At 37.2% G+C, this 144,179-nt stretch overlaps 8 protein-coding genes, 1 long non-coding RNA gene, 1 other non-coding gene and 1 pseudogene across 33 annotated transcripts in view; 7 read left to right on the top strand and 4 right to left on the bottom strand.

The window, feature by feature from the left end:
- LOC111906297 (integrin-linked protein kinase 1) overlaps window positions 1-1,318 on the top strand; it is a 3,762-nt gene extending 2,444 nt beyond the window's left edge. For both annotated transcript variants that reach the window (XM_023902053.3, XM_052766302.1), the window contains 4 exons: window positions 206-327; window positions 432-517; window positions 765-880; window positions 976-1,318. In XM_023902053.3, the coding sequence (XP_023757821.1) occupies window positions 206-327; window positions 432-517; window positions 765-880; window positions 976-1,099 (448 nt within the window). In that variant the 3' untranslated portion in view covers window positions 1,100-1,318. The remainder of the gene's footprint in view (window positions 1-205; window positions 328-431; window positions 518-764; window positions 881-975) is intronic.
- Window positions 1,319-4,425: 3,107 nt separating this feature from the next.
- On the bottom strand, window positions 4,426-5,802 carry LOC111906299 (transmembrane emp24 domain-containing protein p24delta9). Its single transcript, XM_023902055.3, has 4 exons — window positions 5,432-5,802; window positions 4,915-5,124; window positions 4,755-4,831; window positions 4,426-4,674 (listed from the first exon to the last, which is right to left on the bottom strand). Exons 1-4 carry the CDS (start codon window positions 5,639-5,641, stop codon window positions 4,530-4,532), a joined length of 642 nt encoding a protein of 213 aa, XP_023757823.1. The 5' UTR covers window positions 5,642-5,802; the 3' UTR covers window positions 4,426-4,529.
- Window positions 5,803-12,004: 6,202 nt separating this feature from the next.
- Window positions 12,005-15,525, top strand: LOC111906298 (rhamnogalacturonan I rhamnosyltransferase 1). The gene is made up of 8 exons (XM_023902054.3): window positions 12,005-12,977; window positions 13,248-13,315; window positions 13,402-13,490; window positions 13,573-13,735; window positions 13,826-14,115; window positions 14,353-14,557; window positions 14,671-14,828; window positions 14,940-15,525. Exons 1-8 carry the CDS (start codon window positions 12,728-12,730, stop codon window positions 15,193-15,195), a joined length of 1,479 nt encoding a protein of 492 aa, XP_023757822.1. The 5' UTR covers window positions 12,005-12,727; the 3' UTR covers window positions 15,196-15,525.
- A 40,311-nt stretch (window positions 15,526-55,836) lies between these two features.
- LOC111906300 (uncharacterized) lies at window positions 55,837-56,762 on the bottom strand. The gene has a single exon (XM_023902056.3). The coding sequence runs from the start codon at window positions 56,521-56,523 to the stop codon at window positions 56,047-56,049; it is 477 nt and encodes a 158-aa protein (XP_023757824.1). The 5' UTR covers window positions 56,524-56,762; the 3' UTR covers window positions 55,837-56,046.
- Window positions 56,763-59,045: 2,283 nt separating this feature from the next.
- LOC111906301 (uncharacterized) lies at window positions 59,046-60,566 on the bottom strand. Its single transcript, XM_023902057.3, has 3 exons — window positions 60,222-60,566; window positions 59,452-59,525; window positions 59,046-59,271 (listed from the first exon to the last, which is right to left on the bottom strand). The coding sequence occupies exons 1-3, from the start codon at window positions 60,477-60,479 to the stop codon at window positions 59,187-59,189; spliced, it is 417 nt and encodes a 138-aa protein (XP_023757825.1). The 5' UTR covers window positions 60,480-60,566; the 3' UTR covers window positions 59,046-59,186.
- Window positions 60,567-63,101: 2,535 nt separating this feature from the next.
- LOC111906341 (small nucleolar RNA R71) lies at window positions 63,102-63,209 on the top strand. The gene has a single exon (XR_002855167.1). It is a non-coding gene; the product is annotated as a small nucleolar RNA R71 (small nucleolar RNA).
- A 12,278-nt stretch (window positions 63,210-75,487) lies between these two features.
- On the top strand, window positions 75,488-87,031 carry LOC111906302 (uncharacterized). The gene is made up of 8 exons (XM_023902058.3): window positions 75,488-75,643; window positions 75,751-75,879; window positions 76,516-76,653; window positions 76,743-76,793; window positions 76,914-77,003; window positions 77,100-77,246; window positions 77,400-77,510; window positions 86,761-87,031. Exons 1-8 carry the CDS (start codon window positions 75,551-75,553, stop codon window positions 87,025-87,027), a joined length of 1,026 nt encoding a protein of 341 aa, XP_023757826.1. The 5' UTR covers window positions 75,488-75,550; the 3' UTR covers window positions 87,028-87,031.
- A 2,095-nt stretch (window positions 87,032-89,126) lies between these two features.
- Window positions 89,127-99,127, top strand: LOC111906303 (TMV resistance protein N). Of its 4 annotated transcripts, XM_042897022.2 has the most exons (12): window positions 89,127-89,362; window positions 90,047-90,635; window positions 91,074-92,175; window positions 92,265-92,522; window positions 94,967-95,155; window positions 95,275-95,387; window positions 95,477-95,550; window positions 95,634-95,872; window positions 95,959-96,238; window positions 97,058-97,200; window positions 98,182-98,392; window positions 98,490-99,127. In XM_042897022.2, exons 2-6 carry the CDS (start codon window positions 90,130-90,132, stop codon window positions 95,332-95,334), a joined length of 2,115 nt encoding a protein of 704 aa, XP_042752956.2. In that variant the 5' UTR covers window positions 89,127-89,362; window positions 90,047-90,129; the 3' UTR covers window positions 95,335-95,387; window positions 95,477-95,550; window positions 95,634-95,872; window positions 95,959-96,238; window positions 97,058-97,200; window positions 98,182-98,392; window positions 98,490-99,127. The 4 variants fall into 4 exon arrangements, with proteins under 4 accessions (XP_042752956.2, XP_052622025.1, XP_052622026.1 ...); XM_052766065.1 differs by lacking the exons at window positions 98,182-98,392; window positions 98,490-99,127 and adding an exon at window positions 97,308-97,575; XM_052766066.1 differs by lacking the exons at window positions 94,967-95,155; window positions 98,182-98,392; window positions 98,490-99,127 and adding an exon at window positions 97,308-97,575 and having other exon boundaries at window positions 89,129-89,362.
- Window positions 99,128-121,836: 22,709 nt separating this feature from the next.
- Window positions 121,837-128,468, top strand: LOC111906304 (disease resistance protein Roq1-like). The gene is made up of 6 exons (XM_023902061.2): window positions 121,837-122,028; window positions 122,642-123,237; window positions 123,846-124,959; window positions 125,121-125,369; window positions 126,939-127,643; window positions 127,737-128,468. Exons 2-6 carry the CDS (start codon window positions 122,738-122,740, stop codon window positions 128,289-128,291), a joined length of 3,123 nt encoding a protein of 1,040 aa, XP_023757829.1. The 5' UTR covers window positions 121,837-122,028; window positions 122,642-122,737; the 3' UTR covers window positions 128,292-128,468.
- A 4,392-nt stretch (window positions 128,469-132,860) lies between these two features.
- LOC111906336 (TMV resistance protein N-like) lies at window positions 132,861-141,060 on the top strand (annotated as a pseudogene).
- Window positions 141,061-144,153: 3,093 nt separating this feature from the next.
- The window catches only part of LOC111906305 (uncharacterized), an 8,208-nt gene continuing 8,182 nt past the window's right edge, over window positions 144,154-144,179 (bottom strand). For all 20 annotated transcript variants that reach the window (XR_008225326.1, XR_008225327.1, XR_008225329.1 and 17 more), the window contains one exon: window positions 144,154-144,179. This exon is cut by the window's right edge. This is a non-coding gene — a long non-coding RNA (uncharacterized LOC111906305).

Genomic DNA, 144,179 nt, shown 5'->3' with positions numbered 1-144,179 from the left:
ACATCACATTTTTTTAACAATGGTTGACATTAGTATTTAAATAAATAACCATAAAATATTATCTGTTTGATCTTTTGATATTTGTGTCCTTTTGCAAGTCAAAGAAAAAATCTTTATTTAATGACATAAGTTTCTTTAAAACATATTCATTTTTATTATTTTTGTACTTAAAATAATGATATGGGTTTTCTTGTTTTTGATTCAGGAATGTTCTTTTAGTGAACACCAATGCAGATCATCTAAAAGTTGGAGACTTTGGACTTAGCAAACTCATCAGGGTTCAAAATTCTCATGATATTTATAAAATGACTGGAGAAACTGGAAGCTGTATGCATCATATTTATTTATTTATATCCTACAGTTTTACTTTTCCCTTATAATATTTATTGGAATTTTCATTAATCGTTTTTTTTTCATTGTATAAAATATAGATCGTTACATGGCTCCTGAAGTCTTTAAGCACAGAAAATATGACAAAAAAGTCGATGTCTTCTCTTTTGCGATGATATTATTTGAGGTAATTTATTTTTTATTAGATAAAAAGTACAGTTTTGGTCCCTCAGTTTAGCTTTTTTTGCAGTTTTGGTCCCAAAAGTAGTCTTTTTTACTTCACGGACCAAAAATGTTACAAAAACCTCAGATAAGGGACCAAATTTGGAAAAGAAAACTTTTTGGGACCAAACTTGAAAAAAGAGCTATACTCGGGGACCAGAATTGCAAATAGTAGATTTTTTGACAACGATGTTTTGGGTTTTTTTTTATAGATGATTGAGGGTGAGCCACCATTATCAAATTTTGAAGCTTATGAAGCAGCAAAATATGTAGCAGAAGGAAACAGACCTGCATTTAGAGCAAAAGGTTACACCCCTGAATTGAAAGAGTAAGTCAGTTATAATTAATTTATAATAATATAATATTAGGGTAAATAAATTTAAACAGAATTTAATTGTAATTTGGTATGATGATATTCGGTAGGTTGATCGAGAATTGTTGGGCAGCAGATATGAACAAGAGACCTTCTTTTTTGGAAATTTTAAAGAAGCTTGAAAAAATTAAGGAAACAATACACCCAGATCATCATTGGCATCTTTTTAATTAGTAACAAATTTATCATCATCCATTTCTGAAAAAAAAAAAATATATATATATATATCTAAATAGCCAGTTTTACTTACACCAAAGGTTTTCAGGTAAGTATTGAGGAACTTGACGAATTTTCAGACTTTTTTTTTGTTTACTTTTGAATAATGAAATCTTATTGTTTATACCACACAAAGGTGTTGTTGCTTGGAATGGAAATACATTTTAGTTGTTTGCATTTACTTTGCTACTTTTTGATTCTTGCCTTGTAAATGCTTTGTTTATTGTCCTTTTTCCTTGAAGATGATGTTGCAAATTATAGTGCATTTATTATTTTTTTTTAAGTTAAAAGAACAATTTGTTTGATAAAGTTATGTCTTAGTCATATTTAATAGTCCAATAAGTTGGGTAAGATGTACTAAAGATCAAAATTTGGCATTTCTCTCTCTCTCTCTCTCTCTCTCTCTCTCTCTCTCTCTCTCTCTCTATATATATATATATATATATATATATATATATATATATATAATATGTCATTTTGACACCTTAAACGTTTAGTTTTGTTTTTTTGGTGTTTTTGTGATCAATCATACAAATATCGTTAAATTCTGACACAAAAATTAATTTATCCTAATAAATAAGAATGATTTTGCCACATGTTCTTCTCTCATGCAATTTGCCACATGTCATTTTGTCATAATTTAGAGATATATTTATTTTCCACTTGTCATTTATTTCATTTTCCGTTTCTAATATATTATTAATTAGTTTCTATAAATTAAACTTACCATAATAATGATATTAATTTCAAATTTTAAATTTTAAATTTCAATTTTAATTTCAAATAAATTTACAGTTTAAACCTTTGTGTTTAACATTTTGTTATGATTAACCTGTTTAGTATACGGGTCTGATAACTAAACAATAATTTTAATTAATTTATTTTTTGCATGTTTTTTTTCTCATAACTTTTATTTATTTCAAATTTTAATTTCAAATAAATTTTTCATTTAATCGTTTCTATTTAACATTTTGTTTTAATCAACCCGTATAATATACGGGTTTCACCACTAGTAATGAAAATATATGTTATTAAAAAATCGGTTATAGAGGTTCCGCTTTTTTAGATCATAAACTGGTTTTAAACCAATCTGATTTGTCTTTGTTAGGGGAAAAACGAAATGATCCGCTTTCTTATCCTCTTTGTGCACCATAACCCCAATGGCCCAATCCAATTCCAACTTTGTAAGCTTTATATACATACCCAACATTTTATTAAAAATTATTATTTATTATTAGTTTTTATTCTATTTAAGATTACTAAAAATATGAATAAAAAATCATCTAAAAAGATAAACAATTTGTTTTGAATCACGAATTTTAAGATTGTATATTAAAATATGCTAATTCTGATGTAGCTTGGTTTCTTAAACAAAAACAAAATATTAATTTGGGATAATGAGTTATAAGGGTAAGTATGTTTTAAAAATATTCAAACAACATCATCAAAGTTTGATATGTTTAAAAAACACCATCTAACTAAGGGTTTTGTATAAAAAACAGCAACCAAGTATACATTTTGTTCAAATTTAGCTCAGTGATAACCGATATGTACAGGTTAAATAAAAATTTTTACCTGTAAAAAAAATAATTAAGGAAAACTAAGAAATGACATGACATTTTTTTATTTCTTACATGGATTAATGGGGAAAAAGTCCATGGGGTCAACGAAAGAAGGGATGAGTACTACTTTTTCTATCAAAAGGTTTCTAGCCCAACGGTATCCGGTGTTGTCCTCCCTTCTTGAGGTTGAGGGTTAAAGTCTCGTTGTGGACATAGGTGAATTTAAGGTGTAATTTAGGAGTATGTTAGATTTGACTTTAAAAAAAAGTACTACTTTTTCTGCAGGGAGTTTCTGGTTTTCAAAGTATGCTCCCATGGGGGAACCGGCAAATGCGACAATATATCCGAGACTCCGACTCTCGCTGGCCAGTTAGTCTTGGACCTCCAGTTGTTACCACTACCACCGTCCCCATACTTGGTGTAGTGATGTGAATAATATTGAAGTTGCTTTGCCAGATGCTTTGACGGAAATAAACATCAATGAAGTTTTACTCTGATGGCTTTCTTTCTCATTCGAATTTCTCATGTCTTTTGGTTCTCCGATTTCAACGTCCTCCCAATTCATGACCTGTAAGAGTTTTGATTTAGTTTGTAACCGACTTTAATTGAATTGGAAATCACATGCATCACTAGAGCAAACACTTCGATCAACAATCATGGATAGAACAATTTACAACCTAGAATGTTACATATGCTATTATTGATCACGAAACTTTAATCTGACACTTAACTTTCAATAATAGCTTGTTTATGATTAATAAAGGAACTGAATTAACAAAGGAAATGAGAGTTGGATTGGGAAAAGTACAACATTACACATATGATCAGGTAGATGTTAGATACTTGGATTGGTGAGTCACTCATTGGTGTTTGTACCTTGAAAATGGGATAGTTCCATCTACATCAAGTGGTTAATAGCATTTGAAGGCCGAATGACATGCTATATTATACTATACTAGAATAGTTGACTTAATAGGTTAAGTTATGTAAGGTTGGTTGGTAGTAGTTGTGTATGTATAGAGAGAATTTTCTTTTGGTGTGTATGTAAGCCTTTTATTCCCAAACTTAAATACAACATTTACTTTTTTCAAATGTAAAAAGGTTGATGCTCTTGAAAGATAATTACCCTTATAAGTCATTTTTTCTGGTAATTTTAACTACATGTATCGATTATCCATTACACTCTCCAAAACATCAACATCCCTTTTCCCATTTGACTTTATTTTTAACCTTTAAAATTTATTAAACTTTGACTCGTTTCAGTAGATTTCCACATCATTTTATTGATATTCAAATATTGCATAGGCTTCAAATACTATTAACTGGAAATTAAATATAATACACAATACTCTCCATTAACAAGAACTAATTACATATTTTGAATGGTAAGATACCTAAAACATACAATAGTTTGACTAGTATGATATCCTAAAATACAATAATTGAAGTAATACGTAACAAATGATAAAAATTATATACAACAAAACAAGATTAAGTTTTATTTTTTGGTTATAAGAAATTAAAAACATGGTTAAACGTGTTTTTTGATGAATTGATTGTTTTTTCTTGAAATATTCAATTTTTTGTTGAATTAAATTTTATTTTCTTGAAATATTCATATAAAAATGTCGTTAACACATTATTGGAATTAACATTTATTAAAAAAAAAAACTTTTTAATATCAAAAAAACAATCCATATAATTAAGTGGTATATAACAAGTCTATATTGTATTCGACAACAAACTACTAGATCTCATGCTTAAAAAAAAAAAAAAAAAAAAAAAAAAAAAAATCTACAACAACTATTAACCTTGATGCTATGGAACTAAATGAGCTTCTTCTTTTCAAAAAATGACTTCAAATGCCATACTTGCAAACCTGCAACTGACAAGCAGACGAACAGTGAAAGAAAACTCAATAACGCCATTCTTGAATTTGTCTTGTTGTTAAGCTCTTGCATATCATGTTCCCTGTAACAACCACACAATAAATCACATCCCATTAACCCTAAATAAGTGCAGCAATGGAAACACAAAGATTGTTGAATCACCTTTCTCGGAGATAAAACATCTCTTCATGAATGGAAGTCACGAAGTCTGCAAGCTTCTTTAGCTCCAACTCCATTGCCTATAAAAAGAACAAATTTACCAATTGAAATTTGATTTATCGCATTGATGATTTATTGTATGCATTGTGGGAAGAATACTTACATCTACAGAACCTTTTTTGGCTACATTAGACCAATCTTTAGCAGCCAAGCCAGATCTCCAATCGAACTCGATAGGAATTTTAATGGTGGGATGATGATCGATGGCAAAAAAGCATGCCATGTAATCCCCTCCCTCAATGGCCTGAAATGCAAACTGTCCCGACTGTACATGATCGGCGTAGTGATAGGAGTTCCCGTACACCGAAGTCACCTGAGTTACGAAGTTCAATCAGATCGAGTTTAGCGTGTAACAAAATCACATCTTCATTCCAAAATTCGCGAAAATTTGAACACATAAACACGAAATCCCAAAACAGCAAAACCAAAATTGACATCTCCACTAGTAACTAAACGAAGTTCAGAACTCTGCAACATCAGAATTCTCTATAGAAGAAAAGCAAATGCATAATAAAACTCAAGTTATCGAATTGGGGACAAAAGATGTACATCGTTATTAACGATTTCTAGCTTAAGAAAGTGGAAATTTCTGATTCATTCATTGATTGTATTTGATTTACCCTGATAGTGAATTTGTGGGAGTCAGGTAATGGCTGTCCTTCGTTGGGATTAACTACGGAGTAGTGACCGACTGTCATAGAATTGCTTTTGATGTCTTCCGATATGCATTTTGTATGGCCTGATTCGATCTCGAAACGGATGGATTGTGCGACGATGGATAGAAACCCTAAGATTAGAACGCCAGAGAACATAAATTTTGGTAGCTCCATGGTTAAGCAGAGGTTTTGATTGGGGTTGTAGGTTTTAGCTAAATTCTAGGCGAGAAGGAGAAAGAGATGATGTGGTTTATGTTGGAAGCTTTGAAGAACCAAGACTCCGAATGAACCAAGAGTCCATGGCCTTTCAACATCAAACCTTTAGATTTGATTACCAAAATAATAATAAAACGGTTATATGTATCCTTATTAATCCACAAAATATTGTACAAGATAATCATAGTTCTTTTTAAACGTATTTGCCTCAATCTTTATTTAAACATTTTTTAATATATTATAATCAATTTCTATGTTTTCTAAGCATCATAATTTAAAAAAAAATAGTAGACGGACTATATTACCCCTAACTATTAAAACCCTTTTAACAAAAACAAAAACCGAGTTGACATCATTGTTACATTGTCTATCTAACGCTTTTGGAACTCATGTATATGCATGATACATTACACCTTACATACATTTACACACACATGTTGGACCACACATTCAATCCTAATTTAATCGTGTATGTATACATGCTTCAAAGATGCAAGGGTCGTACGTCGCTCTCATACTGTCATCATTGAATCAACATCAGTACATATTATTACGGAAATTTTCTACTTATAAATAAAAAATTTGGTTATCGATTTTGATTGCAAGTTCGGAATATTGATTACTCACTTAATTATTATGTTGATCAATGAATATGTACAAAGCTAGTGTTGTAATTTACACATGGACTGTTACTTTGTTGGTGACTTACACGGACCATTTTTGTAATAGTGAGGACCGTAATCATATATAAGAATTGTGTTGTAAGGTAGGCTCCATCGTATATCAAGATCACTCTAAGTAAAGAACCGTTATGTGGGTGATATGGAATTAAAGGAATACTATAATCAAGACATCTTTAAAATTTTCTTTCAATTTTGTTCATATAAAACATTTGTAATTGTTTGTAGTGTAGCTTTGAAGGATTTTAAAGACTTTAAAAAATCATGGTTGGGTGTTCTCAACCAACAAGTAAATTTTTTATTCTAATAATTAAAGGCATTATGTCATCGAGATTGTCTGTTGCTTGACCAAAGATGACTGCAAAGAGAGTCTTGAAGGCCATGTTTAGGCATAATGGTAACTTTCTAATCCTCTAACATGCAAAAGACCATGTAAAAAATAACAAATTTATTTTTTGTGTCTTACGTTTGACTCCATTTGTAGTTATGTTTATGATGGGCGCATATGATGTTTTTCAACATTAATTGAATTAATAGATTCTCGAATTTGGTTTAACTTCATCTGGAAGTTTAATGTTATTAAGGTCAGCTTCAAAGAGTACATTGTTAATATGGAATTGTTGCTAAAAGTTTGTTACTTTTATGGAACATTTTTTTGGATTCTATGGAAATCTCATCAAACAACTCTTCACAAAGTTTAGGGGCTCCTCAATTGAATCTCAAATGGTCCATGTGCAAATTACAACAATGGTAATGGATTCAGAGAAAAATATTATACATTGAAGTGAAAGTTTGCTTTTTAACATGGACCAAATTACAGTAATGGTCCCTAAAATACTTCTACAAACAACATCATTTAAACCCCGTCACATTTCGAAAAATGCAGTCAGATAACTCAATTGACCTTGATGATACTTCTACTTAGTTCAATTGCCAGCAACACTAGATAATTCAATTGAAAAACAATGGAAATATGGTGTTTCCAAAAGTAAAAAACATAAACAGTTGACCTGCCATTCAACATATTTATAATTAGATTAACATCAGCCTTGTTGTAACAACTTAAAGACATCATTTTCAAATGGAAGAAATTAGCTAAAACCAGAACAATCAATCTGTTGTCAAAATCTATGCAAATGTAACAAGGTTCTAAGAGCCAAACCATACAAATCATCACACTACAACACAAATTGTGCCCATGTCCGTTTACATGCTGAATTGAAACACGACTGGGGAAATTGAGGGAGGATCGTGTTAAAGGTTTATAAAATTGCAAAAGACCTTGTATATATGAAGTAATTGTTGCCTTGCAAATTGTTATCAAATATCAAACTATATAGAATATTACTGAAAATATGTGCTTTATTACTCCTACACTTTGAGGAAGACTTATCACTTCATAAACTTCGGTTTTCGGTTTATGTGAAACCAGGAACCCTAAATACCAAATTTGTATTCTAGAAACTAAAAAATCGAAATCAGAACCCTAAATACAAAATTTGCATTAAAGAAGAACGAATCGAAATCATGCCCTTGTACAACGATGAATCAAAGATGTAACAACGAGTTTGGTTGGTACCACCATGATCAGAATTTAAGGGTTAACTGGTTAATATTTAGGGGGTACTGGGGTAGATTTATCCCTTATATGTTTTAAAACTTGTACGCTTCTTTCCTGTAAGATGGTTTTGTTGCGGTTTTAGTCATTGTCATATCTAAAATGACCATAATACCATTGTGTATTTTTAATTAATTTTAATATTTGTATTATCATTTACAATTAAAAGAGAAAAAATAAACTACTCCCACCACCCCTTTACCTTTCACCCTCACCCTTTCCCTCGCCCTCGCCCTCGCCCGATTCACTTTTAAACCAAAAGAACCAACCACCAGTCTCCTTTTCTCCAAGGAAAAAAAATCATTTTTAAAATAACAAACCATTCCATAGACCACACAAGTCAAATATCCAAAATCTAAGTATATTTTTTTCATAAAAAATATCAGAGTAATCCCAAAATCTCGTAGTGCGGAAAATCATTGGTGCATGCATTGTAATCAGACTGGCTCATTTCCTCTGCTACTGGGTATGTTTCAACCCGAACATACAATAATGGGCCCAACCCTAAGGTCTCTTTCAACCCAAGCATACTATTATAGGCCAGCCCAGGGGTATGTTTCAACCTAAACATACAAACATGCAAGAGTCACAGAGACAACTAACATCCTACATAACACAATCCAGTGGGTCGACATTTGTGCCTTCGACCTACAAGCACAATGGGAAGACTCACCTCTCAGTTGATACACAATTGCTACTACTCTTACTGCCAGAAGTACCGATGTTACGCACCACCTATACAGTTATACCAGATAAGTGATGGATTGTGGTCATAAGACATCCTATGTGCTCATACAAACCCTAATGCTTGGATCTAGGTTTCTCTATTGTACATACTTTGAATCCAAGACTATAAACCCTAATTCTAGCATATGGAAATCAATATTAACATATAATTAGGTTTAAGAACATACCTTGATTGTTATATAGCAATAACAATCCAATTCCTCCTTGAATTGACCTTGGAATGCTTAGAGTCACAAGTGTTACTCCTCTAATGGCTTACAAACACCAAGAGCAAATGGAGAAGGTATAAAGAGAGAGGAGGGAGGTTAGAATTCGTCCTTAGGACTTCTTGGGAAGGGTTGGCCGAATTCACAAGCCTTAGGGGGTTTATATAGGTGTAAAGATTAGGGTTTTAGTCCTTATCCTTATCTAGTTGCTTGTCCACCAAGCAACCATAAGATAAGTCCTAGAAATCCTTATCCTAGTCAAATTCTAAGGGATTTACACCTCAAATTCGTTCACCATATATATAAGATAATCCTTACCTTATTTTGTAACTATCACATAATTACAATTCAGCCCCTCTAGTTTAATTAATTACACTTGATCACAAAATTAATTCTTAATTAATTATTGACCAATATTAATTAAACAAATATGATTTCTCCTTTAATATATTATTCTTATAACATATTAATAAATCATAATAACCTTTCTCTCTATTTATTTCTCCAATCAAGTTGCTTTGGTGAAGGCAACCCAAAAGGATCATGCACCATCGGGTCAAGTACATACCAAAATAGTTATGGACTTAGACACTAATCCAACAATAAGCCCTTAACTCTTCTTCTAAAACTAGGAGCTCGACCAAAGGTCAACTAAAGTCAAAGTCAACGGCCAACGTTGACTTTGGTCAACCCTTATGTCATGGCCCTCATACATCGAGACAATCGGTTTTTCCCAGTCGCCACGCTGTGGTGACCTAAGGCCACGCCGTGGGCATTGAGTTTCCAACAACTTAATGGGTCAAGCTGTGTTCTTCGATTCCAAGAGCTCCAAAGCTCATATATGGTCTGAAACATGATCTAGAAGGATAAAGTTTATCCACTAAGACCACCCAAAAGCTCAAAATCTCAAACCATAGGTTCCAAAAAGGGTAAAAAAGACATAGATTCATCCATTAAGCACTTATTCCAAAAAGCCCTTAGCCCATTATCTCTAGAAGGGTTCCAAACACCAAAACGATCATAAAAGTTTAGTGATTTATAGAGATGCATGTCTTGAAGTCATAATGAGTCAAAATAAGGGTTTTTGATAAAAATCTCATGCATGACTCAAAAACTCAACTATACTTTAGATCCAAACCGACAATCATACCAAATGTTCCGAGGATTCATAAAGTTGCAAACTTTGTGAGATCTCACCACTCCAACCAACAAGAACATGAAGATTAAGGGACAAAAACTCAAGATCTAGCAATCTAACATGATAAAAATAGAGTCTTTGACACTTACAAAGGTCCAGACGAGTGCTAGGGCGAAGAATGGAGACTTACTTGCTGAATGTTAACTCACTTCTTCTTTCTTCCATCAGCCAGCTGCCACGTCGTGGCTAAATACACAAACCATGATTTTAAGCTTTTAAATTACAAGGGTTGTGTACCATTTTGATAAAAAAAAAAACCCCACAAAAATGGCCACTTAGGTAACCCGATATGACATCAACCACTTCAAATCCAATTCTAAACAACTAAGATTATTTTCTAACTCCTAATAAGCGTTTTTTAAAAAAATTTGGACACCACAAGGCCAACCAAGAAAACTAATGCTAATTATTAAAGTTATGAAGTTAGGCTGTGTTCAAGATTCCTATAGTTGGAACTTTAAAGTTACCTTGTATAAAGAATCATGAAAGCAAACATGTTTTGTGACTTTTGAATATAATTCAATCTTCTTTATATTGGATGATGTTAATTGAAATTTCTTATAATATTTGGTTTTTTGAACATATCAATATTTGCAAATATGATGTCTATCCATTATTTTCAAAAAAAAAAAAAAATGAAAACATTAAAAAAAACAAGGTTAGTTTAGATGTTTACGACCAGATCGAGTCTGACAAAATTATGATTTAGGCTTTTATATTTAACACGGCCATTAAAGTACTAATTTTCATCTGAAGCAAGTGTTTGTTAGTCTACGTTTGAAGTTTGAATGGTGGACAAATGTTGGCACAAATTGCCTTATTTTAATTTATAATTCACTCATCTCTGCAGGCCCTTTATTGACATTTGGTGTATCCAAAGCAAAGTCATTAGATGGAAGTTTTCTAATCCCATTATTTTATAGAAAATACAGAAAAAACCAATTCGTTTGTTTATTCTTATTTATTATACATAGAATACAAAATAGGTTTTTGTAGATAGCTGGAATGAGTTAAGCTCTATTAAAAACTTCCGTCTGTATAAAAATCTATAGATAAAAGATATAATAAATATGAAAGTATTAAATAACAAACAATCTTGTAGTTTCCTTTAATTAGAGGGTTCAAAATGTCCCAAGCATAGAAAATACCCTAAAACTAGTTAGCTTTTTTTTTTTTTTTTAATTTTTTTTTTTATTTTTAAACTGCTAAAATCATTGGTTTTACGATTCGGCTACGGTGACATTTTTGGCCAAATGATAGTTTACACAAAATCAAAATTTTATATTATTTTTTAAAAGACTAAAGTTGATACTAAATCATTATTTATCAATTACCAATATCATCAAACAATAATAATTTTAATTAAAAATTACTAATTTAATTTAAAAATAAAAATAGTCTCTTTAGTTTGAAATATCAACTATTTAGAAAAATTATTGAAGTAAAGACGACATTATTTTTTTTCGTTAATTCATTTTGATAATGTGGGTTTGAGTTATAAATTTAAATTTCTTGTTTAGCAATTTTCTAAAGACTGCATTGAAAGAATATTTTTATTGTGAATTTAACTATGAAGTTTTTATCAAAATTAGGTTAACCCATTAATGCTTAGGTTCAAGAAATTAGTTAACCTTTCCATATATAATTTTAGTTCGGTTAGCCACCATTGAACACATCTTAACTTAATTGCTTCACATTTTACTCCTAATATTCATAAATACATATCAAAATAATACTTTTTTATTCTTTTGTAAATTATTTGTCACATGATGTATCTAAATATAAGATTTCAACGGCATTCTTTTGTTTGAGGAAAAAATAGTCCCACCATTTCTAGATTTGTATGACCTATCCAATTACCACTTTGTACCATTTCTCTCCTCTGTCACTTTCATCATATAATTCTCATTAGATTTCTCCCCTTTTCCCCAAGATTTCATCCCAACAAAACAACAAGCCCTTCTTCACATTTCTCTCATTTACTACACTACAGAAAATAAAAAAATTTGTGAAAAGATCTTGAAAGTATTTGACGACGATTGCTTAGGTGGTTGGAAGTCTCGTTTTCATTATTATAATCAATTGATTGTTCCCCATTCTCGTGATTTCCTCACCTCCTCTTTCTCGCAATTCTTTTTTGTTTTTGCCTTTCACACCATCATCAATAATAACCATTGTTTATCACTCCCTCTCTAGGGTTCTTAGAATTTATCCATTATACGCTAAAAGCTCAAATCTTCTTGTCAATTCGTCACAGCACCCATTTCGCAAATTTAGGTTTATTCAATTCTGTTTGGGTGTTTTTGATGTTACCTCATTGTCAATTTGTCATATCTAAATCTTGATAATTTTTTACGCAATTTCTTCAGCACCTAATTCGTAGCAACGAAATTAGGTCATTCCGATTGGATTAGTTTCGAATCTTTTTCGTAATTTTCAGAGTATCCAACTCGAGGTTAGATTAAGGTCGTTTCTTTAGGATTCCAATTGATTCAATTTCGTTTCCAAAAGCGAGAGTCTTTACTTAGTAGAAAGTTCGCGAATCTCTTAGCAATGTTTTGAGAATGAAGAAGCGATGTGGTGTAAAGAAATGAAATGGATGTTAGATCTGAGAACAGTAGTGTACAGGTGGTGAGATGGGCGAAGTTACCAGGGCAAGTGATCCAAAGAACAAGATTACAAGTGTGGTTCATTAGGATTTGTTCCAGCATTTTGATCTGGACTTGTCTTGTTCAACTTGTCGCTGTTGGTGAGCTTTGGCATCCCAAATTGTTCACCAGATTTTTAAATGGCTTCGAAACCTTCCCAACACCACCACCAGCGCCACCACCTCTGCCACCTCCAAGTGAGTGAACTACACGCCTACACCCCTCTTTTGATTCAAATCTTTTTTCGGATGTAAAAAATGTCAGATTGCAACTCATTTTCAATCAGACTTATTGTATGCAACATTGTTTAATTGTTTCCATTTTGGTAACTTGTTAATGATGTTGATTTTGATTCACAGATTACTTACTTTATGCTATTAGAGTCTGCTTTAATTACCAATGATTATAAGGGTTTTATCTAATGATAATCATTTGCATTTGGATTCCACTCTTTTTCTGTTATCCAGGGAATTACATAAGCAACGGGTTTCTTAAAGTTTCATGTAACGGTGGCTTAAATCAAATGAGAGCTGCGGTTTGTGCTTCTTCTTTTCCTCTTTCATGTCTATTTTATTCTTAAACACAACTTATTCATTTTTAAAACTAGCTTATCAATTTCAGATATGTGACATGGTGACAGTTGCACGTCTTTTAAATCTCACTCTGGTTGTTCCAGAGCTGGATAAGACATCTTTCTGGGCTGATCCTAGGTAATTAATTCAAGGGGCATTTTAGTAAATTTGATGTTTTTGGAAACTATGACTTACAAGTTATGATGTTTGATTGATTCAGTGATTTTGAGGACATTTTTGACGTGGGCCATTTCATTGAATCACTAAGAGATGAAGTCCGGATTGTTAAAAGGTTGCCAAAGAGGTTTAGCAGGAAATACGGATTCCAACCATTAGAAATGCCACCTGTCAGTTGGTCAAGTGAAAAGTATTACCTTGAACAGGTTGGTTTTTTTTTTTTAAAAAAAAAAGGTCAAATGCAAGATATATGATATTGGTGAATAATATTTTATATATCCTTGAAAAAATTACAGATTCTACCACTTTTTAGCAAGCATAAAGTCATACACTTCAATCGAACAGATACACGATTAGCAAACAATGGACTTCCTCAAGATCTTCAAAAACTCAGATGTCGTGTCAATTTCCAAGCCCTAAAGTTCACACCTTCAATCGAGGCTCTTGGGAATAAATTAGTGCAAATTCTTCAAGAACAAGGACCGTTTATGGCATTACACTTAAGATATGAAATGGACATGTTGGCCTTTTCAGGTTGCACACATGGTTGCACCATTGAAGAAGCTGAAGAACTCAAACGGCTTAGGTAATGGAATCATGGAAACAATGGAATGGAATGGTTCATTCCATTTTCCCAATGGAATGGAATGAACCATTCCATTATGTATTGTATGTGAACATAATATAAAGAATTCATATGAAAATATATATGTCAAGTGTCAACCAAACATTATCAAAGAATTTAATGACTCATTCCATTACATTTCTTATTCCATTCCATTCAATCAAATGGTTTGATTTGGATTTTGATTTATGTTTTTAGGTATGCGTTTCCATGGTGGAGAGAGAAGGAGATAGTGTCTGAAGAGAGGAGATCACAAGGTCTTTGTCCTCTTACACCTGAAGAGGCAACTTTGATTCTACAAGCACTTGGTTTTGAGCAAAACACACAAATATACATTGCATCGGGTGAAATTTATGGAAGTGAAAAAAGACTCGAAATGCTAAGGGCTACATTTCCACGGATTGTAAGTTTCTTGAGGGCAAATTTGTAAAAAGTGATCTCTGAGCCTAAATATATTGTAACAATTTGATTTTAGTTATTTGGAAATTGGAACTAAATCTTCCATTACATTTTTAGGTCAAGAAAGAAACTTTATTAGATAGAGAAGAGTTGAGACAATTCCAAAATCATTCATCTCAAATGGCAGCTCTTGATTTCATGGTGTCAGTTGCTAGTAACATTTATGTTCCATCTTATGATGGAAACATGGCAAAGCTTGTTGAAGGTCATAGAAGGTAATTAATAAGTTCACTCTTTTCAACATTTCATTCCATTTATGTATGTATACAATATACATATACAAATCCAACTATATATACATAATGTAATCATGTGATGTGATGTAGGTACTTTGGATTCAAGAAAACTGTGAGATTAAACAGAAGAAGACTTGTGGAATTGATAGATTTACATCAAAATGGGACAATATCATGGAATGAGTTTTCAAATGCTGTGAAATCATCACATGAGGAAAGAATGGGACAACCAAATCATCGTGTGATGATTGCAGAAAAACCAAAAGAAGAAGACTATTTTTATGCGAATCCTGAAGAGTGCTTCTGTGAGATGACAAATTCTAGTCTTGAATTGAAGAAGCCATGATTGATTTTAAGGTCAAAAATGGGATTTGAGTTGAGTGCATAGATGCCACTTTGAATCGATGGAAATGGGAATTGTTCTTGAGAAAGATGTTTTTGAAATGAAATTTGTGGGAAATGAGAGAAAACAAGAAATGAAAGAGTTGTTTGTTGATAGATAACAAGAGGGAAAAAAAGGAAGCACTACGTAAGTCGTCTTTCTAGGCATAAAGATTTGTTCTTTCATATTGTGCTTATTATTTCTTTTTTTCTTTTTCTTTTTTGTTCAAAATTTCTGGACTTTGGTATCTTATACGGTATTCATAGTTATAAGAATGTTCATTTGCTTCGATAATTCTACAAGATTCACAAGATTGAATTTTTTTTTCCCTTAGTAAGTTGTGTGGTTGAAATTATTTATAGTTAGAAATGGAAATAATAGATTAATAGGCGTAACATGCTTCTAACGATGTTGGTTGGGCCGTGGTTTAGGTGGGCCTCCGGTCCATCTTGAAGGTTTTGGTTCAACTTGTTGTTAGGGTTTCCATCATGATGTGTATTGTACATTTTACAAAAAAAAAAAAAGTACATCCAAAACATAAAATACACTCCCAAAACTAGTTATAAAAACTTTGCTAAAATCATTAAACCAAAACATAAAACGCAATGAAAAAAAACGCAATATAAACAACCAAGAACACATTCAACACAAAAAATCTAATTTTCGGCCTAGCTAGAACAGAAACATTTAATCCTTTTGAGAAATGACTTTAATGGTAACATTGTTTTTACATGCATATGTAAAAATAATTATGTTAATACTCTGCTAATAGTAAAAACATTAAAAATCATCAAAAACATTATAAAACACATTTAGTCTATTATTATTATTATTATTATTTGACTATTTTCAAGTACACAACAATCAAAAACCAAATAGTATAATGATCTAACGTTCTGAAAGTGGATCTGATATAATTGTTGGGGATTTATGAATAAATATTATAGACAAAAATAACAACAAAAGAAAAAAAAAATATCTTAAAATTTTAATCTCCAGGAATCCATGGATCCGGTTAGAAAAGATAGATCAAGTAATCACAGCCATATGATGTTTAGAATGCTACGTCAATGTTTGAAGACTAGTTATCTAGAGTTGATAATTACTAACGTTGATCCACATAAAACAGTAATAAACATCTGCTAGACTCCTAATGGATAAACACCAACTTCATTCTTCCTTTCCTTGCCTTGAGATCAACATAAAGAGAGGAGAGACAAAGAGTAGGTAGCCCCTAATGAACACTAAAAGCCTTATTTTTTTATTGTTTGATGGGCTTTCTTAATGTCATCCTTACGATTTATTAAAATGCCCACAAACGTGTCAGACTTTAAGGATATAGAATAACAAAACTTAAATAATCTATTGAATCGTGTTTTAGTAACAATTTTTGAAATCTATAATTTGACACTTATTCATGGGGTTACACGATGCAGATTCATTGAATAATTCAAGAGATCAAATCAGATTTCAACATCAATCTGATTTACAAACACATAATACCTTGTTTGTTATGTGTTTTTGAGAAAGAGAAATACGAAGTAATTGATTTTCAAGTATAAAGGTTGTAACCTTTGCATGAAACATCCATTTTCCTTATATACAAGGAAGATGACGCTTAGAAGGTAGTTACCATTCATTTTAGCACCAAAATGGTGGTTATCGGACAAAACCAACCTTTACCACCGCTAAGAGTTCTGCCCATTGGACCTCACAAGGGGCACTTGCCTTTGGACCTCGCAAGGGTTACCTGTAACATCCGGATTTTCAAGTATCATAATTTAAGTATTTGTTTTTGAGTTAAGAAGAGGGACTCGACGAGTTGACGCCTAAACTCGTCGAGTAGGAACACGACTGATGACTCAGATTAATGAATGGACTCGACGAGCCGACAAGTCGACTCGACGAGCCGACAAGTCGACTCGATGAATCCGCGTTGTGGACAGAAACCCTAAATCTTTGGGCCTGCGCCCTATTTAAGGGTCCTCATGGCCTTCATTTGTGGCCACACACCCTTGAGAAACCCTAAATGAACCAGAGAGCATAGAGAGTGAGGGAAGGAGTTAATTTCATCACCATTTGTGCATTCTTGCAAGAAGGAAGGAATGGATTCAAACTAGGCTAATTGGGGAGCTCATATCTACTATCACCTCATCAAAGGTTGCTGTTTGAGGTATGAATCCATGCCTATTTTCGTGTATATAGTGGATCTCATGAATCTAGGGTTTCCTTGCCCCCTTTCTAGTTGAGTTATGGAGTATGTTGTGTCCCTTTGTGTCATAAACATTAGATCTGGACCTTGAGAGGTTCACAGAGTCCCAACAACCTAGCTTTGTGCAGTCATATAAGAGTATTAAGCCTAAGACACCATTATAAGGGTTACTTTATCAAATAGAGCTAGATGTGTGGTGCATGGACATAAAGATTGAACCTTTAAGTGACTTTTGGGTGCTAGAAGACCAGATCTATAAGTTAGAGAAACAGATCTGACCTCAGAAGGTCAATTGAGTATTGCCATGGAGGAAACTCACCGAGTTCATGAGAGGACTCAACAAGTCGGATCGGGTTGCCCCGAGATTCATGATCAGTGGTAACCCGTCGAGTGAAAGGTTAACTCGAAGAGTCGAGCGAGGCCTTAAAGGATTAAGAGGATACACATGGACTCGCCGAGTCACCCGAGTGCACTTGACGAGTTTGGTCAAAGTTGGACCATTGACTGGAGTTGACTTCCGTTAACCTTAGGGTTTTGGTCAAACTGATTCAAGAGAGGTCAGGGAGGGGTAGAATGGTCTTCTACCCATTCTTGAGAGATGAGAACATAGAGTATTGATAAGAGATATTATCATTTTGATAGGAGGAGGCTAGATCGGGGTTATCAAGAATGAGAGTATACTAGACATCATACGAGGTGAGTCTTCTCACTAAACTTTACCTAGAGTGGTAATTATGTGTGACCGGAAGGTCTTATGTGCTATGACGAGTATGTGATATATGTTTCTATGTGATATGTATATGTTATGTATGTTATGAGTAGTATAGCATGGACCGGAAGGTCAGCAGAGTATGGACCGGAAGGTTAGCAGTGGATGGACCGGAAGGTTAATAAGGTATGGACCGGAAGGTCGACAGAGTAGGACCGGAAGGTCTACTTAGATTGTGGGGCCGAAAGGCCCCTGAGACACATTGATCGGAAGGATCCATCGAAAAACTCATCTTTGCCCGAGGCTCGCCGGAGAAGACGACCGGAGAGTCGTCGGAGATAAGAAATTGCCGGAAACCTTCAATAGCCGGTTTCAATGGTTTCTGTGAACACCTACAACAAGTTCAATGGTAAATGAGATACAAAAAAAAAAAAAAAAAAAAAAAAAAAAAAAAAAGAGGAAAGTGACCAGTTAAGTACAAAGACAACAATTAATTACCCTAATAAGTCATTTCCTCTTAATAGCATAATGAACAATAAAAGCCTTATTTTATTGTTGTTAGATGAGTTTCTTAATGTCTTCCTTACGAATTATTAAAAAGCCCACAAACGTGTTAGACTTTAAGGATATAGAATAACAAAACTTGAACAATCTCTTAAATCGTGTTTTTGTAATAACTTTTCCAAAATCTGTAATTTGACAATTATTCATGGGATTACACGAATGCAGATTTATGGAATAATTCAAGAGATCAAATCATATTTCAAGATCAACCTGATTTACAAACACATAATACCTTTACCAAGTAATTGATTTTCAAGTATAAAGATTGTAACCTTTGCATGGAACATCCATTTTCCTTATATACAAGGAAGATGACGGTTAGAAGGTAGTTACCATTCATATTGGCACCAAAACGGTGGTTATAAGACAAAACCAACTTTTACCACCACTAAGAGCTTCATCCTTTTGACCTCGCATGGGCGTTACCCCTAAACCCTGCTAAGGGCGCTGCCCCCGGACCTCCGTATTCCAAAGTTACATTTATCACTTAGAGTGTGCACCCCACACCTCCAGTATTGGTGAGTAACTAGAGCTCAACATGTCTCGATATTAACAATAACTATAATAATATATGTTGATAACACTAAAATCATCAACAAAATACCATTCCAACTAATTCTAAATTTCCATTTAATTCTAAATTAATATGACTTTTTATTAATCAAATTATCATTATTTAATTAACAATAAAAAAACATTTGTTTACGTATAAACCACACTTGATTAATAAATCACAAATACTATTTGTTTTTATTTGCCAAGGTTGATAAATAATAAAATTTATATTCTATAAATATCATTATTTATTTATTTCCATTTATAATCTTTAGTGTGGCCCTATGCATTAACTACAACATGAGTATAGTACATTACACTACACTAATATATGTTAATACTATCTATGTAATTAGCCTTTAGGGAAATCTTCGGAAAAGTCTCAAAGTTTTGGGTCAGTTTACACAGTCTATCCCAAATTAATTTTTATTTATGAAAAAAAGACAAAAAACCGCATAATTTATTTGAAAAAAGACAAAATACCGGATAGTTTATTCGAATCGACCCAATTTTACCAGTACAACTATTTCACTCAGTCACCTTGCTTAGGTGGCCTCATTTATATGACCTGGAACTCGATCTTCGTTATTCACCTGTTCCCCTTTATTTCTAACCCTAGACAAAGTGAAAAAGGGTTAAATAAAAACTCTTTGGATTCAAGCAGTCAATCGTTTGAAGGAAGTGAAGTTACTGGCACCAAAGTAGCAAACGACAATCTTCAAACGGTAAGAAATTGCAAACACATCTACGTAATCTCTCATTTTCTTGCATCCTGTGATTGATTAATCTAAATTAATTTTTGTTTAGTGGTGATAATGGAGAGAGTTGAAGACTTCGACACGATAGACGTGGAACTTGATGAGCTATTCATAAAGAAACAAATACCTAGATGCAAAGACGAGTTCTTGAACACTCTCTGTGAAGAAGGCCTAGAAGATTGTTCCATCCTCGACGTTCAAATCGATGAAAGCAATGGAGATGATGTTGTGTAGCACCTGGTTCTTGGTACGTATTCTTTGTAATTAACTCTTTAAATATTGCATTTTTGGCCTTGGACTCGGCGAGTTGAAGGACCAACTCGCCGAGTAGAAGCGGGATAAGACGCGGGGTCTAAGTTGTGGACTCGGTGAGTAGACCCTGTCTGGGCAAAAACCCTAACCCGGGTGTTTGCACCCTATTTAAATGCTCTAACTTGGCCTCCTTTGTCCCTAACACTTTCAGAGAGCTGTAGAGCGAAACCCTAGCCCCTATATTGTTCTTGTGAGTGATTTTGGCTTTGTGAAGGAAGTTTAGAGCTTAGAAGAAGAAGGAGGAGGTTGAAGAGTGCAAGGAGGGGAGGTAGATTTGGAATCTACACTGTGAGAAGCTTCCATTCAGGTAGAAAAGTTCCTACCTTGATCACTAGTTAATTAGATCCCCTTTTTGTACCAAATTGGTGGTTTTCAAGCCCTAAAGCCTCAAACTCCATGTGTTTATGCTCTATGTTCTAAAAAGACTTTAGATCTGGACCTTATGGACATCTTAGAAGTGTAAAGTCTCTATGGTTGAAGTGATTGAGGTCCCTATTGAGTGCATGACCTTGTAAAGAGCTTGGAATTGCCTTTTGGAGCTCATAGGGCCACGCATGCACGTAAATTTTGCAACTTTACATGATAAGCATGCCCTAGAAGCTTAGATCTATGGTTTGGAACCGTTGCATGTCTCAGATTTGGTCTGTATGGGAGGAGAGTTGAAGGGACTCGGCGAGTTCCAAAGTGGACTCAGCGAGTTCTATGAAGATGGTCTTAGACTCGACGAGTTGGGTGAACAACTCGGCGAGTCCTTTGAAGATTGCCTGGAACTCGACGAGTTGTTCTTCAAACTCAACGAGTCATATGAACTGTTACCGAGTTAAGACGAGTTTAAGTGTAGAAGGTCCAACCCTTCGTAGCTGCATGCGGAATTAGCAATTTAACGTGTAGCAATTGTCCTAGAAACCCAAATCCTCAATATGGATGCTCTGGTGAGGATTTGGAAGTGAGTAGGAGATCTGCTCGTGGGACTCAGCGAGTTGTTCTCGGACTCGACGAGTCGGATCGCGAGTCGATCTAATCGTCCCAAGTAGTAAGTTAAGGGTGACTCCGTGAGTGGAATAGGGACTTGATGAGTTAGTGCTGGGATAGTAGGAGAGGGACTCGGCGAGTCTGTGCCATGACTCGGCGAGTCCAGTCAACTAGAAGTTGACTTTGACCAAGGAGTTGACCTTGGACCAGGGGAGGTCAGTCATTTGACCTAAGGTTATTTAGGAGTGACTAATCTATGTTTATGGATTTATAGTCGGAGGATTACCCGTGCAGCAGTCAGTCGTCTAGCAAGCAGACTTTCAGCAGCTACTTTTCGAGGTGAGTTACCTTCTAGTAGCGGTGGGTCTACGGCCACAATGCCGGCCCACCAGTAGAAGTTATATGTTAGATGATTGTCTTTGTGATATTCATCTATGTTTTCTACTACTTGATATGTTTATGTGCTAGCATGTTATGATGTTATGTGATAGTGGTAGTAGTAGGGGTGAAATGGTCCCCGGTTGTCGGTCTATAGGATCTTAGGGGTAGTTTAGTACCCTGCCATGCTAGCCAGATTATGATACGTGTGATATGATATTATGTGGTAGTAGTAGGGGTGAAATAGTCCCCAGTATCCGGTCGAAAGGGCCGAAGGGGATGCCAACACCCAGATATGCTAGGCAGTATCCGGTCGAAAGGATCGAAGGGGAGGCCAGCACCCAGATATGCTAGGCAGTGTCCGGTCGAAAGGACCGAAAGGGAGGCCTACACCCAGATATGCTAGGTAGTATCCGGTCAAAAGGACCGAAGGGGTAGGTCGGGCACCCATATATGCCTGACAGTATTTGTATGTTATGTGATTATATGGTATGTGGTACAATGGGGGAACTCACTAAGCTTCGTGCTTAAAGTTTACAGTTTTGTTTTCAGGTACCTCTTCTTCGAAGGGGAAGGAGTTGGCGCGGTAGCGGCACATCATACACGCACATTGTTTTCCGCACCATGAGTTATTCTGGGATTTGTACTCTGACATTATGGTTGTTTTTATGTTTTGGTTTTCAGACACGAAATATGTTTATGAAATGATAGGATCAAACGATGTTTATTCACAAATGTTTTCCAAAGTATTGATTTAAAAATGAAATTTTTGGATGTGAAAATTGGGTCGTTACATGTTGGATTAGTGTCTAAGTCCATAATTATTTTGGTATGTACTTGACCCGATTGTGAGCATGGTCCTTTTGGGTTACCTTCACCAAAGCAACTTGATTTGTGGAAAAAGAGATTACTTATGATTTATTAATATATTATATGAATAATATACTAAAAGAGAAATCATATTGTTTAATTAATATTAGTCAAGAATTAATAAGAATTAATTTTGTGGCTAAAAGACATTAATTAAATAAAGGGGGCTAGAACTGTCAATTGTGTGATAGTTGGATATTGGGCTAATGGACTGCATAGATGTTGGAGTGGACGAAATCTATGGGGAAACCCATGAGAATTCGTCCAAGGCCTCTAAGGAGGGAGTCCATGGGCTGCTTAGGGCCTAAGCAGTCAGATTAGGGTTTCCTAGTTCAAAACCCTAATAGCCTCACTATATAAAGACCCCTAGGGCACCCAAAAACGTGGCTAAGCATTCCTTGGAGTTTCTTGGACGTTTTTGGTGCCTCCTTCTCCTCTCCTAAGTCATCCTCTTGCTCTTGGTGTTTGTGAGCCATTAGAGGTGTGACACTTGTGACACTAAGCTTTCAGAAGCCAATTACAAGAAGGAATAGATTGTTATTGCTACATAACAATCAAAGCTAAGATCTAAACCTTATATTATGATAATATTGGTTATTGTATGCTAGATCTAGGGTTTATGGCTTTGGATGATTATTGCATGTTCATTAGACAAACTAGATCCAAAGTTTTAGGGTTTGCATGTACACCATAGGAATGATGTAGTGCTCAAAACCCATCAGAAGAGTCCCTTGATTTAAACCTTAAAGATGAGACAGATGATGAAGAAGGTGCTTCACAAAAAGGGTTAAGTGAAAAAGAGGATGAAGATGGTGCAGATTTCCAATGCAGTATACACGATCCAAAGGTGAAATGGAGCAAAATGAGGCCAGTTTTAGGAGAGAGGTATAAATCACCACAACAACCATAACTCTGTTTAACCAACTACTCCATAAAACATGGTTATCAGATTTGGTTCGAAAAATGTGAGTGTTAGGCTTGTAGTTGTGTGTACAGATGACAAGTAAAAGTTCAATGTCCCTTTCTGGTTAGGGCTTCCTGGATGTGCACTGAAAGATCATTTCAAATTAAGAAATTAGTTGGTAAGCATAAGTGTATTAGGACCTTTAATAATGCAAAACTTATGGATCCAACATGGATAGCTAGACAATTCCTGAAAGAGTTGATTAGGAAACCAAATTTGAAGTGTAAGGAAATGCAAATCATTATCCAAAACAAATTTCATTGCAAAATTTCTACATGTCCTTCCAAAAAATCTTCAAATCCATCATGGTTGAATCCATTTCCATGGTGGTAAAAATCGAACAACATGTCTTTGTACCATTGTTTTGGTAATGGAGGGTCTACCCAAGCAAAGTATTTGCAATCCATTTCAGGGTCCTGCATTACACAAAATGAGTCTAATTTCAACAGAAATGAGGTAGGAATCGTGAAAGAAAGAAAAATACAAAGCCTAAATTGGGGCATCCGATAAACCTTCATCCAAAATTTTTTTTATCATTCCATGAAGTCCATTTGCCAACAGGATCTTCACAGAAGCATCTTGACCTTAAGCCTCTCCTTGATGATCGATTTCCTTGCCTGCTTCCAACAGAAGACAAAGACGCCATTTTTTTCTTTCACGGGAGGTTCTATGGCTTGAAGGAGCATAACATGTGCTTAAATACAACATATTCAGCCACATAAGCAAATCATTTAATGACATGGCATTCACCTAAACAATGTGACCGACTAAAATAGTTGTACCGGTGAAAATGGGTCGATTCGAATAAATTATCCGATATTTTGTTTTTTTCATAAATAAAAATTAATTCGGGACTAGACCGTAAACTAGTCAAAAACTTTAGGACTTTTGCAGAGATTTCTCTAACATTTAATTGTGTTTTAACAATATTCATGTAATTAATATATAATCATGTTTTCAAATGAACATGGGAACCAACATAACTTAAAATATTCAGTCATAACGATAGTTTTTAAACAAATAAAGACAGTTTAACTGCAAATCATGTATAAAAAATATTTTGGTAACTAAATGCTTATACGGAAAATAATATATTACCCTTTCAAGTCGTTAACCTATTTTTATAGAAGAAATATAAAATGAAAATGAAATATTTCTTATGTGTAATTTACTTAGTGTAAAACTGTTTTACATATTAACAATTTCGTTTTATTTAGGTGTTTATTTATGCATTACCAAACACATTCTTGAATACCTCTCATTTGATTAATCTACTTTTTGATGATTTTTATCATCATACCAAATTCAAAGTAAACAGGAAGTATATGATTAAATTAGGGGAAGTGATTAGAGATTAGAATTTTGGTTGCTTTTACATTTGCTTTATATGATCGTTAATACGATCTGTATTTAAATTTGCTTTAATAATGATACTTACTATAATCATAGAAACTATTAAGTTCGAAATCATGCACGTGTATATCTATATATTCATTGAATTAAATGTTTTATCATTTATGTAATGATGAACTCAATTTACGATCATAAAGAATGATCAAATACATCAAAATCTAAAGAATCTAAGAACAAAAATCTCTATTTTCGTCTTCTTTTTGGTATTTTGATTTTATTACCTTTCATTAGTGCCTCATCAACGAGAACAGATAACCAATTTTCCCTCCCGCTTTCCTTCATAATTACCGGGTATTTTTCTTCAAGATTTTCGACGTTTTCAGTAGTTTTTTGCTCTTCTTGATTCTCGACATTTTCAGTCAATTCTTGTTCTTCATTCGGATTTCCAGAGCATTTCTCAGCATTTTCAGTAGATGTAGATTCTTGCTCTTCATTTCTGCCATGAGTACAAGAACTAGAGCCTTCTTCTATCACCTTCTTCAACTTTTCTGAATAGGATATGTAAGCAGTTCGATACCCATCAAACAGTTCTTGAACCCTAGACCTTTCAACTTCACTTCCAGCACCAAGGAGTTGCTCCTCAAAAAGATCCATAATTGTTAAGATGGATTCATGATTGATACCAAACTGAATTAGCCTCTGCGGATTCCAATCATCCGCCATTGTTGTCTCTTCGAGATTCTCCACGTTTTCTGTTGATTTGTGTTCTTCATTCGTTCCAACAGTCTCTTCCTCATTGTCTCCGTTTGGATTAATTTCGAGATTCTTCAAGTTTTCAATTAGTTCTTCGTTTTCATTCATCCTACGAAGCTCTTCGCGTTCTTCATCCCATCCATCAACTATTCCGGGATTCTTGAAATTTGCAGAAGATTCTTGCCCTTCATTTCTGCCATGACCTGATGAACTAGAGGCTTCTCCTTGATTCTTTATCATCCTTTCCAAATGACTTTAATGATGATTTCGATACTTGGAAACAGTAACAGATTCAAGAACAATTTAAATTCGCTGATAAGAACGTACAATTCGACCCCAAACAACTCTAGGTAGATAGATATCCCGAGATTTGATTAGATATCAAAGCAAAGTATCATCAATGAATCCCAACTGATCTTCATCTTCTATGTAATTTGTTTCTAGAGATCGAATTACTAATATATGCTCTGTTTTCAGAAGAAAAAGACTAAAGGAGAGATTACGGGTGCTCTCGTCTATAACTCTAGAACCCGTCAACGTATAAATTCTTATTTGAGATTTTGAGGAATTACACAAATGGTCCTTTGACTTCTTATCAACTATCGTATCTGATCCCCTGTTAATTTTTTTTTATTCACATAGGGTGTTCGTTAGATCGTTGGCCTTGCTATATCTTCTATTGGTGTAGTTTATCCTTATTTAAGTATTTATTTATTTTTGATATTTTCATTTTCAATTTGTTCATAAGTTCTATATATCCATTCGGGATGTCAAAAGCCCCCACGGGACCCCAATACTCTACGAGACTAATTTTTAAAAAAATTCGGGAGTGGGGGCGAAATTAACCCCCGTTTATTTTCGGGACCGGGGTCGGGAGTAAGTACTTCCGTCCCGTCCTCCCGCGGGGCCCCGTTTATAAATTTATATAAAATATATATTTATTTAATGTAAAATAGAAATGAGTTATGGGAAACTAATTTTAATATTAAGGCTTCACAAATCAACATTGCCTTAAGCTTTATTCGGTCTTCCGTCTTCCTCTTCCAAAGACCCAAACAGTGAACGACGAATCGAATCAATCGACGATTGTTGAAATTGTCTTTTTGTAATATTGTTGGAATTGTCGTTTTGTAATATTGGATTCGTAATGTTGGATTTTTAATTTTTTTGCTTCTAAAATATTAAGTTTTAAGCTTTTAAAGTTATTAAAAATAATATTTTTTGCCTAAAACAAAGTAGTTTTTTAGCAAAAAAAAAATATCCAATTTTAAGCCTATAAACCAGGGGAACTGGGGTGAGACCGGGGGCGATGGAGGTAGCCGGGGTCGGGACCGGGGTCTGTGTAAACGGGGGATCCGGGAGTGGGACCGGGGGCGGGGGCAGAAACTGATTTCGGGGGCAGGGGCGGGGGCAGCTATTTCCGCTCCCGTTTGCCCCCCTTAACATCCCTAATACCCATGGACATGTGTTGAAGTGTTCAAAATTTCAATTCAAAGCGTTAAGCAAGTCACATTTGATTTAGATGTGTTGAAATATATTCCCTTATATTTATCTAGATAAAATACAGTATACAGTATACAGATTTTCTTTTATATATTCCCTTATGGACATGTGTTGAAGTGTTCAAAATTTCCGCTCCCGTTTGACCCCGTTGACATCCCTAATACTTGGGGGATATGTATACTGTATTTTATCTAGATAAATATAAGGGAATATATAAAAAAATCTTTATATTTTGGTTTATTGATAAAAAAGTCATATTTGATTTATTATTAATTATTTTTTTGCTATTTATCCATTGAAACCGGTAAACGCTTGCAAAATAACTCTCGTAACCGGTTAGTCTTGGTTTTAGTGGTTAAATTGAAAAAAAAAATCATGAATGACTTTTCCGACTTTCCGATAATAAGATTAAAGTTTAAGTACGTTTTTGGAGATTTTTATTTTTATACGTACTAAATTTATTTGAAGAAAACTTATATATATTTTATTAAAAAGCTCAAAATAAAGATGTTTTTATTAAAAAATACAATAATGATAATTTATATATCATTTTTGGATTTTTTTGTGAGTCACTTTAATAAATATCATTACTATAATCATAAAGATATCATCTATATCCTATATAATTTAATAGAACTTTTTTGATTTGTCGAAAGAAATGCATTTTTAGGCCAAATGATACTTCATTGTTGAACTTTTAGGTCTTGGGTGTAAAATGTTTATTATAAAACTACAACTTACCGAGAACATTTCACAATCGAATGACACCTCAAAAAAAAAAGTTTATCAAAGGCTGTTATTCACAAATAGAGGTCTATTATACACATTACGTATCCTAGAAACGACAAATTAACAAAAATCTGTTTTTGTGGTCATTAATGCCTTATATTTGTCAAAAAAATTAAATTTTAATCTTTTATTTGGTTTTTTACCCTATTAGTCATTCAACATTACCCTAAAAGTCATCATATTTACAGATCACCACCACCACACTTTGTCACCACAACCACCGTTTGCCACAACAACACATTCTTCACCACAAAACATCGGTAGCCCCCATCAACACCATCTCCGATCCACCTTATACATTCTTCATCTCCGACCCATCATCATCACTATCGTCCACTTACTATTATTTCTCTTTACAACCTGGAAAAAAAATAGAATGACAAAACTTACCTAAATATGAGACATTAATAAACACAAATTTGGACTTAAGACATACCCACACATTTCATATAAATATGAGGTCTTTTATGATAATAACCCTAATATAGAAGTTATAATAGTTATAAAAACAAATGTTAAATACAATTAATAGGACTTTTGTTGATTTGTCTTAAGGAGTGCATTTTTAAGCAACGTATATTATGGAGCTCTATTTATGAATTATATTTAGATGATATTTTTGTGATTGTAGTGAAGATATTTACTAAAGAAAATTACAAAAAATCCCAAAATTTGTGTTTTTTTTCTTAAAAAAATTATTTTTTAGTGAAAGGGATGTATATAGTATCTTTATTTTATGTTTTTTACTAAATAAATATAAGTTTTTTTGTTCAAAAAAAATTAGTATATATATAAAAAATCTTCAGAAAAACGCTTAAACTTTAATTTTATTAACGAAAAAGTCATCTATTATTATTATTATTATTATTATTATTATTATTATTATTATTATTATTATTTTCATTTTAGTCCTTAAAACCTAACTAGACACAAGGATTGTTTTGCAAATTTTTTCCGATTAGTAGTTAAAGTGCAAAATAAATAAATAAATAAATCATGAATGACTTTTTTTTTTTTTTTTTGCCAATAGAGTCGAAATATAAAGACCTTTTTTTTCATATTTCCCTAAATATTATAACTCATTCTTTTTATTGATTTTAATTCATACGTGATTTAATAATGAAAAGCCATGCCATTAATAAGGTATCTAAAGCCCACGATACACCCAAAAACCATATTGGTCACTGGATAAGACACCATTGGAGTATGGATCTTCCGATTTCCATAAATTCTAACTTCATTTTGAAGGTTACTCCATGAATCATTTCATCCCAATACACCCGATGCTTAAGATTAGGGATGTCATTTCATCCCAATACACCCGATGCGTATCAATTTGGTTCGGTTATTGATAAAAACCGAACCATAATCATTACAATTGGTTAATGTATTTCGATAGTCATTGGGTAATAGTTAATATTGTTTTGGTTGATGGTTTTAGCCGATTAATGATTATAGTTAATGGTCCATTGTTACAAAAAAAAATGAATGATTATGTATATAGTTGTATTGATATACGATTACTTATCCTATCTAATTTCAAATAATTACCATTTAAATTTACAATTCCTAATGCAACACATGTCATGTATTTAATATTATATTATAATAAAAACCTTTATTAATATTATTAGTTCAATTCGTTTTCGTTTTATAGTGGTTCGGTTTTAGATGAAAACAATAAATGAAGAATATATATTCAGTTAATCAAAATTAGAAACCGCACCACATTTTCTAGTAATGATTCAGTTAAAATGGTTTGATTATATCGGTTAATTCGATTTTGGTTCGGTTTTTCTGTTAATTTGTTCACCCCTACTTAAAATAACTCATGGAATTGTCCTATTGTACACATGAAAGTGTTGTTAGAAATTTGGAGTATAGAAAAGCTTGGAAATTCTGATAATCGTGTTGAATACTTTCATATTAAAGTATTTGGGTAATACTCTCAATCTTCTTTAATTGGATAAGACTCAGAGAGACAAGAACAAAGAGTGTTTTGATGATATGATTTCGTATATACCAGAAAATGAGACCAAAAACCGATGTTATGATCTTTGTCTGAAAATTGTCATAAAACTATAAAAATTGACATAAAAACGGGTATCGACCCCAGCCAAGGGCTCTGCCCCTTGGACCCCGCCAGGGGCTGCCACCCCTTGGACCCCGCTCCTAGGGGCGCTGCCCCCGGACCCCCATTTATTCATCGGCTTCGCCTCTAAATGACATTGTACTTTGAAACCTGATCAAACTTAAACAAGTGTGTACTCCACACCTTCTTTACTTGTTTAATATTTATCAAAATCACTTTTAGTCAACAAATTAATCTCATTACACTTAAATAACATTGATGATGAAACATCCCAAAAATACAAGCCAAAAATTTTGTTTTTAAACTCATTTGACAAACATAATCTCATCGTCATAAAATAAAATCATCAAACATCTATCTCACATCTCATAAAACCTGTCAACAAGTAACTGTCTCATAAAATATCAGAGTAAGCTCCCGTGCTAATCAACTATGGTGTGTGCCATGCCATCAGTTCTGTAATGCCCCGATTCTGGTATGTTATTTAATATTATTATTTCTTCAAGTTTCAAGAGGGACTCGACGAGTCAGTAGCCCGACTCGTCGAGTAGAGACGGGATTTTGAGCAGGTTTAAGTTGGCGACTCGGCGAGTCCATCAGTCTGAATGAAACCCTAAATCATCGGGTTTTGCACCCTATTTAAACCATGTTATGAGCCCCAACCTCGTCTCCTTCACCCTTAGAGCATCATTCAGCAAACTCTAACCATTCCTTAAGCATTTTGAGCATTTCTTGTGTGAATCTTGGAGTTTTGAAGAGAAGAATGAAGCTAGATCCAAGGGAGTAGAAGGAGATCCAAGATCTTGTGTCTATTGCAGAGTTTATTGAGGTAATAATCGGATTTCCTCTGTTTCTATGATTGATTCTCCTTTATTAAATCACATTTAGACCATTTTATCCATTTATTAGCTTGTTTATAGTAGAGAGATCACATTGGGGTGATTGGCCTTCGGGTCTAACCATGTTTCAGTCCCAAAGACGTAGATCTAACACCTTTATAGATCCATTTTGCTTGAAAGCCCTAGATCTACTCCTTTAAGTGTCTTTTGAGCCTTTAAATCCCTTTTCATGCATATGTACACGTAAAGTTGGAAACTTTACGTGGTAACCAAGCTTTATGAACCCAAATCTATAAGTTGTATGTATTGGATTTGAGCAGAATCATCGGAGTAGTATTGCATGTAATCGACTCGGCGAGTTGTTCTTCAGACTCGGCGAGTCGAGTCGCGAGTCCCCAATTTCTTCCCCTTTTATGTGTTATGCCGAGTGGAACCAGTGATTTATAGGTGGACTCAGTGATTCGGAGATCGGACTCATTCATGGAGGTACTCGGTGAGTCAATGCCCTGACTCGGCGAGTCCAAGGCAATCTTCATACCTCAAGAACAGACTCGACGAGTTGTTCATACAACTCGGCTAGTCACAGCCAGAGTGTTCATGTGTTGAAGGAGAACTCGACGAGTTGTTCATACAACTCGGCGAGTCGGATGCAGATTGACTGAGTGTTAGTATCGAAGAGGAACTCGTCAAGTCTATGCCAAACTCGACGAGTAGTAGCGAGCAGAAGCGAGAAAGTGAGAACTCGATGAGTTGGTAGCCCAACTCGACGAGTCAGGCCAACTGTATGTTGACTTTGACCAAGAGGTTGACCTTGACCAGGGGTAAAATAGTCATTCTACCCTCAGTATAGCTATCAGTAATTGATTGAGTGTACTTACGGAAATTGTAGCCGGGGAGATACCGGAGCAGCAGCAAACAGTTTCCCGAGCAGTACATTCAGTAGCCAGATTATGAGGTGAGTTCCCTGTCACACCCCCGACCCAGACGGCGAAAACGTTCGGGAGCTGTCGTGACTCAATTGAATACCATAACATTGAATATATATGAAACGTAACAACATTCGTCACCATGCATTAATATAGTACAACCAGTAAAGTTTACATGAAGTACATTGTTTAAACATTACATTCCCAAAAATAAATTGTTCGATTCGTTAATAAGTAAACTGCAAGCCATCACTGAGTACATTTCCCTTTGATTCACTGGTTCCCTGAGAATACAAGTATTTTGAAAAACGTCAACATGTGAAATGCTGGTGAGTTCATAAGCGGTATTTGTAAAACAATGTTTCGTGTCGTTTGAAAACCACCAGAAAATCCGATATTTTCTGAAAAGGAAGGCTTTTGAAAACGTTTGTGAAGATCCATAGGTATGCTTGTTTGTTTCTATACTTGCAAAATTTGTTCATAAAACTTGTATATATTTTGAATCCGGATGTATTGAAAAACCCTAGGAAAACCCGATGTTTTCCTAATTCTTTGAATTCCAGGAAGTTAAAATGAAACCATTGTAACGCGTGAAGTTATCAGTTCCAGGCGACGTCAGATTATTTTTGAGCATGATTAATTGCTATAAACATGCGTTACACAAACGACTAGTTTATAACTATACTAACGATCCCGTAGGCGTCGTCCGTACTAATCACGTTATCCGACCGCCCTGACTATGTGTAATCCCACATCCGAAGAGAAAGAGGGCACGAAGACCCCGATGACTCCATTAACCGGTTGGGGATAAAAAAAAAAAAAAAAGGTACGAGGGGTCCCTAACCCGCCTCGCATGAAATGTCGACTTTACTAGCAATACCAAAGGACCCTTGGGGACCAATAGTATACAAGCCATTGAAAGTCCTTTTACGCTGTGTTAGATCGGTAAAACCCAACACCTCGTAAGGTAGAAGTCTTCGGGCCTTAAGATCAGGTCATTGGGCTAGCTAGGCCCAACAAACAAGATTTTACACTTTTGGGGCCCAAAGATGGTGCGTAGACGTCTGTGCACACTCGCATGTATATTGAATTCCCAAATGTTACTTGTATGAATCGAGGTATCGTCGCGTTAGTAGTTTCGGATTTTTATTGGTTCGAGACCGAACCAATTCGTTTAACGACTTTTTGGTATTGTTGTATATTGTATTTCGTCGATAGTCGCGGTGCCATTATTTGATCAAATTGCGTGTATTGAATTAGCCTTGAAAGTTTTCTGTTTTCAGCCCCTCATTGTTTGTAAAATTTACCTTTTCAACCCTTTTAATTAAATACTTTCCGGTTTGGTCCTTAAATCAATTTTCTTGACATTTTAACACCAAAAATTATTGAAATTAATATTTTTCAGCATATTTTTCATAGAAAACAGTTTAAGTCCCTGAAAATGCAGTTTTCTCGGTTATAACCCCTCTTTTTCGCAATTTTGACAATTTTGGCCCAAATAGTAAAATTTTTGCAACTTTGGTCCTTTTTAAATTTAAAAAGCATTTTAAACCTTTGAAAAGGACTTGGAATACTAATAGTCCACTGTTTTACAGAAAAACACAGTTTTGGCCCTCCAAAACAGAAAATCTCGCATAATGGGCCTTATTGGGCCGAAAATGTCATTTTTAGCCCATTAAGCTTGAAATTTATGTTTTTAATCCTCCAAATGAGTATATTTCCAGAAAATGTTTTATTGAAACTGTTTTGACACACCTCATCCATCAGAATTCGTGATATGTCAATTTGGGCCCTTTAACTTTATATTTTTCACATTTTATGTCCAAAAATTGTGTTTTTAGCCCAAAGAAAATGTTACTAAGCCATTTAGCTATTTTTCTTGGAACACTTTGTATGTAGAAATATAATTGATGCTAGTATCATTTAACATAAGGTATATCTCGGTTTTGAGGGGTTTTATGGCTAGATCCAACATTATAACACACAAAAACACACATATAAGCATGAAAATCATACAAGGCATACAAAACACATATAGATCTACACTTTCACTTGTATCCCCCCCCCCACAAAACTCATAAAAACAGAAAATAGGGGGTATGAAGCTCACCTTGTTTGAAGCTTTCGGTTCTTGAAGAAAAGATGGAAGAAAACTTGGTGATTTTTGGCTTTAGCACCCTTTTCTTGAAGATCTCGGGTTTGGTATGCTTCTAGGACACAAGTTTATGATTTCATGAGAGTTAAGAAGAGATTTTTGGAGATAAGAAGGAGTCCAAAGCATAGATCCAAGCATTAACTTACCTAGATAATGATTTTGATGATGGATTCTCCTTGTGAAGCTTCTTGATTCACGAAATTTTTGAAGGGGGAGGGAGGATTGTTCTTCAAGACTTAGAGAGTTTGGAAGAGATTTTTGTGGTGTGTGTGTGTGTGTTTCGGCCGAGAGTGAGGGAGAGGAGAGAAGAGAAGTGATCTTTGATGAGATAGGTGCTTGGAAGTATGAGTTCCATGCATGGATATCCTTTGGTTAATAGTGAGGTGGCATCCAAAGTCAACACTTCTCCATCTCTTCTTGGATTTGGGCCTTGGGCCGAGAATCTTGAAGGAAAAAGGAAAAAAATTTGGGCTTTTTCCTTTAAGCCCAAAATTAGAGTTAGTTAGGGTATGTTTTAAACCTAAAAGGATGTGGTAGGATTTTTACATTTTTGTTGGACTAGTTTAGGTTATTCATGGATCAAAGCTTTTAATTCATTTCATTCTAGGCCCAACATGGCCCAAAATGTTGAAATAAATTAATATGGGTCCAATTAGAGCCCAATTAGGGTTCTAAGCCCATGATAGTCAAATTGGAAGCTTATTGGTCCATTTGGATCCAATAAGGGAGTTCTAGTCCAAGGTGGACCTAAACAAGAACTTCTAGGGTTTCCAATTGTTTGATGACTATTTGTAGTACTTGTATGATGTAGTTGATTGAAGTTTTTGATGTCATAATCATAGGTGTCAAACATGTTCTTAAGTTTTTGATTCACATTAACTTGAGTGTATAGATTACATGACACAAAATTTCTAGTTGTGACATCATCCCCCCGTTAGAGGGAATTTCGTCCCGAAATTCTGTTTGAAAGCTAGATTTGAGAATGCTAGAATAAGTGAGGGTACTTTTGCTTCATTTGATCTTCGCGTTCCCACGTGAATTCTGGCCCACGCTTCGCGTTCCACCGTACTTTCACGATCGGGATGCGACTCTGCTTAGTACGCTTCACCTCCCTGTCCATGATTTCGATTGGTTCTTCGACGAACAGGAGATTCTCATTGATTTCGATTTTGTCAAGAGGAATGACAAGGGTTTCATCCGATAGGTACTTCTTCAGGTTAGAGACTTGAAACACGGGGTGTACACCGTTTAGCTCCGCGGGTAGTTGCAGTCTGTAGGCTACTGGACCTATTCGGGCGACGATTTCGAAAGGTCCAATGTATCGCGGGTTCAGCTTTCCCCGTTTTCCGAAACGTATAACCCCTTTCCAGGGTGAGACTTTCAACAGTACTCAGTCACCGACCTGGAATTCTAAGGGCTTTCGTCGTTTGTCGGCGTAGCTCTTTTGTCGGTCACGCGATGCTTGTAATCGAGCTCTGATCTGGACAATCTTTTCTGTGGTTTCGCGAATGATCTCCGGTCCCGTTAGTGCCCTGTCCGACGTATGTGTTCTTGCTAGCTGGGTGTCACCTACTTCAGCCCAACATAACGGGGATCTACATTTACGCCCGTACAGTGCTTCGAAAGGAGCCACCTTGATGCTCGAATGGTAACTATTGTTATATGAGAACTCGATCAATGGTAGGTGGATATCCCAAGACTTCCCAAAGTCTATCACACATGCACGAAGCATGTCTTCAAGCGTTTGAATGGTTCGCTCACTTTGACCGTCCGTTTGTGGGTGATACGCGGTGCTCATGTCGAGATAAGTTCCCATTGCCTTGTGGAGTGATTGCCAAAAGCGCGATGTGAACCTACTGTCCCTATCTGAGATAATAGACTTTGGCACTCCATGGAGTCTCACGATTTCTCGTAGGTACAACCGCGTCAGCCTCTCCATCTTGTAGGATTCTTTGATTGGCAGGAAATGGGCAGATTACGTCAGTCGATCGATTATTACCCATATGGTGTCCAGACCGTCCGACGTCTTGGGTAGCTTGGTCACGAAATCCATAGAAATCCCCTCCCATTTCCACTCAGGGATTGCCGGTTGCTGTAACAATCCTGAAGGTTTCTGGTATTCCACCTTTACTTTGGCGCACGTAAGGCACTTACTAACATAGGTCGCGATTTCCGCCTTCATGTTAGGCCACCAATAGTGTTGTTTAATGTCCAAATACATCTTGTCCGAACCGGGGTGAATGGAGTACGTGTCTTGTGGGCTTCCTTCATAACGGCCTCCCTAAATCCTCCGATTTTTGGGACCCAAATACGGTTCATGAAGTAGTATACCCCATTCTCCCTTGCTTCTAGGTTCTTCTCCATACCGCGCAATGCCTCGCTAGCTCTATTTTCCGTTTTCATAGCCTCCGACTGGACTGATGCAATTTGGGTGGCCAGATGAGATTGAATGGTTATCGAGAGAGTTTTCGTACGGCGATTTGAGTACTCCTTCCGACTTAATGCATCAGCTACCACGTTGGCCTTGCCTGGGTGGTACTTGATCTCACATTCGTAGCCGTTTAGTAATTCCACCCATCTTCGTTGTCTCATGTTCAGCTCCTTCTGGTTCAAGATGTGCTGGAGGCTCTTGTGGTCCGTGAAGATGGTGCACTTTGTACCGTACAGGTAGTGCCTCCAAATTTTCAGAGCGAAGACCACGGCTCCCAGTTCTAGGTCATGGGTCGTGTAATTTACTTCGTGCGTCTTTAGTTGGCGGGACGCATATGCTATCACTCTTCCACGTTGCATGAGAACGCAACCTAAGCCCTGATTCGACGCGTCGCAGTAGACTACGAAATCTTCCGTTCCTTCAGGCAGAGATAGTACGGGAGCGCTACAGAGAGCTTGCTTCAAGGTTCGAAACGCAATATCTTGTCGGTCTGTCCATTTGAATAGTACGCCCTTTTGCGTAAGCGAGGTAAGCGGCTTGGCGATCTTAGAGAAGTTTTGAATGAATCTCCTATAGTAGCCTGCTAGGCCTAAGAACTGACGAATTTCTGTGGGCGTGGTCGGAGTTGCCCATCCTTCCACAGCTTTGACCTTAGAGGGATCCACATGAATTCCGTCTTGGCTAACTACGTGGCCTAGGAAATTCACACTCCGGAGCCAGAACTCACACTTGGAGAGTTTGGCGTACAACTTTTCCGATCGCAGAGTGTCTAGGACTTGTCGGAGATGTTGGCCATGCTCCTCTTTGCTTCGAGAATAGACGAGGATGTCATCGATAAACACAATGACGCAGTTGTCAAGGAACGGTCGACAGATTCGATTCATTAGGTCCATAAATGCGGCAGGTGCATTTGTTAGACCGAAGGGCATTACGACAAATTCATAATGTCCGTAGCGGGTTCGGAAAGCGGTTTTAGGAATATCCTCTTCTCGGACTTTGAGTTGGTGGTATCCGGACCGTAGATCTATTTTAGAAAAATAACTAGCTCCTTGGAGCTGGTCGAATAGATCATCGATTCGTGGGAGTGGGTAGCGGTTTTTAACAGTGAGTTTATTTAACTCTCTGTAATCGATGCACATTCTGAAAGATCTGTCCTTCTTTTTGACAAAGAGCACCAGAGCTCCCCATGGCGAGTAGCTAGGTCGGATAAATCCCTTGTCCAGAAGCTCACTGAGTTGGCTGGACAATTCCTGCATTTCAGCAGGAGCCAACCGATAGGGTGATTTAGCGAGAGGAGTTGCTCCTGGAACGAGGTCGATTCGGAACTCAACCTGTCTCTCTAGGGGTACTCCTGGAAGATCTTCAGGGAACACGTCTGGAAATTCTCTCGCTACCGGAATATCTTGGATGTTAGTTTCTTCTTTGTTCTTGTCCACTATGTGAGCCAAGAACACCAAGTTGTTCTTTCGCAGATGTTTTTGTGCCTTGATGCACGAGATGAGACGAAGATTCGTGTTGGGTTTGTCTCCGTAAATTACTAGGGCTTCGTGATTTGGGAGACGAAGGCGGACGGCCTTCTCATGGCACATAATCTCAGCATGGTGGGGGCTTAACCAATCCATGCCGATTATCACATCGAAACTCCTAATTGACACTGGCATTAGGTCTATTCGAAAGACGTGTTGGTTAAGGGTTAGGGTACATCCGATGTAGATCTCCCTAGCGAATTCGGTTTTCCCATTGGCCATTTCCACCGTATAGGTTTCATTTAGCTTCTGGGTTTGTTGTTTTAATAAATGTTTAAACTTCTCGCTTACGAAACTTCGTTCCGCTCCGGTGTCAAATAAGATGCATGCATAAGTGTGGTTTAGGAGAAACGTACCGGTCACGACTGCGGGGTCCTGAACTGCCTCACCCTGACCCATAGTCAGCATCCTTCCTGCTCCTCTGTTTCCTGAGTTGTTGTTAGGGCAATCTTGGCGGAAATGCCCCGTCCTTCCACACCCGAAGCAGGTGTGGCTAGGCCCTGCATTGTTGCCGCCGGCATTGGTGTTATTGTTATTGTGGTGGTTGTTGTTGTTGTTGTTGTTGTTGTTGTTGTTGTTTCCTTGATTTTGATTTTGGGGAGGGTAAGCCCTGCAGAACCTTGCAGTGTGTCCCCTTCGGTTGCAACTGGTGCAATGGAATTCCCTGCATTCGCCGTGATGGTGGAAACCGCACTTATTGCATTTGGGAAGATTACCAGAATAGGATCTTGAAGCATTTGGAGCAGCTGAGGCTGGAGCATGTGGTGTGGCTGGAACCGGTATGGTGGCAGCGTTAACTGCCACTGTCTGCTGCTTTTTAGAGGCCTCGGGGCCCTGACGCCCCTTTCTCTTGTTGTTCCTCCCTTTCTTGCCATCACCCTCCCTTTTCTTCTCAGCCTCCACTGGCTTCTCGCCCTTCTTGTTGTTATGATCATACAACCTCTTCACCAATCTCTTCGCACTGTCAAACGTTTCAGGGTTCGCAGCTATCACATTCCCTTGAATGGGGGATGTCAGTCCCCAGATGAATCGTTCAATCTTCTTTCCTTCTAATGTGATCATACCCGGGCACAGCAGAGATAGTTCGCTAAATCTCGATATGTAGGCATCGATGTTCGCATTCTGCACAGTGAGATTCCATAGCTCTTGCTCCATCTTCTGTATTTCGCCTCGGGGCAGTACTCAGCCATTAACATTTCTTTCATTTCAGTCCATGGCATAGAGTTGGCTACAGGGAGCGTCATAGCTTCTACGTGTCCGTTCCACCAGGTGAGCGCTTGATCGACAAGAGTGCAGGCCGCGAACTTCACCTTCATCTGCTCGGGGCAATCGCATATCTCGAATACTGACTCTACCTTCTCGATCCATCGCTTCAGAGTGATCACCCCTCCAGTGCCGTTGAAAGTTCGTGGTTTAGCGTTTGTGAAGTCCTTGTAGGTGCATGTTTTGGTGGGTCCTTGATTCATCCCGTTGTTCGAACTTCCGGACCCTTGCCCGTTGCCTCCTCCGTTGTTCCCTCGGTGAAGTTGTGCCATAGCTGTTGTGACCGCAGCAGACACGGCTGCCTGGAAAGCAGTGGTGTCAACTTCGGGCGGGGTTGGTTCGGGATTTCTGCGAGTAACTCGGCGAGGCATCTTTCTGTCATGAAACGGAAAGATGTTGAGTGTATGTGGTTTCTGTGGGGTTGTGATCCTACTAACTAGGTGTATGGTACGAACTTAGACATTGCTACCATCGGACATACAATCATAACACCTCAATGCATAACAATTTGTAATATCATGGTAAAACACACAATAGTTCATTAATATTATCCGCATTTAATACAAGAAAATTTGCTCGTAAGAGCATACATAAGTGACACTAATTCGACAGCATAACGGCTCCATGAGTAGTGTAGTCACTTAAACATAGAGCCGGAGTACATAGCATAGTTCCTAATGACCTATTATGATAAGTCTATCCCTAACCGTGATGAGCTGCGTCTGGAGGTGGTGCCGAAGATGTGGATGCTCCCTGAAGACGAGCCACCAAGCGCTCTGCGTCCTGAAGTCGAGACTCCCACCTTACCTGCCTCATGTGAAACTCCCGAAGGACGTCACGCGTCTCCTGTTCCGCACGCTCGACTCTAGTCCACAACTGGCGTACTTGATCAGCAGTGCCCTGAGCAAGGTCACCGGTGTCCCGTAATCGTCTCACCATGACCGGTAGGGCTCAGTCGGCCAGTCCTCCGTCCCTCAGGTCAAAGAACTCACGTGACATGCCAAACGGGGGTCGCTATCCCTGATGTCTGCTCCATCTCCAAAGATCCATGCCCCAAGGAGGGGTAGGACCAGTAGGGCCCACACGATACGCAGGCACCCTGATCGGGTAAGGGGGGTCAATGACCTCGGACTCCGCGTCCGAATCACCCCCTTCGCTGTCATCGAGCTCCTCTTCGAAATGCTCTTCGTCTTCTTCGGGCTCAGCAGGATCACCCTCGACTTCTGCCTCCGGTTCCCCGTCAGACTCCTCTTCGAGGTCTTCCTCAGGTTCCTCTTCAGGCTCTTCCTCAGGCTCCTCCTCCTCTAGCCACCCGTTGTTTCCCTGATTAGGGAAATAGGGGTCTCCAGGGTGATGAAAACCAGCCATGCTGTCTGCGCGGGTAGGTAAATATGCTAACATTATTCCTAGGATGCTATGACTATTGTACGGACTAAGCAAGCGTTCTCTTTTTAGTGATAAAGGATATAGTTTTAGGTTCCCTAGCTATCCCGATCTCATCAAGACGGGTGTTAGTTTTACTTTGAAGAGAATGTAGTTGATCAGGCTACATTCACTCCTTGGTATCACTAAGAACAGTCCCGAATTAACCGAGATACCAGCATTATTGTGTTTGATTCGGCGTTATGTTCTTATTCCTAATGCAAGCAAACGTGTTTTATTTACTTGTTTTGTTCAGAGTTATGTTAGTCCCTCTTTTTGGTTTATAGTTGCATATCAATGTGTGGCTCGACATGCTAGTTCACTATAAACAAAGTTCTGATACCAACCTGTCACACCCCCGAACCAGACGGCGGAAACGTTCGGGAGCTGTCGTGACTCAATTGAATACCATAACATTGAATATATATGAAACGTAACAACATTCGTCACCATGCATTAATATAGTACAACCAGTAAAGTTTACATGAAGTACATTGTTTAAACATTACATTCCCAAAAATAAATTGTTCGATTCGTTAATAAGTAAACTGCAAGCCATCACTGAGTACATTTCCCTTTGATTCACTGGTTCCCTGAGAATACAAGTATTTTGAAAAACGTCAACATGTGAAATGCTGGTGAGTTCATAAGCGGTATTTGTAAAACAATGTTTCGTGTCGTTTGAAAACCACCAGAAAATCCGATATTTTCTGAAAAGGAAGGCTTTTGAAAACGTTTGTGAAGATCCATAGGTATGCTTGTTTGTTTCTATACTTGCAAAATTTGTTCATAAAACTTGTATATATTTTGAATCCGGATGTATTGAAAAACCCTAGGAAAACCCGATGTTTTCCTAATTCTTTGAATTCCAGGAAGTTAAAATGAAACCATTGTAACGCGTGAAGTTATCAGTTCCAGGCGACGTCAGATTATTTTTGAGCATGATTAATTGCTATAAACATGCGTTACACAAACGACTAGTTTATAACTATACTAACGATCCCGTAGGCGTCGTCCGTACTAATCACGTTATCCGACCGCCCTGACTATGTGTAATCCCACATCCGAAGAGAAAAAGGGCACGAAGACCCCGATGACTCCATTAACCGGTTGGGGATAAAAAAAAAAAAAAAAGGTACGAGGGGTCCCTAACCCGCCTCGCATGAAATGTCGACTTTACTAGCAATACCAAAGGACCCTTGGGGACCAATAGTATACAAGCCATTGAAAGTCCTTTTACGCTGTGTTAGATCGGTAAAACCCAACACCTCGTAAGGTAGAAGTCTTCGGGCCTTAAGATCAGGTCATTGGGCTAGCTAGGCCCAACAAACAAGATTTTACACTTTTGGGGCCCAAAGATGGTGCGTAGACGTCTGTGCACACTCGCATGTATATTGAATTCCCAAATGTTACTTGTATGAATCGAGGTATCGTCGCGTTAGTAGTTTCGGATTTTTATTGGTTCGAGACCGAACCAATTCGTTTAACGACTTTTTGGTATTGTTGTATATTGTATTTCGTCGATAGTCGCGGTGCCATTATTTGATCAAATTGCGTGTATTGAATTAGCCTTGAAAGTTTTCTGTTTTCAGCCCCTCATTGTTTGTAAAATTTACCTTTTCAACCCTTTTAATTAAATACTTTCCGGTTTGGTCCTTAAATCAATTTTCTTGACATTTTAACACCAAAAATTATTGAAATTAATATTTTTCAGCATATTTTTCATAGAAAACAGTTTAAGTCCCTGAAAATGCAGTTTTCTCGGTTATAACCCCTCTTTTTCGCAATTTTGACAATTTTGGCCCAAATAGTAAAATTTTTGCAACTTTGGTCCTTTTTAAATTTAAAAAGCATTTTAAACCTTTGAAAAGGACTTGGAATACTAATAGTCCACTGTTTTACAGAAAAACACAGTTTTGGCCCTCCAAAACAGAAAATCTCGCATAATGGGCCTTATTGGGCCGAAAATGTCATTTTTAGCCCATTAAGCTTGAAATTTATGTTTTTAATCCTCCAAATGAGTATATTTCCAGAAAATGTTTTATTGAAACTGTTTTGACACACCTCATCCATCAGAATTCGTGATATGTCAATTTGGGCCCTTTAACTTTATATTTTTCACATTTTATGTCCAAAAATTGTGTTTTTAGCCCAAAGAAAATGTTACTAAGCCATTTAGCTATTTTTCTTGGAACACTTTGTATGTAGAAATATAATTGATGCTAGTATCATTTAACATAAGGTATATCTCGGTTTTGAGGGGTTTTATGGCTAGATCCAACATTATAACACACAAAAACACACATATAAGCATGAAAATCATACAAGGCATACAAAACACATATAGATCTACACTTTCACTTGTATCCCCCCCCCCCCCCCCACAAAACTCATAAAAACAGAAAATAGGGGGTATGAAGCTCACCTTGTTTGAAGCTTTCGGTTCTTGAAGAAAAGATGGAAGAAAACTTGGTGATTTTTGGCTTTAGCACCCTTTTCTTGAAGATCTCGGGTTTGGTATGCTTCTAGGACACAAGTTTATGATTTCATGAGAGTTAAGAAGAGATTTTTGGAGATAAGAAGGAGTCCAAAGCATAGATCCAAGCATTAACTTACCTATATAATGATTTTGATGATGGATTCTCCTTGTGAAGCTTCTTGATTCACGAAATTTTTGAAGGGGGAGGGAGGATTGTTCTTCAAGACTTAGAGAGTTTGGAAGAGATTTTTGTGGTGTGTGTGTGTGTGTTTCGGCCGAGAGTGAGGGAGAGGAGAGAAGAGAAGTGATCTTTGATGAGATAGGTGCTTGGAAGTATGAGTTCCATGCATGGATATCCTTTGGTTAATAGTGAGGTGGCATCCAAAGTCAACACTTCTCCATCTCTTCTTGGATTTGGGCCTTGGGCCGAGAATCTTGAAGGAAAAAAGGAAAAAAATTTGGGCTTTTTCCTTTAAGCCCAAAATTAGAGTTAGTTAGGGTATGTTTTAAACCTAAAAGGATGTGGTAGGATTTTTACATTTTTGTTGGACTAGTTTAGGTTATTCATGGATCAAAGCTTTTAATTCATTTCATTCTAGGCCCAAAATGGCCCAAAATGTTGAAATAAATTAATGTGGGTCCAATTAGAGCCCAATTAGGGTTCTAAGCCCATGATAGTCAAATTGGAAGCTTATTGGTCCATTTGGATCCAATAAGGGAGTTCTAGTCCAAGGTGGACCTAAACAAGAACTTCTAGGGTTTCCAATTGTTTGATGACTATTTGTAGTACTTGTATGATGTAGTTGATTGAAGTTTTTGATGTCATAATCATAGGTGTCAAACATGTTCTTAAGTTTTTGATTCACATTAACTTGAGTGTATAGATTACATGACACAAAATTTCTAGTTGTGACATTCCCTTCCAGTAAGAATGGGTCTACGGCCATAATGCCGGCCTGATTAGTTTGCAGTAGTTTCCGGACTTCGGTCCGATGCAGTAGTTAGCGTGTTTGATGCCTTTGTGGCTCAGACAAAATTTATGTGTTATGTGTTCCGGGCTACGGCCTGATGCAGTATGCAGTATATGTGTTATGCTAGTTGATATGTGTTTATGTTATGCTATGTTCAGTAAGTTCCGGACTTCGGTCCAATGCAGTTAGTTTTGGACTTCGGTCTAATGCAGGGGACAAGGTCCCAGTCAGTTCCGGACTTCAGGTCCGATGCAGTTTCCGGATTTCAGTCCAATGCAGAGGGCGAGGCCCTGGTCAGTATCCGAACTCCGGTGCGATGCAGTTTCCGGACTTCGGTCCGATGCAGTGGGCAAGTCCCAGTATGTGATTTATATGTATTGTATGGTATGTGGTAGTTTGGGGGAGCTCACTAAGCTTCGTGCTTACAGTTTCAGTTTTGGTTTCAGGTACTTCCGCAGGTAATGGGAAGAGCTCAGGATGATGGCATCGCACACGCCACAGCTTTAGTTTTTGTCCTGGGAGTTTGTTTGATACTTATTTCGATTTGATACAGTTGTACCACGACATTTGTTATGGTTTGAGATATTTGACGTTTGGTTTTTATGATATGACGTTCAGTATATGATTTTTATTATTATTATAGCAAAAAATTTTGGGTCGTATTTTGGGATGTTACAAGTTCGAGCCCTTCCCTTTGCTAGCTGAAGTACCTGAAACCAAAATTGAAACTATAAGCACGAAGCTTAATGAGCTCCTCCAAACTAACACATACCATACTAAGCACATATAACAACTACTGGGCCCCACCCACTGCATCGGGCCCCGCCTGGAATCGGACTGAAGTCCGGAATAACTTGGGCCCCGCCCACTACATCAGGCCCCGCCCGACATCGGACTTAGTCTGGAATAACTTGGGCCCCGCCTAGCATTAGACCAAAGTCCGAAATAAACTAAATCATAATATAAACTCAAACATATAATATACTCACATAAACTGCATCGGGCTTGCCCGACATTGTACCGGAGTCCGAAACACATAACACATAACATACACATGCATGAATCACAAAGACATCAAGCATACTAACTACTTCTCGGGACCACCCGGCATCGGGCCGAAGTTTGAAATAAACTAAACACATAAACTGTACATATAAACTGCATCGGGCAAACCCCGACATACTGTAACTACATAAACGGGCCGACCTTGGTGCCTTAGACCTGTTCCTACTGAAGGGAAACTCACTTTGTATGTCTGACTGTTGAAACTCTGGGTGAGAAATCTCTGCCTGTTGCTCCGGCGACTCTCTGGCTATAATTTTCATAAAGATACTTAGTCAAAAACTGATAACTAATCTTAGGGTAAAATGACCATTTTACCCCTGGCTAAAGTCAACATCCTGGTCAAAGTTAACTTCCAGATGACTCGACTCGCCGAGTTGGCATGCCAACTCGCTGAGTCCCTATTCTTTCATCTGTCCCCAACCCGACTCTACTCGTCGAGTCTAGCAAGAACTCAACGAGTTCTCCTTCAATCATATCATCAAGACAATCTTTAACTGACTCGTCGAGTTCCTCCTTGAACTCATCGAGTTCATCTTCATCATATGAGTGTGTCTAGTATGTGACTCGCCGAGTTATATGAACAACTCGTCGAGTCCATTTTCATGGGTTGGGAGATTGCGTTGGACTCGCCGAGTGCGTTCATCCACTCACCGAGTCCCAAGGTTTCCAGGTCCATAACTATGTCTAATTCTTTGAGTCCTTCTTCTGGACTCATCCAGATCCCTTCTAAACTTAATTGGATCCCTTCGAATCAGAAAAGGTTGGGGTACCAAACCCCGACTCGCCGAGTCCTAAGAACGACTCGTCGAGTCGACTAATGTCCAAGTTTATAAATCAATTTCTGATGTGTAAATCTCATCCAAAAGGTAGATCTGGGATCCTAAAGTCGATATAACACGTAAAGTTATGAACTTTACGTGCATGCATGGGACATTTGTGCTCAAAGGGCCAAAAATGGGGTTTATTACATGCATGGGGTTCTCATGGCCATAAAGATGGCACCTTTATGCCATGAGGACCCTTCAAGGTTCCAAATCTGAAGGTGTATCAACTTAGGACGTCAAAGTCTCTTGAATCAAGCTTCTTGGCCCAAAACTCCATAAAATAACCATAAGGAGATCTAAGAACCCACAAGTCAAGTGTGAAGCTTTATTACCAGAAAGTGAAGAGAATACGATGTTGTTCCTGGATCTGTAACCTTCTCTTGAAGCCTTCTTTCTTCTTCTTCTTTACACAAACTCCAAATTACACAAGATTACTCAAATTGGCACTAAATAGCTCAAAAATTCTCACAGCTGCTTAGGGTTTCGAGGACAGGGCTTGGGGGTGATGGAGGCTGGGGTGGAAGCCTCATAAGTTGTTTAAATAGGGTGAAAACCCTTCCATTTAGGGTTTCACTCAGACAGCTCCTACTCGCCGAGTCAGCCTTCCGACTCGAGTAGGCCACTTAATCCCCCGACCCGGAGTCGATCCTACTCTACGAGTTGAGCCCCCAACTCGTCAAGTCCAAGAGTAAAAATATGAAGTTTGACTTAATTTTAAATGCGTACTTGAGACCAGGTGTTACAGATGATAACAAATCACCAACAAGTGTACTACATATCGACACATTTTAATCCATTTGATTCACTTAATACTCAAGAAATGATAATTATTCCAATTATCCAAATTCTACATCCTTAAACACTTAAGGATTAAATGCTAAAAAACAATTTAATTCAAACATCATATAACCAGTGCTTTAAAAACCGGTTCAAACCGGGACGTGGGTAAATGAACGATCCAACTATCACAAGTTTTATGCCAATTTCTAGACCGGATTAAACCGGACAGTTTCCTCAAAAACCGGGTTGAATCCGTGTGATACAACCGATAAAAAACCATTTTAACCAGTTTATTGGACTTGGAATTGGATTTCATTTAGCCCCTTAAAAAGAGTCCATTTCCAAAGCAAATTGAATAGCTAGATCAACGTAAAACTTATGGTTATGTGTTTTTTAATGTACTTTGAATGATCTACCACTTGTTATGTCTATTTTTATTTCTGAACTTATGGATGTCAAATTCTTGTTTTTTTATATGCATGCAGGAAAATAAACAATATAGAAAAATTATGAAAATCAGGTTGAACCGATGGTCGAACCAAGAACCGATCAATAGACCCGTTCAACTAAAAAACTGATTTTTAAAACATTGTATATAGGATAAACTTTTATCCCTCTAAACTTACCAAAGGGTACTATTTAACACATGGTTCAATAATTTAATATCCTAAATGAACCTCTTTGATGACATCTTAATACTTCTACTCCTAAAAACATTATATATCACACTCCTAATCTTAAAAACACTGAAATCAACACCCCATGAGCATATCATATGAAAACCATGATGCTAACTCTAGGATATCAAAGACACTTACCGTACCGAAAACCAAAATATTAAATGAATTTTAACAAACAACCAACCTCGATATAGCGAACAATTTCAACTAAGTCAACCTACTTAGCATGCTTAGCATAAACCAAACTATGCTCTAGCATAGAAAACATTAAATTATGACTTTGAAATAGATTATCACAATTGTAAAGAGTTGAACCATGTTGCCAAGGATTGCAAAGCAAAAAAAGGTCAAAGATAAAGCTCATTACTTTTAGCAAGCACATAGGAAGGAAGAAGTAGAAGATACATTCATCGTTAGATTACGAGAGAAGTCCATGTGCGGTCAGGTGATGAAGATAGGATTGATAAAAAAAATGTGAAAGTTATGTTTGTTAAACCATAAACATATATATCTTGTGACATATTGTTTGATAGAACCGCATGATACATACGAGTACCTCCACATCATTATTTTACTAACATTTGTACTTGTAATCCTTGAAACCGTGTATGTCAGTACGAGGACTTGAGGGTAGGTCACATATATGTGATGCCTGCTTTTATACTACGATATATTTTGCAAGTTTATGTGGTTATTACTTATTAGTGTAATCAATGATGTTATATGTAATGGTTATTTGGGATCTTAATTTATAAAATCTTATTTTTTAAAGAAAATTACAAGTTAACACATTTCTATCTCACTCCCTTCATCCATGTAAGCGTCACGTCATTTCCCCACCCCTCTCTGATCTTGGAAATGGTTACCTCTCATTTCCCTATATATTTATACAAGAGTTTCAAGCATGTATAAATAATTACGGGTGATGATCGTGTTACGTTGGGGTTGATAGGTTGGCAGATTATATAAGCTCAACCCATATAAGTATTCATGTTGTTTTGTTCAACCTTAACCCATATTAGCCATAAACATGTCAACCCGTATAAACTGTTTAATTATATGGGTCCATAGGCTCGTTGGTCAAATTCAGGTTTGTTGACCAAAATCAAGTTCGTGGGTCACAAAAAAACTCCACCGAAACCCGTTTATCTTCGTATTGGGTTCGTGTCGTGCCCCAAGCCGTATAGAAAATTAACAACCATATAAATAAGATATCAATATTATACTTTATTTATAAGGAGTTAAAATTATAAATTTTATTATATATTTTATATTTTTTAATATATACATAATTTAAAATTATATTATAACTCCCTAAACACACCTGCATGAGTGGTGTTACCGTACCTACCGTGATGCCACCATGGCATATCTGCATGGTGCGGTGCTCGTCCTTTATTTTGTATATGTATAGATTTGTTTCTATTAAACATTATTTTTATCATTATTAAGCTATTTGATTTTATTCATATCTCTGTTAAATATACCAAATACATACCTGAATGCCTCATTTGGTTTATAGAAGCTAACTGAAATGATAATGGAATGGTAATCATACATTTTGTTATAATATTCATATCCAACTGGTAATTTTGACCACTTTTACATTTTCCCTCCAACGAAAAATACGTTATCCAGAAAAACCATAGATCACATGATGTTCAGTTAATTTGCATTAAGAATTATACTTATCATCATAACATAAAAGTATCAAGTTTAAATGATGAACTTGAACATTTGTTTAGTGAATTACCAATCGAACAGATCCAACTCTCAAATTTTACTCTTAATGTCAAAGAATTGAAATCAAATGTGATCATAAAGAATGATCAAATACATGAAAATCTAAAGAATCTAAGAACAAAAATCTCTATCTTCGTCTTTTATATGGTGTTTTGATTTTCTTGCCTTCCTTTAGTGCGTTGTCAATGATAAAGGGAACCTGATTTTCCCACGCTCTTGCATTCACATTTACTGGGTTTTGTTGGACATTTTCAGGCATTCTTTGTTCTTCGTGATTCTGTGCATTTGCGTTCAGTTCTTGTTCGTCATCAGGGTTTCCAGCGCGATTCTCAACATTTTCAGACGATTCTTGCTCTTGATTTCTGCCATGATTAGAAGAACTAGCGGCATTTTCAGTCCCACTTTCCTCCATAATTACATAAGCACCTGCTTCTTCCCTCTGTTTTTCCTTCATTTTTTCAGGGTTTTCTTCAAGAGTTTTCACATCTTCAGTTGTTCTTTGTTCTTCGTCATTCTTGGCTTTTTCGTTAGATTCTTGCTCTTCATTTTCGCCATGACTTGAAGAACCAGAGGCTTCGTCTTTCATCTTCTTCAATTTTTCCAAACGGCATGTGTAAACAGATCGATATCTAGCAACATTTTCAAGAACAGTAGACTCTTCAACTTCACTACCAACATCAAAAAGTTTCTCCCCAAATTGCTTCAGAAGATATATGGCGGATTCTAGCTTCTCCGGACTCCAATCACGTGCCAATATTGTTATATCTTGTATCTCCACGTTTTCTGTTGATACTTGTTCTTCAATCGTTCCAACAGTCTTTTGCTCATCTTCTTCGTTTGGATTGATTTCCAGATTCTTGAGGTTTTCATTTGAATCTTGTTCTACATTTACGCCACGAACCTCTTCATCTTCTTCATCTTTCACGTCAAATGCTTGCATTCCTTCGCTCTTGAGATCCTCGATACTTGCAGGAGATTCTTGCCCTTCATTTTTGACATGACCAGAAGAACTAGACGCTTCTTCTTGCTTATTTCCTTTTCGATTCGTGGAAAAGACTTCAGCAACTGTCGACAATCCAAGTTCATGGATGGGATCGTACAATTCTCGCCCAATCAACGCTTCCATTGATATCCCGAGAACTGATTCGACTCTAAAGTGAAAAGATGTCAATGAATTCCAATCAATCTCCATCTTCGTCTGTAATTTGAATCAAGAAATCGAAATAGTAATATACGCTCTGTTTTCAGAAGAAAAAAAGGAGGGTACAGGTGCTCTAGTCTGCAACTCTATGACCCACTGAAGTATATATAGAGGTTACTTGAGGTGTTGAGTGGATTAGACAAATGGCCCTTCGATTTCTGATTAACTGTCATTTCTGGTCCCTTGTTAACTTATTTTCCATCGGAGTAAGTAGAATGTACATCTAATATTTTGAAAATGATCTAGAAAATTCCTGTTAAGTATTAATCAAATGATGCTATCAACGGTCGTGTGTACGTACGTATCTGGGTTCAGTTTAGATGGCTGATAGCGCAAGGATCATCTGAAAATCTAATATAACTAAAAATACAAAAAGAAAAAATCTTTTGAAAAACCAAGATTATATTATGACGAATCAAATTAAGGAGGTACATTTGAGATTTCGGTACGACAGTTTGGACTATTGCATACATCAACATGATAATGATAATTATATAACATGTTACAGGTATTGTGGTAATTATTTTTATTTGTATATATATAGTTTCTTTTTAATGATTATAAACACTCTCTAATTTACTCTTAAATTAAACCACTGTCACATATCGAACAAGACTTGAACCCTCAACCACTTGAGTTGAGGGAATATAAATATACCGATATCAATGGTCTATAAATCATGATCAAATTTTACGTTTATTGATTTTGATGTTTATGTTGGTTTATATTTGTTTATATTCATATATGTTTCAAACATAATGCTTGTCTATCTTCTAAGGATGCGTATGGGACAGTTTGGTTTGGTTATTAGTTAAAACCGAGTCATAACAATTATGATTTGTTAATAAATTTTGATAGTCATTGGGTATGGTAGATTGCACCAATAACAATTTAGTAAACATTAAATGTATATTAAATGATATTCATATTTATAATTTTTTTTTATGGAAACTAATTAAATTTTTCATTAATGTCAACAGTAATATTCTTTCAGAATGAATTCGTATCTAGAAGAATAAAAGCGCATTCAAGTAGAACGAGAGTATATTCTACTAGAATACATTTTTATTCTTCATATTCCATACAACTTTATTGTATTATAAGTGAGTGAGTTCTGAAAGAATGTTATTGCTAATATAAAATTTGATACGAATTCATTCTGAAGAAAATGTTATTACTGACATTAATGACGAATTTAATTAGTTTCCGTAAAAAGAAAATTATAATTATGGATATCATTTAATATCTATCTTTATTTAATTAAATAATTATTTAATTTTACTAAATTCCTATTTGTGCATTCTAGCACACAATAAATGTAAGAAACAAATTAACCTAGCCCTATATATATATATATATATATATATATATATATATATATATATATATATATATATATATAAAATAGTCTTCGGCGCCAATATTTGTAACTTAGCTTATAGTAATAGAATAAAATATGTATCTTTGATACTCAGAGTGAGATAACACATAGTCACATTCAAAATAAAAAAAAAACATTAAATAAAAATATAAAACATTAAAAATTTGACATTAATAATAGAGCCAAACATTCATATTATGTGTTATCTGAATTAAAAAAACAATCACTTGTATACATTCAATGTGATTAAGTCAAAAAAAATAGTAAATAAAAAAAGCTTAAAAAAATTCAAAAAAATACAATCAATATATCACAGAGTCAAGAAAAACCAAAAACTTAACTTACCTAGAAGTCTTGATTATAAAGTCAAAAAATCATTCGAATATGACTATAAAGTCAAAACAATCCTTGATTATGACTAATTGTGTGAGAAGCCTTCGATTAAGATTATGAGTGTAAAGATTAAACTAATTGTGAATAATGTTTACAAATTATAGAATTTGCCGATTAGGAATTACAACATTAATCAATAATCTAACTCAATGCATGATTGGAAGATTGTGTGTGTCTGTATGATCAGCATTTGCCTTTGATGGTTTGATTGCTCGTTCGACTCCTGATAAATGACGATTAATGGATTATAAATGAGTCTTAAATAAGTTTGACAATATTATTTTATATATAATCTATAATTTTTATATATTAAAATATAAAGTTAGTGGTTTGGTTAATAATGGTTCGGTTAACCTATAAAATCATAATCGAACCGTTAGTTATTGGTTAACAAATATTAGAAACCGAACCAACGGTTTTTAAAAAGGTTCAGTTACTATGGATCGGTTCTATCGATTAATTTGGTTTTTGTTCGGTTTTTCGGTTATCATGCTCCTCCCTACTATCTTCATTAGAGCTTGTTTATATTTATTGTTTTTTTATCTTTATGTTTGTTTAACATCTTAATGAACCAACAAAAATAACGTAATTTGATAAACAAACAAAAACTTGTTCGTTTAGTAGTTTGTATTTATTTGTTTGTTCGGTTAAATGCAAATGCATGAACATGAAAAACATTTGTTCGTGCTTTCTGTGGATAATTAGGCTAAACAGCACGGTGGACGAAGGATTTGGTAGTAGGTGTTGCCGGTGATACTTTTTTATGTAGTGGCATAATAATAGAAAAACAAAAAAATTTACATTGCATCCGAAAAAACGGGGGATGTCGGTGCCACTATGGGCAACGTAGTGGAATCGCCCCTGCTAAACAAGCCCTAATTCGTTTTAATCTTGATTGGAAGCATAGGTGGAGACCATCTTATACCCTACTTGTGATGTTTTCCTTGAAAAGGTTGATCATTTATTAATCATGTGCCCCTTGCTTCTTTCGATTTGGTTCTTTATTGCTCGTTGGTGGTATTTGGACCTTTCGCCATTGTAGTACAGTTTTGACTAGGTAAATTGGCATAACAAACTCTCTTTATATTTGACTCAAATGAATCGTTTAGGGTTGACATAGTGGTAGTGGCTAGGGAGTCGGTAAGGCCCATACCGGTGGCTACACTAGCCCATCTCCCCCATTATCGCCAAAATCAAACCCACATCGGTTCCTCTACACCACTTTCTCTATCAAAAGATCCATGTAGATTTGTTACAACACCAATCAAATTCATGTATCACTAAAAAGCTCATGTAAAAGTCATTGATATTAAATGATGATTGATGGCCTTAAAACTCTATCAATCACATATTTCTAAGAGATTTTTTAGATCATACAAATTGATAACAATTTCTTGATCAAGCTAGATTTGTCATATCATGAAAATCTCACCAAGACAAATGCCAAAAAGAGACAACATAGTGGCATAAAACTTCATCAAATCATGTTTTCAAGGTCGGCAAGTAGCCTAGCCCCTTTATATGTTTTTATATGTATAAATATATGTTTTTGTCTCTGATATCTACTATTTTTATATGCTTAATGCTAGGGTGTAAACGAGACGAGACAACTCACGAAATACTAGAGCCCAACTAAAAAAATACTCGAAATCGAATCAACTTTAATCGAGTCGAGTTTGAGCTTGAGCTACTCGAGTACCTTATCGAGCCTAGCTCGAGTAGTAAAATACCCTACTCATAAAGTTCACGAACTTAATCGAGTATTTATAAAATTACATTTTTACCTTTTATATATTTTTAAATTACTAAAACATTCTAAAAATTTTAGCTTTGAGGCGTCAGTTAAATCATTAAGGAGTAAGGACTTAAATTGCATTTCAAAACTTTTGAGAATGTCTCTTTTTGGTAATGTGGATATACGTAAAATACAATTACATATTGTTGATGCTATATTGATATTAGATGATTTATTGTGATTTTTTTTTTGGACAATGTAAAAGCAAGTGAAATGCTTTTAACTTTTGATAATTTTAACTTTTTTTTTTAATTTTAGTCGAGCCGAAACGAGCTCGCTAGCTGAGGATAGTAGCGAGTATTTCACGGTCAAGTCTGAACTAAAGCTCAGAGCGAGTTCGAGTCAAGCTTCAAGCTCAAGTATTTTAGGCGAGTCGAGCTTCGAGCTTGGCACTACTCGGCTCGACTCGTTTACACCCTTACTTCGTGCTCCTTTACTTGCATTCCGATTATATTTGTTTATGACTTACTAATGCACTTTGTCTTACTCAACCTTGTTTGTCTCATTTCCAGGAACTCCTACATATGTCGCATGTTGTAGGTCATTTATGTGAGGCAGTTGTGCTTCTTATAATGGAAGCAAGATTGTCGACATCTACCTTCCCTAACCCTATTATTATGGGATTCGCTTGATGTATTTGTCATGTCTTAAATTATGTGTTAATGTTATTTTTTTACTAGTTTAAACCAATAATTGATTCATTTACCTACGGGTTAATCACTAAATTGACCAAACTAGATGGGTTCTACGACAAGATAACACACAACGAACTTCATTTTTTCAGGAAAGGAAATCAACCTTTGCAGAATGATTGGCATTTCACCCAAAAGAAAAAAAAAAGTATTTCTTGATTGTTCTACAGATTTTTCCAATAGAGACAATGAGACCATTGATAAAGCAATTTCAAGAAGAAAAAAAAAAGTTCACTAGAGTCTAATTTTTAAAATGGCAGGTTTATCATTTCGTGATAGGGCGTACTCATTTAGGTTGTTTTAGTGATTAACCGTTTAAGTTTTAATCATCATGTATTAAAATGATGTTTTGAAAAAGTATATACAGGCATTCTGTAAAAGAAAAAAAAAAAAAAAAAAAAAAAAAAAAAAAAAAAAAAAAGAAGAAGATAATCTTAAGCCCTTCTAAGTTTTGACAAAATGTATTTACATTTTGGATATGGCGAATCCATATAAGACAGTAAGACATTGATAATAGAGTCAACGATACATAAAATTATAGGATCAGAAAATTAAATAAAACTTGAACAAGTAGTAGATATAAATCATTAAATGAGGCTTTAGTTATATATTTTGAAACATCTATTGTACAACAATACAAAAATGCTAAAATGTATTTTTATAACTTTGATTTCGTGCAATTGTCAAAGTCTTTAGAACAAAACCAATTATAATAAGGTTTCTTAAAATATGTAAATGTAACTCCATAATCTTTTTCCCGAGTATGAAAGTGAAAGAAATCACATGAAAGTAAAATGATGTGTTTGTCTATAATCTATAAATTGAGTTATTGACCAAAATAAATTTATAAATATACAAATATACCATATACAATATGAATGGGAATATGCATGATCAACAACACAAATCATGGAGATTTAGAGTGTTCTGTCTCATCCGCAAACAATGCTGTGAACTCTTTGGTTACTTTATACATGACAAATAAATAAATGAATCCTATAAAAAGCAAGATATTTTTAAAAGATTTTTAGGCAACAATAATCACATAATATGATCCTAAAATAGGTTGGGAAGTGCTCTATCTTGATTTTGTGCATGAATTTCAAGATTCACAAAGTAATTAATCCCCCTTAAAAGATTTTCTAAGCAAGTATTGCTCAAACGGTCAAACCCAACATATCAAATACAATAATCAACATTGATTTAAAAAGGTAATTGCTAAATGCAAACCAATTTCACATTTTCATATCAAGCATTAAAATCTAAGATTCTATGTATAACATAATCAATTTGGGGTAATCAAAATTCATGGTAGAATTCACAAAAAGGTTAAACAGGATAGCCATTCAATCATTTGGCTCTACAGTATAAATTGGATTATAGTATCTTTATTTCTGAATTTAACAAAATCATGTAAACGATTCTCAGTTATTTCTCTCAATTACCTCAAAATTTCGGTTCAAAATCATTGACTTTCCTGTTTTTGTTGCTGATCCTCTGATTTTGAATCTACTGCAACCTTTTCTTCTTTTTCCTGATCTAATTGATTGTGTACTTCTTGCTCAGCGTCCTTTTCTGCTTGCAAAATCACGCCGTAGTAATCCGGATGAGCCTCCATACATTTCTTCAAAGCTGATGTAGCATCAAAACACTTGTTCACGATATCTTCATCGTTCTTTTCGCCTTCTTCAACGCATTTTTCCCAGTTGATGAATGTTTCTCTACACTCGCCCCCTTTCATGAACAAGCAAAATCCACATTCTCCTTCTTCTTCTTCTTCCCCCTCTTGATTTCCTTTTTCTATGTCTACTGGGGATGGATCTGTGGATTCTGGATTTAGGTTTTTGTTTTCGTTTTCTTTTTCGTTTCCTTGTATTTTAGGTGCTTCAGCGATGGGTTCTGGTTCTGGGTTTAGGGGTTCATCAGATGAGGAGGTAGACATGGTGGCTGTGGCGGCGGCGCGGTGGATTTAGGGTTTTGTTCGGCGGAATTGACGGAGATGAGGAAGAAGATGCTGGAAAACAACTTCCCGAGATCAAGATTCTTCAAACTTTTCAACTTAAATCTTTTCGTGGCTCTCTCCGTTGGAATTTTTGGGATCTTTATGGCCCTTTTTTTTAAAGAATTTCTTGAAACCAAACAAGTGTGGCTTGAAAGTCACGAAACATGACTTGGGATTATTTTGACCACTAACAAAATTGGCACTCTATTTTTTTTTTTTTAAATAATTTCTTATAAATAAAGTTTAATGTTTGTCCAATGATAACTAAATTTCAGTTTTGTCTATATTTATTAAGCTTTCTTTATACCATTTTAAGTTTAGTAACATGTCTGATTCAAAAACCGGTTTCGGTTAAAACCAAATCCGAAAACCATTTACATCATTAAGTTATCATGGTTGATCACTTTCTCATCACTTACTTAGGAAATAGTCATCACTACACATGATATTTATTATGTTTGTACTTTATGCTTAATATCTTGTATATTTAAGAGAGAGGGGGAGAAAGAAGAATATGAGAGAGATAGATAGACATAGAAGAGAATGGTCAAGCATTGTTCTCACCACAACCACTCCCTATTACTCTACCATGACGTTTTCTCATCACAACACTAAGAAATAGTCACCACTCAACATGACATTTATTTTGCTTGTACTTTATGCTTAATATCTTGTACATTCAAGAGAGGGGGGTAGAGGGAAGAAGACGAGAGAGATAGACAAATAAGAGAGTAGTCAAGTGTGCTTCTCACCACAACCAACCACAATCATGTCCATAACGGCCCATCATGCCACCATCACAACCCACTCCGATAAGCCTTAATGGTTGTCTTCACTCTTCACATATGGAAATATGGAATCTAGACATAGATGATGGATCATGATTCTTGTGGTTTACTTAGAGGCTAGAGCTATGCAATCCCTAGCCCAAGATCAGTTCGTAAAAGTCAGGTCCTAAGGGTAGAGGTGCACAAATGAGCATGTTTTTTTAACGTCCATGAAAAACCAAACCGGTTTGTCCATAACCGGTTTCAATTTAACCTACCCCACAATTTTGTATCGATTTTCCTCATATGCATGGACCATTTTTCTATTAACTTTTTCTCTTAGTGTTAGGGTCATATCAGAATGAAAGTCACAATCTACTGCCCAATTGATGCAAGTATGTGTTTACTTGAAGGATTACTTTGATGACATTGATAGGATACAAAATCGTGTTTCGCTTGAAGGGCCACTTTTACCATCCGTTGAAGAGTTCATTCATGAAGAAGAAGTCACACAAGGCATATTGAATCTAATGATTGAAGTAGAGGAGGGTGAACGGAAGAAGGAGAAGACGCCTAGTTGTTCGATTTCATGAAGATTACCACTTTGAAGACTATAATTTTTATTATTTTCAATTCGACATTTATGTTTTTATGTAATCTTTAGCTCAAGCTATGCTACTTTTCATATGTTTCTAAGTTCAAACTATGTTGGTTTATATATTGCAAATATTTTCTAGGTTTATGATGGTTTGTGTATTGCGACTTGTAAAGTATTTCCTTAAGGATTCCTATTATTTCAATATTAACACATATGTTTTTATGTTATTCTTAGCTCAAAATAAGCTTACCTTTGATGTATTCTAAGTTCAAACATTGTTAGTATCATGTATCAATAGTAGAATCTAGGTATAATTACTTGGGTAAAAAATAAGTTTTTTATAAGTTAAACTTAAAATAGGATTCTAAAAAATCGATTTAAATGAAACCGATGCCTTAAAAAAAAACAAAACAAAACAAACAATTAGGTTAAAACCGAAACTGATACGAATAAAAACAGGTTAAAAACTAGAAAGATTTTTTCAAAAAAAGATTTCGATTAAAATCAAAGTATGTGCACCTCTATTAGGGGTGAAAAACAGAAAATTCAGCCCGAAAAAACCCATAGGTATCCTTGGGCCGGGGTGCTGGGCATGGTTCAAAAAAAGAACCTGAAATGTTTTATTATTGAACTACACAAAAAGAGAAAAAAGACTTAGAATCCGTTGGAAGATATTATAGCAAGCGAAAAATGTGTATTTGTTCATGCCTTTAAGAAATTGCATCTCAACACATAAATATGTCACGACTGATAACACTTTGTGGTATAAAACTATGTGCATTAGCATGTATTTTATATGTAAGGGACTGAGGATTAATAATACTGTATTTGCTTATTAAGCTCCACATATCAGGAGTTGCAGGAGATGCATTTTGGATTTTGCAAGCTTATGGATCAGTTTTTTATACCTAATATCAAACATATGAAGCTTCACTCGTTTGAAGTTCCAGTTTTCAAATATTTAACATGTTACTTATGCTTCTGTTGGTGTAGTAAGTGAGAAATAAACAAATACAGTTTAAAGAACAAGAATCAAGAGAAACAAAAAGAATACAACAGTACATGAATCTGATGAATTTCAAATCTACCATAGAAGCTACCTTGAAAAAGAAACTGATCATTGACCAATGCCAGTTGTACAAAAGTGCAAATAGGAAAGAAACATGTCTCTTATGACATCTGATTCTATGTCTATTATGAGTTTTCAAACAAGATTGAAAATGATTATGAATCTGTGATCAACTGGTGGAATCATTTTGTCCGTTTGTGTCTCTAAGCCCACTGCAACAAAAGAAATGAGGCAATTTCACCCGCCCACAAACCCTGCAACACAAAAGAGCAAAATAAGAAAAGAAACCCAAAATTACATAATGCTAGATAGCAAACTAATAGTGCAATAAGTGAAAATGTTAAGAAATATTAAGAACAAGATGTCTTTGATAAGATGCAAATCCATCAAAACTTTTCTATCATAATATTCAGAGTCAAAATCAGAGGCCTTACTTGCAACGTATTATCACTGGAATAGGCTTGAGAGCCCTTGGTCCATTTCTTATTCCACGTTTATGAGGAGATGTCTGCATTATAAACAATACTTAAAGAAGCACACAGGAAAAAAAATCTAGAGCCCACTTTGTTACAAAGAACAAAGCATGTTGTACTGTGTTTGGTGTGCATTGGATTAAGGATAAGAGTGAGTCAATCGCACAAATATTGCTAACTTTTGTCGAGAAAAAAAATGTGGGATAGATAGTAGAGACTCACTCTAAATCTCTCATTTATGCAAAAGACGTGAATGCCCTTCTCATTTTATCAAAGATAGTCCTAGAAAGGTTATCAAGAGAAATTGCACCAAAAAATGCTAACAAAATGGAAAATATATCAAGTTTTGATGTTTTGGCAATTTGCTTCAAACTCTGTATCTAATTTGCATAACCAAGCTTCCCAACTTAGCAATATGGCTCATCTCCATGCTCCAATTGAGATCATACAATCATGTCCTAAAATTAGGGTTCAAGTGAAAGTGAAGTGAATCCCTAATTGATTTCATTCGAATCCAATACTTCCACTACTATATTGCAACAAATTACAAAACCCTAAACCCTAAAGCAACAATGCTCAATACCAAGAACCCAAATCTCTAAAATATTCAACTTAACGGCAATCCAATCTAAGATGCAAAATGTAAAGCAGATATGCAATAAAAGTATACGACTTTAGAGAAAATGATGGGGCTTATAAAATATTAGTTATGTTAGAATCGATAAATTTACCTTCTTCTTAGGGACGGCCATGAGCTCCATAGATCCGCTGCCAACATAGAAACCGGACCCGATTTCATTATTGAAGGTGTCTGTGCTTTTTTCGAATTCAGGCAAAACCATCGGTGGTACTACGGCTGATCGACTTATCGCACTGCCCAGAGGCGGCGGCTGCGCGATGGCGTGAGTCCACCTTGTGAAGGCCAAGATACAACGATTCTTGCTCTCACGGGCGATGCTTTTCGCCATTGACATCCTCAACAACGCCATCGTTGTTCTACAGTACTACTGTTTACGGTGTGTCTGCGGGTGTTAAGAGAGGGGGTGACGCAATGAAGAAAGAGGTTTACGAGAAGAGTATCTGTATGTGATACGACATCGTTCGTAAGCTTTGATAAAAATTCGTAATGACGAAAATCTTCTCTAATAAATTAAGGTTTTTTTTGCCACTTGTCAAATTCACATTCATTTTGCCACATGTCATTTTGTGGTTGTTTTGAACTAATTTTTATTCCACATGTAATTTTGTGGTTTTCCTATTTTATTAATTCCATATGGTATTCAAATTTAATAATAAATGCATATCAATTGTATTAATAGACTTTCCTTATAATTTTATATTTCTTATAAATTCAAAATTTTCAAATGTTTATATATATATATATATATATATATATATATATATATATATATATATATATATATATATATATATATATATCTAATTGTTTTAAATACACCCATGTAATATATGGGTCTCACACCTACTATCCCTACGAAAAACAATTGTTGAAATCGTCTTATATGGTTCGCTTGCTAAAATTGCCTGTGTTTAGTGACTTTAGTCTCTCTAACTTTTTTTTTTCATTGGACCATCTTATTGTATTACTTCATTGCGTTTTCAGTCCCTAACACATGTAGAAAGACAATATTGCCCTTGTTTGTTTCTTTTTTAAATTTATTTTTATTTATGCATTACTAATTTAATTAAAAAAAAATACTTGATAAAAGATTTGGTCCCAACTAGGGATGAACATTTGGATCGGGGAATCGGCCGGAACCGGATAGAACCGATTGGACCGAGAGTGGGACGATATTTTGTGGATTTTTGGAATCGGGAACCGGTAGAACCGATAAAAACTGGAACCGTATATTGCTATTTCTCGAGGACCGGTTCCAACATTGAGGACATGACAAGAACCGGTAGAACCGACGGTCCGGTTTGGTTCCTATTTCCAACAATTTCGGTTCCAGTTCGGGCCGGTTCCGATGCTCATCACTACTCCCATCTTCACCCTTCTCTCTCTTTTGGTCCCACCTTCACCCTTCCCTCCCTCACTCACTCACACTCTCTCTCTCTCTCTCAAATTAAATGACAGTCTTGTTAATCCCCACCTCCCAACCATTCAGGCCTGATCGTCTTCTCTGGAACCCTCCACCGGTGACTGTGTTCCATGTAATCAAATCCATAAATCAGAATCAAAGAGTGGGTGAGGAAACAAAAAGATCGAAAGTTAGGGTTGTACATCCACAATAGAATATAACATAGATTTGCAAATTTGGCTCCCTCACTACCTCAATAACTTGAAATCAAAGCCACAGGTAACCACTATTCACCACCACACCAATTGAGTTTGTTTTTTGAATTTCGAAAACAAATCAACAAAAAAAACCCCAATTTATACCTAATATGTTGGCAGTGACGAAGGATGGGGATAGGCGGAGAAGTGAGTCGGTGGTTAGGGTCACATGCGAAAGAAGAATTTGAGGGAATATTAGAGGAAGCAGAATATAGATGACGAAACACATGTCACCGCCCCAATGAGGAGGTTAGGTTAACCAACAGTATGAGATGTGAGTTATAGAGAGAGTAGGTGGGTTCTAGGTTAGAAGGAAGTCGTGGTGCAGGCATGTTGGGAACTACTACATAGATGGTGCTCGTAATAGGTGAATGGCGGCGGAGGAGGCGGTGATTGGGCATGTCATAATCCGCAACGAGGGAGGCATCGTTGGATTTTCCACCACTGAGTTGAATCAGATGGAGATAGAGCCACCTTCATCTCCAACTCCATGAACGAAGGTGATTGTGGCGAAGTGGGGAGGCGTTGGATGTCACCGAAGTTTTGTGTGTAGGGGTTTCCGGTGAGAGGGACAATCGAGAGAACTGAGGGTGAGGGTTAGAGCTGGCAAAAATCGACCCAACCTACCAACCAAACCCAACCCAACCCAAAATTAGCAGGTTGGTTAAGATTTTCAACCCATTTAAGTTAAATGGGTCAACCCATCTAACCCATTTAATTAAATAGGTTGGGTTAAGATTTTCAACCCATTTAATTAAAAAATTATAAATCGGGTCAACAAGTTTTCGAAGTCAACTTTCTTCTCGGCTGGTGGTTGCTCTTTTTGGTAGAAGCATCGGCCTATCTGCTTATATTTTTTTTTCTTTTTGATTCTTATATTCGTCATATGGCAACCACTCATTCTTTGGTTTTCTCCAATCTTCATCATATTTATCTCCACTCGAATAGAAAACTTAAGCTCTTTTATACCCATTATCATCTAAGTTGCAATTCTTAGTCAAGTGTGGACCATTACACCTTTCACATCCAACTCTTTATAACATGTATTGTCTGGTCCATTTTTTTCATTCTCCTGTCCATTGTATCAAGCATGGCCATTACAGCAACCATGTCTGCAGAATTTCCACCCCCGCTTCCTTTAACTCCCTTATTTCTTGGATTGTGGTACTCACGAGAATGCTTTGAAAATTCTTCAACTAACTCCTTAACTTCCCCCGGATTTTTCTTAGTAAGTGGTCATTGAGAATCAAGGAGTTGCCTTGTCATGACATTAACGTCATCATAAAATATTGACACTTCTTGTTGTATATTGAGTTCATTTTGGGGACAATTTCTCAACAATCCCTTATAGAGCTCCCATGCCTCATAAAGTGACTCACCCGAATTTTTGCTCAAAATTTGCTATTGCCTTTTTGAGTTTAGCTATCTTGAAGGTGGGCAAAAATGGTCTAAAAACTATTCGTTCATTTGGGCCCAGGTAGTGATTGCACCAGGTGGTAGTGCCTTTAGCCAGTCTTTTGCAGCTCCTTTAAAAGTCGTTGGTAGCATCCTTAGCAAGACTGTCTCTCTTGGAACATTTGGGATATTGAAATAATCTGCTATGCCATTTACTTAATCCAAATGCTTGTAAGCATCCTCATGATCCTTTCTAAAAAATGGTACATCCCTAAGTGCAGCAAGGATGTGTCCTTTCAGTTCGAAGGGGGTAGTTGCAGGAATTGCATGTTGTATTAGGCCAGGACCGGTATCATCTCTAATTCGCTTTTTATAAGCTCCCATGGAAATATCCGCAATATCAGCCATTTTGTTATCAGATTCGTCTTCGGATTCACTTCTATGTAATGCAAATTCAGGCTCAGATTCGTACTCGGACTCCTTTGGGTTTGGATCTTGCTCAAAGCGTTCTATCTTGCTTTTTTCCTTCGATGATGTACTCGACTCTCCTACTTTCTTTCCAAAGACTAATTTGAGGTCTTTGAAAGATGATTTTTTTGGTGTTTCGTTCACTCCTGCGTTCTTATCCGTCTTCTTGTGAAGGGCTGACTCTGGATCTTCAAGTGGTGGCACCAAAGGTGTATTAGAGCCTCTGGTCATGAATTTATGCAAAATAAACAAAAATAAAAACGTAAATCCGAACTAAAATAGAAAAACAAAGAAAACTATAAATTTACTGGATTCACGTCGTGAGCCAATAAAGCTCACGTCGTAAGTTCAGTACTGGAAGAAAATAAACAAAACTGAAAAATAACTTTTTGCAGGTTTTACCCCACAAAAAGGATTGATTAATTTAAAGCAAATAAATCAACAATTAAATAAGTCGTTCCCCGGCAACGGCGCCAAAAACTTGATACGTGCAATTAGCTACACCTAATTTTAAATTTATAACCTAACCACTTAACTAACTAAAATGCACCTAGGCAGTGTACCTAGTCAAATTATAGAATAGTTTGAGTAAGTCGGGTGTCGATTACAGGGAACGTTTTTAACTAATTAATCTAGCTATTATTAAATTAACCTAATTTATAATGAAGAAATGGGTTTTATCTAATTTTGCAAGTTTAGAAGAACTTAATTCTTTAACACAAATTCAATCAATGAACAAAACCTCATCATGCTAGGTTCAATCAATCAAACACAAGTCATAACCAACAAATAAATCAAAACTAAAGTATTAAAACCATGAGTTTCAGCTTCATCTAGTTAATAGAAGCAACTAGATTTAGCTAGACATCATAGCAAATAAACAAGTACAAGTCATATTTAAAATTATGCTAAATGTACTAAATTATAAAGCTAATAATGAACTCTTCCTCCTTCCTTGGTGTTGAAAGCCAATTCCAGACCTCTTCTCCCTATGAATTTCGTCTCCAGGAACTCTCCAAGTTAACCAAAAGTCCCCCAAGTCGTAATGATCAAGAGAATATATAGTTATCATGAAATTTGCTCTCACGTTAATTGTGAATAAGTACGCTCATGACGTAAATACAGTAGATATCCATGTTCTACAAGGATTCCTCCTCTGCGATTTTTATCTTCTGGAACATTCGTACTCACATCGTGAATCTAAAAGCCTCACGTTGTGAATGTAGTTGATTACTGGTGGTTGTCGAGGCCAACACAAATAATAACCCTAAATATTACACACTAAAATAGTGTATAGTGGTAAAGGGATCGAATCCACGGAGATTGGTTCAATTTATAACTCTATGAAAAATCTCTTTGTAAAAATACTTGTAAAATGACAATAAATAATAAAATGGGGGGTTTTGGTGTTTTGAAATACTTGAAACAAACTAGAATTAACTATGATTTAAATAGACAAATGCAACAAAAATAAGAGTTTGATGTAAAATCAATAAGGGAGAGATGGTTGACTTAAAGTTTCCTCACTTTGACTTTTGATGAACATATCATTAGAATCCAATGGTGCAATACTTTGATTTAAATCCTTAATTTGGCTATAGTAATCCAAGGAGCTTGAGATTACCTAGACTTTTCTTAATTTTTGAAATGGCTAGAGAAGCTCATAACAATTTCCTTAGTCAAAGTCACTAATTCCAAATAGCATGTAATTAGTGAAAGTCAACTAGCATTAAGAACCAAAAAGTCACCAAATCCAAGAGGGGTCAAATGCTTTCACCACCATGTTGGAGGAAATGTTTTTATGATTGTGTGAAGCAAAAACAACACAAAAATCATTTGTTGCTTGCTAATTTGAGGATCCTTTACTTAATCAAGAAATTAGCCAACTAATCACCACAAACACATTTAAACTCATGAACTAAAACATACAAGTAGTGATAAGATGTTAAAACACAAAACATTCCCATAAAGATTTAAGAACATGTTCATGGATTCTTCAACATTCAACAAAAGTTCAAAGGATTAACCAAAAGTCAACCAAGATTAGCTTAGCCAAGCATGGCTAAACACAAAGAAACAAAGTTAGAGAAATTTGTACCAAACATTAAGCAAGAATCAAGAGGTAAAAATATGATGTTCTTCAAGGGTTCTTGGCCTTCAAAAGTCTCCAAAACTCCAGAGAGAATCTTCAAAAATCGGATGTCCAAGAGTCTCCAAAAGATGGGCACCAACCTTCCTCAAATAGCCTTCCAAATGGATTTCCGAAATTGCCCCTGCAGGAGGTTGCGCGACCCGCGTGCTGTTGCGCGGGTGGGTTGCGCGGGTGGTCCCTGAATGTAGCATCTTTGAGGTTTTGGGCCTCCATAGCTTAGCCCACTTGGCCCAGTGCGAGCCCAATCAGCTCCTAGCCCATTTTTCTTCAAGTTTTCTTCAATTTAAGCCCAATTTGGCTTCTCCAAATGATTCATAGCTCGTAAACTCGCCCGATTAATAATCTATGCATGCTTGAATATACTCCCGCATCTTGCAAATTTAAATGTTTATTTCTCTCCAAGCCTTCAAATAACCATCAAGCTCGCTCCATGCATCATCTCCACAATCACCAAGCCTAACATCATTTTTGTCTACCAAATCTCATCGCTTCCCATACGTCCCGAACACTCCCGCTCCGCTAGACCCGAAAACCTGCAATTATGCTCACAAGATTCGAAAGTACCCGAAATAGTCATAAAATAACAAAAAGGGAAAATATGCATGGAAATTATCTAAATTATGAATGAAATATGCTAAAATAAACTATAAAAAGAAGTAAATAAAATGAAGCTATCAATTACGTAGTTTTCCTTCTCTTTTACTCTCCAAGCCTCCAAAGTTCCATGCTTTGTCATTTTTAGTCCCTTTTCTTTAAGAATGCTTCTATTTGGCTGCAAAGTACAATTAAAACTTATAAGTATTATTATTCAATGCAAATAACCAAAATATGTATAAAAATATAAGTAAATATTGCCTAAAAACATGTATAAATATGGCAATATCAGTATGCATTAGAGACTGCCGCCCATATGTAACGACCCAAATTTTTAAAAGAAAGTTTTCGTTTTTAATTAGTTAAGCACATTTGCAATAACCATTAAATCCGAAAACAACTTTTTCAAATCCACATTCATTACAACTTTATTTAAAGAAAACATCAGAGTGCCCCATAACATATCAGTGAGAGAGAGATAGAGTGCACGCCGCGCCATCACACACTGCCCTTCCCTTGGGCTCAGATGTACCTGAAACAAATCCACAAATGGTAAGCTGAAAGCTTAGTGAGTTTCCCAGAGCATACCCACATACAAACCACATATAACATATCATAATAGTTAAAACATCTATACGTATCACATAAGCCATGCATACAACATATAAGGAAGCCATGGAAACCTTCCAAGGTCTTACCCCAAAGCCACAGGAAACCCCTTCGTGGTCTTGACTAGTCGCCACTGGAACCCCCGCGTGGTCTTGGCCAATTTTCATGGGAACCCACACGTTGTCTACACAAGTCATGCAATAACATACGAGCTAATAAATCAACATTCTAAAAATCCATGGAAACCCTCCAAGGACTTATACTAGATGTCGTGGGAACCTCTACACCTCTACATGGTCTTAATTATGCTGCCTCGGGAACCTCCCTGGGTCTTTCATACAAATGTCCTAACGACATATCACATAACAACCATCAATCCATACAATAATAAATGGGCCGGCCTTGGTGCCTTAGACCCATTGGTATGGTGAGAAGACTCACCTTTGTCTGCTGAATGCGAAAGCTGTTCTCCTAACAGTTTGTAACCTCTTGTGTTGAATAACAATAATAATCAATGTTAGGACTTCACTTAATCAAAGGGAAACCCAAACACCAAATCCTTCCATAAGGCCCAATTATCCTTTCTTTGTTAATAGGCCCAAAGTCCATGTCCAAAATCATTAATGGGCCTCTTGGCCCAATAAAGCCCAATCAATATATCCATGGCCCATAACAGATAAAATGGCTCATAATTCACAGAATGCATCCAAGTCCAATAACCAAATGAGGCCCAACCGATCAAGGGTCTAAAACAAATCCTAGCCCATCTGTGATGCGTACGCTCAACGAGTGACATCCCCAAAATCACGGCCAAAAAAGACCGGTTTCATTTATGCTTTTTAAAATAATTTCAAAGTAAATCCTTTTGATTTAAAAGTGTTGCGAAATTTGTTCCCAAAACAAAACATGATAAAATAATATTTATCAAAGCATTTCATCAAGAGATGCATTTTCATTATATAATCAAAACTCGGGATGTCATGTTCCGATACAGACCATAAAGCATAAACGATAACATTACAAGTCATTCAACAAATATATACATATACAGACTTGTAAACAAAACAACTTGATGATCCATCCATCTTACGCCCTTGCGCCACTTCCTGTAATACAAATAAAACTGAGTGGGTCAGGCTTGGGAGCCTGGTGAGTATATAGGGTTTTCAACCCACAATAAATAAATTATATTTAATTTCACCAACCAATCACTATCCCGATTACCCATTCCCGTTATCCTCACTTTACGTCCCTAAAATAACATCTATCTCAAGGGACCTAATCTAGGATTTTCATCGGGACGGACATTACTGCTAAGGGGTTTCCTCAACAATAGATATCCTAAAGGCAACCATGAGGGGGATAGAGTACACCGGTGAACACATCGTTCACAACACCTACAGGTTATGAACCTGCTAGCGTTCCACTGGACTGTCTAGAAAGAGTCCGTGGTCGTTATCCATACTCCGCTAAATAACTAGATCAACAACAACAACATCGAGGCCTCTCATCTGTTTATTACACACCAACTATCTACCCATGTTCTACCCAACATATTAGTAGATAAAAATATATATTTTTATACATAGTTTAAAACTTGTATATCATTTTCATTCAATACATATTCCACATAACAGATGAGGCACACCCACATAACACGTATTTCATAGGAAATAAATTAGATATATGAGATAGAAAAGAATGAATATACATTCACACATATAACAACAAAATTATACATATAAACAACAATATACTTAATACACTCAAACCATACTTGTATTATTATCGTGTTTATGAAAGGTAGTATACACTCACTTGATCAGAAGATGATCGGACAGCACTACGACTTGCAGAAGTAGTATTCTTCAGCAGATCTGGAAGATCTTCACAAAAATCGAACTTCTCGCGGGCAGAGCTTCGGCTCGGGAACCGCACTTCTCGGGATCTCGGGAATGATACCGGGGCTTCGGGGTATTTTTGGCATGCAAATCGATGCAAAACGGGAGAGAGAAGAGAGAAAAATAGCAAAGGAGTCGGCTGCCCTCACATCCTATTTATAGGAGGCTGGAGCCTCGGAGTACGCGGGGCGTACTACGTTACGCGGGGTGTACTGCCTCAGAGTCGTCATTGCTTACGTATCCGAAGAACTCGAGTGCGAGGCGTGTCATGCTTCGTTGTACGCGGGGCGTACGCTAGTACGCTGGGCGTACTTCGGATGAGTCCGATGACTCCTCTTCGGATAATGCCGAATTTAATAATTAAATTTAATTATTAATTATTTAATAAACTTCGAAAATTCATATCTTCTTCATACGAACTCCGTTTTCGACGTTCTTTATACCCACGCGTAGGTGAGACTACGCTCTACAACTTTTGTTTAGACTCCGTCGGCTAATTTTGACTTTATTTTTATTATTTATTTTTAGTAGGCCGGGACAGAAAAACTTCGTTATAAATTCATAACTTCTTCGTTTGACGCCAGTTCTCGCCTAACTTTTCATCGCTTCGATATCAACAACGAGATCTTCGATTCTCGTTTAGATTGTTTCGGCTAAAAACCGCTTGATCTCAAATCGAGTATTTCATGCTGCATACCGCTAAGTCGAAACTTCAGAAAATCGTAACTTCCTCATACGAAGTCAGATTTGGGCGTTCTTTATATATTCGGAAACCTCGTTTCCACTACTACAACATTATCCAAAGATATCAAGTTTATTTTACCCTTTAATTTTGACGCTTATTTTTATTCTTAATTAATCAAACCACATAATTAAGCAATTAAGCACAAAACACATAATACTCAAATAATATACTTCTATTATTTCAAAACGGGTTACAAAGGTTAACCTAGACTATTATATCAACATTAATGACAAGCCCAGAAACACAGGCGTTACACAACGTACCGTCCTGGTACGCGCAACGTATTGGGTTTTGGGACTTACGCGTAACATACACTGGGTTATGCCCAACGTACTAACAGATTAAGCACTTTCTCCATTAAGTGCTTAATACTCGATTCCTTTACGTCCAAAAGTCATATCTAAGCTTGTTAAGACGATCTAAGGCATAAAGTTTGCAACTTTATGCCTTTGCATGTCTCATATGAACCCAACACTCCCATTAAGACCTTTTCAAGGTCCTTAACCCATGCATGAGATCAAAATACCCACCAAGACTCCATTTTTATGTTGCAAAAGGACCAAAGGACCTCAGATCTGTCATTTCCATCCTATGGAGTTGCATAACTCACAAATGAAGGTCCAAAATCAATAAAATGGACAAAACTAGAAAACTCTAGCTAGATCTAGTGATTTAAGTGGAAAGATCCAAGCTTTTTACCTCCAGTAACTCCTATAGGTTGTCTATGTGCAGATTCTAGAAGCCAAATGACACTCCAAGCTTCCTTGACCACTTCTTCTTCTTGGATGAACACTAAAAGGACCACAAATACACACTGAAGGCTCAAAATGCACTCACAAATGATATTAGGGATTACAGGAACGTTTGAAGGTGAAAGGGGCTTGTGAGGGCGAGGCTCAAGTGAGTTAAGGGCGTTTATATGGGTCACAAGTCCGTAAATTAGGGTTTAGACCCTCAACACGTACACCCAGAGTACTTCTGGTACGCCCAACGTACGTGCGGCTCCTCCACGATCAGCCATGCGTAGTATGCTAAGCGTACTCATAAGTACGCCCAACGTACTTAAGGGTCCAATTATGTCAAAATTGTAATTTCTTTAAGGTTTTCAGGTCATACTTGGTTCGGGGTGTTACAACTCTCCCCCACTTGAACTAGACTTCATCCTCGAAGTCCGTAGCTGTAAATAGATAGAGGTAATGCTCCCGCATCTCCTCCTCCGGTTCCCAAGTCCATTCGGAGCCTTTTCGGTGCTGCCATTATACCTTTACCAATTTCACCTACTTGTTCTGAAGACCCTTTGTCTTCCTATCTAAAATGGCGACTGGCCTCTTGACATAGTTCAAGCCCTCATCCACCTGAATATCGTCCAATGAAATAACCGCGGACTCGTTAGATCCAAGCGATACGTGGAAGGTGTTGTAAATCTGGCTAAGCTCCTCTGGCAGATCCAAGCGATATGCCACCTTGCCTACTCGGACTGTGATCCTAAACAGACCTATGAATCGAGGCCCCATCTTGCCCCTCTTCCGAAACCTAATAATCCCCTTCTAGGGAGACGCATTTAGCAATACAAAATCCCCCACCTGAAACTCGAGATTCGATCGCCGACGACCATAACTTTTCTGGCGGCTTTGTGCGACTCACAACCGGTCACACACCTACTGAATCAGTCTGGTAGTCTTGAGCACTACCTCTATGCTCCCCATGACCCAGTGTCCAACCTCATCCCAACACATCGGGGTCCTGCATCTCCGACCATATAACATCTCGAATGGAGCTCGATTAATACTAGCATGATAACTGTTATTGTACAAAAACTCCGCTAGTGGGAGGTACGTGTCCCAACTACCTCTAAAATCCAACACGCAGGCCTAGAGCATCTCCTCCAGTGTCTGGTTCGTCCTCTCGCTCTGGCCATCAGTCTGGGGGTGATACGCCGTACTAAAATGCAGTTGAGTACTCAGTTCCTCATGGAACTTCTTCAAGAACCTGGATGTAAACCGAACATCCGTGTCAGAGACTACCGACACTGGCACCCCATGCCTAGCCTCAACCTCTCGTACATAAATATCTGACAACTTCTCCGTAGATATACCCTCGGAAATTAGAATGAAGTGGGCACTCTTTGTCAGTCCATCTACGATCACCCAAATGGCATCCACCCCCCTAGCCGTCCTTGGTAACTTCGTGATGAAGTCCATAGTGATCTCTTCCCACTTCCACATAGGAATGGGGTGTGGCTGAACCTTACCATGAGGCTGCTGATGCTCGGCCTTGACCTTCCTACAGGTCAAGCATCACTCCATAAACCAGACGATCTCCCGCTTCATGCAGGGCCACCAATAACTCAGCCTCAAGTCCCTATACTTTTTCGTAGCCCCTGGATGCATAGAGAACTTGGACTTGTGCGTCTCCTCTAATATCCTCTGCCTCACTCCTCCAGTCACCGGTACCCACACCTCGCCACACTGCGTCAAAAGGCCACGACTATCCTTAACAAACAAAGGGTACTGTCCTTAAATTTTCTCTACCTTCCAATTCTCTTTCTTCACCCCTCGACCTGGGCCTCTTTGATCATAACCAACAAAGGAGAAATCACCTTCATCCTCATACAAATGTTCCCAATTGGGGACCCTGCCGTCTTGCGGCTCAACGCATCGGCCACCACGTTGGCCTTCCCTGGATGGTATAGGATCTCACAATCATAATCCTTCAGCACATCCAACCACCTCCTCTGTCGCATGTTGAGGTTCTGTTGATCCATCAAATACCTCAAACTATTATGATTGGTATCGATGGTGCATCGCAATCTATATAAATAGTGCCTCCAAATCTTGAGGGCAAACACCGCTGCCCTTAGCTCCAGGTCATGAGTAGGGTAAATCACCTCATGAGGCTTCAATTGTCTTGAGGCATAATCAATCACGTGCCCCTCTGCATCAGTACCACGCCTAACCCTAAAATCGACGCGTCACAGTACACCACCAAATCGTCAAACCCATTGGGTAATACTAGAATCGGAGCCTCGCATAACCTCCATCTCAGGGTCTCAAAAAGCCATTTGCTGATCTGTAGCCCACTAAAAGGTCACATTCTTCTTAGTCAAGCGGGTCAATGGCACAAACGGCTGAACGTGTCATGGTGCAAAGAACTTGTAGAATTATCAGAGTTGCCATCAAGTATAGCTGTTGTTATAGCAGGTTGGTGTTCGTTACTTAAAAGCTTTGGAGACATCTCAAACTATAAATGGTTGTGGCAAGTCTCAGTTCTGGGGTATACCAAACTTGGTGCACTTTGTGGTGACATCTTACTAAACTCCATGCTCCAGGTTTGGTTTTTCATTTTTCTTTCTTTATATATAAAAACCCCAAAAACATAAGAAGAATATAGGTGAATCATAATAAAATATGTTTTGATATAACAAGAGATGATGATATTAATGGCCGAGATATGTTCCAACCTACACATGTGGGTATATCAATTGGTAATTATAATAAGCAACACTTATGAGTCTTTAAGCTTCTAATTATTACAATTTTTGTATACTTAGAATTCTCAATATTGTTTTATTTTTAATAAAACTTTATTATTAATTTTCATTTTTAATTTCGTATACTTTTTCAAATTTTTTTTTGTTTCAAAAACTTAATTATCTTATTTGGCATATATCAATTTTAATTTACTTCAATTGTCGTGCTTGTCTTATTTTATAATTAATTTAACATTTCATTATACAATATCATTTTTTTCATTAATTTAAAAATAAAAATTGACTAATATATATTGAAAAATAATTTTACATATTTATTTGATTTAACAATTATAATTTTACATAAATAAAAAACATAAATCTCGAAATTAATAATCCATTTAAAATAATTGATTAATAGTTATAAGTTTTTACCATAAAAATTAAATTATTTTACCAAACCGTGGTTTCTACGAGTTATAACCCAATAATACAAATAAATAGACAAAGCTAAATAGTATCTAAGAAATGGCTAGGGCACTAAAACATTAAGCAACATGAAAAAATATCCAAAACAACTGAGTAATTATAGCATCATTTTATTGAACATCATTTGATATGGACATATCAACCTCAGGAGAGCAATTATAGCAATGAATTTTTGACCACCAATTGTCATGAAATTTATGAGCATTAAAATAGCAGGATAAGCACCAAAAATGCAACTATAATAATGAACTTTTGAAACTCCATTCAATTGAACACCAATTAAGTGGTTTGTGTTAGCCGTTTCATTGTGAAAACTGTTGTTGAGATTCTGCTAGCTTGTTGGATCCAGGTGAGTTTTCTTACTATACTACGTAGGACACTAGATGTTGATGTATGCTAGATTGTCTTTGTGACTTTTGCATGAAAGACTAAAGTGGTACCATAACACCTGTATGAAACACTATGGTTGTACCATCACACATGTATGAAAGACTATGGTGGTACTATATCACTTATATGAAAGACTATGGTGGTACCATAACAGTTGTATGAAACACTTTGGTGAGATCGTAGCAGGAAGGACTACAATGGTACTATAGTAATGAAAATGAGTGTAAAACTATGATGGTATCATAACATTTACATGAGGATGTGGTATTTTGGGGAACTTACTAAGCTTTGTGCTTATTGGTTTAAGTTTAAAATGTTTCAGGTTGTTAAGACGACAATGGGAAGGACACGACTTGATTGCATTGCATCTACAAATATATTTTAGCAACTTCTGCACAATTTATGTTATTATCTTTATGAATCTTATTTGATTATGGTTTGGAACAAGTAGTTATTTATTTATCTTAATAATGAATTTGGAATGATTTCCTTTAAATTAAAATGAAAAATTTGGTTTGAAAGAGGCCGATGTGGTTGATTTGAAGTCGATGATTGGTGGGAGTATGATCTTTAACCGGAAAAGGCAAATGAAGGGGTGGGGGTTATTTATTTATAAGTACAATTACATTAAAAAAAGGAAAATGAAATTGGAAAAAAGAATAGTAATAATTTTAGATAAAATTTTTAATAAAATAAAACCATAGGGATCAAACCTGTAAGTTTTAGAAACCATAACAATCATATTCGTCAAAAAAATTTTAACAAGGTTACATTTGATAAACCAATTGTGGAGATGTGATTAACCAATAAATCGCTTATATAATTTTGTTTAAAATAATCTAAGAAATAATATATACTTTTTAGTGAAATTAAATTAATTATTTCACGGTCTTTCATTTTCTTTCTCTTTCATTTTTTTAAGGTGGATTAGGAAACAAATCTCCTTTTAATTAGTCTATAAACATGGTACACCAAGCCTGGCTCGTGAGGGTAGGCAATCTGGGCAACGGCCAGGGCCCAAATATAGTTAGGGCCCAATTTCGATTTATTTTATATAGATGTATAAGAAATATTTATTTTATACTGTTATTGGTAGTGTAGTTGAGTAATATCTGGCCGCTTAACAAATTCAATCAAAATGCTCCGTGTTCGATTCTTCTTATGTTCCACCTTTTAACATACCTTGAAAGATTCTTTACATTTAATATTCTCTCTTTTTTAAATGTACAATACCTGATATTTACATGTTTTTTTAGTTTTTGATGGATCCGTGTTCGACTCCTGTAGCTTGTGAAGTACATCATCTAACTCAATCTAGTAATAAATTAACAATGATATTAATACTAAAAAAATATCAATATTCTATTTAAGTTTAATTATATACCCATTTTCTACTTTAGCCACGGCCCAAAATATCTTTGGGAATGCCGGGTACCCATACCACATTGGAACCCACTTGCACAAAATATAATCACGTCTCATCACCATATATATTGTCGGCGAAGGTTTTGGATGCTTAGGTTTCACAATCCAATTTCAACTTCTATCAATGGGATCCAGTAGAAAGCTTCAAGGGGAGATCGATCGAGTTCTAAAGAAAGTTCAGGAAGGTGTTGATGTTTTCGACAGCACTTGGAACAAGGTATGCGTAACTGTTTTTAAATTTATTTGAATTATTGACGTTTCTGGTTTTTATGTAATCTGAATGCTGAAGGTTTCATGCCCGCATGTTCAAATCTCATATTTTAGGTTTACTATACTGACAATGCCTATGAGAAGGATAAGTTTGAGGCCGATTTGAAGAAGGAGATTAAGAAACTTCAAAGGTACAGGGACCAGATTAAGATATGGTTACAGTCTAGCGAGATCAAGGATAAGGTCATTCTTGTTCCCCTTTGTATTACTTTGTTATTGCACTTGACTCACGATGGACATTATCCTGATTACCCTGCCGTCTAGTCGCCTTATGAAACAAATTCTGCTCATCCACGGTGGAGAACCATCTAACATTTTAATTCCCTGCCTTCTTTGTACTGTTGATGAAAGATTTCGTTAACAACATATGATATCTTTAAAGTACATGGGTGTGGTGCTTATGCGTTACATCATTAGACTAGCATCACTTACCAACTATCTAATATTTTTTGACAACTTGTTGTATGTTGGTTACCTTGACAAGTATATGTATATAAAAGATATGATGGGTTGACATTGTGTTCCTCACTAAGAGCATGGTTTTGAAGTAAAAATAAGTTGCTTGATGTGTTCATGCAAATGATGTTTTTTTGTTGCCATTGTCGATGATAAATAACTTTAGCTTCATCAGGGTTTATATGTGTTGTCTAATGCATTGACAGTGCATCAACATTTGTGCATGAGTAAAACATTAGATGTGTTGTAGTTTCATTCTTAATTTCTGATATTGTTGCCATTGTCTCAAATTTAATCTAGTTTTAGTTTCTATGCTAAAAATCAGATGTTTATTTCTTGTTTCCTCTACTTCCTTCTTTGTAGGTTAGTGCCTCTTATGAGCAGGTTCTGAAGGATGCTCGCAAGCTTATTGAGCGAGGAATGGAACGCTATAGGATTTGTGAAAAGGAGTCAAAGAGAAAAGCTTTCTCTAAGGAAGGTCTGGGAAAGCAGCCTAAAACGGTAGCTATTGCATCTCTTTTTGCATATTATACTGAAACTGGGAATATATAGAAATCACCTTTTGACATTGTAAACATGATCTTTTGTAGGCTCAAAATGATAAAGACAAGTCAGAGACTAGAGAGTGGTTGAACGATACGGTATGATACTATACTACTGATTTGAAGGCCTCTCTTTGTTTTATTGCTCGAGTGCTGGCTTTGATTCTTGCTTATAAATGATTAGGTGTTTGGATTTGATTTTGGCTTATAAATGGTTAGGTGTCTGAGTTGGAATTTCAAATCGATAGCTTTGAGGCTAAGATGGAGGAGCTATTCGTAAGGAAAGGAAAAGCAAGACTTCCGAGACTGGTAATATGATGAATAATAATAGATTCAGTGTTTTAAATTTCACCTCATAATAGACACCATTTCTTTAAAATTTACTGGATACGTTTTGTTTCATAGACTCATTTAGGATCATCAATTGCTAGGCACAAGGCTCATATAATGAAGCTAGAGTTGATATTGAGGTTGCTAGATAATGATGAATTGAGTCCTGAGCAAGTCGACGACGATAAAGACTTCATTGATGACTATGTGGAACGAAATCAGGTTACAATTTGTTTTTCCCTTTCACATTCTCTCAATAGTTCCTTTGAGGTTCTTGATTCTTTGTCACCTTCTCAAAAACTTAAGATCAAGGAATTTTCAATTTTGTGATTTGGAAAAAGCATCTAAAACTACCACAAATCATGTTTACTACAGGAGGATTTTGATGAGTTTGGTGATGTTGATATACTATATACCACCTTATCTCTGGACAAAATAGAGGTGCTTGAAGATCTAGTTACCATTAGGCTACCTGGCCTCGTTAAGGTACATAATATTTGTTGTTGACAACGAATTAATATTTCATTTCATCATTTGGGAATTTTTTGCCCTCATATATCAGTTAGACAGTTACAATACAATTATCTTGTCATAACATCGGAGGAGGGGTCAACCGTTATTCCTTCCTTTTGTCAATAAAAGAGGCTAAAATGTTTGTGTCTTGCATTGAAATATATAAGACAAGGTGGAAAGCCTTAGACTATTTAGGGACATATTTACATAAAGCTACCTTGAGAAATACAAAGATAATGGTGGCTACCCTATAAAATACAATAATATAATAACAGACTAATACACCCTTTTAGTCGGAACATATAAGGATTTCTGATGTTGAGACTGGACTTGCAATCTTCAAATAGAATCCACGGTAGGCCTTTGGTAAATATGTCAACAATTTGAAATCTAGAAGGTACATGAAAAATGCAAACATCACCTCGAGCCACTTTTTCCCTGACAAAATGAATATCGATCTCGATGTGCTAGTTCTTTGATGTTGCACCGGATTAGTGGAAATATATATTGTGCTAATGTTGTCACAATATACAAGAGTGGCTTTATGGGGTTGGTGGTGCAATTTACACAACATATGCCACATTTGCAACCCCATTGTATTCAGCTTCGACACTAGCAAGACACAGATACCACATTTGCAACCCCATTGTATTCAGCTTCGACACTTGATCTTGATCGTGAAATTGTGGGTTGCCTTTTGAAAGAACATGAAAGTAAATTATTACCCATGAATATACAATAGACGGATGTCGATTTGCGGGTGTCTGGGCATCCCACCTAGTTAGTTAGCATCAGTATGGGATAGAAGAGAAGTAGTAAAAGTCAGTGCAAGTAACAAATCGTGAGTCCGTGATCAATGGTCCCGTTAATGTAACATTGTATGCGTTTTAGGGTTGTAAAATGGGTGGTGCTTGGAGCATACATGTGCATGCAAACTTGTTGGACAACGTATCTTATGTCAAGTCGCGTAAAAGTTAAGTATTGTTGTGCCCCAACAAGCTGTCGATAGTAGGGATTTGATAGTTTTTTTGGGCAAGGGAGAAATAGAAACAGAGGAGTGGAGGCTAAGTGGAGGGTTGTTGTTGGATAGACGAGTCATACTGTAACATTCCAAAATTTAAGGCCAAAAATTTCATCTTTTTTTAAATAAGTTATTATAAAACCAACAGTATAATAAAACATCTATAACATCATGTCATGTCAAAGCCAAAGTAGAAATAATCAAAACACGTTATCATAAACAATATCAGAGTGTAATCCCAAAGATCTCATGTGCGGAAAACCATAGTGTGATGCGCTGCGATCGAGCCGACTCCTTTTCTTTGAAAACGAAGTACCTGAAACCAAAACTGAAAACCGTAAGCATGAAGTTTAGTGAGTTCCCAAAATACCACATACCATACATATCAACATACTGCCTAACATATCTAGGTGCTGGCTTACCCTTTCGGTCTCTTTCAACCGGATACTGTCTAACATATAAACACATACTCGCATACCATCATACATAACCATGAACCATACATATCTCGTAATTAGTAAAGATGCTATGTGCCAAACATAGTCTTGTCATTATGCCACGGGCCGCCACGTGGTCTTTTTTGCCAAGCTGGGGGCCACCCCCTTGGTCTCACAGACAAGTGCCAAGAGCCATCTCCTGATTTTCCATGCAAGTATCACAAAGACAACTGACATACATACTACTCTACTTAGTTAATCAGCATATAGTGTGTCAGGAACCACTTCCCGGTCTTTCATACATAATAGCATACAGTGTGCCAGGAGCCACCTCCTGGTCTTTTATACATATTGCCTAGTGCTAACCCCCGGGTCTTCCTACCATACATAATAACATATTGTGTGCCAGGAGCCGCCTCCTGGTCTTTCATGAATAATGCCTAGCGCTAACCTCTGGGTCTTCCTATCATACATAAACTAAATGGGCTAACATTGGTGCCTTAGACCCATACAAACAGTGAGGAGACTCATCTCACACTGCTGAAGTCCCGCGGATAAAGTTGTGGTTGCTGGCTGACAGATTCCCGAATCTGTCAACATCAAAATAACACCTAATTAATAATTGGGTTCTAACACATAATCATAAGTCCATGTTAGGGTAAAAGAATACTTTACCCCTATCTTGGCTTGATTTAAGCCCAAGGCCCAATCCAAAAGCCCAAAAGTCAACTATGAGTCAAAGCCCAACACATGGCCCGATTTTCCAAATTGGGCCCAAACCTTTATAAGGTCTTACCATAAGGCCCAACCATTTAGTCCAGTCCAACATTCTAATGGCCCAATACCACATAATCATAAAGGCCCAAACTATGGCCCATTTATGACCTAATTTCCAAATTGGTTTAACTCCTCATATGAGCCTTACCTTAAAGCCCATTAATTATACTAGTCCATTTGCTTGATCTTGGATGGCCCATTAATAACCCAATCATCAAGGCCCAATAGAAAGACCCAATAATAAACCCAAGTGAAATTAGGATTTCTCATAAAATGATGATTAAGGCTAAGTGTTTCTTACTTAACCCATTAAGGACATAATTCATTAAGTCCATCATTCTTCTAATTAAATCATATGGTGTGATTGGGCTTAATACACGATAAGTCCAAAGCCCATAAATCTACTATTAGGGTTTTCTAAACCCTAATTAGGGTTTCCAACCCCATCTTCGCCCAATAGGCCCAATAGCTAGGTCTTTTGATCAATTAGGGTTCATTAGGCTCATTAGTCACATGTTTGGGCTTTTAGGTCAATTAGGGTTTTATTGGGCCCATTAGGTATTCATTCGGCCCACTAAGGTTTATTAGGCCCATTAAGGTTTATTAGGCCCATGTCCAAACATCCAAACGAGTCACAATCTAAACAAAGCACACTGCCACCCGACACGGCGGCCAGTGGAGACGATCCAACTGTCGAATCGCTGGCTTAACCATAACTAAACCACTTGGGAAATCCGAAATCCAACCCTTGGATTTCCATATCCTCACTATTGTACCCGAGCTGGTGGGTACTACTGCTTCTCCCGCGTCCAAACAACACGCTCATGCTATCTACTAACCTGACGAATGCTACGGCTACATCCACATACTTACAACTTCCTAATAACCTGGCTGCTAGTGAATGCTACGGCTACCCCTGCAGACTTACAACACTACTACTATCTGATTGCTAGTGAATGCTACGACTATCCCCGCAGACTTACAACACTCTACTACTATCTGACTGCTAATGAGTGCTACGGCTACCCCCGTAGACTTACAAGACTCTACTACTATCTGAATGCTGAGCAGGACTCCACACTCCTTCCCAATCTCCCTGTAACACGTGCCCGCTTCCTTTTTCCGAGTTGCCTATCCAAACCAATCTCCTGCTCTCGAGTGACCCCGACTACTCCATCAACCGTATGAACAGCAGCTGGCTGTCCCTGGAACTTAGCGGTCCCTGAAACCTCATTAATTACCCAGTCATGCAAGGGTCTCTCCTGGAGACAGGGTGCCCCACTCACTCCTGACTCCTGATGGAATAAGCCAGAAATGGAATCCCCCTCTCTGATGGATCCCCGAACTCCATAAGAATCGGGCTTTAGACGAGCCCCAAACTGTCCTGATACTATCCCGGCCCTAAAGGCCTCAAGATGACCGTCCATAAGCTCCACGATGGCCTCTCTAACCGAACCAAAAATCACTGGAGTCTGATCAATGATGTTGCGCACAATCTATGCGGAAATGAAATCCCTCATCTGATCATCAAGCTGCCCGACTCTAGAACCTGAGTCAGATCCCTCCCTGGTACCTGAACTGCTAACTGGTATCGCACGCAATGTCACCATGCTGCAAACATAACACATTACTGATCAATATACACACCGCTGCTGAGGGATCTCTCACACACTCTACAAGTTGCCTGATCTTGTCTCAGCCCCTCTTGATTCAAGTACGGATCCTTTGCTTTCAGTAGTACGGGCCCATACTACCTTCCACATATATTCGTACTTTCTTCAAAAATTACCTCAACTCCACCAAGTCACTCTCCTGCTACTGATCTCTGCTACTACCTTCCTAGGCTTGCCCTAGGGAACCTCAGACTCCACCCAAACCAGTCCTTAGCTGCTGAAGGCCTCCTTGTAATGCCAATTAGCCACCACCTGAATACCATCACATGCAATGAGTCTCGGATAATCCTTCGAGTAAAAGACTCGTCCCTACAACGGTTAGACTCAGACGAGAGCTGCACAATAGGGTCAAATCCGACACTCTGAGATTATTCAACCCTGACCACATGTGACGTGACGTATTCACCTAATGACTAACTCCCATCACTCAGAGTCCCACAAAGCACAAAGCAAGCAGCATTCGGATAAAGGAAACATACTCATGCAAAACTATTCTCATAACAAGAAACTATACTAGCATACAATGCTAAGCTCATACTATCAGACATAACCTACACAGGCTATCCTACTACTGTCTACTCAATACTAGCATGCAATTCTCATCAAGCTGAAACACATAAAGCAGACACATAAGACATCCTCCTAGATCCTTAGTCCTATACTAGCATGCTGTTTTACTGAAACTGAACTGATCTGAAACTGAAACTGAAACTGGTAACATAACTTGTATGGGTAATTTGGGAATACTTACTTGAGCTCGGTTGATTGCACGCATCACACACCTTGTTCTTTTCAAAGTTCTTTTCTCTTTTCAAACTTCTTTTATAAAATGATTTTACTTTTGAAAATTTTCATACAAAGTCCTTAGTTTGAGTTCAGACACATCCGAGAGTGCCCGAATCCCTCAAACCAAGGCTCTGATACCAAATTGTAACATCCCAAAAATACAGGTCAAAAATTTCATTTTAATTATGTTATTACATAAAACCATCAGTATAAAAACATTGATAATAACGTCTCATGTCAAAACCCAAGTGTCAGTAATCAGAAACATAATATCATAAAACCATATCAGAGCGTAAATCCCAAGGATCTTGTGTGCGGAAAACATAGTGTGATGCGCTATGATCGAGTCGACTCCTTTCCTTTGAAAACGAAGTACCTGAAACCAAAACTGAAAACCGTAAGCACAAAGCTTAGTGAGTTCCCCCATCATACCACATACCATACAATCACAAAGCATACATACTGTCGGGCAGTTTTGAGGTGCCTGACCTACCCGGTACGGCCATTCTGGGGTGCCGACCTACCCGTGTCAAGCCATTCTGGGGTGCGGACCTACCCATGTCAAGCCATTCTGGGGTGCTGACCTATCCGTCGGTGCTAACAACCGACCCTCGGGGACTATTTCACCCCCTACTGCTATTATCACATATATCATAACATAAACATACTATCAGACATATCTGGGGTGTCCGAACTACCCTTCGGTCCTAGCAACCGAACTTGGGGACTATTCCCCTCCTACTACCACTATCACATATAACATATCATGCCAGCATACAAACATATCATCACATACTGTCAGACATATCTGGGGTGCCTGACCTATCCTCCGGTCCTAACAATCGAACTCTATTACTATCACATATAACATATCATGCCAGCATATAACATATCAGGTAGTAGCAAACCTAGATGATATCACAAAGACAATCATCTAACATACAACTCCTACTGGTGGACCGACATTGTGGCCGTAGACCCACCGCTACTGGAAGGTACCTCACCTGCACTGCTGAAGTTCTTGCTGATACCTTTCTGACCGCTATCTGACAACTCCCGCACTGCTACTCCAATGACTCCCCGATCTACTAATACCAAATATAACACTTAGTCCCAAACTGCCCTTCAACAGTCAACTAAGTCAACTCTGGTCAAAGTCAAAGTCCTGGCCAAAGTCAACCTTCCAGGTTGACCCTACTCGCCGAGTTCATACGCTCAGGATCTTTTCCTTCGCGACTCGACTCGCTGAGTCATCCCCTGACTCGCCGAGTCTACCGATTTCCGAGTTCTGACCTGTGCAACTCACTGAGTCTCCACTCAACTCACTGATTCGAGTCTTAACTCGAAGGGTTTGGGGTTTCCCGACTTGACTCGCCGAGTCCAAGAACAGACTCGCCGAGTCCAAGGTAATCTTCAACAGACTCGCCGAGATGTTCTTCCAACTCGCCGAGTTCATGCTCATGTTCATACAACTCATCGAGTACACCCATGTGACTCGCCGAGTCTCTTTAGTTCTTAATCCATACAATGGTTTTTCGAGCCATGCAGGGGCTCAAATCCATAGATCCATTCTTCTAGAGCCTAACCCCCACGTAAAGTGGCAAACTTTACGGATAACCAAGGAGTTATCAGCTTAGAACACTCTAGGGCTAGGGTTTGTAACAAAGGGGCTTCACCAACAACTTATTGGCCTAAACTTTATGACTCTCTGGGTTATTACCAAACTATATTTGAGGTAGCAACCTTAGATCTACTCCAAACTCGAAATAGATCTCATCCATACTCCAAAATGCCCAAAACTCAAACATAAGATAGATCTAGATGCACATAAGCCCAAACAACAGACTATTACCTCAAATGAAAGCCCCAACTAAAGTAAATCCCGGATCTACACCACTCCTTTGCAGCAAAGCCCTTGATCTTCAAGCCCTCTCCAAGACTCTCTCCTCCAAGGCTCTATTCTCTCACATAATGAAGGCTCACTCAATTCTAAGATTTTTGGAACTCAAAAGGGGAGTAAAGAGGCTGAGGGTGGGTTATAATGTGCTTTATATAGGGCACAACCTCTGAGATTAGGGTTTTTCTCGCCCAGACTCGCTGAGTCCACTCGCTGATTCCATAAATCTCTACAATATAAATCCAGAATTTACATTTTATCCTTGCTTCCAAATTCCTTTCATATTGAGTCCTAATTGTTACCAAGCAGTCGCTGTCTTCAATATTACTTACAAATCAAGTTCGGATTTTACACTTTGATCCCCCCTTCTAAAATTATGACAGTTAACTCCTCGAGACCCACACCTTGCTATATAATTATTAATTTTAGGGCTACTATTAATTCATTAATTTGTCTATTTATTTATTAAATAAACGGGGTGTTACACATACAACAAGTTTGCATGGTACGTGATAGTTGGGTAGAAGTGGTAGGTGTGTTGGAGTGTAGAGGTTATGGGGAAGGATGAGTACAACGACTATATACGAAGTGTAGTGGGGGAAGGGGTGGAGGAGTAGGGAGAGATGGCGTTGGTGAAGAAATGGGTGAGGCCGATGATGATGTACCTGCAGTGGTACTTGGTACTTGGGGAGGTGAGTTCGGTGGTGGTGCTAGCAATAGTAGTATGCCAACGGATAAGGTGAGGAGTGTTATCTGTGAAAATAGAGTAATTGGGTGGAGATGGAATGGTGTTAGTTAATAATTCTGACTTGGTCTTTTGTTTGACCAAAAGTTAGTGGAGAATAAATGGTATTTGTTTACCAAGTCTTTAGGAGAAAGTAGACCTAGTTCTGTTTTATTTTCAGTAGCTTTAGGACTATGTTTTGCACAGGTAGTTTGGATGCAAGCAGTACGGGTGCATTCGACGGTGCATATATAGGTGATTGTGTCCGAGTAGTAGTAGGGTAAGGGCAAGGAAGGGTTTGTGGAGGTGGCCACTAGAATTACCCATAAGGAGCAACCCACGGTTGTGGTGAGGGAGATAATGAGTGTTGTCTATTCCATGGTGAATGTGGTTGTTGCGAGCCACGACCACTGTCATATTGTCCACCGCCTCGTTTTTCTCGATCGCGGCCTCTATTTCCTCGACTGTGGCCATGCCTACGATTTGTTTGAAAATTAGATGAGTGGTAAGAGGGCCTAGGGGATTGAGTGTGAGCAGTGAGTGCGGAGGAGTTCGCAACAGCCGCTTTGGTTGCATTATTTTTCTGGAAGAGGCTTTGTTTGTTGTATCATCGTAACAATGCCTTCGTATGCTTTTGTGAGACCTGCAATCAATTGTAAAACAAGGTGTTGGTTTGAAACAGGTGAACCAACATTAGATAATTGATCAGATAGCATCTTCAAGGCTTTGTAGTAGGCCGAACAATTTGGAAAATTGGAAAGCTTTGTTGTAACAGTTTGTGTTCAAGGTAGAGAGCACATTCATTTTGATTGTCTTGAAAAATGCTTTCAAGAGCTTTCTATGCATGGGTAGCCAAGGAATTTGGTTTGAGAATCGTGTGAAGGAGATTGTTTGAAATAGTGCTGTGTAAATCCACTGTAGAACTATGGCATCAAGACGCTGTCACAGTTCTATCGATGGGTTTGGGTGCATCTTTTTCGCCGGCTGCAACAGGAGTAGGAGAGTTGGTCATGGGTTGAAGGAGATCGAGAACTTGGAAGGCACAATATTATATTTTAAATAATTCTACCCAAGAAGTATATTAGCCACTCTCCATCTCCAAGGTAAGGGGTATAAAGTTTCTGATTTTAGTGGTCATTAGATCTGGATGAAGTTTTTTTTGCCATTGGAGAAAAGGAGAGAATCGCCGGTCGGGGGGGGGGGGGGGGGGGGAGAGAGAGAGAGAGAGATGTCTTGCATTGAATCAGATCCAAACATATATAATCAATACTAGGGGTGGCAAATCGGGCCATCATGTCGTGTTTTGTCTGACACGACACAATAAAGTTTTATGTAACACGACACGATCTTGGGTTTTTTTTAACTAACACGAAAACAAACCGATTAAAAAACGAAAAACACACACGACACGACAAATATAACATGAAATAACAATTAATGTATTTAATTAATATGTATTCATGCATAACACGACAAACACGACAAAAAATGTTAAATTGTGTCAATTTCGTGTCAAATTTTGAACATGAACATGAACACGACACGAACATGAATTCGAATTTCAGTTTCGTCTCAATTTCGTTTCGTGTCGTGTATTTTTGTCGTGCCATGTCATCAATTGCCATCCCTAATCAATACGAGGTGGAAAGCCCTAGAATATTTAGGAACATATTTTCACAAAGCTACCTTGACAAATACAAAGTTAATGTCTGCTATCCTATAAAATACAATAATATAATAACAAACTAATAGTCATCATATTTTGTTAAATAACAATGTACTGTCATGTTTGTATCAATTTAGGCAATGTGCTGATAATTTGACATTAGTTCCAATTTGTGAACGCTATGCTTTTCAAGTAAAGGATTCTTACTTGATAATCATTCACACTATACATCCATTATGCAGGAAGACCTTGTTGATACAAGTTTAAATCCTATTGAAGACCCCATTATACTTCGAGATTTGTCGCAGTTGAAGATTCCTCTACGAAATTTAGTTATGGAAACCAACAACTTCAATGAAGAATATATCATCGCGAAGGGTGGATTTGGGATGGTGTATAAAGCCAAAAATGAACATGGCACAATTGCAGTAAAGAAGTTGGATCCGAGGTCTTATCAAGGAGGCCATGAATTCATGATGGAGATTGCATTGCTTTCGGCTTACACATAACAACCTTGTATCTCTTGTTGGATTTTGCGACGAAGGTGGCGAGAAAATCCTTGTTTATAAGTATGAAAGTAATGGGAGTCTTGACCAACATTTACATAAGAAGGATCTAACCTGGATCCAACGTCTTCGAATTTGCTTAGATGTTGCCCAAGGGTTAAAGTACCTCCATGATGATATTGGAAAGGAACATAGGATTATCCATCGTGACATGAAGAGTGCAAACATCCTATTGGATGAGAATTTCAGAGCTAAGATTTCGGATTTTGGGTTGTCCAAAATAGCTCTTGCAAATGTGCCATGTACGGTTCTTATCTCTAAAGTATGTGGCACGCCGGGATATGTTGATCCGGAGTACTATAAACATGGCATTCTCACACAAAAATCCGATGTTTACTCTTTTGGAGTAGTGATGTTTGAAGTCTTGTGTGGAAAGCTAGTGGGTGTTTCAAAGCATCTTGATGAGCCTTTTTCAGGGGAATTACCCCAAAATCATTATGAAAAAGGAACATTAGATGAGATCATTGATTCCGATCTACGAAATCAGATGAACCCGGCTTCCTTGAGTACGTTTTCAGCCATTGCACATCAATGCTTGAAGTGTCCCGGAAAAGAACGCCCAAGAATGAATGTGGTCGTTAAAGAACTAGAGAAAGCTTTGGTTTACCAACAACTATTTGTTTCCCTGGAATAAGGTAAGCTTTATTACCTTTTGTCTTTCATAACGCTTATTTATTGTCAACATCAAATCAAATTTTGTATCCATCATTTTTCACATCAGAATACAAAATTCTGTAATCTTTATTTCTGTTGACTTGTTTTTATAGGCATCAATTAAAGATCGGATGGTATGTGTTTGTAGAGGGTCGGTAAGCAATCGTATGGGGGAAACTACTTTTGCTCTCTGTTTTCACCTGTGTGCTCATGTTGAGTGGGGTATAGTCCGCTGCTACATGCCTTCATATTTTGGCTTGCTAATTGATGCTATTGCATGGGTGGAAATTGAAGACAAATGATAGGATACAACCACGTGGTTATCTCGGTCTTTTTGCAATGCTTGCCCAGACAGCCATGAACATCTTATGTTGGACATGTCATGTGGATATTTGTCCACCCCGAGGGGAAGATGGAGGCCAAGATTGGTATGATGCGGGATCTACGAAGAACTTGGACTTACATTTTTGGTCCCTGTAATTTTCAATTTTCATAAATTACACTTCTGGCCTGGTCCTCGTAGTATAAATTTTTGGTCCCTGTAATTTTCAATTTTCATAAATACACTTCTGGTCCTCGTAGTATAAATTTGCAGAACTACACTTTTGGTCTAAGAAATAAGCAAATAACACTTTTGGTTCCTATAGTTTTAATTTTTCCATAATTACATTTTGGGTCCTTGAAGTTTTAGTTTACATGAATTGCATTTCTGGTCTTTGAAGTTTTAATTTTCTGAAATTACTCTTTTGGTCCAGTGTAGTTTTTAATATTGCCCATATAGTTTGCAATGTTTTGCACCTTTAGGTCCAGGTTGTTATTTATTTATTATTATTTTTACAAATTAAATTACAGTTTGGATCCTTATGGCTTCTATAATTACTTATTATTTGTTTTCATAAATACGTGATCTCTCTTAAATTACACAAGTAATCTTGCATGTAAAAGGCTCCATAACTCAACATAAAACCCTTAAAGTGGCCTCTTTGAATAATATGGACAACCTCTTATAGTTAATCTGAAAAAAAAAATTAAAAAATTGAATGGTTGAACCAAAAAACAAACTATGTTGGGTTTTTATGAAAACTAGTTTTAAAAACTAATAAAGTTAAAAAAAACAAATATACATATACCCGTATTTTTTGATATAAAATGTTGCTTGAAGAAGAATCACTATTTGTATCATTTAACACAATTCTTTTATGAGGAAAATGATGTTAATGTTGATGATCTTAAAAATATAGTTTAGGTTATTCACTTATTTGACAAATTAGCATAAATAATGAAATAATGAAATTTAAGGTTTAGTGGCGAAAATGTAAAATATATATAAGTATGGCGACTAAATGTTGAAACTCCAAAACGCGAGTATATATTTAAAGAAACTATAACTTCCTTCTGATTATCTTTGCTCCCTCGTTGACCGATCTACAGAATTGAGAGAGAAGTGTCAAATTGTGGAGAAAGGTATCAACCTACTCAAAATCTCAAATCGATCCAATTAACTTGAAAGCATAAATTAGATTTCCTATGAAAGTTGAAGTATAAGCTTGCCAAGTTAAGTCGATTGCAACGAAAAAGCTTAGAAAGGGAGCCTGCTAGAGTTTGCTGTTGCTGCGAATTTTAGGTACGTTCCTCAAACTGGTAAATTGATAAAGTATAAGTTATCAATAAAGAAATTGAAGTGTCAATGAATTGGTATACGAGTTATTGAGTAAAATTTCTCATCGAGTTAAAGAAAATGTCGTTGTCGAATCACAGACACGTATTTTGACCCACGTCAGAATTATGAAGTTTTTGAATAAGAATAGTTATATAGTTATATGATTATAGTAACTTTTTTGTAAGTTAAGGTTTTTTTGTATGCTATAAACGAATCTAGAGAAGAGTCGAGTTGTGGAGGAAAGCTCAAATCGATTCCACTTAAGAAAAGAAATTAATAAAAAATTATATGGAAAGTTAAAGTATATGCTTGCAAATATTAGTTGATTGCAAAGTAAAAAGGTTAAAAAGGGATCGAGTCTACTAAAGTTTGGTTTTGCTAGGAAATTTCATCTGCATCTGAATGTAGTATTAAGAGCAAAAGACTAGTTTGTATGATGTGATTGAGTGAAAACTAACATATATAGATCACCTAAATCAGTTCATGCCTATCTTTTGAATTATAACTTGTATTATACTTTCAAACCAGCTTTTATGACAAAAATAAAAAAATAAATAAATGCAGCCGAGGACCAGTTATGAGATTTTCTACATTATAACCTGTTTGTGCAATTATGAGTTCTGACGAGGTTTTTCTACATGATAACAGGTTGCAACGGAGACTCGCATCTCCCTATATATTTTATTTCATTAGGTGCTAAAACCACATACATTCTATCTCAACAAATCAACATGTCGATGGCATCTTCATCATCTTCTCCTTCCGATGTGACCTTTTCTTCTGAGGTGTGGAAGTATCATGTTTTTCTTAGTTTTAGAGGAGAAGATACCCGTAAGACTTTTGTTGATCATCTCTACACAGCTCTTGAAGAACAAGGGATCTACACTTACAAGGACGATGAAACACTTCCTCGGGGTGAATCAATCGGCCCATCCCTTGAGAAGGCTATTGAAGAATCACAAATTGCTGTCATCATATTCTCTAAAAACTATGCAGATTCTTCATGGTGCTTAGATGAACTTGTACATATAATGAAATGCAAGGATGCGAGAAACCAAATTGTGATGCCCGTATTTTACAATGTTGATCCAGCAGAAGTTCGAAAACAAAAACGAAAATACAGAGAAGCATTCGCCAAACATGCGTTGGAGAACAACAAGAAGGTTGAATCTTGGAAAAAAGCACTTGTGGATGCAAGTAACATTTCTGGATGGGAACCAGAGCATATTGCGAACGGGTAATGTTTTTTTTCTTCTTTCTTTATGCACTTTTTATGCTTAATATATTGGGCTCTGTTACAAGACATATATACTTATACCTTATACGTGGCTTATAAAGGATAACGCCAAATTCTCGATGGTAGAATATAAGTGTTAGAGTACAACTAGTCATGTACAACGATGCAAATAATTATAGTTTTGGTATGCAATAATCCAATAACAGTATCTATATTTTAGAAAGGAATCAACAAGTTTGATCCGAAGAAGTTCTGTTAGCTACTTTGAAAACACAACTGGTAATACATAGTGATGATAATAAATTGGCTGTCACTAGTACTGGAGACTAACTTTTGCTAAGAACTTGCAAGGTAGACATTGTCTAGGGTAGTAGTTTATGATAAGTCTATTCGTCAATGTGAGCATGTGTTAATGATACTTTTATATTCAATTTGCAGGCATGAGTCCAAATGCATCAAAACAATTGTTGACACAATTTCACGTAGGTTGCATCCCATAACTTCAAGTGTGGATGACAACCTGGTTGGAGTAGAGGCCCGCATGCAACGATTGATATCACAAATTGGTTTTGGTGGTAAGAGAATGATTGGAATATGGGGGGTTGGGGGTGGCGGTAAGACTACACTTGCCTCTTCAATCTATGATGAAATCTCTAGCATGTTTGATGGTTGTTGCTTTCTAAAAAATATCCGGGAGGAATCAAGTAATAAAGACGGTTTGGAAAATCTGCAAGCAGAAATTCTTTCTGGGGTTTTGAAACAAGAGAAACTAGAGGTAAGGAGAGTTGAAGAAGGAAGGTGCATGTTAAAGGATAGGTTACAATATAGAAAAGTCTTGATTGTTCTTGATGATGTTGACAACCTTGACCAACTAGAAGAGTTAGCTGGATCACGTGATTGGTTCGGTGAAGGAAGCCGAATCATAATCACAACTAGAGATGAGCATGTATTAACCGGAGACAAAGTAGATGTGATACACAATATTAACTTGTTAAACAATGATGAGGCGATGAAGCTCTTTTACAAGCATGCACCCCGGGGTCACAGGCGTATAGAAGATTATGAGAGGCTTTCAAAAGATGTGGTTTCTTATTCTGGCGGGCTCCCATTAGCACTTAGAGTTCTGGGTCGTTTTCTATGTGATAAAGAGATGAATGAGTGGAGGAGTGCCTTGGCTAGATTGAAAGAAATTCCAGATGCTAATATTTTGGAAAAGCTAAAAATCAGCTTTGATGGACTTACGCCCCTGGAGAGAGAGTTGTTCCTAGACATTGCATGTTTCTTCAGGCGGCGGTTAAAAGATGAAGAGAGTCTGATGATACTTGATGTTTGTGGTTATCATCCTGTTATAGGCATAAAGGTGTTGGTCCAAAAGGCTCTCATAGTTATTTCAGAAGATGGAAGGTTTGATATGCATGATTTGGTACAAGAAATGGCACATTACATTGTTAGAAGGAAACACCCCAAGAATCCTGAAAAACATAGTAGAGTTTGGAAGAAGGAAGACATTCTAAAAATATGTGCTATGGATGTAATGACGGTAATGGTTAAGCATGATTTTCATGGTATAAATATGTATGAAGAAACACTTCTAACTCGACCTCACACCATTTTGTTCCTCTATCCCAGAACCTTGACAAGATTGAGGCTATATATGGTCGGTGGTGTAGGAGTGACGAATCACAACGTGTTCTCCAGGTCGCTACAAACATGAAGAAACTTCGGTGGATTTATTTGGCTAATAGAATGACACGTGTAATGGATGAAAGAAAAGTTAATGGGGGTACACTTCCATTAATCATAGTGCCAGAACATTTTCCACCAAGGGAGCTTTGTTGTCTAACATTCAACTGGCTCAATGCAAAACAACTTTGGGAGGGTAACAAGGTACTTCTTATTGTTTAATGGATGAAAGAATAATAATAGTTGCCTCTCTCTCTCTCTCTCTCTCTCTCAATAGAAGCACATGTGTACCACTTTAAGAAACGTTTCCAGGAGGAGCCATATAGTGCTCTGATACCACTTTGCTATACCCTTACTTTGAATTGCAACAACACCACAGGAAGAACACAAATTAGAAAGTAATAATTAAAAAAAAATCAATTGGATAACTCTGAGTTTCCATTCAAGTACTTCAAGAGGCTAGTCTCTCCTACAAGAAATCTCACACAAAATTGATAGATGATTCCTTACATTCCATCCCACTACTTATTGGCATCTTTCAGGAATGGAAAATAAAAGTAAAATACCAGGAATTCCCCTAAACAATTTTCTATCTGTCTCCCCTGCATTTCACATTTTTCCCCTTCTCTTGTACATGAATTTGAGTGGTGATTTAGCATTGTGTGTGTGTGTGCCGATTTTCCATGAACTGTTGGAAATTTTTTGACTTTTGTGCACTTGTATATAACAGTGTCTACCAAACTTGAGATTTATCAAACTTCAGAACCTGAAGAACCTAATCATGACACCAGATTTTGATGGGCTTCCAAATCTTCAATCATTCATGGTTAATGGATCTCCGCTTTTAGAAGATATTCATCCATCATTTAGACGTTTGGAAAAGCTTGTTTGCGTGGAGATAAGTTGTTGTAAAAATCTTAAGATGGTTCCACCCATTGCCCGGTCGATGAAACTCGAGACCCTTGTACTCTCAAGGTGCAGGGATCTTTCAAAGATCCAACAAAGCATGAAGAATTTTCTACTTCACAAGATGAACCACATAGGATGCTTAAGAAAGCTGGATCTCAGCGAGTCCAATTTGGCAGATGGAGACATCGGATCGGTTGCTGTTTGGGAGTTACCCAGCTTGCATGAACTCTATCTACAAGGAAATAAATTTGTACAGTTGAATTTTAGTCTCTTGCGAGTTCCTCAGCTCCAATATCTCAACATATCAGAATGCTACACTACAAGAAAATTCCCTTTTAATGACCAATTATTAGTGACCACCTAAAATCTGGTCACTAATATCATCATTTAGTGACCATTTATTAAGTCGTCACTGAATTTTGGTAATGCTACAAGTTTAGTGACTGATTGTTTGATGGTCGTCACTCTCCGGTCACTAAGCGCAGAAAAAATATCATATTTTAATATCATAATTAGTTTAGTGACCAAAAATAATGGTCACTGCATTGAAGGCCTAATGACAAAAAAATGATCACTTCATTAGAGGCTTAGTGACAAAAAATAGTGGTCACTGAGTGCTCTTCTTTGTTCAAACCCACCTATACGTTCATGTGGGATGACTGTGACGAAACAATATAAACAATATGGTGATTGAAATACAAAATGAAAATAGTTTCAGTGACCACAAAAAATGGTCACTAGTTATGTATAATTTTATTCATAGCGCCTAACTCTAAAAAGGGATCAATGTATACTTACTTTTAACCGGAAAAAGATACGGTCAAAATAACCTTAAAAAATCACCAACATATAGTTACTTTTAACGGCAATACATGTCATCAAACCACAAGGGTAAAAATGTAACTTACCTTAAAATACAAGTGGCAATACAACATACAAGACACGCTCACACGCAGACCATTTTTCACGTATAAACGGATGCAAACCAATCTCTCCCATCGTTTCACCGTTGTTCTCATCCACCATCTGCAAGCCCTAAACCTTCCCCAATCTCCAGTTCGTCATCGCCAAATCCAATTTCTACTACCTAGGGTTTTTGTATCTGCTGAGATTTTCAAGGATGTTCGGCGACCAACATTTGTCTATACCCAAGTCATCACGTTATCAACAAAGTCCGAGAAGAATTCATCAAAAATCGTCGTCCTGGCGAAAGGCTTACTTCTTACTTACGACAATGTTTGTCCCCACGCCCCCTTCCTCCGACTGGCGTCGCCAGCTCCTTCCCTACATCCTCAAGTATCTCTTTCTCTCTCTATCTCAATCGTTTTCCCCTTGTGATTTCATCGATTGGATGAGATTTTGAAAGAAGGTTACATGGATAGTTGAATGTATGTTCTTATGATCAGCATCTTAGGGACACAGTTCATCTTCTCCCCCGTTCAATAGAATGTGCACAACAGTTGTTCGATGAAATGCTTACATGAATTGGGAGTGAAGTTTGAGTATATCTATCTCCATCTGTTCATAATTGGTGAGCTCTCTCCCCCTCTCTCTCTCTCTCTCCAATTTGTTTTGATCAGTCCAGGTGTAACAAACTCATCCTAATTGTGCATTAGTGAAGTTTCTTACCATGTTATAGATATAATTCATTGGGTAAAGAAATTGCAGAATACTGACTCTTTGAAAAAAGATTAAATTTAAAAAGCTCGTGTTTGAATCTTTTTATGGGGTCTGGGAAGTCGTTCACTTTGTGCCAGCTGGAAGCTTGGTTAGCTGAGTATAAGGTTAGGAGAGGTGCCACGCGCACTGTTGAGGTGGAGGAAATTGATGATAATGATGACAGTTGTGGGCTTTGTGGTGATGGTGGTGAGTTGATTTGCTGTGATAATTGCCCCTCAACTTCTCATCTAACATGCTTATGTGTACAGGTGTGTGTATGTGTCTTGCTTTCCCTTCATTTATATTTTTACTTTCATAATCCTTTTGTCTTTATTTCTTAATTTATTTGGCTATTTGTATCCCATTTTATGTGTCTTGTTTTTTCCAGGAGCTACCTGAAGGCAATGCTCTTGTTGGATTTGTGGGAATGTGGTCAATGTCTCAATGATAACGAGCCTTCAAGTTTGGATGGCCTGAAATGTTTGCAATGCGAACATAAATGTAAATTTTAATATAAAATAATTTATTCTTTCTTGTCAATATCTAAAATTAAAACAAATTGGTTAAAAAATCGAACATTTTATTTACAGACCATGAGGAATGTCATGGAGAAACCGGAATAGAAAGAGACTTGACGTGGTTCTGTGGGGAAAGCTGAAAGGAGGTAAGAATCGAAATCGAATTGGAATTGGAATCTGTGAATTTATTTGACACTATTAATAACTTTTGATCTTGATTGTTTTATAGGTTTATTTCGGGCTTCATTCCCGGATTGGAATTATGAATTCCATTTCCGATGGTTTCTCGTGGACCATTCTGAAATGCATACATGGCGACCAAAAGATTCATTCCGGATTGGTTGCTTTGAAAGCTGAATGCAAGTTGAAACTGGCAGATGCACTTACAATTATGGAGGAGTGTTTTCTTCCCATGGTGGATCCAAGAACAGACATTGATATGATCCCACATGTTTTATACAATTGGGGGTGAACACTATTACCATTTCATGATTTTTTTTCACTAATTAACACAGCCTTTTGGAGATAATTATTTCGTTTGATTTTTTCTTCAGATCAGAATTTGCACGTCTGAACTATGAGGGGTTCTATACAGTGATCTTGGAGAAAAATGACATAATACTTTGTGTAGCATCATTAAGGTATACAAATTGGTGATATTTTCTAGCATTGAATAGTAAATGGCCATTTTGCCCTTTGACCTTTTTAACCCTATGTTTGAAATTTGTGTTCATGATTCATGGGGTAAATGTTGCGGAGATGCCTTTAATTGCAACATGCAGCAAATATCGGTGTCAGGGAATGTGTAGGCGTCTCATGAATGCTATTGAAGAGGTAATCTTTTCATATTAATTTATTCGACATAAAAGTTTTTATATTAAATCTGGCTAAGTTCTAGAGTTAATTACAAATTTCTCTTTCGTTTTGGTCCATGGGTTGTTAAATCTAACTACTCATGATGTTGGTCTTAATAACATGACCATTTTGCCCTTGGACCAAACCCCCAAAAAAACATATACCACATGGGTCAAATTCGTAATTTACTCATAATATCATTATTAAATTATTTTCTAAGTTATAACGTATTTTATTCTATAATCTAATTTTTTTTAGACAAAAGAAAATAAAATATGAGATTGACTATTAACGTTGTTTATTTATTTTTACCAAATAAAGTATTTGTACGTTAGAACAAGATACTTTATAATTTAGAAAATAAAATACGTGATAATTTATGATTGGTTGACAAAAACATTTTTTTAATTTCTTTTAAACATATATACTTCAGAATAAAATAATACAGTACGTTATAATTTAGAAAATAACACATGTTTTATTTTCTATTAACTAAATAAATATTTACACATTAGCATAAAACACGTTATAATTTAGGAAAAGAGATACGTGATAATTTAGAGAATAATTTAATCATAAAATTACAATTGGATTACAAATCTGGTCTACTGCAAAATAGTCACTTTAATAAAACTGAAGGCCAAATAGTTCGATTTAGCAATCAACTTAGGGACCAAAACAGCAACAAAACGAAACCACAGGGAGAAAATTAGTAACTTGGACTAACCTCACTCACAGGGACCAAATATGTAATTTGTTTTACATAAACTCTTGTAAAATGAAAATTATGGTTTTCAGATGCTCAAGTCATTCAAGGTTGAGAAGCTGGTGGTATCTGCGATCCCCAGTGTGGTTGACATGTGGAGGGATGGATTTGGATTCACAGCCTTGGAATCCCATGAAAAAAAAGAGCCTCACAAAAAATAGTTCTTTTCCTACAGGTTGGTTTTTTGTTAAATAAAAGATGTTCAAGCATTATGGAGGGTGTTATGCCTGAGTTTCAAAGAGGGGTAAAAAGTTTTCAAATTGATGTTGACCAAAATGCTAGTGATGAAGGAGAAAAGATTTCACTGCTACTAGAAAAAGCTGCATAACCACCATTTCATGTGCAAAAGACAAGAATGCCCTTCTTATTAAACATAAAACCTAAATGATGTCATTTGGTAGGCAAGTAGGCACTTAGAGATGCAAAAGTCAATTAAAATGGCCTTAGAGAAAGCTAGTCACAAGGCCTCCCCACAATCTATATCACATTCTTTTGTAACTATTATTTGTGTACAGTTTATAAAATGAGTAAGGCAGTTAGAATTGGAATACTTACTGTTTTTGGAAATCTGTTTTGGTGGTTGCTGTTCTTAACTATGTTCTATGATTCATATGATGTTCTAGCCATTTCAGTATTGTATATCATAGGTTTGCTTAAAGTTACTTAAATTGGTTAAATAAAAGAAACTGCAACAAAAATCAGTGACTTTTTTTACCGAATTGGATAAATTAGTGACGACTTTTTATGGTCGCTAGTTGGATAAGCTAGTGACGACTTTCTATGGTCACAAATCGGTTGAGAGTGACAACTTGTTAGGTCACTAATTAGATAAACCAGTGACGACTTTCTATGGTCACTAATTGCATAAGAGAGTGATGACTTTTTATGGTCACTAATTAGACAAAACAGTGACGACTTTCATTTATTAGTGACAACATTTAGTGACGAAGCCCTTCGTCACAGATTTAGTGGCCATTATATTTTGGTCACTATTTAGTGACCGCTTTTATATTTAGGTCACTAATCAGTTTTTGTGACGGACCTATAGTGACCACAAGTGACGACCAAAAGTTTGGTCACTAAATGATGTAGTGATGACACCTTCAATTGTTAGTGACCATTTCGTTTTCGTCACTAATCGGCATTTTTTTTGTAGTGGCTATAACCTTGTAGAATTGTCAGAGCTGCCTCAAAGTATAGCTATTGTTATAGCGGATTATTGTGACTCACTTGAAAGCTTTGGAGATATTTCAAACTGTAAATGGTTATGGAAAGTCTCACTGCTGGGGAGAAACAAATTTATTGGCGACATATTGCGGGGGGAGAACAAACTTGGTGGTGACATATTACTAGACTCCATGCTCCAGGTGTGGCTTTTGAGTTTCATTCTTTATGTATATAAATGCAAGCATAATATAAGAAGAATAAGTTTAGCCATAATCTAATATGTTTTTTATATGGCAGGGAAACGCTAAAGATCACTTTATAAGTTTCAACCTTTCACACTCTGATATCTGGAGGGGGTTTGTACCTTGGCTCAACTGGGAGAAGAAGTTTACAATGCAGCTTCCACATGATTGGTACGATTACTTTTGTGGGATTTTGATGTTCGTTAAATCCGAAGAGCACGATGTGCGTGTTAATATAACTATCAAGCAAGGCATAGACGAAGATTTTCATTCTTTATTTGGTCAGGAGTCAAATGAAACAGACATTTCTTTTTATGGGGCGGTATGTGTAGGATATGTCTCTTTTAGTTCATTGAAAAAGACCGAATGCTTGAATTCAACATACAATATGCTTTCCTTTTCTGTACACTGTAAGGATAAGGAGGATGAGTGTAGGTTTAGAGCTGTACTCATTCCTAGGAAAAATAAAGATGATCTGATGCAAACAACAGATACCTCAGAATTTTGGGACGATGGAAAGACATTTAGGGTCCAACATGATTCAGAGTCCTCTATCAAGATTTTATGGACACCTCACAACAACATGCATTTTGGTATGAACTTGTTTGATCCCGACATATATCCAAGAGTCCCTCAAATCCTTGGTGATTTTCTTTATTGATCACTGTTGTTGATTCTTTTAAAAAAAGATTATATATAAACTGATTAGATTGAAAATTGCATGGTTAAATGCTTGTGTTTCTCATACAAGAAACAAGACATCTGATTCTAGTACATTTCTACTAGCCATACTGTTGGTTGATATTCCATATCTGCATCATCTAATGCTATTCATGGAAAGTAATTACAGATTGCCTTGATGAAAGACACCATATGATATGTATTATATATTAATACAATAATTGATGTTATTCTAATTAAATTGATTCTAAGGCCATTATGAGTATAGAATGCAACTCTTGAAGGTCACTATGAGTATAATTTGTGTTGAAAAATACACTTAAAAAATCCCTCGTTGCTGATGTCCTAGATTCTTCCTCTTCTTCTTGGTTTCTACAACAACTGCTATTTTGCTTGCAAGCATTCTGTAAGTTGTCTGTTTTTAACAACTTGATTATTTGATTGCCGGTTTCATAATCATAACTAATAAAACTGTGGTTCTATATCCGACTGATCATACACATTAACAGTTGATTGTTGCTATAGTTTATTTTCCCGTTTTGTCATAACCTTACAGCCAGTTAATAATATAATTAGGGGATTGATGAATGATACGAAACTCTACAAACTCATTAATGGGTTAGAGGGTTAGAATCATAATCTACATTGTATATATATATTACTAGTATTTATGAAAGCAAATACACACCATGTGGTGCATTTTTGGGACATTGACGTTAATTCAACACCGGTATTTGCAAAAGGGTTGTTTCTATAAATGTTTTGGTATCTTTAGGCTAGAGGGTGTGGTTAAATTTCACATTTCACATTTTCTGTACCACCTTAGGGCTGTAAACGAACAGAACGTTCAACGAACTATCCGTGAACCGTTCGGCGGGAAGTTCGTTTATGTTCGTTTATTTAATAAATGAATAAACATGAACACAAATTCTAATTTGTTTAGATAAACGAACGAACAAGAATAATGGTCTCGTTCGTTCATTTATGTTCGTGAACGTTCGTATCTGTTATTTGTATAAGTTTATTTATGTTCATATATGTTTAATTGTTTTGTAACACTCAGTTTTGAATCGTTACATTGTTCGGGGCTGTGGCCTGTTCATCAGTCATCATAAGGTTTTGGGCCTTGTGGAAGAAAGGATTTGGCCCCTTTTGGATGAGGGTAGTATAGTCTAAGTGATCCGGGTGTTTGTTTGGGTTTTGGAGCCCAAAGGTATAATCGTATTTTGATATCACGGTTCTTTATGAAATTTGGATTTTTGTTCGAAAGGTCTTAAGGTTGGTATGAGTTGATAGAAGTGTAGGGCTTCTCGTTATCTTTCTATGGATATAAGGATCGTCGAAAACAGACTTATAACGAAAAAGTTATAGCATTTGAAAGTTTGGTGGTTTTAGGGCTTAACCGGGTACTCAAGGAGTACACAGTTGTACGCGTAGCGTACTAGTGAAAAGGGCAGTACGTGGGGCGTAATTCGGCGTACGCTAGGCATACTGATCAGGTTGGTCGCGAGTACTCTATGGAGTATGTTGGGTGTACCATATGTACGTTGGGTGTACTCCAATCAGACCCAAACCCTATTTTAGGGTCTTGGATCCTATTTAAGCTCCTTATCTCACATTTTCATCTTTCACATTTCATCATTCACATTTTCTGTCCCACCTCAATGCTACTTCATTTTCCCCAACTCTCATTCTCTCTTCAAACCCATGAAATGGTCATATTTCATTTCACTTAACTTTTTTTTTAATAAATAAAATACTATAATTTAAAAAACCATACTTTAATAAATAAATAAAAATAATTAAATAAAAATTTAGTAAACACAAAATTAATAAGAAGCATATTATTTCATTACTTGGAAAAAGAAAGCAAACAATTGAAAAGAAAATCAACGAATTAAAAAAACAAAATTAAAACAAGTTGGAGATAGTATTGTTGAACATTTTGGTATTGAAATTGTAGATGAGAATGAATAACAACATCAAGTTGGGAACGATAAAACGAAATCGACAAATTGAAAGAGAAAGTGTTTCTAGTTAGCTTGTTTGAACTAGAAACACAATATCTCTTCAACGTGATTTCGGGGTGGGGTTGTTGGAATCTAATTTGTAGTAAAAATTAATAAAAAAGAGAATAAAATAGAATATTTTTGTGAGTTTGAAGGTTAAAATTGGTTGGTATTTATTGAGTGGTAAATAGGTTTATATATATATATGTGTGTGTGTGTATTCTTATTGACTGTTATTTTTTTTTTAATTTTTTAATTTTTATTTTATTTTATTTTATTTTTTTATAAAAATCTAGCTGTTGGTAAGAGAAAAGGGAGGAGAGAGTGTGGTTAGGGGTCACCACTCACACCTTCACCGCACCTAGGGTGTGGTGTTCATGGTACTCTGGGTGTGATGTTCATGGTGCGCTGAAATGCCCATGTCAGCATCACCATTGTATGCGATTTGACCGTACCTTCCGACCTTACTAGCATTTTTGTAGTGTGTAGGATCTTACATAATAAAATAATAAAAGTAGTTAATCAAACATAAATAATGTAAGATTAAACATCCCAAAAATACAGTCCAAAAATTTCATTTTTAAATCATTTAAGAAACCATAAGTCAACCATCATCATATAGAAAAATCATAAATCATGTATCTCAAAACATCATATTGAATAATGTATCAAAATCATGTAAAAATATCAGAGTCTGAAACATCCCAGGCTGAACTGTGGTGTGTGCCATGCGATCATCCCGAGCCCTTCCCCTTGCTAGTGGAAGTATCTGAAACCAAAACTAAAAATCGTAAGCACAAAGCTCAGTGAGCTCCCCCAAACTACCACATACCTGTAACATCCCAAAATTTAAGACCAAAATTTCTTTTTAATAAAACATTACTTTAAACAAAGCATCATTCCAAAACATAATTTGAGTATAAGTTTTCAAAAACACATGTTTATTATCAGAGTAAACGTTCCCAGGCTGACTACTCTATGGTGTGTGCCATGCGATCACCCCGAGCTCCTCCCTCCGCTACCGGAAGTACCTGAAAGCAAAACTGAAAACCGTAAGCACAAAGCTTAGTGAGTTCCCCACCTTACCACATACCATGCATAACCACATACTGCACATACTGGGCCACGCCCGCTATCCGGGGCCTCGCCCCCTACTACGGGCCTCGCCCGCTACAACGGCCCCGCCGCTCCAGGCCCCGCCTGGCTTCGAGCCTCGCTCGGATACATATCTGTTTCTCTTAGGCCTCGCCTGTCACAGGGCCTCGCCCACTAACATATAATAGCACATAAACGTATCACGTAACATTACATAAGCTAAACATATACTAACAACCCTTGCTCTAAGGCCTCGCCTATCTCTGGGCCCCGCCCGAGTTCTGCTACTGATGAGTCATGGAACCTCGTCCATACTCCTGCTGATAGTGAGGTTCGAGCCCAGCCCACCCTCACTCCTTTCCTAACTTTGGGCCCCACCCCTGCTCTGCTGCTACTGAGATATGGAACACCATCCACACTCTGCTATTGGTGAGATACGGGACCTCGCCCTCTCTCACCTCCCTACCAGGCACATACAAGTATCACATAGACAACAAGTATAAACTATCACATAAACTGCTCCTTGGGCACCCGCCCTCTGTCATTGGACCTCGTCCAAATATCATACTAGCGTACTGTGCCTAGGGCTAACCCGGTCTTCTACTCGTAACTACATGGGCCGGCATTGTGGCCGTAGACCCATTCATACAAAGGGAAACTCACCTGATATTGCCGAACTGCCGCTGCTAACCCCTTCGACCGCTACCTGACCGCTAACTCCGAATTGCTGCTCCGCTAGCTCCCCGAGCTACCAACAACAACCCAACACTTAGTCTAACTGACTTCCAAAGGTTAACCAAGTCAACTCTGGTCAAAGTCGATGTCCTGGTCAAAGTCAACCCTCCAGGTCAACCCTACTCGCCGAGTCACCCTGCTGACTCGACGAGTCCATAAATCCAGAGTCCTTCCACTCGCGACTCTACTCGCCGAGTCAGCCCCTGACTCGCCGAGTTTACTGATTCTCGATTCCTGTCCTGACCAACTCACTGAGTCCTGGCTCGACTCGCTGACTCGAGTCTTAACTCGAAGGGTTTGGGATCACTCGACCTGACTCGCCGAGTCTAAGAACAGACTCGCCGAGCACACGACAAACTTCATCCAACTCGACGAGTTGTTCATCCAACTCGCCGAGTTCATGCCCATCTTCATCCGACTCGACGAGCTGTTCATCCCACTCGTCGAGTTCCTCATCATCTTCAAGCTACTCGCCGAGTCCACTCGAAGGACTCGTCGAGTCCACTAAGATCCACCTACATGCAGAGGACTTCCGAGTCATGCATGAGCTTCAAACTATAGATCCACCCTCCCCAAGCCTATTTCCCACGTAAAGTTGCAACCTTTACGTGTAGAGAGTGAGATCTAGGCAAAATACATCCATAGCTAGGGTTTAGGACCAAGAAACTCCAATTTCCACCCCAATGGCTGATACTTTATGGGATTACATACCAAAATAAACATGGATCTGAGGTAGCAACCTCAGATCTGGACCTCAAGCTCAAGGTTGGTCTTAAACATGGCTTAAAAGCCCCAAAACTCATAACCAAGGAAAATCTGGAGGAGAGAAACGACTTAATACCTTTCAATGCTCTGAAATGCTGCCCAAACTTCGGATCCAAGACCACTCCTTGATGCTTCAAAGATTCCCACTCCTTCTTCTTCCTTAAACCCACTCAAAAATGGCTAGAAGCTTGAGTGAACACAATGGGGGCTTAAGGTGCGGCGTTCTGGGTGCAAGAGACTGTAAAGGAGCCCTAGGAAGAAGATTAAGATGCTTAAATAGGCTCCAAGCCCCGGATTTAGGGTTTTCCTCGCACAGACCAGACTCGCCGAGTCCACTTGGCCGACTCGTCGAGTTGGTCACTTTCTTATCGACCCGGATCCCGCTCCGACTCGCCGAGTCCTTCCTTTGACTCGTCGAGTCCCTCTTAAATTTAGGGTTTCCTTTACTTTCTTGGCTTTCAAAATCCTGGATGTTACAACTCTCCCCCACTTAAACTGAACTTCGTCCTCGAAGTTTACCATGGCCCACCGCCTGCGATCTGCCTCCAATACCCAACACCAGCCGCCTACCGGCGTCGGTCTTCCACCGAATACTACACTGAACCCACAGGGGTTCTCCACTTCTTTCCTTGCGCAAATCCCTTGCCTTCCCAAGGCAAAGTCTCATTTCCGAATTTTCCTTTGACACTGTGAAGGTCCTATCCTTCACTAACTCCATCATCTCCCTGCTATTTCCAGGACGGGTCATCGCCGTCAGCACTTACTGACACTCCTTCGTGCCAACACTTGGTGTCGAGCACCCCTCGACTCAACTAACTGAAGTCCACCATACGCTGCATACTCGCACTGCCACCGACTGGCAATTCAACTATTCCCCGACTGACTTCCTGGTAAACCGGGACCGCCCTGGTCCCTACCAACCTATCAATGACTGGGTTACTGGTTCCCACCGATAGCTAGTCCCAACGCCATCCCTGGTCGCTCTCAACGACTTCCAAGGATACCTCGACCATCTATAACTGCTCAATCAGCCCTGCCATCCAGGCACTACAAACCTGGGATCCCCGATCCCTTAACCTGACACTAAAATCCCGACCAGGTCCCACCTGCGCTGCTAAAAAACTCACGGGCCTTGCCCACAGGTCTCACCCAACCATACTACTGAGCAACCCTGCTCCCAGGTCTCACCTGCACCGCTAATCTCATACGGGCCTCGCCCACGGGTCTCACCCAACTATATACTGGAGCGGTCTCTCCCAAGGTCTCACCTCCCTAGAGCTATACAGGCAACTCCCCACTACTCTCATCCACTATCCATTCCTGATCCCTACCTGATCACTAGGAGATAAGGGCCTCGCCCCGACTCCGCTAACGAAACTACTAAGGAATGCTACGGCTTACCCGTAGTCTTACAACACTCCCTACCACTGACTGCTAATACGAAGGCACCCACGTGCCATCGACTTCTCAAGATCCTTATTCCGACTCCCGCGAGTCCTTCAGGCGATCCACAATCTGAATTCTCAATCATAACCAACCATACCATCCCACGCGCTAGCTGGTATGGAGTTTCTCGAACTCCCAACCCTGGAATCCTCAATCCATCAAACGTTGAACTACTTCTCTTTCCTCTCGGAGGTCACGTACTCGTTCTGGGTCTGCGTGCTCCTCTCTGGGCACATCCGGAGGATTCTCCCCCACTTCGATCCTGCTTACCCCTTGCTGCTCAGTATTCAAAGAAATCCCGATCCTTGCTACCATTCCATAACCCATCCACTGAGGAACCCAAGCCCGCCATAGCTAGGGCTTTAGCCAATCCATCCCAATCACTGCACCACTCTGAACTAGCGAAACGTACCAAATCCCTCCCAAGCATGCTACAGTTACTGCATCTTTCGAAACCTTCTTCAATAGAGCACAACCCCTAACTACCATACAAATATCCAAGGTATGCAGATGGCATATAACTCGACCACAATCGACCAACCAAAATAAAATACTCATACCGATAATGATGCAGAACCATAACAATGAAATCATGCACAAAATAAAGGAATTGAGAATGGAAATTGCATACCTGCAACGTCCGGCAATGCTCGCGTCTCCAAGGTCGTCATCTGGAAAGCCCTGCTCCCTGCCGCAGGTGCCTCTACCCGGCCTTGACGGCCATCCGTGATCCTCAAGGTCGCAGGGGCGGGTGCCATCACCCGTCCTGCTGAAGACAAACTGGGGCACTGGGCCTTCTTGTGGCCCCGCTGGTTGCAATGAAAACATATCATGTCTGATCCCTGCGCGGCGGTAACAGTACAATCCCTGCTAAAATGACCAGTCCGACCGCACTTGAAGCAGCCAGACTCACCACCGCTACCACTCCTGCACGCGCCCCCGTGCGCCCTGCCACACTTCCCGCACCGACTGCGGTCCTGATGATCCCTCGATCTCGAATCCGATCCCATGGGCCTTTTGCCCGAACCCGCTGATACCTGAACCTCATCCGGCTTCCTTTTCCGGATCTGCTCCAAATCAATTTCCCTTTCCCTGGCCCGAGAAATCATATCTTCCAGCGTCTTACAGCTGGACCTGCTCACGAACTCCCTGATGTCGTCCCTCAACATCTCATGGTACCGAGCCTTCTTCATCTCCTCATCCGCTACATACTGTGGCACAAGAAGAGCCCTCTCCCTGAACTTGGCGGTGATCTCCGCCACAGTCTCAGTAGTCTGCGCCAAATCCTGAAACTCTCGTGCCAGCTGCTGCACCTCAATAATTGGCGAAAACTCCGCCCTGAACCTAGCTGAAAAATCGCTCCAAGTCATCGCGTCCAACGCGGCATCATCCCCCAAAGCATGACCAATCTCCTCCCACCAATCCCTCGCTCTGTCCTTCAGAAGACAGGAGGCGAGTCTAACCTTGTCCCCCTCGGGACACTTGCTCGTACGAAAAGCGTTGGCAACATCAGCCAACCATCTGCTGCTAGCAATGGGGTCCCTAGCCCCATGATAGTCTGGTGCCCCGCAGGCTCTGAACTCTCGAAATGTCAAGGTACGCGCTCCCATCAATGCCATCATCTCAGTACGGAAGGCTCCCAGCCTCTCCTCCAAGATCTCCAGTATGCCCTCCTTGACTGTGCCAAAGATCCCAGGAGTCTGAGCTAGAATACTGCGCGTAACCTCATCTGATATCAACTCTCTCATCCGCTCCTCGAGCTGCTCGGTCCCTGAACCCGAGCCTGATCCCTCTCCGGCGCCTGATCCGCCCGCTGGTCTCTCTCGCAATGTCACCATGCTGAAAATATACCACAACCACTATCAGAATACTCATCACTGATACGAGACCAAACATGCCCTACCAGGTTCCCGGTCTTGTCTCTGCCCTTCCTGAATCGAGTACGGATCCTCTGCTTTCAGTAGTACGGGCCCATACTACCTTCCACATCTATCCGTACCTTCCTCAGGAATTGCTTTGACTCCACCAGGTCCCTTATCCACTAATACTGCTCCCAACTCTACCTCATCCTAGGCTTACCCTAGGGAAACCTCTGACTCAACTCAAACCAGACCTCAGCTGCTGAAGGTCTCCTTGTGTTGCCAATTAGCCATCACCTGAATACCATCACATGTGACTAGGCTCAGATAATCCTTCAAGTATAAGACTCGTTCCTACAACGGTTGGACTCAAACAAGAGCTGCGCAATAGGACCAAATCCAACACTCTGAGATTATTCAACCCTGATCACATGTGGCGTGTCGTATCCACCTAATGGCTAACTCCCATCACTCGGAATCCCACAATGCACAAAGCAAACAGCATTCGGTCAAGGGAAAATCTAACCATAACATACTCAAGCAATCATATCCACATAGCAAGAATCTGAACTAGCATGCAACACAAACTCATAAACTCAGGCATAACCTAAACGGCTATCCTACTACTGTCTAATCAGCACCATCATGCAGCTCAAAAGCACAAATAACAGGTACATAAGGCATCATCCCTAGATCCTTAGTCCTATTCTAGCATGATGTTCCACCAACTGATAATCATAACATAAACTTGTATGGGTATTTTGGGGTACTTACTTGAGCTCGGTTGATTGCATGCACCACACCTTTTTCTCTTTTCAAAGTTCTTTTCTTTCTGGATTCTTTTTGTTTTTCTAAAACTGTTTTTTTTTTCATTCTCCAAAATTCTTTTTACAAAAACTGTCTTTTCACATTTTGAAAACTTTTTATCCGACCCCTCAGTTTGAGTTCAGGCACACCCGAGAGTATGCCCGAATCCCTCAAACCAAGGCTCTGATACCAACTTGTAACATCCCAAAATTTAAGACCAAAATTTCTTTTTAATAAAACATTACTTTAAACAAAGCATCATTCCAAAACATAATTTGAGTATAAGTTTTCAAAAACACATGTTTATTATCAGAGTAAACGTTCCCAGGCTGACTACTCTATGGTGTGTGCCATGCGATCACCCCGAGCTCCTCCCTCCGCTACCGGAAGTACCTGAAAGCAAAACTGAAAACCGTAAGCACAAAGCTTAGTGAGTTCCCCACCTTACCACATACCATGCATAACCACATACTGCACATACTGGGCCACGCCCGCTATCCGGGGCCTCGCCCCCTACTACGGGCCTCGCCCGCTACAACGGCCCCGCCGCTCCAGGCCCCGCCTGGCTTCGAGCCTCGCTCGGATACAGATCTGTTTCTCTTAGGCCTCGCCTGTCACAGGGCCTCGCCCACTAACATATAATAGCACATAAACGTATCACGTAACATTACATAAGCTAAACATATACTAACAACCCTTGCTCTAAGGCCTCGCCTATCTCTGGGCCCCGCCCGAGTTCTGCTACTGATGAGTCATGGAACCTCGTCCATACTCCTGCTGATAGTGAGGTTCGAGCCCAGCCCACCCTCACTCCTTTCCTAACTTTGGGCCCCGCCCCTGCTCTGCTGCTACTGAGATATGGAACACCATCCACACTCTGCTATTGGTGAGATACGGGACCTCGCCCTCTCTCACCTCCCTACCAGGCACATACAAGTATCACATAGACAACAAGTATAAACTATCACATAAACTGCTCCTTGGGCACCCGCCCTCTGTCATTGGACCTCGTCCAAATATCATACTAGCGTACTGTGCCTAGGGCTAACCCCCGGGTCTTCTACTCGTAACTACATGGGCCGGCATTGTGGCCGTAGACCCATTCATACAAAGGGAAACTCACCTGATATTGCCGAACTGCCGCTGCTAACCCCTTCGACCGCTACCTGACCGCTAACTCCGAATTGCTGCTCCGCTAGCTCCCCGAGCTACCAACAACAACCCAACACTTAGTCTAACTGACTTCCAAAGGTTAACCAAGTCAACTCTGGTCAAAGTCGATGTCCTGGTCAAAGTCAACCCTCCAGGTCAACCCTACTCGCCGAGTCACCCTGCTGACTCGCCGAGTCCATAAATCCAGAGTCCTTCCACTCGCGACTCTACTCGCCGAGTCAGCCCCTGACTCGCCGAGTTTACTGATTCTCGATTCCTGTCCTGACCAACTCACTGAGTCCTGGCTCGACTCGCTGACTCGAGTCTTAACTCGAAGGGTTTGGGATCACTCGACCTGACTCGCCGAGTCTAAGAACAGACTCGCCGAGCACACGACAAACTTCATCCAACTCGACGAGTTGTTCATCCAACTCGCCGAGTTCATGCCCATCTTCATCCGACTCGACGAGCTGTTCATCCCACTCGTCGAGTTCCTCATCATCTTCAAGCTACTCGCCGAGTCCACTCGAAGGACTCGTCGAGTCCACTAAGATCCACCTACATGCAGAGGACTTCCGAGTCATGCATGAGCTTCAAACTATAGATCCACCCTCCCCAAGCCTATTTCCCACGTAAAGTTGCAACCTTTACGTGTAGAGAGTGAGATCTAGGCAAAATACATCCATAGCTAGGGTTTAGGACCAAGAAACTCCAATTTCCACCCCAATGGCTGATACTTTATGGGATTACATACCAAAATAAACATGGATCTGAGGTAGCAACCTCAGATCTGGACCTCAAGCTCAAGGTTGGTCTTAAACATGGCTTAAAAGCCCCAAAACTCATAACCAAGGAAAATCTGGAGGAGAGAAACGACTTAATACCTTTCAATGCTCTGAAATGCTCCCCAAACTTCGGATCCAAGACCACTCCTTGATGCTTCAAAGATTCCCACTCCTTCTTCTTCCTTAAACACACTCAAAAATGGCTAGAAGCTTGAGTGAACACAATGGGGGCTTAAGGTGCGGCGTTCTGGGTGCAAGAGACTGTAAAGGAGCCCTAGGAAGAAGATTAAGATGCTTAAATAGGCTCCAAGCCCCGGATTTAGGGTTTTCCTCGCACAGACCAGACTCGCCGAGTCCACTTGGCCGACTCGTCGAGTTGGTCACTTTCTTATCGACCCGGATCCCGCTCCGACTCGCCGAGTCCTTCCTTTGACTCGTCGAGTCCCTCTTAAATTTAGGGTTTCCTTTACTTTCTTGGCTTTCAAAATCCTGGATGTTACAATACCATACACATAACATATAACATATCATGGGCCCGCCCCTGCTACATCGACTCTAGCTCGGCATCGGCTTGCTCGACATCGGGCCCCGCTCGGCATCGAACCCTATTCGACATCTGGCCCCGCCCAACATCTAGCATATCTCGACACACATATAAACATATCAACTAGCACATAACATAACACTTATACTATCATGTAAACATTCCTCGAGCCCCGCTCGTCATCGGACCAAGATCTGGAAACATGCTATCATATCATACCAACTAGACATTCCTCGGGCTTGCCCCGACATCGGACCGAAATCCGGAAATCCTAACACATAGCAAACATATGCAAGAATCACAAAGACATCAAGCATATAAGCATACAAGCATTCCTCGAGACCGCCCCGACATCATCAGATCCAGAAAGCAAATAACGCTACATCAGGCCTTGCCCGACATCGGACTGTAGTACGGAACTACTACTAACTAAACGGGCCGGCCTTGGTTCCTTACACCCTTTCCTACATGAGAAAACCACCTCACAAGACTAAGCGCTGAAAACTCGAGTGAGGAATCCCTGTCTGCTGCTCCGGTGACTCTCCGGTTATCAATTCCATAATAGCACTTAATTAGAATCTGATAACCCTTCTTAGGGTAAAATAACCATTTTACCCCTGGTTAAAGCCAACATCCTGGTCAAAGTCAACCTTCCAGGTTGACCTAACTCGCCGAGTCAGCTTATTGACTCGCTGAGTTCTAGAACTCAGAAACCCTAAAATCGCGATTCGGCTCGCCGAGTCACACTATGAACCGTCGAGTTCCCAGGCTACCCATCATCGTGACTGGACGAACTAACTCGTCGAGTCGTCCTTAGACTCGCCGAGTCCTAGAAAAATCAGAAAAGGGACAAGATGATCCACTTGCCGAGTTTCACGAATATCATCGAAGATCCTTGATCGGACTCGCCGGGTTCCCTTGTAGATCTACCCTAAACAACGGGTTTCACACTTCTAAGGCTCCAAAACACAGATCCAGATCGTTTCCATTGTCCATTTCTATAAAGTTGGAGACTTGATGGCTTTGCACACCTCAAATGGACTCAAACTCAAGTTATAGCAACCTATTTCCATGAACATGACCTTTTCTTGGACAAAAACGGGTTCAAGACCTCTTTTATGGTTCTAGAGGCTAAATATCACAAGCAGAACGAATTGCTTGGCTTGCAACCCAGGGAGAGTAGCTTATCCTTTTCAAAGGGGTCAAAAAGACCCATAAATCAATACTAACAGAGATCTAAGCTATGGGTTATCAAGCTAAGAGCTTTTTACCTTAAAAGGTTGCTAAAGATGGATGAAATCCTGGATCTAGATCTTCTCTGTGACAACCCGAAATTTTCCATTCAAATCAAACCACATCAATCCAATAGAAGTAGAGCTGTTTCAGTGAGAATTCAAACTTTTGGAATAAGTTTGGCAGTTTTAGGGTTTTACACCTAAGGAGTTATTAGGAGAGTGATTGCACTAGGATTTTGTGCAACACTGTAAATCCATTACTTTAGTTCATTAGAATCCACTCCGAGAATAGTAATATTTTCTGCCAAAAATCTCTGGACTATAAATAGAATTCTGAACCAAATTGGTTCATTATTTGATTTCCAATTAGAGAAAAGCCAAATACTCTCTCACGGATCTTCGGGTTTTCATCCCAGATTGTGAGTCTACTTCCCTAAATGTGTTTTAATGCTTGTTATGTGCTTTATAACATTGATTACATGTCCAAAACACAAGATCCGGGAGTTTACCGCCCAAGAACGTTCTTGGGGAGTAAACTCCAAAATCAAGCCTAAAGGCCACATAGTCCCATTTCTGTGTTAGGCAACTAACTAAGGACCTAGTGTATGATCATTGGAGGCTAGAAACAAATCAAAATCACTTAGTTTGAGGATTTTACGGCCAAGGAACCACCTCTTGGGCCGTAAACTCCAAGTAAAGGGCACAAATGAGTGCCTAGTGATCCTTTAGCCTTAGAACAAGAACCTAGAAGCCTTAAGCAAGTGTTTTAGACCAACAAAACAATTAGAAACCCACTTTGGAAGGGAGTTTACGGCCAAGATGCTCCTTAGGCCGTAAACTCCAAGATTTAGGGCCAAATCCCCTTCAAACTCTTCCTAGGGCTTAGTCTTCATTTTTAGCATGCACCTTAATGGGTTTAGGACCAAGGAAAATCATGAAAAGCATAAGTGTTTGAGAGTTTACGGCCAAGAGTATTTCTTGGGCCGTAAACTCCTTTAATGGGGTCAAAGGACACCCTAAACACTTCCATAGGCCAAGAAACTTTTAGGGCAAGTACTTAGAGGAGATATGGACTAGTTAAAATTCTTAGGACCTCATGTGTGAGGGAGTTTACGGCCCAAAGAGTTCTATGGCCGTAAACTCCATCAAATGGTCCCATTTAGTGCCTTAAACCTCCCTTAATCCAAGTATTGAAGCCTAGACTTGTTCCTAGAATTGTTAGACACTTGAAAAGACAATAAGAACCCTCCCAAGGGAGTTTACGGCCGTAAACTCCAAGGGAAAAGGGTCTTTGGGCCGTAAACTCCCCTTAGGAGTCAATATGGTGCCTTAAACTCTTGCCTAGCCTTGAAACAATTCCCCTCTAAAGTTGTAGTACTTCTAAACTCCATTTCATGGCTTGTTTGAGAGTTTACGGCCAGGAGCTTACTCCCCTGGGCCGTAAACTCTATTGATTATGGTCTTTTGACCTTAAACTTCCATTAGGGGCATTGCACTCCTTTATTGCAACCCATTTGCCTCCTAGCACTTGACCAAAAGTGTTGTCCTCGCGCTTAAATGTTATTACTTGTATAATTGGTGTTATAATCACTAATTATTTATATACATATGTCTTCATATGTAATTAGGATCATTGTGTGTGTCTAAGTCATCACTTGACACCAAGCACTTGTCCGATCCTTCCGTACGATAACAGCCCGTTCATTTCCAGTGACATACTGCAGGTGAGTTCATACCCCTTAACTAATGTTTTAAACTATTTCAAATGTTTTATGGGGGGGGGGGATACAAGTAGAATCATGCTACTTATTATGTCAATCACATGTGATTAGTAAGTTGGATTATATTACTTATTACATCAATCACATGTGATTAATATACAGCATTCAAAAGATTTGGCTACTTATTAGCCGTTTTACCAAATAGTTTTCCTTCAAAAGATTTTTATAAACATTTTATATGTTTTCAACTACTTATTACACTGTACTTCTTACTCTGTTATCATATTTCAAACTCATTTACAACTGTGTTTTCAAACAAATGTTCCTTTATACTCAAAACTGTTTTATTATACTTATGCCTTCAAATTGTTCTATAGATTGACATCAAGTCGATCTTCTCTTAAAATAATATTCCTGTTTCAAATGTTTTACAAAACTTACTCATGCTTTTATTTTATTATAAATTGCATGCCTCTATATGTATAGTTATATAAGAAATGTTTAAAAGACTTAGGAAGACTATCCACCCTATTTCCTTTTCGCGCCTTGAGATGTGGTCTGGTGGGACATTGGGTATTCGTCCGAAGGTCGTTTCAAGATTTGTTATATATCATGTATACATATATAGTCATAAAAGGTCCTTCCAATTCATCCTATGCCCTTGGGTAGCAAGGGTATACATCCACGTCCATACGTACTACTTAGATCACTAGTAAGCTACCATATGGGTAGTTTGAGAAGATACTAGAACCATTACTAGAACGCGATATCATACAATGAGTCAGTTCATTCATGAGTCAATACTTTCTAGAAACAATACATATATAGATATACTAGAAACAATACATATACAGATATACTAGAAACAATACATATACAGATATACTAGAAACAATACATATACAGATATACTAGAAACAATACATATACAGATATACTAGAAACAATACATATACAGTTATACTAGAAACGAGAACATATACAATTATACTAGAACGCTTACATATACGAGAATACGTTGATTACGTTGATTTAAATCGGAGCATGACTTAAAACCTCATGACTTGAGTTGCGGCCAGAGTCTCTTGAAGGGGGAGCGTTGAGTTTGCGTATAGATTCTATAATGGATTAACAATCCTACACCTTGCTGCTAGCTACAGCCGGACCTGCAGGTCTGCGGGTGCTAAACGTCATACACTGATTTCGACATCCTTATGTCGATATAATCAGTCCATAGTATGAGTTTGTGTATAGATCTATGCTGGATTGACAATCCTACACCTTGCTGCTAGCTACAGTCGGACCTGCAGGTCTGCGGGTGCCAAATGTCATATCTTTATTTCGACCATTCGTATGTCGTTGTTACAGTCGATAGTATGGCGCAATTTATCACGTAATGCCTTTGCCCAAGACCCGGCCTGAGGTAGTTAGTACGGTAGTAGCCCTTTTAGAACTACGTTTTAGTACTACGTTAATATTTTCCGGTACATATTTTTAGTGATAACCTCACTTAAACATAAATGTACAAACTATATTTTTGGATAATGATAGTTATACTTTGGAAAAATACTTACTCTTACAAGAGACACACACACACAGAACAGTTAAGTCTTGGTAGAAGACTCCTTTTGTTACTAATAGGAATCATAGGGATTTCTAGGGATTTCCAAACATTTACAGTTGAGCTGCAAACATTTTCATACTTATACGAGTTTTCTTTCATAACAATGTCAAGTCTTAGAAATTATAAGTTTTCACAAATTAAGACACATTAATACTTATGATCTCACCAGCTTTATAGCTGATACTCGCTTTCAAAATTACTTGTATCCTCAGGTCATCATAGACAGGTACCGATGCAAGGAGAAAGGAAGATGAAGCTTATTCAAGACTTATCTTTCATTTTGATTTATGCTTTAGTGTTTATCAAAATTTGATCGAATACAATTGTATAATAATTATTTTATTAATGCAATGGATGATGTTGTTGCTTGTTTACTACTTTACATTGTTGTTGATATTAAACATGACGTCCTCCGCCCCAGAACGTTTCCGCCGTTCTTGGTTTTGGGGTGTGACATTCTCCCCAAGCTTGATGGCTTCAAGCTCTTCCAACTCTCTTCTATATCACAAAAACACACTCAAAACCTCAACAATCTCTCAAAGAAGAAGCTCACAACGGATTAGGGTTTTTGGAGGATAGGGAGGCTGATAAGGGAGGCCCAAAAGGGGTTAAGTAGCTTAAATAGGGTGCAAAACCCCAAAAATAGGGTTTCCTTCTGACAGACCTACTCGTCGAGTCTAGGCTTGGACTTACCGAGTAGACCATTTAAATGCCCGCGTCCCTTCTGGCATATACTCGACGAGTTAGGGCTACCAACTCGTCGAGTAGCTGAAAGACAAATACTTAATTAGATTAATTGCATACAGGGCGTTATAATTATCCTCCACTTGTCTTAGACTTAGTCCTCGAAGTCTGCTGCATCCGAACAACTCCGGGTAGTGCTCCCACATCTCCTCCTCGGGTTCCCATGTCCACTCCGTGCCCTTGCGGTGCTGCCACTGCACCTTCACTAGCTCGACCCTCCTATTCCTCAGCTCCTTCGTCTTGCGATCCAGAATCACCACCGGTCTCTCATTGTAATTCAAGCTGTCATCAACCTGAATATCCTTTAAGGGTACCACTGCTGAATCATCCACCAAGAACTTATGTAGCTAGGAAACATGGAATGTGTTGTGGATTTGGCGGAGCTTTGTTGGAAGATCTAACCGATAAGCAACCCGACCCACCCGGACCGAAACCCTAAACGAACCAATGAACCTGGGGCCCATCTGTAACGACCAAAAATTTGAGCCAATTTAAAACATTTTATTTCATTCAAAAACCATTAAGTTCATACATTTTATTTTCAAAATAGTTTAAACATCAGAGTATCCCCCAGAACCATATCACATGAATCATAAAACATGAGGAGCGGTACGATCATGCCTTCGCTTTGCCACAATCTCCTGAAGTACCTGAAACAATACACTGAACTGTAAGCCCGAAAGCTTAGTGATTTACCCCCAAAATACCAACCACATACAACCATAATCATAACATATTGTATCACAATACAGAACAACCATGCCTTTCAAGTCTTCAGCGTGACTGGTCCGCCCTCAACAGGCCTTCAGTTCACCTAGTCCACTCTCCGAGTCTATAGTATGACTGGATCGCCCGCACCGGGGCTTCAGTTTATCTAGATCTATCCGAGCCTTCGGTATGACTGGACCGCCATACGGGCCTACAATCTATCCAGACCGCTCGTAGGGTATGTTGGCCTTCAGCACAAAGTAGGACCGCCTCAACCCAAACATCAAGCAAATAACCATGTGTACATATAACAGGAAATCACATAATAGTCCATATGCAAACAAATCGATCTAGCAGATCATAAAGCATATCATCATCCTTACCAGGATATCGACCTAATCGGTCACTAACATAGCATCATCCTATATACTAGGATACCGACCTAAACCAGGTCACTAACATAGCATCATCCTATATACCAGGATACCGACCTAAACCAGGTCACTGACATATTACTGTCCTAATTACCAGGAATCCGATCTAACAAATCAATAAGCACATCAACAGTACGAGTACAGATATCATATATAACTATCTCACAAATCATTGATCATAGCAATCTCTCATGACCAAGGCATCGACCTAACCAAGTCACTAACATACCAATCCTAACGGATCACATGAGCATAACAACATATTGTCTATTCTGATACCAATCTAACAAATCATAACTACATGTAGCATACTGTAACCAAGATAACAACTAAAAGGGTCGGCCTTGGTGCCTTAGACCCTATTGATATAGTGAGGATAACTCACCTGAAATTGTTGACTGAAAAGATAAGACCAAGCTGCTCCGACGTCCGACATGATCGCCGCCACTGAACACTACCAAAGTACCAATTCCATAAATACCAATATTACCAAAGTACCCTTGGAAGTTAAATTGGTCAACTCTTGGTCAAGTTCAAAGTCCTCAGTCAAAGTCAACCTTCCTGGTTGACTCTACTTGCCGAGTCACCCCGTCGACTCGTCGAGTTCCCTTACCCAGAAAACTCTCATGATACAACTTCACTCGCCGAGTCGCCCCAAGACTCACTGAGTCCAACGATCTTTGAGTCCCATCCTGTCTAACTCACTGAGTAGCCAACCGACTCACTAATCCAAGGCTTTAACCAAAAGAGGTTGGGGTTTTGCGACCTAACTCGCCGAGTCCAAGAATAGACTTGCCGAGTCCAAGGCAATCTTCAACAGACTCGCTGATTTGTTCTTCCAACTCGTCGAGTCCGTGCATGTGTTCATACAACTCGTCGAGTACACCCATGTGACTCGTCGAGTCTCTCCAGTTCTTAGTCCATTCAGAGGCTTTTCGAGCCATGTTGAGGCTCCAATCCGTAGATCCACCCTTCTACAATCTATCCCTCACATAAAGTTGCAAACTTTACATGAAACCAAAGAGATATAGGCCCAAAACACACCAAGGCTTGGGTTTTAGACAAAAGGGATTCACCAACAATTCAATAACTGATGCTTTATGACTTTCTGGACCAATACAAATCTAGATCTGAAGTAGCAACCTCAGATCTGGACTCCAAACCTGAAGTGGATCTCAATCATACCAAAATGGCCCCAAATCTCATTCAAGAATAAATCTAGAAGCAACAAAGGAAAGGTAACAACTCATTACCTCTAAGATGTGCCCAAAAATGCAGTAGATTCTGGATCTACACTACTTTCTTGATGCAAACCCTTTTGATCTTCAAGTTTCTTCCTCTAGAACACCTCTCAAAGCTTCAATCTCCTTCCAATGGCTTTATACACACGAGATAGGGTTTACTGGATCTCAAAGGGGGCTAAGGGAGCTGAGGGGAGGACATTAAGTCCTTTAAATAGGGTGCAAACCCTAAGATTAGGGTTTTTCTCATCCCAGTACCAACTCGTCGTGTCCAACTTTCGACTCGGCAAGTTGGTCACTTAATTCGCGACCCAAACCTGCTCTGACTCGGTGAGTAAGCGTACCTACTCGTCGAGTCCTTTCTTCGAAATTACACTTTAAAGTCTTAAATTGTACTTCTGAAATTCGGGATGTTACACCATCTTTCCCTGCTTCCGAAACTTGATAACTCCATTTCAGGGTGACACTTTCAGGAGGACCATGTCACCCACTTGGAACTCCAAATCCGAACCACGCTTGTCAGTGTAACTCTTCTGCCGACTCTGAGCAGTCTGGAGCCTGCTCCAGACCTGCTAGATCTACTCTGTGGTCTTGAGTACTATCTCCGTACTCCCCATGAACCTCTGACCGACCTCACCCCAACAGATTGGGGTCGTACATTTCCTCCCGTAGAGCATCTCGAAGGGAGGACGGTCTATACTGGCGTGGTAACTGTTGTTATACGAAAATTCCGCTAACGGAAGATACATATTCCAACTGCCACCAAAATCTAAAACACATGCACGAAGCATGTCCTCGAGAGTCTGAATCTTCCTCTCACTCTGCCCGTCTGTCTGGGGGTGGAAAGCGCTGCTGAAATGGAGACGAGTACCTATCTCGTCATGAAATCGCTTCCAAAATCTGGAAGTGAAACGGACATCTCGGTCTGACACCACCAAGACAGGCACCCCATGCCGTGCCACTATCTCACACACATATATTTCGGCCAACTTCTCGGCCGATATGCTCTTCTGGATCGGGATAAAATGAGCGCTCTTGGTCAACTGATCCACGATGACCCATATCGAATCTACTCCACATGCGGTCCTCGGAAGCTTGGTAATGAAACCCATGGTGATATCCTCCTATTTCCACACGGGAATGTCTAACGGTTGCATCTTGGCGTGCGATCTCTGGTGCTCGGCCTTGACCTTCCTGCAGGTCAAGCACCTCTCCACATACCATGCTACATCCCGCTTCATGTAAGGCCACCAATAATCAGGGCGAAGGTCTCAGTTCATCTTCATCGCCCCAGGATGGATGGAGAACCTCGACTGATGGGCCTCATCCATCAGAACCTGCCATACTCCGCCCCAATATGGAACCCAAACGCTCCCATGCAGGGTCAAAAACCCTCGGCTGTCATAATCAAATGAGGCCACTCGGCCCACAATCCTCTCGCACTTCTGGCACTCCTCCTTCAGGCCCTCAACCTGTGCCTCCCGGATCTGCTTCAGTAATGGAGTAATCACTATCACCTCGCAAGACTGACCGCTGAAAACTTGAGTAAGGAATCCTTGTCTGCTGGTCCGGTGACTCTCTGGCTATCAATTCCATAATAACTCTTAAATCAAAACCTGATAATCCTTCTTAGGGTAAAATGACCATTTTACCTCTGGTCAAAGTCAACATCTTGGTCAAAGTCAACCTTCCAGGTTGGCCTAACTCGCCAAGTCAGCCTATTGACTCGCCAAGTTCTAGAACTCAGAAACCCCAAAATCGCGATTCAGCTCGCCGAGTCACACTATGACCCGTCGAGTTCCCAGGCTACCCATCATCGTGACTGGACGAACTAACTTGTCGAGTCGTCCTTAGACTCGCTGAGTACTAGAAAAATCAAAAAAGGGACAAGATGATCCACTTGCCGAGTTTCACGAACATCATCGAAGATCCTTGATCGGACTCGCCGGGTTCCCTTGTAGATCTACCCTAAACAACGGGTTTCACACTTCTAAGGCTCCAAAACACAGATCCAGATCGTTTCCATCGTCCATTTCTATAAAGTTGGAGACTTTATGGCTTTGCACACCTCAAATGGACCCAAACTCAAGTTATAGCAACCTATTTCCATGAACATGACCATTTCTTGGACAAAAACGGGTTCAAGACCTCTTTTATGGTTCTAGAGGCTAAATATCACAAGAAGAAGGAATTGCTTGGCTTGCAACCCAGGAGAGTAGCTTATCCTTTTCAAAGGGGTCAAAAAGTCCCATAAATCAATACTAACAGAGATCTAAGCTATGGGTTATCAAGCTAAGAGCTTTTTACCTTAAAAGGTTGCTAAAGATGGATGAAATCCTGGATCTAGATCTTCTCCCCAAGCTTGATGGCTTCAAGCTCTTCCAACTCTCTTCTATATCACAAAAACACACTCAAAACCTCAACAATCTCTCAAAGAAGATGCTCACAACGGATTAGGGTTTTTGGAGGATAGGGAGGCTGATAAGGGAGGCCCAAAAGGGGTTAAGTAGCTTAAATAGGGTGCAAAACCCTGAAAATAGGGTTTCCTTCTGACAGACCTACCCGTCGAGTCTAGGCTTGGACTTACCGAGTAGACCATTTAAATCCCCACGTTCCTTCTGGCATCTACTCGACGAGTTAGGGCTACCAACTCGTCGAGTAGCTCAAAGATAAATACTTAATTAGATTAATTGCATACCAGAAACGGGACGTTACATAAGAGAAAACAAAGTTTTTTAAAAATGTCTACACACATGCCATCTGATTCACAACTCAATGTGATTCAAACTCCACTAAACCTCATTCATCAAAACAAAACCTTCCTCAATGTGAGGAGTCAACAATCACAAGAGAGCTTCAAATATAACCAAATGATAGTGGGTACACAAAGTCTATTTCCATGCAAATCTAAGACCACACCACGTCTACACATCCACTTTAGTCATGTAATTGGATAAAGGTAACATGTGGAATTCCACAAACTTATGAGCATCTAATTAATGGACGGGTATTTAAGTTATTTAGTTGTTGCAACAAAATGATTATAAGATGAGAGAGTGAAGGGGTGTGTGATTATCTTTTGTGAAATTTGGTATTGTTACCTTGGGAGAGGCAAGGCTCTCCAATCAGCTGATACTAGTAGTTAGGGTCGAGGATAGAAAACACAAACACAAATGCAACAATTAAAGATGCATATAAAATAAATAATAGAAGTTGATGTGGTTCACTCAATCAGATTTAATCTTAGCTATATCCACGGACGAACTAGATAGAATTTTTTTGATAATAGTCATCACACATGTTTTTTATATTATGGTTACATTCGTACAATCAGATATATTTATAATGATAGAATTGATTTAAAATCTACTTGCGTCTCTTTGAATTATATAAACAAACTCTTAATAGTTAAACTTTATAAAAAAATTAGTGGTTAAACTAAAAAAAACTATGGTGGGTTTTTTTTATGAAAACTCTTTTTAAAACCTAATTAAGTTAGAAAAAACAAAGATACATGTGCTAGTATTTTTTTTTATATAAAATGGTGCTAGTGTTAGATATTAATCACTATTTGTACCATTTAACACGAATTTTTTACTAGGAAAGTCATGTTAATGCTGAAGATCTTAAAAATATAGTTTAGGTTATTCACTTATTTGACGAATTAGCATAAATGATGAAATAATGAAATTTAAGGTTTGGTGGCGAAAATGTAAAATATGCAAGTATGGTGACTAAATGTTGAAACTCCAAAACGTGAGTATATATATTTAAGGAAACTATAACTTCCATCTCATTATATTCACTCCCTCGTTGACCGATCTACAGAATATAGAGAGAAGTGTCAAACGGTGGAGAAACGTATCAACCTACTCAAACTCAAATCGATCCAGTTGAAAGCATAAATTAGAATTCGAAAATTGAATATAAGCTTGCAAAGTTAAATTGATTGGAAAGAAAAAGCTTAGAAAGGGAGTCTGCTAGAGTTTGGAGTTGCCTCGAATTTGAGGTACGTTCCTCAAACCGGTAAATTGCTAAAGTATACGACTTATTGAGTAAATTTATCAGCGAGTTAAGAAATTGTCGATGTGGAATGTCAGACACGTATTTTGACCTAAGTCAGAGGTGAAGTTTTTCGATTAGTAAACAATTTGGAAGTCACTAGGTTTTTGTGTATGCTATAAACGAATGGAATTAAAAGGAAATGAGTGTAATGATGCTTATATGTGTTGTGGATACAAAAAATTAATAATTGAGAAGGGGATTGGTCCCGGATGTGTGTTTCTTGGCACTAGTTAATTTCGGGTATTATTACAATTAATCATGGTGGGAGTTTATGTATCTCTTGATAGATTCTTAAATGAACGATCTTCTTCATTCAATTCAGATTTTGAGTATGTAATGGGAAAGCAGAGTGGCGGACGCAGGACAAAGACTTTTGAATTTACTAACATCAGTTACCTGAATCAATCCCTGCCTATCTTTTGAATTATAACCTGTATTATATTTTCAAAGCAGCTTTTAAGACAAAAAATGAAAAAAAAAATAGGTATATTTTTTTGTATTATAGTAACAGTTAGCGCAATTATGAGTTCTGACTAGGTTTTTCAAACATGAAACAGGTTGTACTTACTGGAGACTTGCATCTCACTATATATTTCAGTTCGTTAAGCTGCTCAAAAATCACATACATTCTATCTCAACAAATCAACAAGTCGATGGAATCTTCATTATCTTCCCGTTCCGCTGTGGACTTTTCTTCTCACGTGTGGAAGTACCATGTTTTTCTTAGTTTTAGAGGAGAAGATACTCGTAAGACTTTTGTGGATCATTTGTACACAGCTCTTGTACAACACGGGATCTACACTTACAAGGACGATGATACACTTCCTCAGGGAGAATCAATTGGCCCATCTCTAAAGACGGCTATTGAAGAATCACAGATCTCTGTCATCGTATTTTCTAAAAACTATGCAGATTCTTCATGGTGCTTAGATGAACTTTCACATATCATGAAATGCAAGGATACAAGAGGACAAATTGTGATGCCCATATTTTATGACGTTGATCCTTCCGAAGTTCGAAAACAAAAACACAAATACGGAGAAGCATTTGTGAAACATGAGTTGGAGAACAACACGAAGGTTGAATCTTGGAGAAAAGCACTTGTGGATGCAAGTAACATTTCTGGATGGGAAACCGAGCACATTGCCAATGGGTAATTTTCTTCTTTGTTTGTGCACTTTTTATGCTTAAGATATGTGTGCTCTACTACAAGACATGTATACTTATACCTAATAAGATTTTAAAGGATATAGCGAAATTCTGGATGATAATATACATGTTTTTTTTTTATAACTGTCATGGACAATGATGCAAATATTTATAGTTGTGCTATGCAATAATCAAATAACAATATATATATATATATATATATATATATATATATATATATATATATATATATATATATATATATATATATATATATATATATATATTGTAGAAGGGATCCAAAAAGTATATATGAAGAAGTTTCTCTTAGCTATTTTGAAGACACAATTGGTAGTACAGAGTTAAGAAGGAAGATGCATGATAATAAGTAGGCTGTCATACAAATGTTTAAATTATTCTTGATGATGTTTAATGACCGTAATTGATGAAAAAAGGCGTTAACTAGATCACTTGATAAGAGCCGAATAATTATCAATACTACTGGAGATTAACATCTGTTAAGAACACACAAAGTGAACATTCTCTGGAGTTGTAGTTTATGATGAGGCTATTTGTCAATGTATTGATGATCCTTGTATATTCAATTTGCAGGCACGAGTCAAAATGCATCAAAACAATTGTTGACACAATTTCACATAGGTTGCATCCAATAACTTCAAGTGTGGATAACAACTTGATTGGAGTAGAGGCTCGCATGCAACATTTGATATCAAAGTTACAAATCGGGTTTGGTGGTAAGAGCATGATTGGAATATGGGGGGTCGGGGGCGGTGGCAAGACTACTCTCGCCTCTTCTGTTTATGATGAGATATCTAGCAAGTTTGATGGTTGTTGCTTTATAAAAAATGTTCGGGAGGAATCATTTAATAAAGAAGGTCTGGAACGATTGCAAGAAAAAATTCTTTGTGGTGTTTTGAAACAAAAGCAAATGGAGGTAGGGAGACTTGAAGAAGGAAGGCGCATGATAAAGGATAGGTTACACCATAGAAAGGTGTTGATTGTTCTTGATGATGTCGACAACCTTGAGCACCTAGAACAGTTAGTTGGATCACATGATTGGTTCGGTGAAGGAAGCCGTATAATAATCACAACTAGAGATGAGCATGTATTAACTGCACACAAAGTAGATGTGATATACAATATAAGCTTGTTAAACAATGATGAAGCTATGAAGCTCTTTTGCAAGCATGCATCCCGGGGTTACAAACGTATTGAAGATTATGAACAGCTTTCAAAAGATGTGGTTTCGTATGCTGGTGGGCTCCCATTAGCACTTAGAGTTCTCGGTCGTTTTCTATGTGACAAAGAGATGAATGAGTGGAGGAGTGCCTTGGCTAGATTGAAAGAAATTCCTGATGCTAATATTTTGGAAGTTCTAAAAATCAGCTTTGATAGACTTACACCCCTGGAGAAAGAGTTGTTCCTAGACATTGCATGTTTCTTGAGGGGATCCTGCCGGTATACATATGAAGAGAGAATGATGATACTTGATGCTTGTGGTTATTACCCTGTTATTGGCATAAAGGTGTTGGTACAAAAGTCTCTCATAACTATTTCTGAAGTTGGTGAGTTTGATATGCATGATTTGGTACAAGAAATGGCACACTACATTGTTAGACGGGAACACCCCAAGAATCCTGAAAAACATAGTAGAGTTTGGAAAGTGGAAGATGTTTTAAAAATATGTTCTATGGATGCAATGATGGTAATATTAGGCTACCTTTTCATGATATATATATATATATATATATATATATATATATATATATATATATATATATATATATATATATATATATGTATGTATGTATGTATAAAGAAACAATTTGAACTCGATGCTGACACCATTTTGTTCCTCTATCTTAGAACCTTGACAAGATTGAAGCTATAGGTGTTTCGTGTTTTTGGAGTGTTGAATCACAACGTGTTCTTCAAATCGCTGCAAACATGAAGAAACTTCGTTGGATTGATTTGAATCAGAAATATGTTTCGAAGAAACTATTGGTTGTGACTCCACTATCATTAGTTATAATGCCAGAAAGTTTTCCACCAAGGGACCTTTGCTGTCTAACATTGAAAAACATCAATGCAAATCAACTTTGGGATGGTTACAAGGTAATCCTTATTGTTTAATCACTTCAATGGATGAAAGCAAAGTGAATGGCTAAATTAATAATCTAAGCTGCTTCCTATCTCTTCCTCTATCAATAAGACACACACATGTACATAAATGGCTGGATTTTAAAGTATCTCAGTAATCATGAAATACTTGGCTCTTATTCAAATGAATATATTATTTATTAAAAGTTTATTTCTTTTGCTTATGAATATGAAGCGATTATTAATAGTTTTATTAGAAAGTTGGTGGTAATGATATACACATATGATAGTTAGGAAGGTAACTTATACATCACATCGCCCAACACTTGTAGGACACTTATGAAACTGAGAAATTAATAAAGCCTCTATTAAATATACACTGTCAGTTTTCGACTCTATACATATACTTTTGTCTCCTTACGGGTACAAAACCGAAAACTAATTTGGTTCTTGATTTTGATTATGTACTTTTTTAAAGCTGGTAGTTTGTTTGGTTTTTCAGTAGGGGTGTGTATGAGGTAGTTTGGTTAGGTTATTGGCCAAAACCGAACCATAACCATTACATTTGGTTAATGTATTTTGGTAGCCATTGGGTATCGGTTAGTAGTAGTTTGGGTTAACTTATTTATTTGGCTATATGATCAATGGTTAATGTCGGTTAAACCATAATGGTTCAAAATTACATAAAATAAAAAAGTACTTTGCTATAAAAAATAAAAACAGAAAGTACATTGCTATAAAAATGAATGACTGCATGTTTGTAACTATGTTAATATGATAGAATATTACGTATCTCATCTAATTCCAAATAATTATCTTTTAAAATTTCAATTCCTAATATAATTACATACCATATAATTAGTAAAATATTATATTAAAACACATTTATTAATATTATTGGTTCGGTTCGGTTTGTAGTGGTGTGGTTTTAGACTTTTATTTGAAAACCATAACCGAACTACATGTATTCGGTTAATCAAAGTTAGAAACCACATCACCTATTTTAGTAATGGTTCAATTAAAATGGTTCAGTTTGTCCGTTAATATGCTCACCCCTGTTTTTCAGTATTATTGTTGATTATAATTTAGTCAATTCCGGGATTCAACAGAACCAAAACCGTGGTTTTTATTTTTTCCGGGATTCAATCGGTTAACCATCACCAATTTTATATAAAACATGTTTTTAAGGAAATTCTTTTATAAACACGACTTGCTTTACGATCAAGATACCGATTTTGTATGAAAGTTTTGTTATCATAAAAAAATTGATTGCTTTCCTGAACACAATTTTTGTTTTTCAATGTAATAGTTTTTGGCCATCAATTTTTTTAAACATGCATGGTTTTACAGATAGAATTTTATTAAACCAATCATGTTTACAAACATTATATATATATATATATATATATATATATATATATATATATATATATATATATATATATATATATATATATATATATATATATATATATATATATATATATATATATATATATATATATATATATATATATATGACACACACCCATTTTCCTTGAACTGTTGGGCAAACTTTTGACATCTGTGCACCTGTGTATACAGTTTCTACCACACTTGAGAATGATCAAACTTGATAGCCTGGATAAACTAATGGAGACACCAGATTTTGAGGGGCTTCCAAACCTTGAAACATTCATGGTTTATGGATCTTCACTTTTAAAACAAATCCATCCATCATTTGGACATTTGCAAAAGCTTGTTTGTGTGGACATAAGGAATTGTGGCAATCTTAAGATGGTTCCACCCATTACCCAGTCAACGAAACTCGAGACCATTGTACTCTCATGGTGCACATTAATTTTTAATCTTTCAAACATCCAACAAATTAATTTGGAGAATATTGTACCTCGCAACATGAACCACATAGGTCTATGGTTTTTTAGTGGATGCTTAAGAAAGCTGGTTCTCAGCAACTGCAGTCTGACAGATGGAGACATCAATTCGGCTGCTGGTTGGGAATTACCCAATTTGCTAGAACTCGATCTAGAAGGAAATGGATTTGTCCGGTTGGATTTTAGTCTCTTGCTACTTCCTCAGCTCAAACGGCTGAACGTGTCATGGTGCAAACAACTTGTAGAATTGTCAGAGTTGCCATCAAGTATAGCTGTTGTTATAGCGGGTTGGTGTTCGTCACTTAAAAGCTTTGGAAATATTTCAAACTGTAAATGGTTGTGGCAAGTCTCAGTTTGGGGGTATACCAAACTTGGTGCGCTTTGTGGTGACATATTACTAAACTCCATGCTCCAGGTTTGCCTTTTGATTTTCATTCTTTATATATAAAAACCTCAAAAACATAAGAAGAATAGAGGTGAATCATAATGGAACGTGTTTTGTGGCCAGGGAAACGCCAGAGATTACTTTATCAGTATCAACCTTTCGGGCGATGACATTTGGAGGAGGGCGTCTGTACTTTGGGTTGTTTGGATGAAGACTTATAATATGCTGCTTCCACATGATTGGTGCAATCGCTTTTCTGGGATTTTGATGTTTGTCAAACCCGAGGTGACATTTGAAGGGTTCCCTGACATAACCATCAAGATGGGTGTACAAGACGTTTGTCAGTCTGAGCTTGATGATCAGGAGTATAATGAAACACTCGAGACTCATTATGATCAGATATTTGTAGGATATGTTTCCTTTAGTTCATTGAGACACACTGGATGCTTGAATTCAACATACAATACCTTTTCATTTTCCTTGGACAATGAGTATTTGTATGGAGGTGAGCTTAGGTTTAGGGCTGTACTTGTTCCTAAAGATGATCCGATGCAAACACCAATAGTCCCAACAGATTCCTCAGAAGTTTGGGATGGGGAATTTGATTACAGAAAGACATTTACCATACAACATGATTCAAACTCCTCTGTCAAGATTTTATGGAAATGTCGGCTTTGAGACATATTTCCAGAGGTCGTTTGACTGCCCCCCAGTTTTCCCCTCCACATAATCTTTTGTGTCACCATCAAATGATCCGTGGTACCAATTTTACTTTCATGGCTGTTGTTTTTGTTAAAAAGGATTACATCTGAACTGATTAGATCGGAAGTTGTATGGTAAAATATGTCTTTATTATACGATACATGTCAAATATGTGCTACTTGCCATATCGAACATCAATCTAGAATGCAAATTTGGTCATGTGAATATGCATGTATCTGGCATGCATATACAATTGCAGGCTAATTATTTGGTTGAAATAGAATATGCCATATATATATATATATATATATATATATATATATATATATATATATATATATATATATATATATATATATATATATATATATATATATATATATATATATATATATATATATATATATATATATATATATATATATATATATATATATATGTGAATATGTATGTAATTTGGAACTTGAATGCAAAATGGGATACATACATTTTTCATATATATGTAAATTTGGTCAAATTAGAATGCAATAAAGCATGTTATACATATAATGTCATATGCATATGTACACAAATGTATATATATGGTCAAAAACCACAATTGTAATTATGCAACAACCAACATTGGAATAACATCTTGAACATTGGAAACACACAAAAATAAAGTACAATGCCAATACATGTACAAACATCATTGGAATTAACCAAGAAGAACTAAAACAATCAAAATGAACAAACAACCAGCATTACTGAACATAACCTAAGTAAATACACAATCTCATACTTGTTTGTGTCAAGTTCGAAGCCTTCAAGTTCATTTCAGAAATAAGATCCTTGTAATAGTGATTTGATTGGCCCTCTCGAAAAAGTTGCAAGCTTGTTTGAATCTTGGAAATTGGTGTAACCCAAAAATCTTCACCATGTGTTCCTAACAGTCGAGGAAGTTATACACTTTGTTAAACTATAATGACAAAAACCCTAAAATATATTTCCAATATATTCCACTGCTTCCATATAATTGTTTTCACTTCCGTATATTTCCCCTGTTTTTTTAAAAGGAAAAAAAAACAACTATTCAAAAACACACTCAGGAAGTCAAAGGTCTCGGTTTTTCCATTTTGAAGTCAAAGATTCAAGATTTTACCCAAAATCTTACACATCGCTCGAGATTTCACAACTTACTAATCGTTGTCGATGGACCACATTGTAGAATCGAACGGTAACAACTCAGTAGACACCTCAGATCAGTTGATTTCTACCCCTTCTTTCATTGAATGTCTTACTCACCCGCTTCTCTTTCCTCTAAGTACTAATATATATCGATCCTCTTTCACCCTTGACCTTCGTTATTTTTCTGACCTAATTTGAGTATGTATGCATGCTTCTGCATATGTGGGCCGCTAATAATTACTCCTCATATTTGGGTGATGACTTTCAATCGAATGGGTGGGGCCGTTGTTCTGGAAGGAACCTGCTCCAGACAAGTTACCCAAATACAAAATATGTTTTTTAATGGTTTGTTTTTAATAGTGACCTTGAATCTTGCATAAACTTTCTCTATCTCCAAAATGTTTCTATAATATTTTCTTATAAATTATATGTATTCATCAAATTCACATTCACATTCAAACAGACATAGCACTTTGCATAGGCAATAACAAAACATTTTCTCCTGTCTCGTATTGAAGAGTCGATCAATAAGATTATAATTTCTGTATATGCATCTGGGAGCATATATGATGAGTTCGGTTTTGCTTCTTCAAGTAAGCTAGTTGCAGGACTGACAACTGCTTGTTTCATCATCCTTTATTTTCATTGGTCACATAAGTGTACATTTTAGTCCCCTAGACATTATTTCTCCATTGTCCTATCCAAATTTTAGACCAAATTATGCTCGTTTGACTTGGTTTATACTTTATATCTTAACAGGGATAGTAGGTTTTTATATCTTCATCTATTCATACAATTACATAAGTGTAGCTGAAATGCTCTATATTCTTATTCATAAGTATTCTTGAATGTCATGTGGTTACAGTGCTCGTAGAAATGTATATCATTAGTATTAGTTTGAGTTACAGCGGAATCCTAATTTATACAGTACTTGTGACTGAAAACTTATATATATGATAATGAATAGTAAGTTTTATGTTTATTAGAATGAATTTGGTTATGCATTAACAAACAAGGTTAACATAACTTTTTGTATTTTAAACTCTGATATGTAGTTTTTGTAATTGAAGCCTCATTGTTCATAAAATAGGTACTTTATTAGAGTCTAGATCAGTTGTATCAAATAGTTACAAGGGTTGTAAATACTTTTATATTAGGCGACTACTATTGCAGCTACCACAGGATTACTTGACATGCCATCATCTTTAGAACCAGGTGAACTTCATACCTTGCCTGTTGAAATCTGCACAAACTGTTTTTTATTTTTTATTTTTTATAGGTGAAATGTATTATGTCTCAATGTGCAGCTGGCCTGGCTAATCTTCCAGTTGAGAGCCAATATGTTCATTTGAAACTTTAGTTCAAACATCCCTGAAAAGTACAAAATCATAAAAATTCTCATGTTAATTATTGGATGGTATGTGAATGTCATGAATATGTCATCTCATACTTAGTTGGATGAAAATGCAGAGTCAAAATCAGTAGTCACAGTCACATATCATGGGCTTCCGTTGTTTTTTTAGTATTCGGGGTTGGTGGAGGTTTCAATAGAAGCATGTGTGGGATAATGAGGAGAAACTAGATACCATGCTTATGCTCAGGTAAGTTTGTCTGCAACAGTTTTTAACTTTTCTAGCTATTTTTTTTCCTTGCCTTTAAAAGAAAGTATGTACCACAAAAATAATCGGTAAGTATTGATTACAAACTGACATGAGTTAATTAGTTAATGTTTTTCAAACTAAGTAAGTATATTTCATACATTTAAATCTAATCATCTCTATGCATTTAATCCAATATATTTCATACATACAACTGATTACCAAAAAAAAACACCCACAAAGTTGGGTCTTGAACATGTCAAAACAAGTTTTCACAAAAAGGAATGATCTTTTGGCATCTAAGATTCATCTTGCTCTGTTATCTTGCTCTGCTGTTTAATCAGTAACTCTAGATAAAACCTAAATCACAGTCACTAAGTTGGAAACCGTAAACACCAACAACCTTAACATTCTAGATGAAGAAAACAAACACATTCTTGCAGAAATCGAATTGAACCGTAACTATGAAGATGTGATTTGTGATCCACACCACACTACTCTCATATTCCACCCATGGAGCAGTGATGAAGAAGGCGCAATGATAAGAGGGCGAAAGGGGGTGGGTAGAAGTTTTCAGGAGATAAAAATGAAAATTATTACAAAAGATGGAAAATCATAATTTAAATGTTCATTTATGTTTCTTGACAAAATAATGGCACATATTGTTAATAAATTTCATAGATTTGATTCTTTAAAAAGTCAATCAACCAATAAAGAGGGGATGGGGTGGGGGAATAAGTTTATATAAAATAAGGGTAACATGTCCTTTATATAAATATTTAACGGGACTAATTAAGACAAGGATGTGGTCCATTAAAAAAAATCGAGGACCAAATCCATAACTTTCACTATAGCATAAATATAAATTTTTTAATTTACTGTTACATTTATAATAAATCAACAATACAATGATACGAAGTAGAAGTTTAGTTTTTGTTACTTTTGTCTTTTTAGGTTTCTGTGATATATTTTGGATATCCATGGAGCAAAAATACAACTGATTGTAGTAAAAGAATTTCAGGAGATAAATTAATAAATCAAAGACGGTTGTGTGGGCCCTATAATTATAAAAAGATGGAAAATCATAATTTATATATTCATTTTATGTTTTTTTGACAAATTAATGGCAAATTATTTATATATAAGTGTCATATATTTGTATTTTTCTCAAAAAGCTAACCAACCAACACAAAGAAAATATAAAAAGAAATTCCAATGCCAAAACATAAAAATATATGGTATAAATATAGATTGATGACTAACTTTTGTCCTCTTACGTTTTAATTAGCGGTAAGCAGGTGAGAATCAGTAAGTTTGGTTCTAAGTTTAAGTCGAAGTTTGGACATCACCTCTCGTGCCATGGAGACATTATGATTTATGTTCCTCGTATTGGCAGTATCTATGGGTGGTGGGGTCATCCTGGGGTGACATTCGCCTTTTGGTTAATGTAATGATCATATTTGTATGTTCTTTAAATGGAAATAAAAACATATCTTATGGCGATAAAAGGTCACTTAGTCACCTAACACTTGTACTTGTTAATATTGATTAATTTTTTCGTTTATTATTCATTTCGGCCAAATATGCATTTTTGAATATTGTCAAAACAAGATACTTTTATAGCAGACTTTAAATTAATACATCTCTTCCTATTTTGTTAGAAAATAATATTGAAAATGTCAAGTGTAAAAGGGAACTCACATCTCATTCTATATATATGGTCCATTTCATTAAGGTGCTCAAACCACTTACATTCAAACTCAAAGAAATTAACTCATTGATGGCATCTTTGCCATCATCTTCTTCTTTAGGGCTGGTTTTTTCTTCTCAATTGTGGAAGTACCATGTTTTTCTTAGTTTTAGAGGAGAAGATACTCGAAAGACTTTTGTGGATCATCTCTACACAACTCTCGAACAACAAGGGATCCACACTTACAAAGATGATGAAACACTCCCTCGGGGCGAATCAATTGGTCCATCTCTAATGATGGCTATTGAAGAATCACAGATGGCCATCATCACATTCTCTAAAAACTACACAAGTTCTTCATGGTGCTTAGATGAACTTGTACATATCATGAAATGCAAGGACACAAGAGGCCAAATTAATTGTGATGCCCGTATTTTATGATGTTGATCCTTCCGAAGTTTGAAAACAAAAATGTGAATATGGAGAAGCATTTGTGAAACATGAGTTGGAGAACACCAACAAGAAGGTTGAATCGTGGAGAAAAGCACTTGTGGATGCAGCTAATGTGTCTGGATGGGAACCTCAACAGATTGCCAACGGGTAATTTCCTTCTTGGTTTGTGTACTAGCTTTTTATGTTTAAGATATTTATACTTATACCTTATAAGCTTTTGAACGATTTGAGGATATAATTCGTGTTTTTAGAGTACAACGATGCAGATGATTTTACTTCTGCTATGCAATAATCCAATTACAATGTTCATATATTTTTGGGGATCTGTTGAAAATATTATGAATTAATATACAATCTTATATTTATTTTTATACGTATATGTATATAGTGTATATGTATAGGTGAATGCAGGTGTGAAGCGCGGACCTAAATAGGGTCGGGTTAGATCCGTTTCAATGATAGGAGGTATAAAAGAAGAGAGAGAGTGGGAAGAGATCAGATTAGAAAGATATTTTTTCATCTCGTTCTTCTCTCTTATGATACAAGCTCTTTCAGTTAGGGTTTTCTTTAAAGATCAAAACGATTGAGTAGTAGATCTGTTGTATTTTTCCTGATCGTTCTTTATATTCTGCTGTGTTACATCTTGTTCATTCATCTCTGATAATCATTCTAGATTAGGGCTTGAGTGTTTTGTTATGAGAGTAGAATAGGGTTTTGTAGTGAGGTTTTTGATGTATGTTCTTGAAAACCTTCTGTTTCTTTGTCCTCAAATGATATAAGAAATGAAGATGTTGGGAAAAATGTGTTTGTAGTTTTTTAACATGGTATCAGAGCTCAAGGCTCGTCGTTCTTGTTCTTGACGCATCTTCTGGTGTTCGTTACTACGATCTGTTGTCATCGCTGTTACGAGGTTAGTTTTGTTTTTTGATTAACCTGTTTTGAGTTACTCTGTATTAGACTTAGGGTTTCACTCTTTTTACTCTATTTCATAGTTTTTTTGAGATCCTGGTACTGCGAGAATTTTTTGTTGCTCTTGCAGATTGAGTTTCCTGCTGGTGCTAAGTTCTGAGTGAAACTGAAAGTCACAAGTATCAGTTATCGATTAATCCCTCTAATCTTCTCATAGGAGTCGGATTTCATCACCGATAAACCCGTTGAGTAAAAGATTCAGGGAGTCGATTTTTAAACAAACAATTTACCTTAAGCACTGTAAGGTTTTCTTGTTCCCTTTCTTTTCCTTTTTGGTTGTAGATGTGCAAGATCTGGTGTCTTTGGTACATCGGTTATTTGTTGTCTGAAATTTATTGTTGATTCTATTTTCTTGTTCACCTTGTGTTTGGTTGTCTTGGGCCCCGACAAACTGTGGTGACCATCTGAACTTTAAGCCAACACAAGTGTTGTTTTTTGTTCTTTACCTGTTTGACATTTTCTTGTCTTGTTTTTTCTTTGATTGGTATTGTTTTGTGATCTGTTATGACTGGAGATACACCTGAGGGAAGTGGTGTCCCTAAGGATTCTCCTGTTGACTTTGATGATCCCTTATACATACATCCGTCTGATAATGCAGTTACTTCCATAATAACTATTAAATTGACTGGTAATGAAAATTTTCGTTTATAGCGTAGTGCAATGACTAGAGGCCTTAAAGCTAGAAATAAATTGGGTTTTGTGGATGGAACTATTGTTCTTGAAAAAACTGATGAAACTAAAAAATCTAAATGGGAACGTGTGAATGCTGTTGTGTGTAATTGGTTATTAGGATCTATATCTGAAGCAATATATGCTAGTCATGTTTATTCTGATAATGCTAAAGACATTTGGGATGAGTTGTTTGAAACCTATAATAAGGCTGATGGTTCTGTAATTTTTAATATTCATCAGCAGATAAACACTTTAAAACAAAGTGGTTCTTCTCTTTCAGACTATTATAACAAACTTGATTCTTTATGGAAAGAGTTTGATGGTTTGACTAGTTTATCTGAATGTGTTTGTGAGGCTGCAAATAAACTAAATTATCATTCTAAAATGATGAAATTAATGCAATTTTTAAGTGGTCTTGATGATGTATATAATCAGGTTAAAAGTCACATTCTTTTAATGGAACCATTGCCTAATGTTAAAACTGCCTTCTCAATTCTCTCTAGAGAAGAGTCTCTTCAAAAGAATGGTTCTTTGAGTTCTGTTGTTTCTTCAAAACCTCAAGTGTCTATTTTTAATAGTAAGGTTACTGATTTTAAAAAAGGTCAAGGTCAAAATAGATTCAGAAATCAAGGATTACAGTGTAAGCACTGTAATCTTAAAGGTCATACAATAGAAAAGTGTTATAAATTGATTGGATATCCAAAGGATTTTAAACAAAGAAATGGAAATAATAATCAAAATAAATCTGTTTCTGTGAATTCTTCTTCTGTTGGTCCAAACAGCAGTTCTGTGGTTGCTTCTGAGTCTGGTTGTGGTAGTGAATGTCATTATCTTACTAGTGAACAATATTCAAAATTTCTTCGTCTCATAAATGAGAATTCTGCTAGTGAGGATGTACCTGCTGCTGCAAATATGGCAGGTACAACAACAACAACAATATATTGTTTTAACTCTTGTGTTACTCCAAATAAATTTCAAAGTTGGATTGTTGATTCTGGAGCAAATCAACATATGATAGCTTCAGAATCACAACTCCAAGACACTGTGGATGTGTCTAGACTTAATCTACTTGTAAAACATCCTAATGGTTCTTCTGCTAAAATAAATAAGATTGGGAATGTTCAATTGTTCTCTAATCTTACTTTATTTGATGTTTTTGCTGTGCCAGACTTTAATGTTAATCTTTTGTCTGTACATAAACTATGTAAGGATAATGGATGTGAAATTATTTTCTCTGAACATAATTGTAAAATTCAGGATTCACTATCAAAGAAGATGGTGGAGAATGGTAGAGAATCTGGGGGGTTATATTACCTAGATCATGTTCCCTCGGGTAATTCAGTAAATCTAACTAATTCTAAGTGTTGTGTCTCAAAGTTAACTTGGCATAGTAGACTAGATCATCCTGCTGATCAGGCTCTAAATATTTTGAAAGATAAATTGAAACTAGGAAATGAGTCTCTTCCTCCTTGTGATGTCTGTCATAGGGCTAAACAGACTAGGGAGTCATTCTCACTTAGTCAACATTGTTCAACCCACTTGGGTGAATTAATTCACTTAGATGTTTGGGGTCCCTATAGACTAGCTTCTGTAGAAGGGTTTAAGTTTTTTCTGACTATTGTGGATGATTTTTCAAGGGCTACTTGGGTTTTTCTTTTGAAATCTAAAAGTGAAGTTTTTGATTGCTTTAAGATTTTTGTGAATATTTTACTAAACCAGTTTAGTGTTAATATTAAGGTTGTGAGATCTGATAATGGTACTGAATTTGTGAATAATCAAATGAAATATTTTTGTATTGAACGAGGTATCATTCATCAGACTTCCTGTGCTTACACTCCACAACAAAATGGAGTTGTGGAAAGGAAGCACAAACACATACTTAATGTTGCAAGATCACTTTTGTTTCAGTCAACTGTTCCTATAAAATATTGGGGAAGATGTTGTTTTAACTTCAGTTTTTTTGATAAATAGAATGCCTACATCAGTTTTAAATGGATTATCTCCTTATGAACTTGTTTATAAAAGAAAACCTAATTTTGATCATTTGAGAGTTTTTGGTTGTCTTTGTTTTGCTGTTAAACAAAATGTTTCTGATAAGTTTTCTGAACGTGCTGAAAAGTGCATTTTATTAGGATATTCTTCTGATAAAAAGGCTTATAAACTTCTTAGTCTTGATACTGATACTTCTTTTATGTCCAGAGATGTGAAATTTTATGAATCTGTTTTTCCATATAAATTGAAGTCAACTAATGTTGACAAAATTTTTTCTGATTTTGGCCCTAATGATCCATTTTCCTATGATGAGTTTGATACTAATGAATACTTAAATGATTCTATTAATCTTGATGAGCTGAGAGTAGAATCACAGCTGGATGGTACTGATGCAGCCATTCACCTGGATGATGTCAATCCTAATAATGATGTCAATCGTAGTGGTGAGGCAGTTGTGCCTCCTTTTGCTTATTCAGTTCCTTCTTCTTCTAACATTTATGAGGAAAGTAGTCAGTTACCCTTAATCCCTTCTGTTGAACAGTCTTTAGGTTCTTCTAGGTTTAGACGTGAGTCTCATATGCCTGTAAAGTTTTCTGATTACATTGTTGAAGGCAAATATAAATATGGAATAGAAAGAACTATTAATTATTCTTCTTTAGACAATAATACTAAATGTTTTATTTCAAATTTAAATAAAATTGTTGAGCCTAAAGATTATAAGGAAGCTTTAACTGATCCAAATTGGGTTAAAGCTATGAATGAAGAGATGGAAGCTCTCCATAGAAATAATACCTAGGAAATTACATGTTTACCTAAGAACAGAAAACCAATAGGTTGTAAGTGGATCTTCAAAATTAAATACAAGTCTATTGGTGAAGTAGAAAGATATAAAGCTCGTTTAGTAGCTAAAGGGTATAATCAAAGGGAAGGAATTGATTTTGAAGAAACTTTCTCTCCTGTTGCAAAAATTGTAACTGTAAGAATAATTATTTCTCTATCTGTACACAATTCTTGGCCATTATATCAATTAGATATTAATAATGCATTCTTATATGGTGACTTAACTGAAGATGTTTACATGTCTCTTCCTCCTGGATATTTTTCTATTGGTGACTCTAGGGTTTGTAAACTTACTAAATCTTTATATGGTTTGAAACAAGCTCCTAGGAAGTGGAATGAAAAACTCTGTTCTTCCTTGTTTATGTTTGGTTTTAAGCAAAGTATAAGTGACTATTCATTATTTTTAAGGAAATTTGAAGGATCATTAACTATATTGCTTGTATATGTAGATGATATTATTTTAACTGGAAGTTGTGAACATGAATTGCAGAAAGTTAAGGACTTTATGAAAACTCAGTTTCTAATTAAAGATCTTGGAACTTTAAAATATTTTTTGGGAATTGAGGTAATAAAATTTAATAATGGTTTGTGTTTAAATCAAAGGAAATATTGTTTAGAATTATTACATGAGTATGGTATGCTTGGGTGTAAACCTGTAAATACTCCATTGGAAACAAATTTTCTGATAAAGGCTGATGAAAATGAAAAAGAAAATCCATTATTAGACAATAAAACTGAGTTTCAGAAACTTATTGGTAAATTGATATATTTGACAGTTACTAGACCAGATATTTCATATGCTGTTCAGGTACTTAGTCAGTTCATGCACAGACCTAAAAAATCTCATCTAAAAATTGTTTTTAGACTTTTAAGATACTTAAAAAACAGTCCTGGAAGAGGAGTAGTTATAACCAAATCTGATAAATTTGAGCTTAAAGGGTTTGTAGATGCTGACTGGGCTAAGTGCATGATTACAAGGAAATCAGTGTCTGGTTATTTGATTTATTTTAATAACTGTTTAATATCATGGAAGAGTAAGAAACAATCTACTGTTTCTAGATCCTCCACTGAAGCTGAATATAGAGCTTTAGGGTCTATTACTTGTGAAATAATTTGGATATTAAAAATTTTGTTTGAATTAGAAATTAAAGATTTAATTCCTGTTTCAGTTTTTTGTGATAATGAGTCAACTATCAAATTAGCTTTAAATCCTGTGTTTCATGAGAGAACAAAACATTTTGAAGTTGACTTGCATTTTATTAGAGAAAAGATTTCTAATGGAGTGATAAAATTGGTTAAAATTTGTTCTTCTGAACAAACTGCAGACATTTTAACTAAATCTTTAACTATAAAGCAGCATGATTTTCTAACTAAGAAAATGAGTATTGTTGATGTTTTTAAAAGTGAAAAATAAATATTTCGATTGAGGGGGGATGTTGAAAATATTATGAATTAATATACAATCTTATATTTATTTTTATACGTATATGTATAAATGCAGGTGTGAAGCGCGGACCTAAATAGGGTCGGGTTAGATCCGTTTCAATGATAGGAGGTATAAAAGAAGAGAGAGAGTGGGAAGAGATCAGATTAGAAAGATATTTTTTCATCTCGTTCTTCTCTCTTATGATACAAGCTCTTTCAGTTAGGGTTTTCTTAAAAGATCAAAACGATTGAGTAGTAGATCTGTTGTATTTTTCCTGATCGTTCTTTATATTCTGCTGTGTTACATCTTGTTCATTCATCTCTGATAATCATTCTAGATTAGGGCTTGAGTGTTTTGTTATGAGAGTAGAATAGGGTTTTGTAGTGAGGTTTTTGATGTATGTTCTTGAAAACCTTCTGTTTCTTTGTCCTCAAATGATATAAGAAATGAAGATGTTGGGAAAAATGTGTTTGTAGTTTTTTAACAGGATCCAACAAGTACGATATGAAGTTTTATTAGCTATTTTGAAAACACAACCGGTAGTACAGAGTGAAGAAGGAAGATATGCATGACAATAAGTAGGTTTTCATACAAATATTTTAGTTATAGGATATGACGTTGATGAGTGATGACCTTATTTGATAAACAAAGGCTTCAACTAGATAACTTCATAAGAGCCAAATAATAATTAATCACTACTGCTAGAAATTAACATCTGCTAAGAACTCAACAAGTGAGCAATCTCTAGGGTAGTAGTTTATGATGAGGCTATTTGTCAATGTGCTAATGATCCTATAATATCCAATTTGCAGACACGAGTCAAAATGCATCAAAAATATTATTGACACAATTTCACATAGGTTGCATCCATTAACTTCAAGTGTGGATGACAACCTGGTTGGAGTAGAGGCTCGCATGCAACATTTGATATCAGACTTACAAATTGGGTTAGATGGTGTTCTTATGATTGGAATATGGGGGGTTGGGGGTGGTGGTAAGACAACTCTTGCCTCTTGTTTTTATGATGAAATCTCCATCAAGTTTGATGGTTGCTGCTCTGTAAAAAATATTCGGGAGGAATCAAGTAATAAAGACGGTTTGGAAAGATTGCAAGAAAAAATTCTTTATGGTGTTCTGAAACAGAAGCAAGTGGAGGTAGGGAGAGTTGAAGAAGGAAGACACATGATAAGGGATAGGTTACAGCATAAAAAAGTCTTGATTGTTCTAGATGATGTTGACAAAGTTGAGCACCTAGAAGAGTTAGCTGGATCACGTGATTGGTACGGTGAAGGAAGCCGCATCATAATCACAACTAGAGATGCGCATGTATTAACCGGACACAAAGTAGATGTTATACACAATATTACCTTGTTAAACAATGATGAGGCTATGAAGCTCTTTTGCAAACACGCACCCCGGGGTCACATATGCATAGAAGATTATGAGCAGCTTTCGAAAGATGTTGTATCATATGCTGGTGGGCTGCCATTAGCACTTAGAGTTCTCGGTCGTTTTCTATGTGACAAAGAGATAAATGAGTGGAGGAGTGCCTTGGATAGATTGAAAGAAATCCCAGAGACTGATATTCTTGATAAGTTAAAAATCAGCTTTGATGGACTTAAGCCCGTGGAAAGAGAGCTGTTCCTTGATATTGCATGTTTCTTCAGGAGGGCTCCTTCGTGGTATGCAAGTGAATATATCATGAAGATACTTGATGCTTGTGGTTTTCATCCTGTTATAGGCATAAAGGTGTTGGTACAAAAGGCTCTCATAACTATTTCAGCATATGGAGATTTTGATATGCATGATTTGGTACAAGAGATGGCACAGTACATTGTTAGAGGGGAACACCCTAACAATCCTGAAAAACATAGTAGAGTTTGGAAGAAGGAAGATGTTCTAAACATGTGCTATGGATGCAACAATGGTAATCGTTAACTTTTCATGATATATATATATATATATATATATATATATATATATATATATATATATATATATATATATATATATATATATATATATATATATATATATATATATATATAGAGAGAGAGAGAGAGAGAGAGAGAGGAAAAACATTTTGAATTTGATCCAGTTATATACCATTTTGTTCCTCTATCCTAGAACCTTGACATGATTGAAGCTATAAGTTTTGGAGTTTTATGACTGACGAACCACAACAAGTTTTTCATGTTGCTGCAAACATGAAGAAACTGAGGTGGATTAATTTGAACAACAGTACACAATTGGTTGCGACAACATATCCAAAAGTTATAATGCCAGGAAGTTTTCCACCAAGGGAGCTTTGTTGTCTAACATTGGAAGACATCAATGCAAAACAACTTTGGGAGGGTAACAAGGTAATTATTATTGGGAGCTGGCTAGCTTAGGTGATTAGAACCAATATATTCCTTACTGAGTTTCTTTCTTTTGCTTATTAAGATAGATGAAGCGAATATTTTATTTTTTTGGTCAAACTTAAAACATTGATGTTTTAGGCTTATATTCTCTAAATTAATATAAATTCAAGTACGTATCCAGTTGAAGGTTTGGTTTGGGATCAAACATGTTTAAAGCTGAAACTGAATCTATTTAAATCAGTTCAGTTTTTGATTTAATCGTTCTATTAGAATTTAAAATGCATGTCATTATGAATGATAAATTTTTAAATGTGGCTATATTTTATATGCTAACAGATTTATATATTAAAACATAGCAATTTTATGCTGATAAACATTTTATAAGATTCCTATTTTTTTACAATAATTTTTTATATAGTAAGTACTTTTGATGATAAATTCTAAATCCTCCTGTAATGATTCATTTTATAAAAACAAGTGTTTTAAGGCAATTCTTTTATAAACATGACTTGCTTTATAATTCAAAATACCGATCTGCATGACAATTTTGTTATCATCAAAAATTGATCAGTTACTTTCATGAAGTCAAATTTTCTTTACAAATGTGATGATCGCTAACCATCAATTTTATAAACAAGCATGGTTATATATAAATAATATTATTTACCAATCATGTTTACAAACATTATAAATAATAAGATGATTCATCATACTTTCTTTAAAATGAATATATATGCCCATTTTCCATTAAGTGTTGGCATACATTTGACTTATGTGCACCCATGTATACAGGTTCTACCAAACTTGAGAATGATCAAACTGAAGAACCTGCAGAACCTGATGAAGACACCAGATTTTAAGGGGCTTCCAAACCTTGAAACATTCATGGTTTATTCTTCCACACGTTTAGAAGAGATTCATCCATCATTTGGACAAAACTGGAAAAGCTTGTTTTTGTAGCAATAGAAGGTTGTTACTATCTTAAGATGGTTCCACCCGTTACCCGTTCGAAGAAACTCGAGACTCTTGCACTCTTTTGTTTATAATCTCTCAGGGCTATGGTTTTTTAGTGGATGCTTAAGAAAGCTGGATCTCAGGACTTGCAATTTGGCAGATGGAGACATCACACCTGCTTCTCTTTGGGAGTTACCCAACCTGCAAGAACTCAATCCACAAGGAAATAGATTTATACGGTTGAATTTTAGTCTCTTGCAACTTCCTTGGCTCAAATATCTCAACATATCATCCTGCTATCACCTTGTAGAACTGCCAGATCTGCCATCAAGTATAGCTGTTGTTAAGGCGGATTGGTGTAGGTCACTTGAAAGCTTTGGAAATATTTCAAACTGTAAATGGTTGTGGAAAGTCTCACTTCTTGGGAAGAACAAACTTGGTCTACTTGGTGGTGACATATTATTGAATTCCATGCTCAGGGTTTGGCTTTTGATTTTCATTCTTTTTGTATATATATAAACTGTAACACAAGAAGAATAAAGGTTGATCATAATCAAATGTGTTTGTTTTGTGGCAGGGAAACGCCAAAGATTACTTTATCAGTATCAGACTTATATGTAGGGACATTTGGAGGGCGCCATGGCCACCTTTAGTTTGGTTCAACTTGGTGAAGACTTATAATATGCGGCTTCCACATGATTGGTACAATCGCTTTTCTGGGATTCTGCTGTTTGTCAGATATGAGGGCCTTTATCTGCATACTAATATAAGTATCAAGCAGGGCTTAGACGAAGATCTTCAATCTCTGCTTTGGCAGGAGTCTAGTGAAACTCTCACAACTTCTTATCATGAGACATATATAGGATATGTTTCACTTAGTTCATTGAGGCATATTGGATGCTTGAATTCAACATACAATATGATTTCTTTTTCCTTAAACGATGAGTATATGTCTGGAGCTGTACTTGTTCCTAGATATCCTAAAGATGATGCGATGCAAAAAACAAAAGTCGTAACAGATTCCTCAGAATTTTGGGAAGAGGACGTTGGTGAAAAAACATTTACAGTACAACGTGATTCAAACTCCTCTATCGAGATTCTGTGGACACCTCTGCATCAATATTGGTAGACATATTCCCAGACATCATATGAAAATGTATGTATGTGGCATGCATACATGTCATATGCATATGTATGCAGGCAAGATAAACTGAATGTAATGTTGTATATTGTATTATGATCAATGATTACAAGATGTGTGTGTATATATATACTAGCCGTTTAACCACGCGAAGTGATGGGTATAAAACAACCAAAACCAAAATGATGTTACTTTTGCTAGTAACAAAAACAGGGATATGACCAACTTTCATTTGACTTAGCTAGTTGGAAGGCTATATATACTGTTGAGATCATTAAAATCAATTTGCATGAAATTCAAAAAAACAAAACAAAAAGAAAAAAAAATGCAACTTAACATGAACCTAAGGTAGGTTGCTAATATGTGGTAGTATAAAAATGCCTCTTATTCATGACTAAATCTTGACCATACAGAACATAAAGCATCATTATATACAGCTTAATGGCTTATTCACGACTAAATCTTGATTATTTGGAACATGATGCATCATTGTATAAAATGAAGATCATTATATACAACTTAATGAGTTCACTCTAAAAAAAATACAAAATGATTCGATTCAGTTGAATCCGATGGAAAAAGATCAAAGTCAATAACAC

The sequence above is a fragment of the Lactuca sativa genome, chromosome 8 (assembly GCF_002870075.4).
Source record: "Lactuca sativa cultivar Salinas chromosome 8, Lsat_Salinas_v11, whole genome shotgun sequence".
In the NCBI taxonomy this organism is placed as follows: Eukaryota; Viridiplantae; Streptophyta; class Magnoliopsida; order Asterales; family Asteraceae; genus Lactuca; species Lactuca sativa.
Note: the sequence above shows the minus strand (reverse complement) of the source record. Positions and strands in the feature narration are given on the sequence as shown.

What these genes read in the sequence shown, in the direction of transcription:
- LOC111906299 (XM_023902055.3), bottom strand. Translation starts at nt 5,641, where the DNA reads ATGGAGCTACCAAAATTTATGTTCTCTGGCGTTCTAATCTTAGGGTTT. An exon ending in CCCACAAATTCACTATCAGG is followed by an intron (nt 5,125 to 5,431) that starts GTAAATCAAATA and finishes TTCGTAACTCAG; the next exon opens with GTGACTTCGGTGTACGGGAA. An exon ending in ATGTTTTATCTCCGAGAAAG is followed by an intron (nt 4,675 to 4,754) that starts GTGATTCAACAA and finishes TGGTTGTTACAG; the next exon opens with GGAACATGATATGCAAGAGC.
- LOC111906298 (XM_023902054.3), top strand. Translation starts at nt 12,728, where the DNA reads ATGGATGTTAGATCTGAGAACAGTAGTGTACAGGTGGTGAGATGGGCG. An exon ending in TAAATCAAATGAGAGCTGCG is followed by an intron (nt 13,316 to 13,401) that starts GTTTGTGCTTCT and finishes TATCAATTTCAG; the next exon opens with ATATGTGACATGGTGACAGT. An exon ending in TCTTTCTGGGCTGATCCTAG is followed by an intron (nt 13,491 to 13,572) that starts GTAATTAATTCA and finishes TGATTGATTCAG; the next exon opens with TGATTTTGAGGACATTTTTG.
- LOC111906300 (XM_023902056.3), bottom strand. Translation starts at nt 56,523, where the DNA reads ATGTCTACCTCCTCATCTGATGAACCCCTAAACCCAGAACCAGAACCC.
- LOC111906301 (XM_023902057.3), bottom strand. Translation starts at nt 60,479, where the DNA reads ATGGCGTTGTTGAGGATGTCAATGGCGAAAAGCATCGCCCGTGAGAGC. An exon ending in TGGCCGTCCCTAAGAAGAAG is followed by an intron (nt 59,526 to 60,221) that starts GTAAATTTATCG and finishes TTTATAATGCAG; the next exon opens with ACATCTCCTCATAAACGTGG. An exon ending in CCAGTGATAATACGTTGCAA is followed by an intron (nt 59,272 to 59,451) that starts GTAAGGCCTCTG and finishes TTTGTGTTGCAG; the next exon opens with GGTTTGTGGGCGGGTGAAAT.
- LOC111906302 (XM_023902058.3), top strand. Translation starts at nt 75,551, where the DNA reads ATGGGATCCAGTAGAAAGCTTCAAGGGGAGATCGATCGAGTTCTAAAG. An exon ending in TCGACAGCACTTGGAACAAG is followed by an intron (nt 75,644 to 75,750) that starts GTATGCGTAACT and finishes CTCATATTTTAG; the next exon opens with GTTTACTATACTGACAATGC. An exon ending in AAGCAAGACTTCCGAGACTG is followed by an intron (nt 77,004 to 77,099) that starts GTAATATGATGA and finishes TTTGTTTCATAG; the next exon opens with ACTCATTTAGGATCATCAAT.
- LOC111906303 (XM_023902060.3), top strand. Translation starts at nt 90,130, where the DNA reads ATGTCGATGGCATCTTCATCATCTTCTCCTTCCGATGTGACCTTTTCT. An exon ending in CCAGAGCATATTGCGAACGG is followed by an intron (nt 90,636 to 91,073) that starts GTAATGTTTTTT and finishes TTCAATTTGCAG; the next exon opens with GCATGAGTCCAAATGCATCA. An exon ending in AACTTTGGGAGGGTAACAAG is followed by an intron (nt 92,523 to 93,048) that starts GTACTTCTTATT and finishes TGTATATAACAG; the next exon opens with TGTCTACCAAACTTGAGATT.
- LOC111906304 (XM_023902061.2), top strand. Translation starts at nt 122,738, where the DNA reads ATGGAATCTTCATTATCTTCCCGTTCCGCTGTGGACTTTTCTTCTCAC. An exon ending in ACCGAGCACATTGCCAATGG is followed by an intron (nt 123,238 to 123,845) that starts GTAATTTTCTTC and finishes TTCAATTTGCAG; the next exon opens with GCACGAGTCAAAATGCATCA. An exon ending in GTTCTATGGATGCAATGATG is followed by an intron (nt 124,960 to 125,120) that starts GTAATATTAGGC and finishes CCTCTATCTTAG; the next exon opens with AACCTTGACAAGATTGAAGC.